At 35.8% G+C, this 144,179-nt stretch overlaps 1 protein-coding gene, 1 long non-coding RNA gene and 1 other non-coding gene across 8 annotated transcripts; 1 reads left to right on the top strand and 2 right to left on the bottom strand.

Annotated features, from left to right (window-relative positions):
• The first annotated feature begins 25,039 nt into the window (after positions 1 to 25,039).
• PCDH17 (protocadherin 17) lies at positions 25,040 to 121,814 on the top strand. Of its 6 annotated transcripts, none has more exons than XM_051850016.2 (5): positions 25,040 to 27,495; positions 60,039 to 60,097; positions 60,234 to 60,403; positions 101,542 to 101,625; positions 117,088 to 121,814. In XM_051850016.2, the coding sequence occupies exons 1-5, from the start codon at positions 25,120 to 25,122 to the stop codon at positions 117,768 to 117,770; spliced, it is 3,372 nt and encodes a 1,123-aa protein (XP_051705976.1). In that variant the 5' UTR covers positions 25,040 to 25,119; the 3' UTR covers positions 117,771 to 121,814. The 6 variants fall into 6 exon arrangements, with proteins under 6 accessions (XP_051705976.1, XP_051705975.1, XP_051705974.1 ...); XM_051850015.2 differs by having other exon boundaries at positions 60,231 to 60,403; XM_051850014.2 differs by having other exon boundaries at positions 25,040 to 27,705.
• Positions 40,431 to 40,495, bottom strand: LOC127492206 (small nucleolar RNA SNORD29). The gene has a single exon (XR_007921366.1). It is a non-coding gene; the product is annotated as a small nucleolar RNA SNORD29 (small nucleolar RNA).
• LOC138843693 (uncharacterized) lies at positions 56,330 to 59,133 on the bottom strand. The gene is made up of 2 exons (XR_011378649.1): positions 59,036 to 59,133; positions 56,330 to 56,681 (listed from the first exon to the last, which is right to left on the bottom strand). It is a non-coding gene; the product is annotated as an uncharacterized lncRNA (long non-coding RNA).
• Positions 121,815 to 144,179: the final 22,365 nt, after the last annotated feature.

Raw genomic sequence — 144,179 nt, 5'->3', positions numbered from 1 at the left:
AATTATTTTTTAATTTACTGTTACTTGTGTTAAGTCATCACTTTTTGTCTCAGATTCTTTCAAAACAGATTAGTTCATTGATACTCAAGTTATTTTAATCAGAATATTCAATATTTTTAATTTGAAAACTCATACATATATACAATAGCACATCAAACAGTTCATGGAAAATGGAATTAAAAGTTTATCTTGGTGCAACACATTTTGAAATTCATTCTCAGGAAGGGTTTTCTAAAAGGTCATAGAAAACACCTATCATTAAAAAAATACATGAATTTCAAACAATTTTTGCACCAAAATAAAACACCTTTTAATTCCATTTTTTCCATGAAGTTTTTGAAGTACCCTCATACTTCAAGTCACAGGGATGATGGTGGTTCTTACTGTGGGTACTCTGTGGAGACAGAGAACTCTTAGAGTTTCAACTTTCATTTCATTCCCCACAAGTCCACAAATGAAAATATTATTTGAACTCATAGGTCAGTTTTTCTTTAGCATTAAACTTGATTGATGATCTCTGTTCATAGCAGTGGTGTGAGTTAGGTTTATGATTCCCACAGGGGTGTTGAGCCTTTAGAATCGCACATACACCTTTTACCATCAGTTAGCCACTTGAAGTATGACTGAACATTCCAAAACAGCTTATAAATCATGACAATTAACAACTTTCAAACTGCCCATCCAAAGCAACTGGTTTGACATGCCATCTGTTATTTTCCCTTTAAAACCCTCTAGTCTGTTTAATCTAAGGCAGCATTTAACATTTAGAATGATGTTCCTTTTTTTAAGGTGTGTGATGGCTACTGATGATAAGCTTTTGTTTTAATTATCAACAATTTCTGTGATGCAATATAATTTTTGCAGTGCTAAGGGCCCTTTCTAAATCAAAAGGAATCCAACTAAAATAGTAATTAATGTCAAATGACTAGTCAAAAAGGCTCTATTTAATTAAAAACTTCTAATCTTTGATTAAACCTCATCACATATTCTCTTGATAGCAAACTGTTTGCTGAGAAAAGGAATGTAATTGGGTACATAGTCTATTGTCTATATAAAATGACACCTAAAAATTATATAAAATGACTATGGTCTGCTTAGAAGTTGAAAATCATTCTTACGTTACATTTTTATATTAGCTTTTTTCTCTAACAGAATAATTGGATTTTTCACCAGACAATATTACAAGCTAAAACATAGAAAGATAGAAAAGAAATCACTTATGATTTCAAAATCTAAGGATGTAAGAATATTTTAGACCTACTATGTTTCTTGTTTGAATTTAAATTATATCCTTTAAAACCCAAACAAAATTTGTAAGAGAAATGAAATATTGGGTCAACTCATTATTGTTCTTATCATTAGAAATATTTCAGAATCTAAGTACTTTTCATTCCACATCTTGCTTTCAAAACTTCATGTTCTAAAACATATTGCAATATGAAATCACTATGCAATATGAAATTAATATGCAATGATGGAAAATTGTTTTCCTCTATATATTGCCTTATACTTACTAATTTTGTGATCACAGGGTATGGTTTTATTATAGGACTCCTAAATTTCAGCATATGTAATGTTCTTATTTGATTTAGAATATTAAAAAGCAAGCATATCCATAAACAGCCAAAAAACCAAAACAGCCAAAAAATGTGTTAGCATGTGACTAGATATTTAGTCTCATGTGTTTTCTCCATTCTGATGGCTGAGATCTAAACCATATGTAGTACAGCAATATGACACTCATTCAAATTAAATATTGGTTGGTGAATTGATATTTTATACAGTAAGTGATTTATTGCTCTATTTTAATCTGTGTTGGCACTTATTCTTATCCATAGCCAACCAAATGCCAATCTTTTTTTTTAAGATTTATTTATTTATTCGAAAGGCAGAGTTGCAGAAAGGCAGAGGCAGAGAGAGAGAGAAAGAGACATCTTCCATCCACTGTTCACTCCCTAAATGGCAGCAAGGGTCAGAGCTGTGCCGATCCAAAGCCAGGAGCTAGGAGCTTTTTCTGGGTCCCGCACGTGGATTCAGGGACCATGCCTTGGGTCATCTTCCACTGTTTTCCCAGGCACATTAGCTGGGAGCTGGATCAGAAGTGGAGCAGCTGGGACCTGAACCAGCACCCATATGGGATGCTGGCACTGCAGACACCAGCTTTACCTGCTACGCCACAGTGCCAGCCCCACCAATCTTTTGTATAGCTAGCCTAATCTTTGTTGTTCTAACCATTTCTGTTGCATCCAAAGAATAAAAGAATAATTTAAGAAAATGTATAGACAATAAGATTATTCAAACCCTACTATTGCCCTACATATATTTAATGTATATTAGTTTATTTAACCTATCAATCATTTAAAGCACATATGCTTTAAATACAAAACATATTTACTATATTTATTATATAGAATGTTTATAGCAATAGAATATGAAATACTTCTTTATTATGTTGATTAAACCCAGATAAAACATAACTAAAACATTTTAACAGTATATGTTCTTAATTCTATTATCAAGCTAATGATCAAGGAAACAAAAATACTTTCTTAAGTCTGCCTTTTAAAATAGAATTAAGTGCTTGATTAATTAAAATAATTCATCTTAAACTGTGGTATCAAGCCATTTCTATTTATGACTGACATGAGTAAAATAGTTTGCTAAAATTTGTGGAACTGACATTGGTGAAAAATGGAATTAACTTCATAGGGATTACTGAAGCAATAAAGTAAGTTTAAAAACATATCATAAAATGATCCCAAAATTAATCCTGTCAAGTGTTTAACATATGATGTCAAAATTGATAACCATTGACCTAAAATGAAAATACAAATATAAATGCTTATTGAATTTTGATGACTCTTCCTTGAAAGAAAAGATTACTATCTTTTTACATGCAGTAATATAGTAAATTTTTTAACTCTAAAGACAATTTCTATCATAAGATGTTTAAAAGAAAAATTCCACCAGACCAGATTAGTAGGCAATAAAGATTTTATTCAACACTATGATATTTGAAAAGAAAATCTAAACTCTACTGACACAAAAGAGAGAATTTAAACACAGGGGTGAGCAAGTGCAAAAGTGTATATTATATACACATACACACACTCACATACACACCTATTTATTTATGTCTCTGTAGATATCTATTCATTGATATCTGTATGTTGATAGTCACAAACACATACCAGTACTGTTAATTCCACTACAAAATTTATTTTTAGATTTTATTTATTTATTTGACAGAGTTACAGACAGTGAGAGAGAGAGAGAGAGAGAAAGGTCTCCTTCTGTTGGTTCACTCCCCAAATGGCCGCAACAGCCGGAACTGTGCCGATCCAAAACCAGGAGCCAGGTGCTTCTTCTCAGTCTCCCATGCGGGTACAGGGGCCCAAGCACTTGGGCCATCCTCCACTGCTTTCCCGGGGCCACAGCAGAGAGCTGGAGTGGAAGAGGAGCACCGGGACTACAACCGGCGCCCATATGTGATGCCAGCACCGCAGGCGGAGGATTAACCTAGTGCGCCACGGTGCCAGCCCCTCCACCACAAAATTTTAGAATTCATATTACCTCCACCTACTTCCATATTTATGCCTCCCTTCATGAGTGTGAAATATGACTCCCCTCAGTCTAACTTCCATGCATGTAGCCAGTCTCCCAACACAATCAGGAAGCTGCTCTCTTTGCCTGCCTAGCAAAGAGCTGCTTCCTTCCTTTGGGTTTTCCTAACGAATTTTTGAAAATGGAAGGATATAAGGAAGAAGGTTGGAAAAGTATGGATGGAAAGCAGTAAATTCTGTTCAAATAAAAGATGAATGAAGAAGTTGCAGGCATGTTGTGTAACACTCAGGATTGTTTGCAACACCCATATTGGAGTGCCTGTGTTTGAGTCCTGGCTCCACTTTCCCATTTCAGCTTCCTGCTAACGCACATCCCGGGAGCCAGTAAATGATGACTCAATTAGTTGGCCTCATGATATGCACATGGGAGACCCGGACTGGGTTCTGGATGCCTGCTTTTTGCCTGCCTTTGCCCATACTATACTATTCGTTGGGAGTCAACGAATACATGCAAGATCTTTTCTCTTTGTCCTGATGCCTTTCAAATAAATAAGCATTTAAAAATATTTTAAAGGAAAAGGAAGAACAAAATGAATAGGAGAGTTAGTTCTCCTTTTCCTTAGAACAATTTGGAAAGAGTTGATAGATAAGAACTAACATCTGTCATTTTGTTAATCGGTCACTGATTTTAAATACCCTGTTAGTGAATTTGGAAGTGTCATGTGTTTTCATGTTTACTTCTTTAAAAAAATAAAGATTTATTTATTTATTTGAAAGGTAGTTGTAGAGAGACAGGAAGGGACAGCTGTCTTCCATCTGCTGGTTCACTCCCCAAATGGCTGCATGGCCAGGGTCTGGCAAGGCTGAAGTCAGGAGCCTGGAATTCCATCCAGGCCTCCCACATGAGCAGCAGGGGCCTAGCACTTAGGCCATCCTCCAGTGTTTTCCCAGGCACATTAATAGAGAGCTGGATCAGAAGTCGTGTAGCCAGGACTCAACTGTCGCTCATTTGGGATGCCAGCATCACAGGTGGCAGCTTAACCCAGTATGCCAAAATGCTGGCCCCTCATGTTCACTTCTTTTTTTTTTTTAAAGATTTATTTTATTTATTTGAAAGACAGAGTTACAGAATGAGAGAGAGAGAGAGAGAGAGAGAGAGAGAGGTCTTCCATCTGCTGGTTCACTCCCCAGATGGCTGCAACAGCCGGAGCTGCACGGATCCGAAGCCAGGTACCAGGAGCTTCTTCCGGGTCTCCCATGTGGGTGCAGGGGCCCAAAGACTTGGGCCATCTTCCACTGCTCTCCCAGGCCATAGCAGAGAGCTGGATCAGAAGAGGAGCTGCAGGGACAAAACTGGCACCCATATGGAATGCTGGCACCTCAGGCCAGGGCTTTAACCCACTGTGCCACAATGCCAGCCCCAGCCTCATGTTTACTTCTAATGCAGGACACCCTTTGTTATCCCTGAGCAAGTGCAAACAGAGGAGCACCACACATTGGTAAAAATTTGATGATTCTTTTTTGCCAGTGGTGGAGAGTGGGTTCATGCCCTAAAAAACTCTACCCTGAAAGATCAAAGCAACAGGGTTTGTAAAGGTAAAATCCACAAGGAGAGGAGGGATAATACATGGATACTAGGGTCAAGATGACCTGAGGCCTATTCGAAACTAATATCAATTACAATCTTGGCAATAGACAAATCACAATCTCAACATTAATCCAGGTGTAGTTTATCCGTTTTAAGTTTGAGTGATCCTGCTAGAGAGTTTCTGTGCTCTGCCAAGTGGGGTGTAGTGTACTGTTATTTTATGAGTACTGCTATTGTTTGAGTTTTAGATTATAGTTTCAGACCAGAATGTCACGGTGCAGGGTGCTTTCTCAGGATGGAGTCTTGGGTGCTCTAAAATGGAATCCCTACTGTCAAGGTGTTACTTCACCTTCCTAATTTTCAGGAAGGCTGTTCTAGTGGTACAGAATATTCTCTGCTTTTGCATATCTGAGAAATACCTTATTCTGCTTCACTTCTAAAGCATAGTTTTGCTGCATATAGTGTTCTTGGTTGGAAGTTTCTTTTAAGACCTTGAGTATATTATCCTACTCTCTTTTGACCTGCAGAGTCTATGCTGAAAATTCTGCTGTTAGTCTAATTGGTTTTCCTTTATATGTTACTTGATGTTTTTCTCGGTCTTCCTGTGTCCTTAGCTTTGGACAATTTGACTACAAAATTTCTTGGAGATCTTTTTTGGTTGAGTCGGCTTGGGGTCCTTTGAGCTTCCTATATCTGAATGTCCATATCTCTCTCAAAACATCGGAAATATTTGCATATTATTTCATGTAGCAAATTCTCAATGTCCTTTTCTTTCTCTTTCTCTTCAGGAATCCCTATCATCATATCACTTACATAATGGTACCATATATTTCACATGGACTTCTGTTAATTTTTTAAAATTCTTATCTATTTATTTCTGTCTGATTAGCTTATTGCAAAAGTCTTGGGCGAGAGATGAGAAATTCTTTATTCCATTTGCTCTACTCTGCTGTTAAAGTTCTCAATCATATTCTTTTATTTCACTGATTGAAAATTTTCACCTCCAAATTTTCTATTTGCATCTTTTTAATGATTTATGTCTTCTTAGTGAATTTTCCATTCATGTTACTCATTGATTTCCTTATTTTTTAATTTATTTTAATAACCTTTTACTTAGAAACAATTTTAAACCTACAAAAAAGTTACAAAAATGAGAAATATTAGTTTTAACTTTTTTAAAAAAGATTTATTTATTTAAAAGGCAGAGTTACAAAGAAAGAGAGGGAGGGACAGAAAGCGAGAAAGAGGTCTTCCATCTGCTGGTTCATTCCCCTAATAGCTGCAATGGTTAGAGACGGTTTGATCCAAAGCCAGAAGCTAGGAGCTTCTTCTGAGTCTCCCACATGGGTAGCAGGGGCCCAAGCACTTGAGTCATCCTCTGCTGCTTTCCCAGGCACATTAGCAGGGAGCTGGATAGGAAGTGGAGCAGCTGGAATTCAAACCAGCGCCATATGGGATGCCAGCACTTTAGGCAGTGGCTTAACAGACTATACCGCAATGCTGGCCCCAGATTTAACTTTTATAAATATTTTAATATTTTCTTATTTTGTTCTATTCCTCCTAGATAGTGTGCATGTGTAAACATGTGCATCCCTATATGCATATGTGCATATACATGTGCACCTATGTATAAACACATGCATTTTATTTCCTGAATAAATTTCCTGTGTATATCATGACCATTTATTCCCACATATTTTAACATATATCTCTGCGAAAGAAGGATATTGTCTTAAATAATCCAATATAATTACTGACATTAAATGTTGTGACATAGATACTGAATTAGTCCATTTTTCATCAGTACTACACAGTGATTGGATAGGATAACATATTAAGAAGTTTATTTAGTTCACAGCATTGGAGTAAGGATATCACAGATCCCACAATTCCATTGGTTCAGTCTTTTGTGAGAGATTCACAAAAGACTGGGGGATAGCATTATAATGACGGGAACCTGAGTGGGAATAAGAGGTCACATTTTGAAAAAGGAAGCAGAGAACAAACCGGGGATTGAGCTCATTCTCCTGCAACTAGATCTTTCCAGAACTACCTTAATCCCTTCAAAGCATCACTTCCTGACAGCACCACATCAAGGAGTATGACACAAAAACCCTTGGAAGATACTTTTAAATCACATCCAAATCACAGTAGATGTTCTTTCTTTAATTAGCCCTGTGCGTTCCAGTGCTGTTGCTTTATCAAACAGTGGTCTTTACTGTACTTTTAAAATTTTGTTTAGAACTAGACATTATAGTTAACTGTCATATATCTTTAATCTCTTCTAATATGAAATATTTCTTTATCTTTTATTTGTCTTTTATGAATTTTTTTGAAGAATACAATCCTTAAACTTTGTGCACTCTGTTTGTTATTAAATACATTTTTTTGATATAGCTAGCTGATTTATTACAAATTAATTTCATTCAAACAGAACTTGTATAAACATACAAAATATGTTAACAATTAAATCAATTTTGACACTTAAAAATATAACATTAGCACCAATCCATATTCCTATTAGGGAGGAATTAATTATGATAATAAATCAACATAATGAAATCCCACATACCCATTCAAAAATACAATGTTGTGGTAAGTATATATGTGCTTGATTTATCATTACTTGAATAAAAATAATTTCTGTAAAAAACATGATTAGTATGATCTATTTTATCCATTTAGTAGAGTACTGCAGCTTTTATGAAACTATGACTGAAACATATTTTTAAAAGCTTATATAATATTATTTTGTATCAAAGACAAATTTAAAATAATTTTAAGTTTTTAAGACAAATCTAAATTACTAAAACACTCCTAAATTATTTTAAAAACTTAGAAATGTTATTATTTGATAATTTTCTGATATTAGATACATCAATTTGTGATGTTAAAATATGGCATCAAGCATTTTATTCAATATAGGACTTTTAATGGCAAGTTCTCACTACAAATTCAGAAAACAGGTGTCTATTACTGCTTTGGAATACGTGGGGTTATTGTTAATTGATTTAGCTGATAATTTTTGGTAATAGAATATAGAATATAGAATGCTTTCCATGTTGAAGCTTATTGTGTCTGTATAAAACAACTATCAAAATAATTTATAGAAGTTGTCTTTTGAATCAACTTGTAAATAAAGTCACATGTACACATGTCCTCTACATAATGAACAAGCATGTCAATTTCCCCACACCAAAGTCATACAATAGGCAGCAGAATATTGCTGCTAATTGGTGTGTTTTTCCTTGGAGAAGTGAAAATTCTAACCTTTTACTTGACAGATGTTTGAGTAAAATGCCACATAACATTTTGAAAGCTTATCTGTGCTCTTTACAGTTATGTTTATGCTGCCTCACATTCAGAGGCAAACAAATGAAAAAGTAAACAAAAGTAGAAATATGACCTCATGAGTCATTTATAATAAACATATACATTAAAAGCAAGTTAATTTCAGAAATGTAATATATTTGATGAACTAGTCAAATAACACATCAGTCCAGAAAAGCATATTTCTAAACATTTGGAACATTTAAGAACAAATGGCATTCAGGGTGGTCAAGAGATTAGCAATTATGAACAAATGTAATAACTCTTTTATGAAAACAAATTCACAATCCTTAAATGTTCGCTACATTCATTTTCATCATAATTTAGCTACAAATGACTAATACTCTAATAATGGTGACAACTGTTTTTTAGAGTTAACAAAGTTTTCTCCAAATATCATCTGGTATGCACAAATGTGGGAGGGAGGAACATCAGATATTTTTTCATACATTTGGGATAAGAAAATCCAGTCTCTAAAAAGTTAACTGAATTTCATTTGAAAACTAAGGTTTGCTTATAATATTTTCCACATCATTAATGGCACATATGATCTTGAAGAGCCCACCACCACTTGCCCAGGATCACTGTAGAAATGTATGCCAATGATACTGAAGGGTTATCTAGATATTTTCTTTAACATGAATCAATATGTGTTCACAATACAAAATTCGTTAAATAGAACATATTAAGAAAGCATATACTAGGGCTGGCGCTGTGGCGCAGTGGGTTAAAGCCGTGGCCTGCAACACCAGCATCCCAATATGGGCACTGGTTCGAGTCACGGCAGCTCCACTTCCAATCCAGCTCTCTGCTATGGCCTGGGAAGGCAGTAGAAGATGGCCCAAGTGCTTGGCCCCTACACCTACATGGGAGACCTGAAGGAAACTCCTAGCTCCTGGCTTTGGATCTGCACAGCTCTGGCTGTTGCGGTCATTTGGGGAGTGAACCAGCAAAGAGAAGACCTTTCTCTCTCTCTCTCTCTCTCTCTCTCTCTCTCTCTCTCTCTCTCTCTTTCTCTCTCTGGCTCTACCTCACTCTGTAACTGTCTTTCAAATAAATAAAATAAATCTTAAAAAAAAAAAGAAAGCATATACCACACTTCTACCCAGACACAAATAGTAATAGTATATCCACATAAATGCTTGATGTTTATCTCAATTCTTATTTTCCTACATACAACTATCTACACAAGTTCAAGAAAGTTCTAGTGATATATACTTAGCTTTTATTATGCTTTAATGTAACTTTAACATTTTTATTCTTAGAGATTTATTTATTAATTTATTTGAAAGACAAAATTACAGAGAGAGATCTTCTACCAGCTGGTTCACTCCCCCAAAGATTTTAACAGCTGCAGCTAGACCAAGAAAAGACCAGGAGCCAGGAACTCCATCCAAAATGCCCTGTTGATGCCAGAGAATCAAGTACTTGAGCCATCAGCTGCTACTTCTCAGACACATTAGCAAGGACCTGGATCAGGGGAAATAGAGTATCAGGATTAAAACCAGCACTCTGATATGTGGTGTGATCATCCCGAATGGCAGCTTAATCCACTGTATACCCACCCTTCATTTTATATTTTATATTAACACTTCAGTACTATGCTATCATACAGTTGTCCTATTATTTACTTACCTAAATCTTTGTGATTAGGCAGATGCTTCCTTCAAAAATGCTCAAATCTAATCCCTGGAATCACTCGTTTGTTACATTCTATGGAAAGGGGCTTTTCAGAAGTAACTAAAGCTACAGACTTTCATTTAAAGAGGAGATTGTTCTGAATTATCTGAGTGGACCCAAATGAACAACTTGAGCCTTTAAGAGCACAGAAATGTCTCTCACTAGAGGCAAAAGAGATTCAACAGAAGAGAAAATCGGATGGATTTAAAGCTTGAGAGGGAACACGTTTTGTTGGTGTGAAGATAGAGGGGCAACATGACAAGAAATACAGGTAACTAAGCAAATCTAATGGCAAAAAACTAGGAAGGAAATAAGGACCTCATTCCTACAATCTCACAGAACTGAATTTTGGAAACAACCTTGGGTCTTAGATGAAGGACTTCCCTTGTCTGTCTTGTTCCCTGTTATAATTCCAGGTCCTAAAATTTACATCTCATTTGCTAAACCAATGAGTTGTATTTCTATTTTTGTGGATTGTTCTTTAATATCACTTACCAACATTTTCTTTTGCCCTCAGAGATAATTATAATGTTTGTGTGGCTTTATAGGAACCAAAAGTTCTGTATTAAATACGTAGTTTTAGTTAGGATCAGAAATTTAAAAGATGAATCTATTTTTGTAAGATGTACTTAAGTCAGAGTTAGAGAGAGAGAAGGAGAGACACACAGAGAGAGACATCTTTCACTTACTGGTTCACTCCCCCAGATGGCCACCACAGCCAGAGCTAGGCCAGGCCTAAACCAGGAGCCACACCCTTCATCTGGGTCTCCCATGTGGGTGGGTGGGGCTCAAACACTGGGGCCATCTTCTGCTGCTTTATCCAGGCCATTAGAGGAAGCTGGATCAGGGGTGGAGCAGCCAGGACTGGAACAGGCGTCCATATGGATGCAGGCATTCCAGACAGTACCTTTACTCACAGTACCAGCCCCAGATGAATCTATTTTTTAATTAGATTTGTGAGACCATTGTTCGGTGCCGCACTTAAGATGCCACTAGGGATTTCCACATCCTATAAGGGAGTGACTGGGTTCAAGTCTCAGCTCCATTTCCAATTCCAGTATCTTCCTAATCTGCACTGAGGAAGGCAGAAGATGATGGCTCCAGTACTTACATATCTGCCACCAATCTGGAAAATTTACCAAGACCTGGCCTCCTGGATTCAGTCTGGCATATGCCTGGATGTTGTGGGCACTTGGGCAGTGAACCACAGGGAACAGGAGTGCCCATTCTTTCTCTTTTTCTCTCTACCTATCTCTCTCTTTCTCTCTCTCTCACACAATCTCACATGCACACACACACATACATATATATAAGAAAATCTTATTTGAGAGGTAGAATTACAGACAGAGAGAAGGAGATACAGAGAGAAAGGTCTTCCATTGGCTGGTTCACTCCCCAAAGCCGCACTCCAGCATATCTAAAGCCAGGAACCAGGAGCTTCTTCTGGGTTTCCCACATGGGTGCAGGGATCCAAGGACTTTCCCAGGCCAAAGCAGAGAGTGTATCAGAAGAACAGCTGATACATGAACCAGTACCCATACAAGATGCCGGTGCCACAGGCGGAGGCTTAGCCTACTACTCCACAGTTGCTGGCCCCTTTTATCTACCTTTTATGCATTTGAAAGGAAGAGAGGATGAAATCAATTAATTTCATAATTAATTATGAAATGTTTTTCAAGTTTAAATCGAGTCCAGGTATTAAAGAGCTTGAGGGGGTACTGCAGAATTTTTGTTCTTCCATGGGTTAACCACAAATGGTTTGCCTACATGTCAGATTACTGAGTTTCCATGCTATCCTGCTCTTCTCCTTATCAGCATTGTTACCTAAACACTTCTCTTGTCCTGGAAACAGTAAAACTCCTCTTGCATTGATTGGTGTATTCAAAAGCTTCTTATAACTAGAACAAATAGCTGAGGGAACCTACTTGTGAAATGAAAGGTTTTATTTTGGCTCATGGTCCTGGAGGTTCATAGTCCAAGATTGGTAGCCCCATTGGCATGGTTCCAATGAGGGCAGTGGTTGACAGAACAGGTAGACAAGAAGGATTATATGGCAAGGTGGGAAGTAGAGAGAGAGAGAGCAACTGGGCCCAATTCAGCCTTATGTAACCACCCTCTTCTGAGAAACTACCTTGCAAGAACACACTTACAGAGCCCTACAGGGAGCACAACCCTGGGGCCAAGCCTTTAACATACAGGCCTTTGAGGAACAGGGAGAGTAATATCCAAACCACAGCAATCAGTGAGTTGGGACTTGAGCAAATATAGTAGATCCCTATGCATCTGGCATCCCTGCCCAAAGTGGAGCCCATCCAAAGCAACCTTGGGAAGCATAACTTGGAGTTGAATTTTTTTTAAGATTTATTTATTTATTTGAAAGTCAGAGTTACACACAGAGAGGAGAGGCAGAGAGAGAAAGAAGGAGAGAGAGAGAGAGGTCTTCCATCTGCTTCTTCACTCCCCAATTGGTCGAATTGGCCAGAGCTGTGCCTATCTGAAACCAGGAGCCAGGAGCTTCTTCCAGGCCTTCCATGCAGTTGCAGGAGCCCAAGGACTTGGGCCATCTTCTACTGCTTTCTCATACCACAGCAGGAAGTTGGATCAGAAATGGAGCAGCCAGGACTCAAACCAGCACCCATATGGGATGCCGGCACTGCAGGCAATGGCTTTACCCACTCTGCTGCAGCGCCAGCCCCAGGGTTGAAATTTAATATTTTTTTCATCATTGTTGAAATTCAAGGAAAGATGCCCAGTACAGAGGGAGTTGGTTTAATTTACAAACCTGGGACCGTTTCTTACCTCCTAAAAAACTTTACTCAGATTTTTATGGCTAAAGTTGTCTTCATTTTCTCCATTCTAATTGTTTTCTTCTTTTATAAGTTCTTCCATTTATTGTTATGTACTGGTAATGGGTAGCCTGCACCTGTCATCGTATTTATTTTCCTCTGCTTTCCTTATCTCTTTATTCAACTAATTTATCTGAGTAGTAGGAAAATAGCTGACTTCTTCATGTATTTCTGTTTTCTGCACTATTATCTCTATTATTGAGTGCACTGTTATGCATTTCACAGCATTTTCATTCATGACCACCTATTCAAGTTTAATGGAGTCACTCTCACCAAGAATCATTATAAGAATGTGAACTAGAATTTTTTAAAGATTTTTTTGTTTATGCATTAATTCTACTTCATAGGAGAACATATGCAAGATTCCTCAATGTGGCCCTGAAACTCTAACCTGTAGTACCTGTTTTACAGTTTGATACACTCACCCTGTTCATCCTTACAATGACAGAGATCATTCAGGATGAAGACAGACTCCTTGAGAGACTGCAGAGTTTCAACAAACTCAGACTGAAGGAGATGCTTAGTACTCTGATACACTTCCCAAAACTACTATTAAAATAAAATATCTTATCATCTCTCTCCATAGACTGTTCTGTTTGTTCATTCTCTCTATGAACGTGACATTTACAGTGTCCAGAATCTTATATATATTTTTTAAATAAGTAATTTACATGAAGGGCAGAAAGACAGATAAACACAAAGAGAGAGAGAGCTCTGTCTAATTGATTGAAAAGAAGATATGAAAATTTTGAATCCAAATAAAACCTCAACCTAATTTGAAGTCAGTCTGAAATACAAAGCAGACTGTGTATATATTAAGTTCCACAGTTTGGCTAATTGCCATGAAATAGTCTAGTGCTACCCTAATGCAATTGGCATGATCTTATTTTTAAATAAGCCTAGGTCTGGGCAGGGGTTCACATGAAGGAAATATCAATATGTCTCCCAGGGTCTAAATTGGCAGCAAGCTGGAGTCAGGAGCCAGAGACAGGAATTGAACCCACAGACTCTGAAGTGGGATTTAGGTGTCTTAACCTGTAGACTAAATGCTCATGTCTGTGGAGCTCTTCTTATTCTCAAGGACATGACTCGGGAATTAAGACAAGGTTTCTTCAGTCTTGTCCCTTCTTACCTGCATCTATAAACCATCTTTAGTTACTCAAGTGTATCATCTGCTCCACAATAATGTCTCTTCATTTTCCTGTTTTTCTAATGATAATTCCAGTAACAATCTAACAAAATTTGAGGCAAGGGAAGAATAAATTACAACTACACTTGTCACTGGTTATTTCTGGAATTAGGACAGGTTTTCAGGCTTTGCTTAATAATGGTTTTTCCTCTTCATGTATGTATGCATTCATAACCAACTATTTTGGTTTTATTTTCCTAAGTGATTTCATTGGTTACCTTAACTCACATGTTGACTGATATCCTAGGCTACCCAAAGCATTTATAATTCTTCTAATATGGAATTCATGGATCATAAAGAATCTCATTGGTTGCTTTTTCATGAATGGCTCTTTAACAAGTATCTCATATTTTAAATGTATATTTTTATATGTAAGTATACTGGAAATGTATTTGGAATTTAAATCCATGCAATAGATTCTTGGAAGAGTTCACGATTCAACAATCTAGTTATTACTTTTATTAATTTATATTTGTTGAAATGGCTGAATCATAAAATAAACTTTCAGATCCTCATATTTTTATGCCTTTCTCTGACTGCTCTTTCCTGTTCACATCAGCAGTGCCCTTTACCTGAAACTAGACAGAATTATATGTCCATCTTTCACCAGTCACAGAAAGATCTTTATATCTTAGTAGACATGTTGCTGCTAAGCCTGAATAGTAAAGCAAAAAAAATTGCACATGGTATATCTTATACTTCTCTGCTGACTGTGAGATTCACTTGCCTCCAAACTATTATAATCTAGTAAGCTTCTCATTTCAAATGAAATTTCTAGTCATACGCATAGGAACCTTGTTTGCTTTTAAAAATAGACTTTTCAAGAAATTTAGGAATAATTTTTTTAGGAATAATTTTTAACTGTAGTTCTTTACACAACTCCCTCTCAGCTCTTAAAATTTAATTATTTTATTTTAAATTTTAATTAGTTTTTAACATATTCAATGTAATTTGTAGATATAATTCTAAGAACATATTGATATTCCCTTCTTTCCTCTCACCCTCCTTCCTTCTACCTTTCTTTCTGTTTTTTAGTTTTTGAGATATTTTAAATTTACATTACAGTAAAATGAATTATTACTTCACCAAATAAGAATTTTAACAAGTAGAAAGCAAAGAGACTCTAGTTTAGTGGGAATTTATATAATGGCTATAAACAATAATTGAACAGAAAAATTACCATTTCCCCCATATATCATAAAATTTAAAGCAATCAAAGAGCGTTTTAACCACTGTTTTGACAAAGGCATAAAAAAAAACAATGTTCCGCAAAATTATATTTGCAGCAATATTGATTATGTATTTATTATTTGAAAGGTAGGTTAGCACAGAGATAAAGAGACAGAGATCTTCCATCTGCTGATTTACTCCCCAGATGGCATTAACAGATAGAGCCAGGTCAGGCTAAAGCCAGGAGCTACCAGTTTTACGTGGGTCATCCTTTAGGGTTGCAAGGACCCAATTAACTAGAGCTATTATTTGCTGCTTCCCATGGGGTACATCTGCAGGAGGCTGGATCACAAGCATTAAGAAGCCAAGATTCATGCCAGGCACGCCAATATGGGATACAGCTGTCTCAAACAGCAGCTTAATCCACAGTGCCACAATATTCCTTTAAAATTTGAATAATAGAAGAGCAAAGCTACTTTTTTTTTAACCATTTTTCTAAATAGAAGTCCCTTTATGTTTTTAGAGAATGAATACACCAGCCAAGTACATAAGATTTCAATAAATGGGCTGGCGCTGTGGCGCAGTGGGCTAAGCCTCCACCTGCAGTGCCAGAATCCCATATAGGTGCTGGTTCAAGTCCCGGCTGTTCCACTTCTGGCCCAGCTCTGCTATGGCCTGCGGAAAGCAGTAGAAGATGGCCCAAATGCTCCACATGGGAGACCCTGAAGAAGCTGCTGTTTCCTGGCTTCAGATCAGCTCAACTGCAGCTGATGGAAAACCTTTCTCTCTGTCTCTCCCTCTCTCTCTGTCTGTACCTCTACCTCTGCTGTGGCCTGGGAGGGCAGTGGAGGATGGCCCAAGTGCTTGGGTCCCTGCACCCGCATGGGAGACCAGGAAGAAACACCTGGCTCCTGGCTTCTGATCAGCGCAGCACTGGCCATAGCAGCCATTTGGGGAGCGAACCAACAGAAGGAAGACCTTTCTCTCTGTCTTTCTCTTTCACTGTCTATAACTCTACCTGTCAAATAAAAAAAAAATTGCGACAAGTATTCATGAAATTATTTGAATAAATTGAAATTATAGATCAACAGCAAATTTATGGGAAATGGTTCTGTAGCATTCAGCAGATTTTGTCACAGAAGAGTTTAATTAGCACTGTTCCTTACTGATATATTTTCAGAATATTGTTAACATATTTACATAAATCTCTGAACAATGCAATAAATTTTAAATCTTTCCTTTTTTATGCCTTTCTCTGATTCCTATGCTGATCACATCATTGGGAAAAGGAAAATCAATCACCCCAACTTACCTATATTTCACAGTCAATATGTTTCCAAATTTAATCTGTGTTGTTGTGAGAAGAGTTAGCCAATATTTAAATAAGTACTCATCCATCTAAATTATTTTTAATACTACCTTTATAGTTATCACATGTCAGACTTTTACTAAAGTAACCACTGATGAGAAATAAAAATGTATTACTCATTTTCTACCAAAGTTGAACTTAATCCCTTCAACGTTTAAGTAAAATACTATACATCCTTCTATTTCTATTTTAGTATTGCAATTTATAAATGAGCACGTCCTTTTTTCTGCATATTTTTCTCACCTTCTTTAGAAACAAGTATCAGAATATAATGGATATTGAGGTTAGAAATCAGGTTTTAGAAGCTTCACAAATCAATCAAACCAAGTAATATTAAAGAAACTGCATTTCAGTGATTTCTTTTGTTTAACGTTTAACATGATCTCAGAAACATCATTCAAGTTAGAACAGAAATTATTTTGATAGATGTATATTTGTTTATGAATGTTTGTTGGGGAAAAACCTAAACAAAGTGCTTTACCTGAAACAAACATGTGCTATTTCCAGGGCAACAGACAATAGCTATTTAACAGGGCTTGGTTTTTCAATTGTACTGTTCTGTGAATTTTTGAAGGTAAAGGGAAATAATATGCCCAGCTCATTGAAAAGAGGAATTTCCATCAAGGGAACATAATTATCCAGGTAAGACCTTGTCTCTGAACCTTGAGAGGGTTAATGATTATGATGATAAATAAAATGTGGAGGATCTGTAGAGCATTTATTTGTTTTCTGAAGAACCCAGGGTTCTTCCTGCATATTCTTCTCGTATCTCTGTATGATAGCTATATAACAGGCTGTGTGAATACCTCAGAACAATGGAAAGAAATGTGTGACCTCTTATAACCAGAAGTGATTATAAACTTTGGTTTTTTGCCTCACCTGAAAGGCAAGACCTCCTGTGACACAGCTTTTGAAACATCTTTTCAGGCCATCCTTGTAAAACTGACTCTGAGGAAAGAGTGCCACCTACTGAATCAAATTTCCTGGGTTCTATCCAAGGGCTGGTCTCCCAGCTATACAACTGTCCTAACATGCTTATGTATAAGAAGTCATGGATTACTGCACCATGCATGAAATAACTATATTACCTTTATTTCCAGTTTCAGCACTTTATGCTAATGATTCAGAAGCAGCATATATAAATTATTTCATTTATCAGTTTTTCATTTATTTTAAAAGTAATGCATGATGATTAAACAAACCTAATTTTCATATGAATTTCCCAAATGCTGGAATGCCTCACTTTATTGTCAAAGTGACCACAAGGGGGAGCTAGCGTGTAACTTCTGATGGGGGCAGGAGTGTTGAAGTTCTATAATTAATTGAACTCTTATTTCTGAGTAAGTTAGGAAAAGATATAAATATAGCACTTGGAATTTATTAAACTCAAGATAACATTTCTCAGAATTACATTTTTCAAAGTGCAATTTAACTCCCTTTTTAATATATATTTGAAATTTAATAATATTTGAAATATTGTAACATTTTGGGGACTGTACTTTCTTTTCCTTCCATGGTCTACCAATACACACAAATACAACTCATTTTAACCACACTAAATAACTTTCAATTATAAAATATAAGTATAAAAATACTGTTATGTTTTAAATTTCTCTCAATACTTCAGGATATTTATCTTTAAATACATGTCACTGTTCAGGAATTGATCATCAACTACTAACTTATAAATATTTCCTTCTGATTTACAGATTAAAAATGTATGCAAAATCCATAAATAGCACTTACAAACTTAGCTCATTTATTGTTTAAAATTAAAGTTAATCCCTTAAAATTATAACCTGCATGTCTTTGTTAAATTCATCCTATAATTCATTCTAGGTGTACACTGGGTACACATTTCATGTGATAGGAAAGATGGCAAGTGTATATCTCTATTAATATAATATTTATACAGTACAAAAGATAATTAAAACCTAACATTTCCCGGCTTTATTGTTTTTCTAATAGCAACATTTTATAATTTTAGTAAAATCTAGAAAAATTTTAAATACTGTTTATATAACTATTTTATAATTATATATTATTGTTACGAGGATATTGAATTCTAAAAATATATTTAAATTCTAAAACAATTATCTTGAAGTTTAAAAAAGCATACGTAATTTGCACTATTTATTAAGCTCATTTATATTAAAAAGAAAAATACATTACAGCAATTCTTAGTTGTGTGGATTTCTCAGTTGTATAAAGGTTAAGCTTTGATAAGTAAATCTTGCATGGTTATGAATAAGAGGTGACCACAAATATATTTTAAAAATATGGCCAACTATGGGAACAAGTTCTGAATGAAATACTATCATTCACTTGAATATTTAAATGTGATATGGAAAACCAAAACTTCTAACATCAATAATTCAGGTACTGAATTTAGTTTTTGGAAGTGCCTTGTTGACAAATAAAAATATATAAAACCAGGTAGTAGAATGATGGTAAAATGATAGAGAAAGGGATAGTAAAAAGAGCATTTTTTCCATTCATATAAACAATCACTGTGTTGAAAACATCAATATCAGAAGTGTCTCCTAAGAACCATATTTTACTGAACTAAAATGTATAGCAAGTTGCTGAAGAATGTTATAACTGATACCATCATGACTGCATACATAAACTCTCAGAACACCCAACTACAGTTAGTAAACAGAAAAATTTTAAAGAGTGTCTCTAAGGTAAAATTGTTAAATTACATAAAATTCCATTAAATTACATGTTTAAGATTATTCCTTAATAAAAATGCTATTAATTCAATTATTGGAGTAATGTAGCAGTATTAATCATACTTTATGAGTCTATAGACTTTAATGCTTCTCTGTATGAAGCCATTCCAATATAACAATTATTTTACCTTTGAAATTCACATAGACTAGCATAATATTTTCTTAATTAGGTAAATATTATATTTATACATCTTTCCAAATACTTGATTCAGATTATTGTGCATGCATATATTTCAAGCAATCACATAAGTTCTTTAGATTGTCAGCATATATGTATTTTTAGGGGAGTGATACAATTTTGGTTTAAGGTAGTGACTAATATTTTTAATTTTAAATAATAATTACCAATCAACTTCTTTCTGAAAAATGTGACTGTAAATATCTTTTTGTAGAACACCACCTTCTTCTAGATTGTTCAATGTAATGTCATCTGTCCATAGCTTTCTATGCTATGAAAATCAATACAATTCTTGAGCTGTTTAACAATACTGGTATCATCTCTCTCTTAAACTAAGATCAATATTTTAAGCATAGTTAAAAAGACATTCCTTAATAACTGAATTATAAATAGAAAAAAATGTGGGAAAAGATAGGACTTATGACATGCTTACAAATTAAGAGTGATCCTCAGGTCTGATTAAAGGGAAGGCCAACAATTCAAACTGAGGTATCCATTGATTCCATTTCCTTTAAAAAATAAAAGTTATAAGATATTAGAATGAAAATTAATTATTTGAGTAGATGTCATTCTCCAACAACAACATTCAGTACCACAGGTTAAATAAAGTATATGAAAATTATCTGATAAGTATTTCTCTTTTCTCAACACCATGTGGTATTCACCATCAGCTTGGTAGTTCTTTTTCCATACACTAGGGGGAGGTGTGACATAATTACTCTGGAGGGGTGATGGGCAAATGCATTTTCATACCACTGAGTGTCTTATTAGACGCTGTTCTAATCTCTCTTCAATTGCAAAATACTATATCTAATTAAAGCCAATAAATTAAACCATGATATCCTTTCCTAGGAAATTTCTAATCCAATTGTTCTTTTTTCTTATGCTAAGTTTCTCAAAAGAGTGTTTTATAATTCCCTTTAATTAGTATGTAATTCAAAAAACCAAAGATTTGTGGGTTTTGTGATTAATAAGTGAGTGTATATAACTACTCTTAAATTAACTGTTGCCTTTAAGGCCTCAAAGCTTCAGTTTCCAAGGTACCTTGTGTTGGGACAGATACTAATCCCAAAGAGACATAAAGCTGTAGTTAAGCACCCAAGCAAGCAAAGCAACCCAGACTTCTACAACAAAGCTCCAGCTTCATTGTTTAGCACAGTATATGCATGATAGACTACCTATTTACAGAATACAAAGACATTTTAGGATTTTAAGATCTGGCTGTAAGAGTTTCTCTTTGGATTTTTAAAGTGTAGAGTCTCTTAAGGGAGTGATAAATTTTGGATACAGATCAGACTGCAAATTCAGACTATAGGTTATCTTATTGAAACCTCCGGGAAATAAATAGCTCCTTTACCTGAATCTTTAAGCAATTATCCCAACAACAATCTTCAGAACTTTCTTGTAATTGGTCTGGATTTGATTTTCTTTGAATCCTGAATGATTCATGGTACAGACTTGTATGCTAGTCATTCACAATTTATAAATGGCAACTTAACTTCAGTATTTATGAATTGCAATCAATACTCTAGCAATCAAAACACTCACCCTTTCAATTTTTTTTGTTGTTGTTCTTAACTCTCTTCCAGAACCACTGGATCACTAGCAAATCAGTCTTCAATTGTGAGAATAGTGTGAGAAAATGAATCTTTACAATTACAAACTGAAGTTGGAGAAGAACGTGAACCTGGAGTCGGGATGGATGTGTGTGTGTGTATGTGTGTGTGCGGTTACCTATGAAACAGCAATCTTAACAGAGCTGTTGATCTACCTTCCTGACCTACAGTCTGCCTCTATGTGTAGGAGCTGTAGCAAACGTGATTTTTTTCAATGGCTATTTTGTCTTCAGGACATCAAATGCAAACCGCCCTGTGGAACTTTAAGACCCAGACTGGAAGTGCACAGAACACCACGGCTATTGTGCGTGCATGTGTGTCTGCCTTACCTTGGGCCTGGGCTGGGATGGAAAGGGGCGATGGACTGGAAAGGGTAGACCCCGGAGTGCCGCGTAGGCAGCTGTGCGTTTCAACAAGCTAACACGCTGGGATCGACAGCGAACCCTTTTCCTCAGAGGACGGGCGGCCTCCCTGGCCACGGGCGCCTGCGTTTCTTCTGAAATACTTTCGTAATCAAGTGAGTTTCCTTGCATGGGTGCCTGGGGACACCCGGTTTTTCTCTCAGGGTGAAGAAAGTTCCGTCGGGAGCCTCGTTGCTCGCGGTGTTTTCTCACCAGCGGCGTTGGCGGAAGGCGGGCCTGCGAACACCCTGGGATTCACACACCCCGAAAAGCACCGAAACACACACGGCACCGGGAAGAGGCGCGCGGGCACTCACCACACCACAGCACACACTCACCACATCACGCACCACTCACCACACGGCACACTCACCACACGGCACACTCACCACACGGCACACTCACCACACCTCACACGCACCACACCACACCACACCGCACACTCACCACACCACACCACAAGCAGCACCACACGCACCATGCACACAACACACCACACACAGCACCACGCACCACACCCCCCGCACCTCGCTCGCAAAGCCGCGCGCTCTCAGGGGTTCTGCGCCCTCCCTGGCATGGGTGAGTGCGTGTGCGTGCGTGCGTGCGATCGAGTGTCTCTGTATGTGCGGGAAAGACCGCAGCTCCCTTATTCTGCAAGCACGCTGCTGCTCCTATTTCTGTGTATATCGGACAAAAAAAAATAATAAATCACTGTCAAACATTTTTTTTATTCTCTTTCCCAGAGCAAGGGAAGCGCTTTTCCCGGTCGTTAGAGACCCAAGCGAGCCGGCGGCGGGGTTGTGAGCGAACACCGCCTCCGCCGCGCCCAGGACCCCGGCCGGCGGGCTGGGCTCGCAGCTCACCGATCTAATCAATGGCTCCGGAGCGCTGCGGACTCTGGCTCCGCCCCCACCAGTCTCCTCGCCGCCTCCTATTGGGCGCGGGCCGAGGAGGCGGGGCCTTTCTCCTCGGGCGGATTGGCTGGCAGGGAATCGGTATCAATGTTTAAGCGGCGGCGTGAGGTGAATAGTCAGTCGGCGAGAGACGCTGGGGAGAGCGCCCGGCGGCTGCGGCAGCGGCCCAGGGCGGCTGAGGAGACGTTCCTCCAACTGTTGAATTGAATTTCCGCCTTTCACCCCTCCGCCGCTTCGCTTGCGGAGATGGATTTATTCGCTTTGCAATCCGCACGTTTTCCTCAGGCGTTGGGGTGATCCTGACAGGCACCAGACTGAAAGAGACCACCCGTGACAGAAAAGGAGGAATTAAAAAAAAAAAATCCTCCACAGCAGACTGCACAATTAACTATGCCCACCGATGCCGGACTTTGTGACTAGACAACACTGAGAGAGAAATCTCGAACTGTGGTGCGGGGCTAAGCTGTGAGCAATTTCTGGAAGCCTGATTTTTTTTTTCTTTTTCTGGCACTCTGAGGTGTCTCACGCCTAACCAAGAGGAAAGATTTTTTTTTTTTCAAAAACAAATAAATAAATAAGTACCTCTAGCAAAGCAGACGCCTTGTTTTCCAGCACCTCGGACTCCGGCAGAAAGAGGTAGAGTAAAAGTGCTGCTGGATTCAGCTCCGCCTTCCTCCCTCCCGCCTCTTCTCTCGCTGCCGCCGCCGCCGCCGCCGCTGCTGCTGCTTTTTTAATCCCCCAAACACGAATCTGGTTTTTTTTCTTTCTATAGAGTGAGTCAGAGAAAGCGTTAGGAAGAAGCCGCCACTGAGGTCTGTGAGGCGAGGACTGAGCCGCCGCTTCTGACTCAGCCGGCGGATCCGAACACCTGCATTTCTGGATGTGTCATTCCCCTAGGTCAAGGCGCCTCGAACACCAGAAATAACCCGCAGAGCTGGGTCCCGCGTCCCCGCCGCGGTCGCTGCCCGGGGCCGGCGCCCCCCGCGCCCCCTGCCCGCCCGAGTCGCCCAGGGCGCCTGTGTGAAAGCGAGACTGCAGGACGCACCACGCCGAACCCCGATGGGCTCCTTGCCTCCAGCCCACTCCTCCTACGATTAAAGAAAAAAAAAAAATAGAAGAAAAAAAAAAGAAAACCTGCACGCTATTCGTTTCAAATAGTCACCCCTTTTATTCGTCGCCAAGGTTTTCCTTTCTAGATGAAGAGGACGGGGAGGCTGGGCCCCTGGAAGGAGGTGCTGAATTGCAAGGAGAGAGAGGCACTTGACAGCCCAGCCCTGTGAATGCGGAGCCTGTTTCCCTTCTAGCGGAGACAGGGAGGGTGTGTGTGCGCGAGGGCTGGGAGGGGGCTCCCCCTTCCCTTCATTCGGCCGCCCCTCCCCCTGCAGATCTGCACGTCCAGCCATGAGTTGCCTGTTGATTTCCTTTCGCCTGGGAAGAACGGCAAACTGGAATTAAACTGCTTGCGGAGAAGTCCTGGCTCGCGGGGGAGAGGATGGGATGGTAGCGGCGGCGGCTGGCTCGGCGTGGAGAAATCGCAGTGTGTTCTACGAACAGAGGCGGAGAGACATCTATATATCCCCCCCCCCCCCCGCCGCCCCATATAGACGCACACAGCAAATGCTGATGAGGCTGTGGCTTTCTGGATTTTAGGGGAGAGCCTTTCCCGAGGAAGAGAGGGCGGAGCCTGGTAGGGGGAGGAAACTACACATCGGGACACTAGTTCTTTGCGCTGCATTGAGAGAGAGAGAGAGAGCGAGAAGCGAGCGAGAGGGAGAGAGAGAGAGAGATCCGCTCGGCTGGGAGATGCAGTCCGCCGCCGCCGTGGCTTCAGCCAGCAATGCAAGATTAGATCTCTAAATGCAGCAAAACACTGCCTGAACACAGACCAGCCTGCGCGGCGAGCAGACATCTCACGGCGCTCCGAGGAAGATTCAAACATACATCAGCGACTGCCGCTTCGGCGCGGCTCATTCCCATCCATTTCCATCGCGGGAGGCGAGTAACGAGCAAGGATTTCACTTTCCGATCTGCCCGCAGACACACCTCCCCGCGCCCGCCCCCACCCGATGGGAAGACTCCTCCGCAGGCTGTCGGCGGGAGAGGGTCGGCGGCGCCCCAGCGGGAGCGAGCAAAGCCCACCGCGCCTTCCGCTCCTTCTCAGCCCTCCCAGCCTCGATTCCCTTCTGATCGCCGTCCTCATCGCGCAAGTTTGAGCCTCCCGAAGTCCGAGCGGCAGAGACAAAGCCCCGGGCTCGCCCCCCAAGCCGCAGGGAGCCGCCGCCGCCTCGCTCCAAGCCCCCTGCAGCTTCATTGCACCGCCGCTCTCGGCCAGTGCGGATGCTGTAGATCAACAGGTTCGGGGAACTTGAGCGGAATAAGGAGAGACTCTGCCTGGTGCCGCAGCCCGGGGTGCGGAAGGAAGAAGGAAGGACCCACAGACTCCGGGCTCGCCTCGCCCGGGGCCCCCGAGGCTGGCGCGCACCCCCACAGGCTCGCCCCTCCAAGTCCGGCTGCTCCTGCCCGCACCCCACCGATCTGGGATGTACCTTTCCATCTGTTGCTGCTTCTTGCTATGGGCCCCTGCCCTGACGCTCAAAAACCTCAACTACTCCGTGCCCGAGGAGCAAGGGGCCGGCACAGTGATCGGCAACATCGGCAAGGATGCCCGACTGCAGCCCGGGCTAACGCCGGCTGACCGCGGCGGCGGCGGCGGCGGCAGCGGCGGGCGCAGCAAGTCGGGCAGCTACCGGGTGCTGGAGAACTCGGCGCCGCACCTGCTGGACGTGGACGCAGATAGCGGGCTCCTGTACACCAAGCAGCGCATCGACCGCGAGTCCCTGTGCCGCCACAACGCCAGGTGCCAGCTGTCTCTCGAGGTGTTCGCCAACGACAAGGAGATCTGCATGATCAAGGTGGAGATCCAGGACATCAACGACAATGCTCCGTCCTTCCCGTCGGACCAGATCGAGATGGACATCTCGGAGAACGCGGCCCCCGGCACCCGCTTCCCGCTCACCAGCGCCCACGACCCGGACGCGGGCGAAAACGGGCTCCGCACCTACCTGCTCACGCGCGACGACCACGGCCTCTTCGCCCTGGACGTCAAGGCCCGCGGCGACGGCACCAAGTTCCCGGAGCTGGTCATTCAGAAGGCCCTGGACCGCGAGCAGCAGAGCCACCACACGCTGGTGCTGACCGCCCTGGACGGCGGCGAGCCGCCGCGCTCCGCCACCATGCAGATCAACGTGAAGGTGATAGACTCCAACGACAACAGCCCGGTCTTCGAAGCGCCCTCCTACCTGGTGGAACTGCCTGAGAACGCTCCGCTGGGCACCGTGGTCATCGATCTGAACGCCACGGACGCCGACGAGGGCCCCAACGGCGAAGTGCTCTACTCTTTCAGCAGCTACGTCCCCGACCGCGTGCGGGAGCTCTTCTCCATCGACCCCAAGACCGGCCTCATCCGCGTGAAGGGCAACCTGGACTACGAGGAGAACGGGATGCTGGAGATCGACGTGCAGGCCAGAGACCTGGGGCCGAACCCCATCCCAGCCCACTGCAAAGTCACGGTCAAGCTCCTCGACCGCAACGACAACGCGCCGTCCATCGGTTTCGTCTCCGTCCGCCAGGGGGCGCTCAGCGAGGCAGCCCCGCCCGGCACGGTCATCGCCCTGGTGCGGGTCACCGACCGGGACTCGGGCAAGAACGGGCAGCTGCAGTGTCGGGTGCTGGGCGGCGGAGGGACCGGCGGCGGCGGCGGCGGCGGCCTGGGCGGGCCCGGGGGTCCCGTCCCCTTCAAGCTGGAGGAGAACTATGACAACTTCTACACAGTGGTGACTGACCGCCCGCTGGACCGGGAGACCCAGGACGAGTACAACGTGACCATCGTGGCTCGGGACGGGGGCTCGCCTCCGCTCAACTCCACCAAGTCGTTCTCGGTCAAGATCCTGGACGAGAACGACAACCCGCCTCGGTTCACCAAGGGGCTCTACGTGCTGCAGGTGCACGAGAACAACATTCCCGGGGAATACCTAGGCTCCGTGCTCGCCCAGGATCCCGACCTGGGCCAGAACGGTACGGTGTCCTATTCCATCCTGCCCTCGCACATCGGCGACGTGTCCATCTACACCTACGTGTCCGTCAACCCCACCAACGGGGCCATCTACGCCCTGCGCTCCTTCAACTACGAGCAGACCAAGGCCTTTGAGTTCAAGGTGCTCGCCAAGGACTCGGGGGCGCCCGCGCACCTGGAAAGCAACGCCACGGTGAGGGTGACCGTGCTGGACGTGAATGACAACGCGCCCGTGATCGTGTTGCCCACGCTGCAGAACGACACGGCCGAACTGCAGGTGCCGCGCAACGCCGGCCTGGGCTACCTGGTGAGCACCGTGCGCGCGCTGGACAGCGATTTTGGCGAGAGCGGGCGCCTCACCTACGAGATCGTGGACGGCAACGACGACCACCTGTTCGAGATCGACCCGTCCAGCGGCGAGATCCGCACGCTGCACCCCTTCTGGGAAGATGTGACGCCGGTGGTGGAGCTGGTGGTGAAAGTGACGGACCACGGCAAGCCCACCCTGTCCGCAGTGGCCAAGCTCATCATCCGCTCGGTGAGCGGCTCCCTGCCCGAGGGGGTGCCCCGGGTGAACGGCGAGCAGCACCACTGGGACATGTCGCTGCCGCTCATCGTGACTCTGAGCACCATCTCCATCATCCTCCTAGCGGCCATGATCACCATCGCCGTCAAGTGCAAGCGCGAGAACAAGGAGATCCGCACTTACAACTGCCGCATCGCCGAGTACAGCCACCCGCAGCTGGGCGGGGGCAAGGGCAAGAAGAAGAAGATCAACAAGAACGATATCATGCTGGTGCAGAGCGAGGTGGAGGAGAGGAACGCCATGAACGTCATGAACGTGGTGAGCAGCCCCTCCCTGGCCACCTCCCCCATGTACTTCGACTACCAGACCCGCCTGCCCCTGAGCTCGCCCCGGTCGGAGGTGATGTACCTCAAACCGGCCTCCAACAACCTGACTGTCCCCCAGGGGCACGCAGGCTGCCACACCAGCTTCACCGGACAAGGGACTAATGCGAGCGAGACCCCTGCCACTCGGATGTCCATAATTCAGGTAGGACACTTTTAGCGTAGCTGGGACTTCATTTCTATTTCTGGGTTTGGAGCTGTCCTGAAAGCTTTACAACAGGACGAGCCACACTGCCAGAAGCAGTGAGAGGGTTTTTTTTTTTTTTTTAACTGAAATGGTTTACACTTTTGACACTGTGTGGGTGTGTACAATATTTTCTGCAAATAATCCTTCCCCGTGTAGTCTAAGATCTAGTCCAAAGATGTAAATCTCTTACTTCGGTTGAATTTTTAAAGTTTATTTTTATAGGAGTATGAGTATTAGCAGTGTTTAGTATTCATATTTATTTTATTTGCTGGTCCACATTGCTTTTCACACCAAAGGATTCCCAGAGTTAAAAAGTTTTATTTAACCCTTTTAAGATTTTAATTCCATTTAAAAATGATATCAAAATGAAAGAAATTTATATCCAAATACCAAGAAGTTAACTTCTAGAAGTGCAAAATAGCAACTAGTCAGAATTCTAGAGCTGCAGTCAGTTTCAACTAAGTTTTTACCCCCTCAAAAAGTTAGTTGAATGTTTCAAAAGTGTTTTAAAGGACATGAATCCCATCTATTCTTCAACTGAAACTACAGAATAATGCATTAGTTTAGCTTAGGTTTTTGAAATGTGAGTTATAGCCTGAAGCACCTTCAGGAATGTGAGTAAATTCAGTTTGGGGGTAATGACCAACATTATACATGAAAAGTTGCTGTGGTTTTCTTGATCTATTCCTTGGAATCACTGGGAAATGAACATAATATACCTCTGGGTGACAGGCTCATTTTGTGAAATTGAAAATAGAAAGTGTTCTGAATTCCAGGATGCATTTAGTTTGCATACTGTGCACTGTCAGCATTTCTAAGTGATATTTAATATGTATTAGATTATATGATTCAAAATTATTGACATATGGCAAAAACTAAAGACAAAGCATGGGCATCAATTATAGCAACAGTGAGTAACTATACTGTCTTTAGTCAGAGTCTAGTTTATCCACTATTGAGTTGTGACAGAGAAAAACTTAATTCTTGCTTATTATGAATGTGTGTTGCTACAAATTACTCTGGATGAGCAGTACTTGAAATGTAAAATTGAGCTTAACTAAAAGTGACACTTCAGGAGCAAAATTAGTTTGGGGCAAATGAAAATAATTTGTTCATAATTTTGTGCTTTGAAAGGCAAATAACTTAATGACACTTGACTATGTAATGTTTTCATTGTTAAACGGAGTAGTGAAACTTTAAAAACTTACTTTTGTGACATAACAAGCATATCATACACTAATTTCTAGCAAAATCTATTTCCTATGATAGTATAATGTCCTTATAGAAGGTTTGATACTACTAAATACTTGATACTACTAAATGCTAAGGTATCAAATATTAAATCCCAATTTTTAGTGCTTACTACATATCGTTATTCATGATTTTTTGAGGTGTACATGAGATTGAAAAAGAAATAACTCAGTTTTTTTTTAATGTAGCTTCCATGAAAGTTTTTCTTTGACTACGTAAAACTTGGATTTATGGTAGCATCTCTGTAGAAAGAGATATGCCAAAATATAAATTCATAGACCTGCTGTAGTCATTTTATGAATACACAAGTGTTATCTGCATTTTTTGTTTTCTACCATTGAAAATAAAAAGATGTCACAAAGGATTGGCACTTAATCTTCCACTTCAATTGCTGTGAATTGATTTCTTACTTAGTTTCTAGTAAAAATGAAGCTGCTACAGTAGAGCTTCCAGAAAGCGTATTTCTTGGTCCGAGTAGTAAGGAACAACCTTGGATTTAAGTATCCAGAAGGTATTGAGGAATAATGATGCTTATATGCTATAATTATGGATATATTTATTTACACCATGATGTTCTTGAAGCTGGACATTGCTTGAGGTTGATAATGATTATTCCTCTCATTAGCAGTGAAACTTACACCAAAGCAAGTCACACATATATATACAAACACACAGGTTAAAAACACACACACACACACACACACACACACACACACAGGACAAACTGTCTTAACATTCTCCTTCTTCTAGAATTCTAATCCATCCATAAAGACACAAAGTGAGTTTTACTTCTAAATCCTTGAAAATTTTTTTTCAAAGCAGATCAATTTTCCATATTGCTTTTCTTCCATAAATAGCCTCAACATAGACTGTTGGAATAGTTATTTTTTCCTGTTGATTTTTTCGTATTCCTCTAAGGAATACTTTATAAATTGCTAGTATGTTAATTTCCTTTTAATTTATCAGGCTTATTCGAATAGATATCCTGGAAAAGAGCATAAATTAAGTACTGTAACTTTATGTTTTAGCTAGTGTGCTTCAAATACATTGTTCTGAAGTGATGCGCTTAAATCAAAGCGTTCAGGTATCCCACAATCTTGTTTCAAGTGCATTTATTAGTGTGTGTATGTCATACAGCCTATTAAGAAAACACACTAGTAATCTCACATGTATTTCCAAAGGTAGACTTTCATTCCAGAATGTGCAGTTATACTAAGAAAAATTAGCTCTAGTTCATCTGTATTTCCAGAATCTTTTCTGTTGTTTAGAAGCTTCACAGTGTGTTTTTATTAATGGAGTGCAAAGAATTCAACAATTGTGATATAATACCCTGGTACAGTATGGAGATAAGAAATTTTTGAGTTTTATGATCTATGAAGCTCATACTACAGTTAAAGTTGAGATTTGTTTATATTTCAGAGTGATTTGTGCTTCACAGTGTCTAAAATGTTAAAGTTGATGTCTGTTGGTTCTTAGAGACAAGAATATTTTTACTGAATACGAATGCAGAACAATCATGCAAGCTGGTATAGAAACAGTGATTTGTGAGGAGAGATTTTGTTTTAGATAATTTTCAAGTTCCTCAGACAAGTTAAATGTTTAAATAATACATAAGTGACTAAGATATTCACAGTGGTGTGAGCTATAATACAAGTTATAATGAAATGGTTTATTCATATAAAGTGATAAAACTGGTTTTGAAAATAGCTAACAAAGTTTGTGATACATAAGCAAATAGATTGTCATGCAAATATATAATATACTTTTCTAGGACTAATTTTTGTGTGAATTATCTCAAGTATTAATATGAAATCTAAAGTCTATTAATTCCCAAGAATAACTGCTAATCACAGTTTATAAGAATAAGTTGTTAAGTCTCAGGGTGACTTTTCAACAGGTGTTTGCAAGGAAGGCCTCCTAGAGAAAAAGTGAAGAGGTTGGGGACTACTCAGTGACAGGGGAATTTCCAGTTTATTTAAACATCCTTGATTTTCTTATTTTGTAGTGCTACAAAAACATATACTATCAAAGAAAAAAATGTATTGAGCCACCAGGAAAAGATCTAAAATAAATTTTGTAAGGAATAAATTCTTGCTCACTGTTTTACAGATCAATTTCTAAAGATTCACATTAGGCATAGCCTTACAGCCTTTATATTAGAGAGAGAAAATTATTTTGATTTATTTGCATGACTTTTTCAATAAAGGTAGATTAACCTTATGGCAAATTCCTAGAACCAACAAAAATATATAAAATGAGATTGAAGTGTGGAGGATTGAGTATCATAAACAACCTAAACAACAAACTACATATTCAGAATGAAGAGATGTGAGAAAATGTTGTCTTTAATAGCAACATTATCCACTGTCTGCCTTTATCCCCATTTCTCTAATAAAAGAGGCACAAGAGATACTCAGGTTATTCTCAAAATTATGATCTTCAGTATTCTAGTATTCCAATAAATTCAGTAACAAACACAATGTATGAGAAAAATTTCTTTCTTCATTTATAATTTTGAACATATTTGCTGTGATTTTTTTGTTTGATTAGTTCCATCCTTTAGTTTCCATAAACTTCATATACATCTCTATTTACAGAGATTATGATGGGCTGAATGAAGAGAATGTCTTTCTTACTGCATTCCTTCAAGAAATATTGGCCATTTTTTTCCTTAAAAATTTTGAAAAAGTAGAAGTGACAGTTCCTACTATATTAACATGAGTACATAATCATTAAATATTTTCCACTTTGTTGTGCATTAAAAGTATTACAAAGAAAGTAAATAAACCTAATTAAAATACAGTTGACCATTAGTGTTTGGGATATCTTTGAAGAAGAATTTAAAATACAAAAATATCCAAAATGCTATTATTTTTATTTTTTTTACTTTTTTCTAAGTTTATATACATCCATGAGAATTTTACTTCCATTGCAAATATTTGAATTTCTCTATTTTAATAAATGAAAATACAGAAAGTATAATTTTCAACTAAATGAACTAGAAATCACAGAATCTCATTTTTAATATTAGTTGATATGATAATTTCACAAGGTAATAACTTCTTTATTCATTAGTTTTTGGTTTTCAATAAAATAAATGGCAGCTAGGTAACACTTAATCATCCTTACACTGAGATGATAATTCATCAAGTTTTGAAAAATGTCAGAATAAGGTAATTCTTCATTTTATTCGGGTTGCACAAGGGAGTTTTATAATTTTAATAAGTATTATAATATGTAAATCTACACTAGCAATTTTCAAATTTTAATCTTGGCATTTTATTTAAATCTGTGTTATCATTAAAAATATAACAAAAATATTCTTTAAAATTCTTACTCAACAACTTGAATATAGCTCAAGTAAATATATAGTCAATAAAAATTTACATTTTCTAAAACAGGTGGCAACCTTTGACTGTATTGTTCAAGCCACATACATACTCACAGACACACACACACACACACACACAGATAAACATATTTTACAGAAAATTTTCTCCATAAGGTTGATGGTATAATGTTTATTATTTAGTTTTTTACAATGCATAGGTACAGCTTTTAAATGACATTAAAGATTAATTATTAAAAAATAATCCCAGCTTTCATCTCTATTAGTAACTATATATATTTTAAGAGGAAAAACCTTCAAGATCTTCAGATAAATATTTAGTAATGTTTAAAAACATAACATTTCATTTTATCATGTTTCATACTCTTGTCAGGTTTTAGGTTTCAAATTTTCCATTGTTGGTGCTGCTTATGTAATATAGTGCACTAGAATTTTATCTTTAAACATAGAAGGTCTAAATTAAAAATATTTTTAAAATTTATAAGGTTTCCACGCAGTTATTGCAGTGAAAGTCAGCTTTGCTTATGTTTATGTTAATACAACAATAAAACTTTTTGGAGGACTTACTATGTGTGTAAATGTATATATGTCTTTATATGTTCAGTGTAATGTATATGAGTACTCACTCAAGCACAAATATTAGCAGAATTTATAATTTTTAATTGAAAATAGCTCTTTTAAAAAAGGAACTCAACTTTCTTCTTTGAAAATATGTTAAAATTTAAGAATTTTACTGGTTTACAGTTTAAAACAATTTGAAGTACATTAAAATAAACACAATCATCCCAGAGAAAAGAATGCATTAAAATCAAGTGTCCTTCAGTGGGCTTTGGATTGGAATTTAAGTATGTTAATGAGAGAAAAAAGGAAAAAGAACCTTTTATCCAAGTCTCTGGTTTGGGAGGATGGCTGTATGGCTGGAAGTTTTATGAGAATATATCCTGTGAGCCTGATGATGAAACAATAAGAGAAGAAAAAGCAGCCACTATTAACTGGGCTCATGCCAGTTAGGAAGTTAAACTTAACTCCCTTATGCTGAAAAGTCTTGCAATACACTCAATAGTGGGTAAATTCTTGCAAATGCACCAGCTAATTATGATATTAGTCATTGCTCTAGAATGTATTCCCCTTGGTGATACTTCTGTTTAATAAATCCCATAGGGCATTATCTTATAGTCATATTTTAGTAAAGTCATTAGGGAAACAATATTTTTTGTATTAAATTCCTTCAACCAGTGACGGTATATTCGTTAGAAAATGGCAGAAAGTTCATTTTGCCTATCATTTTGAAGAGAGTATGACTTCTGCCACCCACCTATCCAACACTTACAAAGTTCATCAGACCTACACTAATCTATTGTCAACCTACTTTAGTAAAGGAGATTTTGACAAGAAGTTTCTTCAGTGGCATACAGTGTTTTACAGTTAGTCACAGCTTTCACCACTAGCTTTGACAGTGATGTATTGCTATCCTTTGGTCTACTGAAATAAATCATTGATAATAAAGAAGTCCTTAATGACAACATCCCTGCTGTGACTAAGCAAAAGTGTCCCAGGTTTCCTGCTACTGAAGAAATAAAAGTTCAGTATTTTTAAAGCTATATATATATATATATATATCATATATATAAAATAAAAAAACAGATGCAAAATTGTAGCTATGTGGCTGACATCTTTCACCTACTCATGTACAATAAACTATTCCAGGAAAATTTGTTTCAGACAATATTTAAGTGAATTTATCAAGACACATGTGACACACTTCTGTTTGTTCTGGTTCTAGTGACATTCTGATTACTGGTACTTGTAGGACTTGTCTTGAATCTATCCCAGGCAATTTTATTGTAGTGAAATTGTTGTTACCATTCATTGAGCATCTAGCATAACTGTTCTGAGTATGATTGGCACGTTTGCATATATTTATTCAAAAAATAAGATGGTTAAACAGCATAATTATGGGAAAATGAATCATAACAATAAAAGACCATTTAAGTTAATGAGCTTTGTGATCAAAGGATAAATACAGGTTGGATAAATGAGACTTTAGATGTAACTAATCTACATAAATAGACTTGGGTCTGATTAGAGGAATGGAATATATTAAAATAATTTAATGATATTAGAAATGCATTTTATTTCCATCATTTTGAAATATTTAAAGACATTTTCTTTATATTTCTAATGATGAAATAGTATCGTGAATCCTTTGTGTTATATGAAAAATAAGCAAGGTAAATATAAGTATAATCTTATGTCTAATTTGAAATATATGCTTTCTGTACAGTATTTAATAGTTTTTGACTTGTAATATATTTGATTGAGTTTAATTAGTGGAACACATTAAGGGGACCATTTAAAATACAATTTATTGTTTACTCTCATTATCAACTAAAAGCAGCCCTTGTAGAGTTTTAAAACTAAAGCAGTACAGAGCAATTTCAAGTTTCAAAGCTTTATACTTACAGCTGTAAATATTTACTGTTTTTAAGAAACCTTGGCTATATGTTTGTAAATTATATTAATACTTCATGTAGATAATGACTTCATGTTCTGAAGGGCTCTAATTCTATTTCATTAGCATACATGTTTTAAAATAAAGATTTAACTTACAACATGACTAAAGAATTTTCACATGACTGTGGTGCTTTAGATATATTTTCTTCATTTTTTTTTCTTGGTGGTAATTTTTTAAAATGAAATTTAGGCATTAAGTCATGTGCTGGTATATTTTTTCATATTATTTCTACTTAAATCCTTAGTAATTATTTTGCTAGTCAATGATCTGATTATTTGTATGCATACAAGTACATGTTTTTCAATTCAATAAAACTCAAATTTAAATATTTACATATGAAGGGTTATGTCCTAAATGCCAATAGTTTACTTTTATAAAATGGAAATGCAACAGGTATTTTATTGTAGGCAGAAATGGTTGCAGGGACCAAAATATCTTTATTGTTATAATCTAATTTTATATTATAAATTCTTAAATCCATGTTCACAGTGTATTTAAATCAGTTTTAAAAATCTAGAACCATAGTTTCCATCCTTATGAAATGTTTTGTTTCCATTCATAATCTCCAATATAAATACCTTTGCTAAAAGGCATTCATTTTATTTTCCACACAGTGTATTTTATAAGAGTACACTGAGATTATTTTATGACTTAATATTTGATATATTGTTACTATTCTTTCAACACAGCAGACTGATTAAATATGCAGAACTGAATTTCTAAAAGCAATTCTCCATTCATTATCATGAGACTCACCTAAATGTGGCCGTATATGATTTTTACTGATGTCCTCATTTCAGTAGATGAAAGGAGAAATTAAAATGTTTGAGAAATAGTATGCTTAAAATCTTAGCAAAATTTAATAGAAAAAAGTTACCTTTTCAGTATTTTGAGAAAGAAGAAGAAACAGCTTCAAACAGAGGTATTTTCCAGTTCAAACCTGATAATTGCTTAATGATACGATTTTATGTAAATACTAGGCATCTAAACTTTCTGCATAATCTTAAAAACAACTTCCTTTGATTTTCATAGTTCTGTCTTGAAAAAAGAATATCATCCAAATTTTAGTGAATTTTTTCACTGTAGTTTTTTGGGACACACATTATTTTTATTTTGCTTTTGCAATTTTGCATCTATTTTAAAATAATATATCCCAAATCAACTTATTTTCAAATGTTAGTAAAAGGAGTTTTAAGTCATGCAAAAAATTAAAAGGTAAATCAACTGTCATTTTTATTAAGGTAGAAATAAGGATTACATACAAACTTTTCATAGTTTCAAGGCAACACACTTGACTACTTTATATTTTTACTATTATTTGAAGTTTTGAATGATCCACGTTATATTAATGAATATTTTCTCTTACTTTTAAGCTAATGACTTATCTTGTTATATAATCTTGGTGAATTAAGTAAGAAATTTCTGATTTTTTTTAGTTAAGAGATATGGATTGACCCTTACTTGGCATATTATGCATGAAACACATTTATAATTTTGTAAAACAGTGAAATATTTGGTGTTACTGAATGAACCCAAGTACAGAATAAATACAAGTTATTTAGAGCAGATATACATATATAAAATTGCAAACATTTTTAAATCAATACAAAAACTGAAAAATAAATGTCTATAACCTTGTAGTTTCCGTGCTGTCAGATGCAATTATTTGCAAAATTTTCAGGTCTTGACCTTCTTAGGAAAGCTAGTATTTGCCATGTATGAAAATAAATGTGGAAATCTGAGAACTATGCTATTTAAATCCAACTCAGAAATTTTTAAGTTTATGCCTGACTCTACGGCGTGGCCCTGATATTAGATGTGCCAATACCTAAGTGGAGAAAAACTAAAAAAAGACAGGGAATACTGTTAAGGAGACTTTTTTCTTCTGATTTTGAGCAATAGACTTTCCATGATATTTTATAATCAAGACAATTACATAGTAATTTGGGTTAGAATGCATGCCCAGTTCCCCCATCTCAAAACCCAATTTGTTACCACCTGTGGCTATTTCTATTAAAAAAAGAAAGAAACATAATTACTATGAGTCTCAGCAGTCTTAGAGTAAATTTTTGCAATTACAATACCTCCCTTGGGCAGATGTGTGAAAATGGCAGATTAATTCCTGCCAGGATCTTTTTGTTTCTCATGCTTTTTAGGTTTGGTGTCGGCTGCTTATTACAGTGGCTCTGTTTGCTCTGGCTAAAGGTTATGTCAGTGTTTCTATAGTAAGTCTCTAGAAAGAAAGATCCACAAATCAACCATTAAATTTTGCACTAGGCAGAAAGCTGACATGTAATGTCTCAGCAAAGAAGTAGATAATATTTTCCATCATGTTACTCTTACCTGGTTAAGTTTGAAGTAAACAGTACTAAGACCATTTGGCAATGTTCATAAGGCAGAACCTAGACTAGCAAGTAAAGTGAAAAAAAAGTGGTAACGTAAGAATATTATCTTATGCAGTGGAAGCTATGGAAATATTTTCTATTCTGTGCTTGATCTCAAAACTACTCAATGCCTAAGGATTTCAAAAAGCAATGATAGGGGTAGGTATTGTGGTGCAACAGATTAAGTCACTGCTTAGAATGCCCTCATCCCATATTGTAGTGCTTTGAGTTCAAGTCCTGGCTCTGTTTCTGACCCAACTTCCTGCTAGTATGCACACTGAAATGCATCTGATGTCAGAAATGCTTGGGTCCTTATCACCCACATGGGAGGCCTGGATGGAATTCCTGCTCCCTGGCTTTGATCTGGTCCAGCCTTGGATGTTTTGAGTATTTCTTTCACTCTGCCTGTCAAAATAAATAAAAATAAATACATACAGTTTTGAAAAGAAAATAAAAAACAATAATGAAGATTTTAACATTAGATGGCTACAGGCAACTTAACACTCTACCAATTTCCTTTCATTTCATATATATTCTAAACATGTGGAAATTAGTATATGTGTGTGAGGGTTTATAAACTTTGTTTTTAATAAATATATATGCTATTATTAGTATATATATATAGGTGTAGTTTATAAACTTTGTTTTAAATATAAATCTAATTAATTTTCAGACCAAATAATAAAAGATATTAAGTCTAAACAACGTCAATCTTCTGAATCAGTGTTTTAAGTATTTAAACTATTTTATATGAAGGAAGTACAGACAGCAGAACACCTTGGTTGAGAGAACCAAGCACAATTTCTTCTACATAGTAGGCACTTTTATAAATACGTTATTTATGAAGAAACTGAGACTTCTAAGGTTAGTCGTTCCCAAGATCACTAATCAGATGTATGTTGGAATTGAAATCAAACACAGATATGACTTAGACCAAGGTTTAAAACATACATATATGGGTAATATAAGTGAATAGCCTTGTAATAATATCTTAGTGGTAAATAATTCATTTGAGTGTGGTTATTTTTTTTATCTGTAGTTGCCACCTTTTAAGTAACTGAAATGAAATTTTCTATATAGTTATGTTGATAACATTATGATGGAGAAAACCAGGTGATCAAGGTTCACAGTTATGAGTATCACAAGACATACACACATACTCACATACACAGAGTATGTCCAGAAAAAATATGTGTTGATTGTAGCTAATTTTTATCATTTGTCCCATTCTTTGGTATGGCTTATACAGCATTCTTTTTACATGTTATATCTATTTGCCAAGTCTTTAAGGGTCACCTAGCTCTATCCAATTAAGAAATTAATGTATATAACTTAATTAACTTGTAAAGTGCTTATATTTGTGGAAATGCTTCATAAAGTGCAAATACTTTCTTTTCACATGACTTTCTTAGTGAAATGAGTTGCTATCTAAGAGAGAAACAGTTATTTTGGAATTACATCTTTCTACTTTTTGATGCATAATTTTATATATACTTCCTTTGATATTTGCCAATGACCATGTGACAATACAAAAATAAAATCCTATTTGGCAATTATTAAACTCATATAATAATAATAAGAGAAGTTACAATTTTTTCCTCAAAACTTCTGAATATGCTTTGTGTTGTTGTTAATGAAATTTTCAAGCACATATTTAGGAAATATGTTATATAAATAGCATTAATTAAAGAGTTCTCAGTGCAGACTTTTATATCCACATTTGCCTAAACATTTTAGTTCTAATCAATCTGTAAATTCACCCTAAAGTATATGACATTTTTGGAAAAAAAAGCACATCAGCAAACAGTGCTACTCAATTCAGATGGAAGGAAAACTAGCATATGTCTTGGCTTCATGTTACTACAGGAGGCCTCTGTGCCAGGAGCAGATATTTTCTCAGATACCATGGGCCACTGGGCCTGTGTTAATCTGCATTTTCCTCATTTCTCTAAATGTGTGACTTTTTCTGAAAGTTTTTCCTATGCGTGTTTTCTTTTAAAGAATATGGCTTAGAATCTAGAGGAAACGTAACTTCTAAGTAACGTTTGCAGACGTCTGAATGTTCAGTAAACGCATAAATTTTCAGTTGTTTGTTAGTCCTCACATCAAAACATGCAATTAAAAACCACTGGGTGAATATTTGGCATAACTTGCACCCCATATAAGAGTGCCCCATGATTTGAGTTATGGTTCTGTGTCCTATTCCTACTTCCTGCTATGAACACCCAAGAAGGCAGCAGACAATGATTAAAGTACTTCAATTCTTGCCACTCATGGGGGACACCCATGTTGGAATTCTTGGCTTTAGATTTTAGCCTGGCATCTTTCTCTGTATCTACCTTTCAAATAAAGTGAAAAATGAATTATAAATTAATTTCAAAAAAATAAAAACTTGTATTGGAGTTCTTCAAAAAGGAGTTGGAAATGGAATTAAAAGACAAATTCATTTTGGTGAAAAAAATTTCTGAAATCCATGCATATGAGGAGTCTTCAAAAAGTTCATGGTAAATGTGTATCTTGAAAAAAAACTATTAGTGTGTTTCAGAAGCAGTTTGCACCAAAATAAACTTATTTTTAATATTTTTTAAAGATTTATTTATGTATTTGAAAGGTAGAGTTATATATAGACAGAGAGGGAGAGAGACAGAGAGATCTTTCATCCACTGGTTCACTCCCCAAATGGTCACAGTGGCCTGGGCTGGGCCAGACTGAAGCCGGGAGTCCAGAACTATTTCTAGTCCTCCCACATGGGTGCAGAGGCCCAAGCACTTGGGCCATCCTTCAATGCTTTCCCAGGCACATTAGCAGGGAGCTGGATCAGAAGTGAAGCAGCTGAGATTTTCACACTGCCATCCTTATAGGATGCCTGTGTCGGAGGCAACTTTACCTGCTACGCCACAACAGTTGCCGTGCTCCTCTTTTAATTTTTTAGTCCTTGTTTCCACAAACATTTTGTATCATTGTTTAAAGACTTTGAAAGGTTCTTCAAACATTTGAAAAGTATCACACAAAACACAAAATTCTAAGTGAAACAAAAGGAAGGAATTGTTATTTACGTCTTATATTGACCTTCTGATCCTTGCTATTTTATCTTCAATCTGTGACATCTCAGCAGAAAATTTGCTTTTCACAAGGATATTTATGACATTTTATATTTACATAATGCAAAGATAAATGTACTTTTTTCCCTTAGGTGTTCAACTGTTTTCATAATCAGTCATAGTGAGCTAGTTTGATTCATCCCAGAAAGCAAAGATACATTTTTTAAAATCCATGTGTATGTTGCTGAGGAATAGTGGTTTTTATCACCAGATTAATGCTTAGCTATACATTCATTTCTGCATTGAATTCATATCGTTGATTTTACATGGTAAAGATATATAGAAATCTGTTAGCTTAAGTAGTAGTGTACTTGAAATTTTGAGAATATATTTGAAGGACCAGAAACTTTTGATTATTAGTTAAAATGAAAACCTTCTTCAATTTCCTTTACCCTAAGCTTGATTATGTATTTGAAGAGGTAAAATGTTTCTTTTTTATGTGAAAGCATGATTCTTTCTCTTTGCTCTTCAGCCAAGAGTATGCTGTAATAAGATATAGTAGAAGTACAATTCTCCAACTGCCACTGATGAAAAATAGATTTTTTAAAGCTCAGTAAACATTTTTTCTGTGTTAATGACTTTGCAGGTCAGAATAAGTTTGTGTGTCAATTCATCATTTTATAGGAAAAGGAACTTTGTAGTTAAACTGGTTGACAGATTCCTTCAGATTATTTTACTCTGAAATTTCACATTGAGTGCATGAGCTTGAACTTAATATTTGCATTAACTACTGATTATTTAACTTGAAAAATCCTATTATCTATAAGTATTTGTTATTTAATGATATTGTGGCTTGTGTTTTATTGGATATGAGTATGGATTAATGATGGAGAGGCCCAGGGGGTAAGAGAAGAAAGGAACCCTGGTCAATATCCCCAGGTAATATGATATAAGTAATTGTAAAGTGGAGATATTTCACTTGGTTAATCATAATAAACCTATTATCTTGTTAGAGCATTAAGATAGAGTCAACATGTGGGGAAACAGATAAAAGGTGCATGAAAGTATTTAAAATTCAATCATCAGATTTTATTGCACCCGTCTGCTCCTGGGAAATATTAGAAATTTGATCCATTGACCTTTAGCTGCTATTTTGAACCACAGTTTCAAAATTTGTGTTTTCAAGCTGGACATTGAAGTTAATTTGATAAGAGCCATCTCAGTGAATGTTTTAACCTAATTCTTTTTTTAACAAAATTTGAAAAAATGAGGCTTAGTGGGATGATGTGTATTTGATAAAGAGTCAACCTAGTTTTTTAATCCTGAATCTGGTTAAAAGCAACTAATGTTCACCTTATTAAGGTTTTTATTAACTTGGAGAACAGCTCACGTTTTTATTGTTACTTTATGCATGGGCTCCTACTTCTTACTATTCTCTGGATCTACAATGCACTAAAATCATACTTCACAGCATCCAATTATGCTAATTACATATCATACCACAAGAAAAAAATCATCGTAGCTTTTTAGTATTTCAGGTAGTTGTTGAGTTTTGAAATCTCGGACACCTGTAGCACCTTTCATCAACATAAATACAGTGCCACAGAACCTTTCTGGAATATTTTTTATGCCTTCACTTAGAGGGATGATGTATGATAAAATTATGTGCCCAGTATAAGAAGTACATTATGTAAATTGGTCAAGATTTCTTGTCAGCATTTGTGTGCTGCTTTGCTCGCTGCAATTCATGTAACTTGAAAAAGAGTCATGATTAGACAGGTGTTTCTTTAGCCTATGAGATCAAATTCCCGAAATATTTATATAATAGTGAGCCAGATGTACATAGCTTAACCTTATAATCCCATTTCACAGCTTTTCTAAATATTTAGAAACTTTTTACGGGTGAAGCTGATTGCTTTGGCAGCATATCTCCATTAATAGGATTTAGATATTTCTTATTTACAAGCCAGTGCTGTTAATATAATCTAGCATATTAAATAAACAGGGGTGTTGAAAAAGGAGAATCCATCCAAAGTCTAATTGACAGGGATGCTTTCTTTAAGACCTTTAAATTTTGTTTTTATTGACTTCATATATCAGAATATTCCAGTACAAGTGAATGATGTATACTTTTTGGATACAATGCTTATTACCATTTTGATGTGAAGTAGTTACTGCTTAGATCCCTTGTACTTCCATCATAATCTTGATATAAGCCACATAAAATCATGCATCTCTTCTTTACTAATATTTCTTTCAGCACTATCTTAAATGCAAAGCTATCATTTGACAGGTAAAATTATTTTAAATGCACTTATTTTTTAATGAATAGAAGCAATACAAAGTAATGTAATACTGTGCCATGATTTTCATTATGCTTATTTATTGGTTCTGCAATAATAGTAGAAGAGCTTATTGCTATGCTTTCAGCTTGAGCTTTGTATATACTATCGTACTGGGTGGACCATTTTATATTGGTGATATTCTGTCCTCCCAAGAAACAGTACAAGGATCCATAAATCAGACTGGGAAAAAAGAGTGTTTTAATATTAAGTATACTTAGTTTTATAAACTACCTAAGTCTATTTGAAAAACTTCAACTACCTCCAGAAAGGGGGGAAGCCCATTTTTTTCAAGGTATATATGACAAGGTGAAATCCTTGTTTTGGAAAGAAGGAAAGAGTAGGGAAACACACTATTACAGAAGAGAACAACTATTTTGCCTTTTCAATTCTTAGGACAATTATGTACTTTGTCATTTACACTCATGTTTATACAAAAATATGTGTGATGCATGAATGAGAAATTTATATAAATAAAAAGCAAAACAAATAATAGAATTAAGAAACCTATAAAGAAGAATTCTTTAATCAATGTTGAAGTATAAGTATTAGAGATTTTGGACCATAGGTGTTTTGCAGAATAACAGATTACTTCAGATATGAAGCTGTTCCACTGAGACTTTGTGCCTTTAAATCTGTGTAGCTGAGATTCAGGCACTGCTAGTCTGGTGTGTTTTGGATCTCAACTACTCTATCGTTGAACTAGCAATTTGTAGTCAGCCTCCAGGGGTGGATCACCGACATTTGACTTCGGGGCCAGTCACTCCTGACTTGTTTGACTTTTAGCAATTCAGTAGTTACTCTATTAAAAAAAAAAAGAAAGAGACTTTTAGAAAAATTAGCAAAAAATGTCACAAAACCCTGACATTCAGAAATCCATGTTTTTGTAGCAAAATATTTTCAGCTTATTTCCCAATATGTTACAAGTTTTAGAGTTTCATTTTCATATTTTCTTTCAAAATTTTGATTATATTTCTGCCTTCTTTTTAACAGGAATTCTCACAGCAAAAAGTCTACTAGAAAACTCATATCTACAACAGTGTCTGGTCTATAATAAGAAATCATTACATAATTCCAGACTGAAAACAGAGAAACTTGATTTATATATTTTAATAGCCTATGGCTTACTACTCTGAGGTAGTTACTGCTAGCTTTTGTTGTGTAAATCTACAACTTATTATCTCCAATTAAAACATCCAAATGACTCAGGCCAGAACTCAGATAAAACTATTTATAAACTTTAGGTATTCTATTTAGTGTATTAATATTTTTCACTTAAGATGGATAATAGATAACATATGTCTCAAATTTTCATTACAATTATGAAAGAAGCCTTACAAAATATGTCTGAAGGCAAGGATTTTGAATAATGGCTTGTGACTCTGTATATATTTCTATTTCTTTCATGTACAAAAGCACATGTGTATAAACATCCACACAACTAGACTTTTTACAAAAAAATTTTATATTAAATATGATGTTAAGCTGGATTTTACCTAAAATTCTGTAAATATAATATGGACATCTTTCCATGTCAATAATGTACTTCTTATTATCTGACAATGGTAGAATTTTGGACCCTTTAATGGGATATTATAATTTGGTTATAATCGGTCACTCTCTGATAGAAATGGTTAGATTGTACACTAAGATTCTCATCACAACATTCCTGGTAAAATAAAATAAAAATTGCCTCTTCAGTCAATGCAAGCTTCTTAAACTTCTTAGATATTTTCTGTTTAAAGATATAATAATCCTTGTTATTCATAGTTCTTTTGTAAGAACTGAAAAAGAATTGTGATTATTATATGAAGATTATGTTCTATATTAGGTGTTGAATAAATATGAACACAAAAATATTGTTGTTGTTTAGAGCAGATTACATGAAATATTCTGGAGCAGTTAAAGTTCAGAATAGTGATAGGCAAACATAGTCTTCTGTAAAAACAAAATTTCCATCGGTCTAAATTTTAGCAGTTGTATAAGAATACAATTTTCTCCCAGATTACTTAGAATTATAAAAAAGTAACTTTTCTCATGAGTATAAATTCCTAAATTATTTAATTATAAATATATTTTTCTTTTTTTTTAAAGATGTATTTATTTATTTATCTTGTAATAAGTCAGAGTTACAGAGAGAAGGAGAGGCAGAGAAAGAGGTGTCTTCCATCCACTGGTTCACTCCCCAATTGGCCGCAACAGCCAGAGCTGAGCTGATCTGAGGCCAGGAGCCAGGAACAACTTCTGAGTCTCCCACGTGGGCACAGGGGCGCAAGAAATTGGGCCATCTTATATTGCTTTCCCAGGCCATAGCATAGAGCTGGATGGGAAGTAGAGCAGCCAGGATACGAACTTGCACCCACAAGGGATGCCGGCACTGCAGGTGGAGGCTTTACCCTCTATGCCATAGCGCTGGCCGCTTAAATATTAATTTCTATTTTCTACTCTCTAAATCAGGCTTGTTTATTTTTGTCTTAATTCTAAACAAGCAATTTTGGTAAACTATCTTGCACAAATTGGTTTTCAGGAATCAAACTTCTTAAACTAACAAAGTTATTTCTGAAGTGGCAAGATGTTACTAAGTCTTTTTTGTGAACCATGATTTTCATGTAGGGAGACTTTGTGGCAAGAAAAGCTTACACCAGGCAGAAACAGAGAGTAATTTTTATGAAAGAACTGTTTTAATAATAATAAATATTTAAAAATTTGATGCTAAATTGCATCTGATTTCATTTTACACTTATTTTCTTATAAGGAAATTAAAGTACAGTGGCCTTTTCTATGTATACACACAGTGAAGAATAGAGAACTACGATTATCTTATTCAAAGGTTAGGATTCTTGCTCATATATCACTTGAAATGTCTTGATTGACATGCGTTTGTCATACTGAGGCATCTATAGAGCATGAAAACATCATTCATCAGGAATAAGCATTGCTATGAAGTACTGCAGCTTAGTTCAAAGAGTACAGATCAATTTGTAGAAGAATTCTTTTTGTCTTCCACATAACAGACACAAAGTACTCTGCTGGGACCTAAATACAATACAGTGACATAGAGTCTTTCAAATAAAAGTCCAGTAATAATTTCAAGAGTCTGCAGGTAGTTCCTGTATCACAGAAACATATCTGAAATTTTGGAAATCCCCAAAGCAGCCCAGATTCTCAGAATTAATCAAATAATTGACTTTGAGTCTTTTATTCCGATCAAAATTATCTAGAGGACCTCCTTACTTTTTAGTGTTAATCTAATTCAGAGTTGACCAGTTATAGGGCCAAGAAACCATCCCACAAGGTGTGACCTGATACTAGAAATTGTGTGGGGAGTGTAGATTAACAAGCATTATTAGAATGAGAATAATAAATCTGTAAAATTTGTGACAATGATAAATAGAAAAAAAGGAAAAGAAAGAATGATACACACAAAAGCCAGAAGAGTCATATGTTACTTGAAAGAAAGCAAAATGTGAAACTTGTTCGTATTACTAACCCATTTTGGAGGCTCTAAATATCCTTTCATGAACTCCACAGTCTTCAGTTTCCCATCCATAAAAAAGAAATAATTATAATGGCTCTACAGGTGAAGTTAAAAATTAATAGATAACCTTGTAAAATAAATAAGAAATCTTAAAAGAGCATGATCTGAGTTTAAGAGTGAATTCTCTCAAGGAACCAAGAACTGAAGAGCAATGTTGCTGGGAAAGAAGGGGTATTTACTCTCACCCTAAGTCTACTCCTGTGGAATTTGTAATTTACTCTAGGAAACTCCATATGTCTAAGATCAATTTGTTTTCAGGTATTCCTGTGATGGTACTGTTTCTGCAGTTTTAAGTAGTTTGGAATTCAATATAAACATACTACAGATCATCTAACCCTGAAATCCCCTTAAAAAGGTGAACAAGTTTCAAATTAAGTGCTTTCTATATGTACATCCCTTGAGAGAAGTTCATGTACCAAGAAAGAAAATAACGTGTGTTTTTTTTTAAACTATGACCTAATTAAGCATAGTGCATGTGTAAAAATCCCTCATTAATATTTTATCTGCATGCATGACTAGAGTAACATTTTTAATTATATAATTAAAAACTGAGACTTGGGCTTTTTAAGCCAGGCATCAACAACTTTTTCTGTTAAGAGCCAGATAGTAAATATTTTAGGATTTTTAGGCTATACAGTCTCTGAAGCATAAAGGCAGCCATTAGACAACAGGTAAATGACTCGACATGGCTAAATACCAAGAGAACTTTACTTTCAAAACCAGTAGGCCACAGGCCAGACACTGTTGTGAGACATTACTATTAAGAATATTTCTTAGCATTTTTAAAAATTTATATGTTTATAAAACTGCATCATGTAGATTTTAAAGAATTTATAATGAAACCAAAAGGATTTTATTTGTATTTTTAAATGATCCCTATTTTAAACTTGGGTAAGAAGGAAGGGAGGCCTATTGTTTTAAGTAAGAGTGTTTCTTTAATTGGAAGAGAAAAATTCTTAGAATTAAAGTCTTCAAGCTAAGAAAGAACTGGAGATGCTTAAATTAGTCATTATGTAATACTCTGATAAAGAGGAGAGAGATTTCATTTTATCTTGTGCTAATGTTTAATTAAAAATATGTTAGCATTAGTAAAGACACATTGCTTTATTTTAATTTCAGGTATGAATATCTACCTAAAATAGACTATTTCCACAAAATCATACATTTAAATATGATTCTTATTCTCATATTTCAGAGAAAAATGATAAATATTCTAGTAATCTAATACTCATAAATTTGTTTAATAATTAACTTTTCTCTTATATTGAAGAGTATCTTTTCTTTTGTAATAGTCATTTCTAAGGAAAAGCCTACCATTATTTGTATATTATGTCCTGAACTTCCATACTTGTTGCCTCAAGTTACTATTTGGTTTTAAAATCAGAAATTCAAATCTAATGAGTCAGTTTTGGTGAGCCTTATAATTTTATTTCAGTTTCTCTTTGTGGATGAGGACTTAAAAATTACCTTTGAAGCCTATGGAAAGCTTGGGGACATCAAAATCCTCCCAAAGTATTCATTAATAACTGATTTATTGTTTATAATTACAAAAAATAAACATTATCTATGCCAATAAAGAGAGAAAGGAAAAATTAGAAATGTGTTTTATCAGTCCATTTCACTTTGAACCTCCTTTTTTTTTCCTGTTAGGAATTAGAATGCACTTATAAAGGTAGTGGCTTGCAAGACTGATGTAGAAACAAGACAAAAAACTGAAGCTATGTATTCTATTTTCTCTCATTTGTTAAAGGTAGCCTCTTACTAAGTAATAATTGACTTTATTTCTGAGTGGTAACTCAACATTTTGAGCTGCAAGACCGGTGAGCTGTGTTTGCCAAAATCATTGCATTCAAAAAGTATTAATTTTAGTATATTGTAAAAACATAAAGTGATGAAATATATGACACCTATTGTATGCATTTGGTTCACCTTTAAACCTTTTAAGGGATATTGGGAAGTTCACAAAATCACTGGCTGAATTTAGTATCTTAATTTCTTTTGTTCTTATAAGGTAAGTATTAAGATACTTATATAATACTTATAAGTAAGTATTTTTGACAATTTTTATGAGTATAATGATGGTAAGTAATCATATGGTTAAGCCTAGTGCTTGCATTAGAATATTTGATAATAAATGGATACTATTATCTTTTTGTGCTATTAGTCAAAGAAAAAAATCTAGTTATTACACTAATATATAATGTTCAGCATATTAAAAGAATTTAACATTAAAGTGCAGAAAAGGTAAAAGTGCAGACTCCCAAAGAATCATCTGTTATTAGCCTTGATTTAAGTACCATTTTTGCTTAGCTAGTAATAATTTTTATAAGTATTTTCAAGAGAAGTAGCGTTCTTTTTTTGGGGGGGAGTGTCACTTAAAAATTACCTTTGAAGCCCATGTGAAAGCTTGGGGACTTCAAAATGCACCCAAGGTATTCCTTACATTCATTTCTCATCAACTTATTTCCAGAGATGTTAGGGTGGCTCATTATCATCTTCCTCCTCTGTCTCATAGCAGCATCACAGAAAGTGACTAGTGCTAGCAGTCTCTGGTAAGACTCATTGTTTTACAATGAATTGAGAATATGATAGGCAACTCTATGAAAGTCACTTAGCTGTAGTTTCTCTGTTTAAAAATGTGGACAATAACTCCACTGTGTCTCCTTGTTCATTTGAGAAGAATGAATAATAAAGACCAATAATGTTTTGTACATTCTCATATAAGACAGCATACACCAAATCTCCCAGTGCAGAATGTACAAAATAACATTCTAACCTACATTCAGATTTAGTGCAGCTTGGTTTGAATGAATTAGACTAAAAACTAATTTGCATATAAATATTTCACTTTGTAAATTTTTTGCTTATTATAAAGTTCCTTAAAAGTGATCAAATCTGATTTAAAGTAATGACTCAGTAGTCATAGGGGTAGTTGGTAAAATGACATCATCAATTTATCTCTTCCTTCTTTCTCCTCATATATTGGGAATACTAGAAAAGCTATTTCAGAATTATAATGAATTTTCATTGGCCACATTAAAGCCTTGAGTTCTTATTCCTGAGGGCCCAATTGCAGAGAATCCAGTTTTAGAAATTCTTTCCAGTGGGAAAATCCTTCAGTATTCTTAATAGAGATGGAAAGAGAACATGGGAGGGGTGAAAAGCAGAGGCGTCGTCAGAGATGAAAAGTCTAACTGAGAAACAGCACAAAGCAGTAAAGAAAAGAACTTTGAATTTTTCCTGCCACCACCTCTAGAATAAAAGGGGAAGACTGGGTATTGGATAGAGCTGGGATGGAGAGCTGACCACACTGAAGGGAATCGGAGAATTGAGAATGTTGGAGTTAGCAATCCTTAAGTAGATTCTGATTTCTTTCTTAAGACATCAACTCATGGCATAACATCATTACCATTATTAAGGAGAAAGCATGTCTAGCATTCAGCAGCACCTCAGTGGCCCTTGGGATTCAAGATTCAGAAAATACGTAAAGGGAGTGTGTAGCATTCACTATCTATTACACTTTTATAGTTAATAAATAGCATGCGTTTTACCTTTTGATTATCTCAATTTTCTTTGTTCTTGTCAAGGATGACTGTGTTCAAGAATCATAAATTACATAATTAAATTCTGAAACATAAGTTATTGAAGTTATCACTCATTTATAAACTGAACATTTGCAAGAGATTTTAATATATACCCAGATCATTTTAAAAACTAATCCTACTCATTCTCACTGAGCAAGAGACTCAAAATTCTTACAGGAAACAGCTCTTCCTATCTTCCCATTTTAATTTAAAGGAAGACTGTTTTTTGCTCAATTTGGTAAGAATATCCTGTGCTTTTATTATGCCTTTAGTAACAAAACACAAATGTCAACCACACTATAGTTGTATAAAACGGATTATTTTGAAAACCACTGATAAATACAGTTATTGTCATACTTCATGCACTTTAAAAATTTGAAAGCCATAGGTGCTGTCAGATAACTTTATAAGTGGTGGCTTAAAATGCTGTTGCTACTTCAGCAATGTAGAAAGTACCACACCATATATTCTGTTGAAGGCAAAGCTATCAGAAGCAGTGCCGGTATGAAAAGGCTTAAAGTGAATTATTCTACTCTTAACACTGCCTTGTGTTTAGTCTGCTGCAAAGAGAATGCTTGTTATCAATGCAAAGGCAATGCCTTTGAATGAATGGAAAAGCTCAAACTTGTTTTGTTTTGTTTTCAATTCAATTAGATCAATATATGAAATCAACCTTACGTCCCTAATTCAAACGGATTTTTCAAAATTCCACTCCTCTTTTCCTGAACACTGAACATACACATTTAATTGAACTTAGAAGTATTATTTAACACCTTATCTAGAATCATTTACTTTTTGACAAAACACTGTGTTTTTCCTCAACACCTCCAAACCCAGATTAGTTTGTGAAAGGTAAATTGATCTGTTAAGGGACTTCAAAGAGTCAAAGATTTACTTTCATTTTCCCTCAGGAATTCTTCTTCTAGACAAATACATCTAAAATTAAAAATCCTCTTCATCTTTTTATTGTTACTGCTTTTTTTTTTGTATTTGTTATACTTGCATTCACTATCTAGTACATTACAAAATATTAGGACAATGTTGACACAAACATGTAAAGTCTGTAGAGATGTACTTAAAACTAAATTTGGGATTTTAAACAATTATTGAGGCAAATTCTTGTAGAACCTGGAGTGAAATGCTGCATGTATTCTGACTCAAGCGTCTAACCTGCTGCCAGGACTATCGTATGTTAAATTCAAAATAAAGCCATTTTCATTTCTAGAAGTTCCATTTGGATCTCCTTTAATATCTTCCATTTATCTCCTTCAGGGCCAAGATTAAGGTGAGGCAAGGGAAATAATGAAGGTATAAATTCTAAGGAGGCACTTCTCTGTATTCTGCATTTACATTCCTGAGCAAATGAGGGGATCCTTTAAAGGCTCATGGAAAACGAGTATTATGAAGGAACTTTTCAACAAAATCCATGTTTTTATTTCAAGCTTTCCATGAATTTTTGAACTACCTTTGTAATATTTCTAATAGATTTTCAGGCTATTATTAGTTGATTCCATCATCTCTATCATCCTTGACTCTGTTTTTATTCATTGATTTTTCTCCCAGATATGAGTTATATTTTCCTGATTTATTGCATACCTTGGAGTTCCTGATTGGATCTCAGATACTTTGAATTTTACATTGTCAAATGTTGGATTTTTTTTGTATTCCTTTATTCCGTCTTAAATGTATGTGTGAAGAATGAATTTAGTTACTGGACTGAAAGTAGACTCTGTCCCACAGGTCTCCTCTTTGGTAAAGAAACAGAGAAAGGCAAGAAGACATCAAGAATGCTGGGAGTTTATAATCTAGTGCATCCTGTGTTCCTACACCAATCACTCTGGATATGCCAGATCTGTTTTGGTGTGTCAAACTTGTGCCCTCCATAGGAAGTTTCCTGTCATATGGCTCTATAGCTGGTCATATAATACCAGTTAATTAATATTAAGGTTATTGTTTACATATTTACTTACTAGAGTTTGGTCTCACTAATCACAGATTGAATTCTAGCAACATTTACTTAATAGTATATATGATGACCATAGAATCCAGCTTCCTAATTCTCATCTATTTCTTTCTTCCTTTTGCAGAGATACATTTGAAGACTAGTATTCTGATACTTTTTCTTAGATATAAGATTAAAATAATGAGGTCTTTGTTTTTCTCATCCCACAGGTACCCCATTGTATAGACATCCACGTATCATTTTGAAGTTTACCATACTTTTATCTAGTTACATTATTTCATGATCATTGTAGTGTTGGGCATAGGATTTTAAAATAAAAATTAGAGTGGAATTGTATTATTAGTTCATGATCATTACAGTGTTGGACAAAGATTTTAAAAATTAGAGTGGAATTGTATTATGTAACTAAGAAGTTTTCATATGTTATCTTATTTATGCACACAACCATATATTTTAGCTACTATTGTCTCAATTTTACCCCTAATATTGTAAAATATCTTTGCAATATCTTGCATACACTTTGGTACATCTCAGATGCTAATTAGTTTACATTACATGTTTTCCGAGTCTTTATAAAAGTATGCTACAGATTACTTCCAAATGAAGAGTCATTCTTTTTTCTTCAAAAATCAATCTTAGAAAGTATTTTCTAAATTTAAAAACTCTCTCTTTTTGAAGATGGATCCTAGTTCTTTATGATTGAGTTATGTTTGTTTCCTGTGTTAAGAAGAGAAGCTACTCTCTTGCAGTGAATTCAGTCTGAAATCTTTAAAGTATCTGTTTAATGACTGAGCAAACAGCTGCATACAAGAAAATATAATCTTTAAAAGAAATGAAATTTGAGCTAAATAATTCACATTTAAAGTGATTGTCTTATAGAGCTATTGCTTGAGTTTGCTGGTATGGCTATATCTCCATATCCCAAACCCATCTGTATTCTGTCCAAATGAAAATGAGCTTGTTACATAGGTTTTGGAAGTTGGCTCATATTATTTTAAAAGACAAGTTCAGAAACACTCTTTGCTATGAATATTTAATAAAGTAATTTGTAGTTTTAGACTTTTTCCTTTCCTTTCCTTTTTTTTTTTTTTTTTAAGTATTCATTGATTTGAAAGAGCTACAGAGAGAGAGAGACAGAAAGAGATCTTCCATCAGCTGGTTCAATCACTAGATGGCCACAATGGCCGAAGCCAGGAGCCAAGGGCTTCATCTGGGTCTCCCACATGGGTGCAGGGCCTCAAGTTCTTGGACCATCTTCCACTGCTTTTCCAAAGCTATTAGCAGGGAACTGGACCTGAAATGGTGTGGCTGAGACTCAAACCAGTGCCCATATGAGATGCCTGCATCACAGGAGGTGGCTTTACCTGCTACACCACAATGCTGGCCCCTTAAAATTACTTTCTATGAGGCAAAATAATTCTCAGCATGCATGAAAGGCAGATGATAAAGTTAGATATGTTTTGGTATAATGTTTAAATTGGCATACAGTGTGATGAATCTTTTTTTGGAATATATAGGTTTCTATACATGTGTAGATTCATGAATTAACCAAGATACTCAACAGTGCCATCATCCTAAAAAAGTTTCCTTATATTCTTTTTAGTAACACATTGCTCCAGCTTTAAGTTCTAGAAGCTGCTGATCTCTTTTTCTGTCATGTTTTTGAGATTCATCAGTAGTTGCATTAGTACTTCATTTTTTCATTGTTCAATAGTATTTCATTGTACATGGTTATAACAGTCTATGTATTTACCTGTTGAAAGACATATAGGCCGATACAGTTTTTAGCAAGGAAAACTTCTCTAAATATTCAAGTACACATTTTTATGTGACTAGTGTAATATCCATTTTTTAAGGTAAATGCCTAGAAATAGGATTTTGGGTCATATGGTTTATGGTTGACTTTATAGGTAACCATTAAATTGTTTTCCAGAGTACTTGTTCCAGCTTGCCTTCTCACCTGGATGTGTGGAAATTCTAATTGTTCTTCATCCTTGTCAGCAATTACTATCATTAATTTTAAAAATTCTATCTAATCTAATGGGTATATAGTAACATTTTACTGATTCTAACTTGTGTTTCCCAGACTGCTAATTTCAGAAAGTACTTCCTCATGTTGTATGTACCTTCAATATATTTTAGATGATGAAATGTCTATTCTTATCTTTTTTCCTTACTGTTTGGTTTTTATTCATTTTTAATTATTTAAAATGCATGTACTTATTTATTTGATTATTTGAAAGGCAGAGAGACATAGAGAGAAAGAGATACACAGACAGAGAGATCTTCCATCCACTGACTTACTCTCCAGATACCCACAGCAGTCAGGGTTGGGCCATGCCAAAGCCAAAATGAAGATCCCAGAGCTCAGTCTGGGTCTTCTCCATGGGTGCCAAGGACACAGTATTTAAGCCATCACCTGCTTCCTGGAGTGCACATTAGCAGGAAACTGGAATCAGAAGCAGAACCAGGGGTCTAGTACTGTGGCATTGAAGGTAAAGCCAATACCTCTGACACCTGCATCCCATATGAGCAGTTCATGTCCCAGCTATTCCACTTCCTTTTTTAAAAAAATTTATTTATTTATTTATTTATTTGAAAGAATTACAGAGAGGCAGAGGTAGAGAGAGAGAAAAATCTTCCACCTGCTAGTCCACTACCCACATGGCTGTGCCTATCAGGAGCCAGGAGCTTCTTCCGGGTCTCCCACATGGGTGCAGGGGCCCAGGGACTTGAATCATCTTACACTGCTTTCCTAGGCCATAGCAGAGAGCTGGATCAGAAGTAGAGCAGCAGGGACTCAAACCGGCATCCACATGGGATGTTGGCAGTGCAGACGGCGACTTTATCCACTACGTCACAGCACCGGTCTCTATTCAATATTTCAATCCAGCTCCCCACTAATGCAACTGGGAAAAACAGTGGAAGATGGCCCAAGTGTTTAGGTCCCTGCCACCCACATGAGATACCTGGAAGAAACTCATGACTCCTGGCCCAGGCCCAGCCACTGTGGCAATTTGAAGACTGAACCAGCAGATGAAATATTTCTTTCTCTCTGTAACTCTGATTTTCAAAATAAATGAATAAATAAATAAATTAATCTAAAAAAAAAAAAAAAGCAGAGCCAGGACTTGAATCCAGGCACTCCAATATGTGATGCTGATGTTCAAAGCGGCATCTTAACCACTCAGCCAAAGACCCACCAATTTCCTACTATTTAGAGAGTTTTTTCCATATTCTGCACACTATATTACAGGTGTTTTCTCCAAAGCTTCAGCTTGTTTTTAAATTCTCTTGACTATGTCATTTTCAAAACCAATATTCATAACTTAATAAGGTCCAAGTTTTTACTCTGTGGATCATGCTTTGGTATCTTATCTAAGGAGCTTACAAACATTTTATTTTAGCTTTTCTTTAAAAAGTTTTATAATTTTATGCTTTGTATTTAGATCCAAAATCCGTATTTAGATGTAGGTGAAGGTTCATTTCTATTTAATTCTCTGTTAAATAGGTATTTGTGTAGGTCCGCTTCCTCTATATTTTGTTTTGTTCCATTTTCAGGTCCGTTCATTTGGCACTACTGCCTTAATTTACAAAACCTCAATATTAAGTCTTTATTTAAATAGAGTTTTTGTAGCTTCTTTCAACTTAATTCTATTTCCCAAAATTGCTTTGCTTATTATAGTTCATTTACTTTTCTATATAAATCAAATAATCCTCTTATTTTTATCTAAAGAATATCGTGCTTGGAATTTAAACATATAACATGCATAGATTATTTGGGAACATTGACATCTTTATGATTTTGAATCTTCCAATCTGTAAATACTCTCTGTTTATTTAGAATTTTAAAAATTTATTTCACCATTTTTGTAACATTCAGCATATCTTTCTGCAAACTTTTTGCATTTATATACTAAGAATTTGATTTGAGGGGAAGTTATTATAAATTCATCACTTTTGAAATTTTTATTTCCAAATTGTTCATTTTAGAATACAGAGACGTGATTGACTTTTGCGTGATGACCTTGAATCTAGCAACCTTGCTTAATTCATTTATTAATTAGTTCTCAGTGTTTTTTTTTATTGCTTGCTGTTTTCTGCCTGAACAATATTATCTGTGAATACAATGATATTGTCATTTTTTTCTTCCAATTTACATACTTTTATTTATTTTTCCTGCATTATTAAACTTGATAGGGCTTTCAGCACAATGATAAATAGGCATGGTAAGAGTGAACCTCCTTGCCTGGGGGAAGGCTTTTCATCTTTCACCATTAAGTATGATGGTAGCTACACTTTTTGGGTGTTTTTGGGGGGCAGCTGCCTTTTACAAAGTTGATGAAGTTTCCTTCCATTCCTAGTTTATTGAACATTGTTATCATTAATAGATTTTGAATTTTTTTCAATGCTTAATTTTTTAAAAAATTCTATTTTAATTCTTTAATTGTAAAAAAACCTGTTTTTCTCCTTTTACTCAATACACTTTCAGATAAAGGCACATTCAAAGAGCAATATCAGATTAATCTACTTTCACAAATAAAGAGCTTTCCTAATTTCAACCAACATGGTTCACTTTCACTAGCTACTATTTTTGGATCTTTCTCATAGCTACTTTTTTTTAAAAAAGATTTATTTATTTTATTTGAAAGGCAGAGTTACAAAGAGGCAGGGGTGGGGGAGAGAGGTCCTCCATCTGCTGGTTCACTCCTCAGATGGCTGCAACAGCCAGAGCTGGGCCGATCCAAAGCCAAGAGCCAGAAGTTTCTTCCGGGTCTCCCACGTGGGGTGCAGGGGCCCAAGGACTAGGGCCATCTCCTTGGGCCATCTTCTACTACCTTCTCAGGCCATAGCAGAGAGCTGGATGTGAAATGGAGCAGCTGGGTCTCGAATCAGTGTCCATATGGGATGCTGACACTGCAGGCAGTGGCTTTACCCACTACACCACAGTGCTGGCCCCATAAGAGCTACTTAAAAAAAAAAATCATATTCTGAGTTTCTGAGTTCTAGTAGAATGTCCAAGTTGTACAAAGTATCACAGCTTAGGGTTAGTTTTCTATTGAATAATGCTGATAAATTTTGAATGTCATTTGTAAATACATTGTAATTTGTTGAGTACTAGTAGAAAAATGAGTGAAGGCAAATAATCAAGGAAATCATTCATATCCTAAAGATTTTATTCATATAAAGTGTTAGTTTACTTGCCTATTACCTTATTTCTTTGTTCCCTGAACAAAAATTAGGCAAATTTTATTGCTTTTAACAAATAATTTTTTTAAAAAAACAAAAATAGAAATACACATTGTTTTATGTCTATTCCGATATATTTTGTCATGAGCAAATAGTACTTTAAAATGAAAATTTTTGTCTAAATTGTTCTTGATTATTGAAAGATTGAATAAATCAACATACCTTACATTTTTCAAAATGTCTACTTGAGAACATTACTTTAACTACCCTCTAATTGAAATCACAGTAGTTTTTGTGAAAAAAGTTACATATTCTTGAAATAATAGTTAAAAGTCACTAGGTTTAAGTTGGGCTTGAAGACAAATCATTGTAGTAATTTGTAAGAAAGAGGCTAACATTTTCAAGACCTGTAAATATTTATTATAAATTATTTTACTGAGACCTAAAGAGTTAAACAAATATGACTTCATACCTATTTTCTTTTGAGACTTAAAATTTAAGAATTATAAATGTAGAAGCTAGAATTCAATTATTGGAATACAATGTTGTAAAGTACCTGAAAGTTCCCCTACCTCTAAATTAATTGATGCTGCTTTGTGTTTTTTCTCTATTTTCACTTTTTCTATGCAGTTACCACTATTTGGTATTCATGTTTTTAAAATGAGTTTTGAGATAACCATGGAACCTCAATAATGAAAATATTACCTTATATATTAAACTGTGTGGTTTTCATAGTGAATTAGTTATATTTTTGTTAAGAAACAAATGGCTATTTCATTATGGTAATTATACACACACAGAATCTCACATTCCTATCTACTTAATGGATAAGTTCAGACATAATTAGTAAACTGTTGATACTCTAGTATTTATTGTTACAAATTTTTGATCTGCATTTTGTGAAATTCTATGATTATAAGCAACTTTTTTTCTTTTTCCCATGTTTTGTTTTACCAGCTTCTCTTGGCTTCTCACCTGCCTCCCTCCCTTTCAAATAGATTTTTGTTTCTCTCACCCTCCTTTTCTTTTATCTTGCATTTTTACTTGCTTTTCTCTCTGCTTCTATTTTCCTTCTCTTTTTCCTTCTTTCCCAATCCCTGATTTTCTCCTTTCCTCTTATTTTTCTTTCTTCATCAAAACAAGGTTTGGTAACAGTAGCACTGTGCGGTGTTCTTCAGACATTCTGATGCATTCTAGATTTATGCACACACAGAAACAAATGCACATGCAATGTTTAAGAGTTCTTCATTCAGTGAGAAAATATGTCTTGTTTCTTTATTTGTTTCTCATTTATTATAATAGTTTATATCTTTAATAATATGCCAACATGTTTTAAAACTAATCCTATTAGGACAGAAGAAACACTTCTCCACTGTCCCAAATAGGGACACATCCTACTTAATTGAAATCACAGATCTACTTATAATAACATTTTTTCTAACCAGAATTTCCAATTTCACATTACGTTTTACTTTCTCCTTATTTCTCACAATTCTGTTTTCCCAAAATGTTCTAAGACACTTATCCTAAACTTTTAACTAATAGCAGTAATGTATTAGATACATACTTTTAATCAGTTTAAAGAGCAAACTAGATTTCGCAAAATTTGTAAAATTCCTAAGTAATTATGTTCTTAAAAGTTGGCAACATTTTTTGGCACAGATTTTTACCATGGATGTTAGTCATCACTATTAATTATACTAGAAAATCAAAGTTATTATTAAAAGAATACTTTTTCATTAATGAAACAAAAAAGATGATGCTTCACTGAATCTGGAAACTAATACATTTTAATGAAAGTACCTTTTGCTAACTAATAGTTAAAAGACAGGAATGAGAAGTTAATCTGATATATTCACCTTTATATTTGCATGTAATTTGATAAAAATCCTTTGGACAAGGATTGCATATAAAAAGATTATAGATTAAGAAATTTGTGAAGGGTTTCCCTGCCCCTAAACGTGTAGCAGACTTTATATGATACTTAAAACTATTTTTTAACATATTTCTTTTTTTTTCAATAATAGTTCATAAAGCCAAATAAATCATCATATGGGAAGAAAACAATACTCTTACTTTAAATTAGCCTTGTTTATAAAGAAAGCACATATTGAACTACATTAAGCCTTACCTTGGGCCCTCTGCTTCATGAATTGCATGCTTCCTGTGTTACTGATACTTGTGTGCTGGATGGTCTTGTACGGACCCATAGCTGCTTCAGAGAATAATGGCGTGATATGAAGTGATGAGAAAACAGGAGAAGCTTTGTCACTGAGTCAGCTGCAAGAAAAAGGAATGTGTATGAATGTACAGTATAGGCAGATCTATGAAAGATCTAGTCTCTTTCTCCCAAAAGACTCTGTTCCATGATACAAGGAGAATTCAGTTCTTTTTGGCAGACCTCCATGTCAGTTTGGAAGCAGTATAAACAACCACAAAAACAAGCCTAGCTCCTCAACATCTTTACTCTCAATGCTTTAAGTAACTTCTTTTCCCCTAATTTTTATTTTACTTTGTTTTTAATAGCCAGGAAGTATCACATTTTTTCCCATTGGATTGTTTGGATTTAATTTCAATAATTGGGATACAGCTAGCAATGAATCATAGAGATGAGTTCAACCATATGTGGCATCCTTGTGTCTGTTACTGGCAAAATTTGAAGGAAAGGCCCTGTATCTGTTAATTGAGGAATGGATGCCTTTAAATGATATTGCATCAAGAAGGGCACAGAATCCCAGCAGATGATGTAATTATGCTTAAAAATGAGTATTATTAAATAATTCACACTTTTAATATGGAGAAATTAGGTCATTTTCCCACTCCTCCTACAAATATTCAATCTTAATATCTAAGTAATGAAACAACACAGTGCTATCCATTCTGGTGCTAACAGAGAATGCCAGTTATGACAGGCTCATTGTTTACTTTAACAGGTAATTTGTGGACCGGAATCATTTAATTGTTCTGAGTACATAATTACATGTCAGCAATTTCCAATTTAATTAAAATGTACAAATCTGAAGATTAAGGGAAATTTTGAATTATTAATCATTTTTCCACTAGGAAATCTTGTTGCTCTGCAGGAGATTTGTCCAGTGTACAACTATACGTATTTTTTTCCTTCTCTTTCACAGACAGACAATTTTCCCGCAGAGCCCAATTACATGGGCAGCAGGCAGCAGTTTGTTCAAAGGTAAGGCCTATTAAATAACTTTCTCAGCTTCCCCATTTGCATTCCTGTCAAAATTGCTTTGCAAGAGACTACACTTCAGATTCAAACTAGTAGAGACAACACTTTCTCTTCTTTTTCTTTATATGTATTTCAGTAGCTCCACGTTTAAGGACCCAGAAAGAGCCAGCCTGAGAGACAGTGGGCACGGGGACAGTGATCAGGCTGACAGTGACCAAGACACTAACAAAGGCTCCTGCTGTGACATGTCTGTTAGGGAGGCACTCAAGATGAAAACCACTTCAACTAAAAGCCAGCCACTTGAACAAGGTGAGTGAAGTCTTCCAATGCTTACAAAATGTAAAGCTTAAGCAATTATAAAACTATTAGTACCAGCACTGCACTTTATCACCATGGAATGCACTATTGATAATAAGAGAAACAGAAAATCCTGATTGTCCTCAGACAGAAAGCACTTATTCACTATCATAGTTACAACAGAGTTACAATGAAGAACATGGATATCAGCCTTTAATATTCTTAAAATGAGAACTTGACCAACAATTACTGAATTGTTCATGTTTTGTTGACATCTCCTGACCCTTCCTATGTTGAGTTTAACCAGTGACAAAAATATGATATGCATTAGCTGGATATACACATTGTAATCTACTAATTTAGAATATTTAAAATTAAGAAATTCATTACCTTTTAGGTGAAATAAGTTCTTGGAAATTTATAGCTCTTACCAGGGCTTGTTTATTTTTAGTTTCAAAATAGTCTCTCTTTTTTTTTTTTTTCAAGATTTATTTATTTGAAAAGCAGGGTTGCAGAGAGAGAGGGAGACAGAGAGAAAGAGGAATCTTCCATCCATTAGTGTACTACCCAAATGTCTGCAACAACCAGGACTGGGTCAGACCAAAACCAGGAACAGGAGCTTCTTCTGGGTCTCCCTTGTGGGTAAAGGTGCTCAAGGACTTGGACCAACTTATGCTGCTTTCCCAGACACATTAGCAGAGAGCTGGGTTGGAAGTGGAGATAACATGCTCTCGAGCTCTCATGTAGGGTGAAGATGTCACAATCAAAGAGGCTTAATCCAGCTCCAAGGCCGGCCCCAAAATAGTCTTTCAAGAGAGTCAAGTAATATCTAAGCCAAAATTTTAGTTCTTTCTTTTGGTTTACATCTAACTGCTCATGAAAACCAAACAAATACAAAATTGTTTACACTGAAAAAGCTTATTCAGAAGCATTTTAATACAGATTTCTTAAAAAGTCTATCTCCAATTTATTTAATGTGGCTTTTTATTAATTATGGTATTTTAGCATTTCAAACACAATGAAATATTTGGCAATGAGTCATTCATTGATAATTTTCACCCAAAGATAAATAAGCTACTTTTACATGTAAGATTGGAGATCATAAATAGAGGGTTTATTTTGAAAGATTTAATTTAATTGGGAGGCAGAATGCCAGTGAGAGGGAGAGGAGAAAGAGAGAGAGAGTCATGGAGAGAAGGGAAGAAAAGAGAGGGAGAGAGAGAGAATGAGCGGCAGAGAGACTGAGATCTTCCATCTGCTAGTTCACTCCCTAAATGCCTGCAACAACCAAAAGCAGGAACTAGGCATCAGGGACTCAAGTACTTGAGCCCTCATCTGCTGCCTGCTGAAGAGCATCAGGAGAAAGCTGGATTGGAAGTGCAAACTAGTGGGACTCATCCCAGGCCCTTGGATATTAGATGCTGATGTTACAAGCAGTAGCTCAACCACTTTCACTACAGCACTTGCCTTAGTGAATAGATTTTTTATGTTCTATTGTGAAAAATGAAAAGAAGTGTTATATAAATTAGACTTTAGAATGACAAATGCATTAGTTAGATTAATATTGATATAAAATTAGTTGGCATATTAATCTTTAAAATATTCAGTTTTAAAATGTAGTTAGTATTTATCATTTCAGATTTTTTGAGAAACTACATTTAAACTATACACACATAGCTTCTAAGTTATTTATTCATTGTTGATTCTTAGAAAATAAAATTTTATCTATAGTGCAGTCTGTACTAGCATATATACATCAGCAGATACAGTGTTATTAACATTTAAAATCATGTTGAAATTTTAATATAAACATACAAGTACTCATATCAATATATAAGTATTAACATATACTTATTTATATGTTGAAAATAAATCAATACATACTCAGTATAGAAATATAGATGTTAATATTTCTACTTGAATATAATTATACCAGATTTATTTTAAAATTGACTTCATCAAAACTTTGTCTTTTAAGTATTAATTGTAAACCAATGACTTTTTTCTTATATTTTACCATAGCAACTTTCTTTGTAACAGTGCATTACTGTCTTTAAATTACTTGTAACAGAGCAATTTGAAAATTTATCTTATAGCTATACTTCCTACAAACATATATATTTACTTGAAGTGACTTAAATGGACATGTTGAGATGTGACTCTGTGATTCTATGATATATGTGAATCTTTTAGACACATCTTAGGCAGTATTTTGCTGGATCATAATATGTGAACACACAGCATTAGATAGACCCATCTATGTATATGAAACATCTGGTGATTGGTAGATCATTCTCTGGATACTATTTGTAAAGCAGGATAAAATAAGAGTTTGTACTTATTATAATCTATCTGAAGAAAATTCTTAATAAAAAAAACAAAAGAACTGTTGATATTTAACTCTTTGAGTTCCCTCCACTAACTAAGCAATGTTTTTTATGTGAATGTATTACTTTTACCTACAGAAAAATAAGATTGTCCCATTTATTATGGCTGAAAATGCAATTTATATTGAAAAGCTATTTTTTTAATTTTGATATAAAACAATAATATCTTAAGAAGGTGGTTATCATCTTTAAGAGAAGGCAAAAGTGGCATTATGTTTTAGTTAATATTACACATGATCTACTGCTAGTTTAAGGATAAGAATATCAATAGAAATGTCTCTGCAAGCAAATAGTTTTCATACATCTCTATTGATAAATAAAGAGAAATTATTATGAATCCAAAAATTACACTTAGGTAATCTGTGAATTACATATGAGAACAAGATTGACTTCCCCTTATTTAAAACATGAATTTTAAGGTTAGCTAAAATAACATTTCATTGACTAATTGACCCACTGATTTTGTTTATGCATTTATTTAATATCTGTCAAATGCTTTGAAGCTGTAAAGAAAAGTTAAATGCTTCAAGAATATCTAAAATAAATTTAAACTGAAGCCTGCCTTCAAATAACTATATGGAACTAGTGGAGAGGAAAGTTGTCTTTGTCTCTGTGTCTCTGTTAATCTGTTTTCTCCCTCTCTCATTTATGTCTGTCATCTGTTTACCTATTTATCTTTCTATTTGCATCTCATCTATCTTTGTATCTCTCTTCATCATTTATGTGATTTATCTATTTATCTTTCATCTATGTATCTGTCTATATCCATCTGACTATCCATATAGAATCAGAAGGTAGAACTTGAATTTATTAAATTCTTGCCACTTACTATATACAGTGCAAACTTAATTCCAATGTTTCCTTATATAACCTGCAAAATCTAAAAAAATTTTCATCTTTACATATAATAAAATTTATCCTGATGGAAATGTATTAATCCACACATTTGGAATTTAATCCTAAATCTAAATACAAGCAAAACTTGTGTCTTTTCTATACAAATTTGTTTCCAAATGGAAGAATTTACACAAATAATCATCTTTATACATTGAGATAACATTATAGCAAATCCATATGGAAGTGTAAGTTAAAACTTCTTTTAATATTTGCAAACCAAAGGAAAGAAGATGAAAACAGTTCATGTACATGACTGAAAAGCTATTGATAGTTTGCTTGGTATTTAATACATATCATCCTACTTTGGTTTTATAGCATTTACATACAGGTAAGAACTGTTATAGTCAATAAATACTAAGTAATTTTTCAATGTTCCACAGTTATAAATAGTGAAGTTTTACAAATGTTTTTAAAAATACCTTTGGAGCCTGCCCTCTCATCCAATGCCTTGTACTATGCACATAGTGCATGTTTAATCAGAAATACCTCTAAAATGTTAAAGAAGCAAGCAGCTATTTTCTTGGTCAATAAATTCTGTGAATTCTTTGGAAAACATTGTGAGAAGCAATGTGCATACATATAAGGAAGAACTTTCTTTCCAAATGACAAATAATGACAGCTGTGTCCAACAAATATATCACATAGACATCAAATATTAAACCCAAATTTTAATATCTTCTAAAATATTCTAATAAACAAATGTAAAGATACTTTTAGGAGACAGAAAATGAAGCCTATATTTTAAAAAAACTATTTGTCATCTTCTTTTACTAAAAATTTGTACTGGTTGCACAGATTTCAATTAAAAATCAGCAGCATATAATATTTCATATTCATGTTTAGTTGGACTTTTTCCATTTAAATGATTTCATTTTAGAATTATAATGTTTTATTTTTAAATTGAAATATTTCTTTAATTTAGAAATGGAAATTCCAAAACTAATCTTCATACTTTCAATGATAGTCTCTTTGTTAATAATTATTTTCCTCTGGAAGTGACATGGGCCTTTGGAAATTTTATTTTATCTGCTCAAATGTTACTTTGTTTCTCTTTTGTACAGTTAATTTTTTCCATTTGTTCTGTTCCTGACATTTGTGTATTTTTTCTGCCATCAGTTTAATCATTCCAAATACATAGTGGTAGTATCTAATGGCCATTTTTTTAGCAAAAAAATTCACCAGTTAATGGAGGTTTGATGTATGGTAATATAGCTGAACAAAACTTTAAAGATTTGATTCTAATAAACTTTCTGCTTGAAAAAAGTTATTTTAGTGCAATGAGAAAATTTCATTTGATTATATTTTTGTGTTCTGCTTCCCTATTAGCTAACTAGATATTCCTTATTTATACTCTTATTTCATATTATAACTTGGTATGTAGGAAGGTAGATAAATAAAGTCATCCAAATGCTTTGAAAGTTTTGTGGTACCATAATAGTGAAATACAAGAAAGGTAAATTTATATTTCTATACAGTGTGCATTTTTTATTTTAAAAAGATGCAGAAAATTGACTGATTTTATACTTTAGAATAAGAAGATGTAATTAATAGCAACAGCTAGTAAAATATATTTGTTATTTCTTCTTTAAAGAGCCACATACAGTTTAAAAATAATAAAACTGTTCTAAGTGTTTTAGAAGTTATCTTAGTTCTTATGCCTCAGAATATGATTCACTCAGTGACTTTTATAAGGAAGTACTTTAACTTTTCATTTATCTCTACTAGAATTTCTGTAAATTATTTTGATTGTTAGCAGTAACCTTTCTTTTACAAAGATTTGATAAGTATTCCTTAAAATTCAGTAGTTTCAATTGCTACCTAAATAATAAATGTGTAGTACTCATAAATGTTTGCCAAAATTTACCTGAACTCTTTATTGATGCTAAGTTGTAGTTCTCAGTTTTCCGGGATAATCAATCTGATATCTTTATAATTAAGTGAAAGCAAGTCCTTGAAGTCTGACACTAGTGAAACAGAATTGTATATTGTAATTCTGTTGACGGCCTGTGCCTAAGGTAGCAGGAGGAACGTAACAGAATCTAACACCAGTTCTGGGTAGCCAGCTGTCAGTCCCTTCCGATGACTACATCCAGGATTTTTTTCTGCTTCCTAGGAGTTCCTCTTTTCAAATTTCTTTGAATTTCCCATTTTATTTAATGGTCTTGTAATTCTGTTTTTCTATTCAATTCTGTGGCTCCTCTGTCCTATTTCTATTGTTAGAAAATCTGACTTATAAATTGCATTCAGAATTGAAAACATTTAACAATGGAATCTCTGATTAAAATATAATAGAGAAAAAATGAGAAAAATAGAAATGCCAAATAACCTTGGTTTGCCATGGCTGATTCTAGTTTTAAAACTAAATGACATTCTTAAGGATCACCTTCCCTCTTCCTAAAGGACATTGTAGAAATTGATGGAACAAATGCTAATGGATTTTTTTTTGTTTTCTTCAAGTTATATTTGAATTTTGTTTATGGACCCCATAATCAAAATAAATTTAGGCTAGTTTAAAATAACTGCAGTATTTGTTATGTGGTTTCACAGTTTGGGGGAGCCTCTGAGCCTCACTCATTTAAATCCTCCTCCCTAATTCAATATATAATGACTGCAGTTCACTGTATTTCTATTTGTGTCTGGAAACACTTTAAGAAGCTTTCAGCAACCTATAATTTCCTCTGGAAAAAAATACAAGGAAAACTGTAGTAGGGAAATGGCAGAATAGAAGTTAGAGCTTCACCTACCCCATTGAGTAGAGAGCCACACATTCAGATACGGGGAGGAGTTTAAGGAAACAGAGTTAAGGCACTGAACACAAACTTGGCCTGCTTTCAATTTTGCCTAAAATTGACATTAACCAGGAAAGCAGTAGGATTGTACTTTTATATCCTGAAACCTCTATTCTGTGCCCTACTACGCATTATGGTTACTGCAGTTTTGATTCTTCCAACCAAGCTATTTTTCCCAGACCTTTTCGATAGCCAACAGCAAAACCCAGTATCACACAAACAAAACAAGGAGATGACCCACATTTGCCAATCTCTGAAAAAATTTCAAAGGAAATACTTCTATGAATTTATCAATAATAACTTTACCTTAGGAAGAAAATGGAAAATCACTGTCATATTCAGGAGACAAGAAGGAACTATTGAATACTCAATTCCAGAAAAAATCATTTGCAAATTTTTGAAGGCACTGCTAAGTTATAATTCACCTAGGTGGCATTTAAGACTTTGTATTATTTGCCAGGACTTACTATTATTTTCAAACCCTGTGAGTTTCAATTTAACTGAATTTAGCCTGTAGCATCTCAACCATAATAGTCTATTCTCCTGTGCTTTTAGGACTTTGAAAATTCCTCTGGTTTTTATTCTGATAGATAAAGTATTCCCCAAATTTTGAGCAGTTTCAGTTTATTTTTTGATACCAAACTTTGAAACTGTCCCATAGTTCACCTAACTTTAAAGGTTTCATTGACATCTCTTTTTCTCATGCATAAACATCTGTTTCTAGGATCCAGCAGCTGGTATCATGAAAATAGAGAAAGATTTTATCACCCTAACATGTGTTGCTCATTGTAAAGCCTCCTAACAAGTGTTGCATGATTTACTGCAGACTCAATGTGATTTTGAGATTGTTATCTTGCATTAACAAGCTCAGCAATGACTTTGGCTAAAACATTCCAATTAGGAATGTCTGGGCAGTATTTTCCAAAATCTCAAATGGGCACTCTCCTAAGCCTTATAATTAATGTATCTTTTAAGTATCCCAACAAAACCAAAGACTTTTACATTTATAGTTTTGTATAATTTTTTTTATTTTTATAAGTAAAATTCTATGCTATTATTAAGTATTCTTTTACAAAACTGGCTGTGTGCCCCACACTATGAAAATTTAAAATTGCTGTCAGTCCATTTGTTAAGGACTATAAAATAATTTTAATTTAATAAGTCTAAAACTTCCTCCAGAAAAGTTGGTAATATTTCATTTGATAGGCTATTCTAGCATCGGAGGGTCTATGTTCTTTTGAAAGCCACATTACAGAACATTAAAGTAAGAAGATTCTTTAGCGTACAACGCTTCCTTTATATGTAATAAAAACAAATAGATTGTGTCATCTTCCAGTTAGTGGCAGAAGTAATACTAATTCCAGGTTATAATTTTCCAATCTAAAATTCTTTATGGCCTTTCATGCCTTTCTTATAACACACAATAGAGACCTCCAAGTCTCCAAACAAAGCATGCTTGTGATAGCACCATTTATTTCCTTATGAATTTGTAGATTGAAGAAGTCATATTTGAGTACTTGATTGTTAATTCATTAATATGTACAAGTATTGAATAAAAGCTCCAAAAGGTTAATAAAATATATTACTCCAGATGGAGTCGTTGACACTATTGAGTCGTTTATCACCAAGCACAAAGATGTATGTATTTCTTCAGTCTGTGCACAATGTCTTAAGTTCTCCTAATCATTGGTGCTTGCTATTTTCACTCATGAGCTAAAGAATGCTGCTTTCAGGAGAGATTTTTGTTCATTCATTTGTTCTCTCACTTATTCTTTTTTTAATAAAATGATTGTACCAATGGACACAAAGATGAATCTAAATGGGTCTGCAGGAAACTCACAGATTAGTAAATGAATTTGGCATATAAACTATGGAGTTATTGTAGTGAGACATATGTCCACAGCATTATTGGAGTCAGGAGAATGAAAATCCACCCAGATATAGGGGATCAAGTAAGATTCTTGGAGTAGGAGACATCTGAGTGGGTCCTTCTGCACACTTGGCAGAGGAAAGCTGGAAAAGAGAGGATCACAAAGCATTCTCAGAAGTACAGACAAAATGAAGAAATGTGTGACAAGTTGGGGTAGATGCAAAGAAAAGCAATGTGTGAGACTACAAATGGTAGATGTCTAACTGAAGGGTTGCTAGAAACCTACTGATATGAAGCCAGATAAAGAATCACTGGGGGTGTTCAGGAGGTAACAATTGAGACATAATTTTCTCAAAATGCTTAGAGAGACATGGATACATTTAGAAAGCTGAAGAAGTAGTGCAGGCAGGGAAAAAAGATGCCCAGAGTAGTGAAGGAGTAGCAAGAATGTATAAAGTAAAAAGTTCAAAACTTGTTTTGGTGTATGCCATTACTTTTATAATTTTAATGACTTGCTTAGTATTTTATTTGAAGTTGATTTTAGGGTAAGGAGTTCTAAAGGAAAGAAAAATGATTTGATGTACAAATAAATGGAATATCACCTGAATTATTTAACATGTTAATTAAATTTTTGAAAATTTAAGAAAAATTTTCAAACACTATGTGTTAATTTTCTATAAATAACCAGTGCTTATTTGTGTATTGTAGTAGACTTAATTTTTGGATCCTGTGAAACTTTACCATTCAGAGATACTAGGGTAAAAAAAATCAATAAAATAAACATTTCCTTGATGAGATCTTCAGAAAATAGTGAGGTGTCATAAAACTTGGCATGTACTGAATCTTAGGATTTTGACTCAATGGTTCAATGAAGACAGGGTGAAGTCACTGCAAGGAAAACATTCGGAAAGTAAGAAAACAGTTAAGGTTTAGACACCCACATTAGAAAAGTCTGAGCCATCTATATGGAATTATCAGAAAAGGCAGCTGGCAATTACCATTTTGCAATCAGAGAGGGAATGGTGTATAAATTTGGAAGCCATAGAATCATACTTAAATCCAAGTAAATTGATGAGGATGAATTTCGGGAGCAAAAAGAAGAGGCTAGAGAGGAATCTTACAGAAGATGACATTTAGAAGTTCGGAGGAGGAGAGCTCAATAATAATCCAACCTGCCAAGAGAAGTACTGTGTGCAGATCTGCAGAACTCTGGATGACTTATTTGACTAAAACTTAGAGATTTTTCGATTTCATTTGTAACCAAATGTAATGGTAGCCAAATTAAACCAGTCTATTAATTGGATATAGCTCTTTTTGCTTAAAACAAAATGATACTAAGTTTGCTCTGTGACTCACAAGCTAGTTCTCAGGACAGTCCCAAATATGTGATCTGGCTTCACTGGCATAAGTGTATAATTACTCAAGCTTGCTATTTTTAAGGAAGAAGCAAATGTACTTTTTGATTTTAATTCTTTGTATAGTGTCTGTTATGCATATAAGGTTATCTTGACCTCTATGTTGAATATTTATTAAAAATATTTATTTGGTGTCTGGTATGCGCCAGGCACTGTTTCAGAGTTAAGGATTAAATAATGAGTGAAACAATATTGCTACTCAGATGGAGCCCACATTCTCATGAGGATCCAATTCTGTAGCACAACTGGAGGGACGTTATGGGGGGAAGCCATTGTAATCCATAAGCTGTACTTTGGAAATTTATATTCATTAAATAAAAGTTAAAAAAAAACCACAGTATAATAGATATATAAAAAAAGAACTTTTCGTCCAGTAATGGAAATAAAACATAAAAAATTAGAAATAATGTATTTTTGTTTTAGTATGAATAGAAGAGTCTGAGCTGATTTTCAAAGAGGAGATTTAAAATACTACTAATTGCTCGATGAAGATTTCATATGAGATGAAATTTGAGCTTGGCTTAGTGGATGAACAGGGTTTTCACTCTGAGAGATAAAAAAAGTTCAATAGAAAGCATAAGTACAATGATGGAAAATGGAAAGTACACACATGTTTAGGGGATAACTAGTAGTTTGGTAGGATCCGTGTCACAATGGCCAAATATGGATAAGAAGAAAACTTACTGATTCTTAAAGAACTCCAAGAAAATGAGACTCAAGGACTATGCGTGTGATGTGACCAATAGCAAGTCACTTTTGATTTCCCTGACAGATGTGATGATGGAGTAATGAAAAAAAGAAAAGAGATTTTAAAAGGCTATAACATGAACCTGTGGTCAAGAATTACAGGCAGAGCATTCCTTATAATTTCAAGAAGACTGCAAATGGAGATGAGTAGTAGGGGCGGGGAGCGGGGGTGGTTTTGCCAGAGCAGAGTGCTATCAAAGGAAAATGCTTTGCTCTTCCATGGCAACTGAGTATCAATGTAATGAGGCAGATCTGATTAGAACGCAATATTTAAGGATTGGACTAGAGGAAAGATACTCCTTGGAGCACAATAGGGATGCAAGATTTCAAGTAAAAATAAACTGAAAACAAAAGAAAGGAAAAATATTTGAAGAGATAAAGAGCGAAAATTATCAGGTAAAGGAAATATAATTATCTGAAAAATGATAGGTAGCTCCAGCCTTCTGTATAAAGTATAAGGCAAAGTTCATCAATCTCCTATTTCACATAAACACTTAAATTACATAAATGACACTGAAATGTGTGGAAAGCCAGAGGTACTCTGGAAATTATCAGGATATTCTACTATAAGGTACATATCTTTCAAAACCAGATAAAACCAGATGTGGCCATAACTTCATATTTCTTTCTTTTTCTTTTTCTTTTTTTTTTTTTTTTTTTTTTTTGGACAGGCAGAGTTAGACAGTGAGAGAGAGAGAGACAGAGAGAAAGATCTTCTTTCCGTTGGTTCACCCCCCAGATGGCTGCTACGGCCGGCGCACTGAGCCAATCTGAAGCCAGGAGCCAAGTGCTTCCTCCTGGTCTCCCATGCAGGTGCAGGGCCCAAGGACCTGGGCCATCCTCCACTGCCTTCCTGGGCCACAGCAGAGAGCTGGACGGGAAGAGCAGCAACCGGGACAGAATCTGGTGCCCCAACTGGAACTAGAACCCCGGGGTGCCTGCACCGCAGGCAGAGAATTAGCCAAGTGAGCCGTGGCGCCGGCCAATAATTTCATATCTCTAATTGGTAAAAAACAAGAAATAGAGGCCGGCATTGTTTGGAGCAGCAGGTTGAAATGATGCTGCTTGTGGTGCTGCTGGCATATAATACTGAAGTGCCAGTTCAAAGCCCCGGCCATTGTGTTCACAATCCAGCTTGCTGCTAATGCACCTGGGAAGACAATGGATGATGGCTCTAGTACTTGGGACTCTGCTAGCTCTCGGGAGGTTAGCATGAAGCTGTTGGCACCTGGCTTCAGCCTAGACCAGACTTGGCTGTTATGTCCATTTAGGGAGCGAACAAGCAGAGGAAAGATTCTTTCTCTCCCTCACACACACACACACTCACTCTCTGTTGCTCTGTCTTTCAAATCAACAAATAAAGTAATAATTTTTTTTAAAAAAAGCAAGAAATAGTAACCTGCAATATTTCAAACCAAATATATTAACATAAAAATTAATTCCTCCTTTATTTTTCAATATAATAATTCTCTCTCATGAATTTTTTTAAAGATTAATTTATTTGAGAAACAAAGTAACATTGAGATAGGGAGCGACATCAAGAGAGAGACAGATCTTCCATCTACTGGCTGACACCTCAAATGTCCACAACAGCCAGGGCTGGGCAAAGCAGAAACCAGGAACCATAAATCCATCTGGTTCTTCCATGTGGGTGACAGGATCCCAAATACTTGGACCACCATCCACTACCTCCCAGGTGCATTAAGAGGAAACTGAATTGAAAGTGTGGAGTAGGCAGGACTAACAGGTATTTCAATATGTGATGCAAGTATCCTAAGTGGCAGCTTAACCTGTTATGCCACAATTTCTACTCAAGTTTCATGAAGTTTTAAAAGCTGATGTTATGATATATAGATCTTCAATTCTTAAAATCTGGTATTTTCCAGAATTAACATTTTCCTGATCTTCAAAGTATGATATATTCGGTAATATCACAATTGGATTCTATGGTAGTACCTATAATCAAACATTAATATTTTTGATGTAAAAATGTTAAGATTAAAAGCTTTAATATTAAAATTAATTAAAAAACTGAAATGGGGCCGGCGCTGCGGCTCACTAGGCTAATCCTTCGCCTAGCGGCGCCGGCACACCGGGTTCTAGTCCCGGTCAGGGCGCCGGATTCTGTCCCGGTTGCCCCTCTTCCAGGCCAGCTCTCTGCTGTGGCTAGGGAGTGCAGTGGAGGATGGCCCAGGTGCTTGGGCCCTTCACCCTATGGGAGACCAGGAAAAGCACCTGGCTCCTGCCATCGGATCAGCGTGGTGTGCCAGCCGCAGCGCGCCGGCCGCGGCGGCCATTGGAGGGTGAACCAACGGCAAAGGAAGACCTTTCTCTCTGTCTCTCTCTCTCACTGTCCACTCTGCCTGTCAAAAAAAAAAAAAAAAAAAAAACAAAAACTGAAATGGGATAAAAGAATGGTAATAAATAGCCTGTGTCAGTTCAAGTCAACTTTTACCACTGAGTGGTTTTTACATTTCAAAATCACTGTTGGACTTGTACTTCAGTTACATGTTAGGACCTTTTTTCCTTAAATTATTGACAATAAGTTGCCCTGGTGATGATTCATACGATAAAATAATGATTTTTTTTTACCTCCAGGAGAAATTATTTAGCCTAGTATTCTTTGAAATATTAACAAAATTGTGCAGTTGGGATCTTGTTTCAGATTGAAACAAGAGAAAAGAGTTTATCAACATTATAATAGTTTTAAAATTATAAATGTCTACTTTTAAGTTAAAAAATAATCTGGGACATTTAAATACTTAACCATAATATAAGATCATTTTAGATCATTTTGAGTAGCACTTTTAGGGTTTCCAGGCCAATAACAAATGCACCCTTATCTGTTACACTGGGTTTATTTTTGAAACAAATATATATTTTATGGTAATTGATTTGTCTGGCCTGTATTTTATCTTCTTTGAGCTTTGAAAATATATGTTGGAGGATGAAATTGTTTTTTGTTTTTTGTCCTAAGTCATTTCTTTCATAGTTTTAATTATTGACTTTATTATATAATATTCTTTATATAAAATCTTTTTGCCCCTAAAATCTAAAAATATCTAAAGTATTTAAGGAGGCATAGTAAGAAAATCTTAGAAAATGTTAATGCATATAGAATAACTTTTATGTATACAAGTATTACTCATCAGTGTTACAACACAATAAATAATAGATTGAATCTTAAGTAAACACAAATCTAAGGAAAGGAAAATAAAGAAAAAAGAAATAATATGCCAGCAAAGAGCAATATGAACTATTTAAAGCAATTGTATTTCAAAATGTCAATTTCACTTCTATAGATTACCTTTTAGGTACTCTATTAGTTACCAGAGATCAGGGAGAACATATAGTAATTATCTTTTTGGGACTCACTTCTTTCACTAAGTATAATGATTTCCAGTTGCATCCATTTTGTTGTAAATGACAGAATTTCAATTTTTTTTTTACTGTTGTGTAGTATTCCCTAGTGTACATATACCATAACTTCTTTATCCAGTTTTCAGTTTATAAACGTCTAGGATGATTACATATACATTAAATTTTTTAATTCTGTTTTTACATGAATATTTTGATAAACATTGGTTTATGATACCATTTATCTTTAAGATATTTAGTCTTTGATGATGAGAATCCTCCATCCATCTAGCCTTAATTTCATTAGGTAAATGCTATAATATATGTAAAAATAAAATTACTTCTGTTATAGAAATGAATAGAGAATAGGATTACCAGACAAAAGGTGAACTTAGTATTTGAAGATGGGATAACAACATAATTGGAGACATGATAAGTCATGGCATAATTCAGGAATGGCAAGTAGTAGAAATATTTTCATTGGAAGATGTAGAATAATGTTTAAATGGTTTTCTTGGAACCCAGAAATTGCTTAGGGCCAGATTATGAAGGACATTGAATATCATATTAAGGAATTTAAATTTGATTCTATAGATAGTTAATAACTTTATTTTGAGTAAGGCTATCTGAACAGATTTTTAGTTTATAATGATCAAAAGGGATCAGAAGGGATGGAGAATTCAACAGCAAAACTGATCATTCATCAAGTTTCAAAAGGACAGCGGTGTGATTAATACTTTCTAATTTTCTGTATATCATAATGTCACATAATTTAATTGCTGTGACTGACATTTTTATTGAAATTATTCTGAACAGTAAACATAACTCAGAAGAAAGATTGTCTAATTCAAAATTCACCTATTTTTATTTATTGACAATAATCAAAGTTGTTTTTTGTCTTTTTCCTTTTTACTTTACAACACAGCTGAAACCCCTACCTTAAAATAGTTTTTAATGAAATCCTTAAAAGACTATAAGTGCATGAGAAACTGTGTGGGATTATTCAATCATATAACAAAAGATCAGCTAGCAAGAATTGAACTTATACTAAGTACTTGGTACTACTAAGGACATGTACCAATTACTTTTCAATAGATTTATCCTCAAACTGAAGACATGGGAGGATGCTGAATTGGAGAGTAGGGAAGACTTTATCCCAGACACTTGAATATGGGACACAGAGGACCAAGTGGTGGCACAGCGGGCTGCAGCCCTAAGCTCACCCCTGAAGATAGAATCTTGTAATCCTATCTTTTATCCAGTCATTCAAGTCAGGAACAAAGGAACTCCTGTTTTATCTCTCTCTCTTCCTCATTACTCATTCTGCCCCCACCTAAATCCTACTATTAATAGCAATAAGTTTTACAGATGATGGCTTAGGTATTTGAATCCCTGCTACCTGGTAGCTTTGGGATCCGCATGGAAGGAAGGCCTATACTTCTGGGAATGGAGAAGTCCCTACCTGTGATTTCAGGGAAGAAAATTCCTTGTCAAGGTCCCCGTGGGTGCCTAAAGGTCAACCAGTGAGGATCAGACCCACCTCAACCTTTAACCCCCATGCCCTGAATCTATAAAAGGAGCTCTCCCAATCTCTGACGCGCGACTTCCCCGGCCCCCCCGCTCTGTTGCTCTGTTGGGACTGGGGAACCTCGCCCGGGAGCGGAACCCCAATAAAAGCCTGTGAATTAATTGATTTGTCTTCCTGGGAAGATTTGTTACGCACCGGACACCTTGCACTACCCATTGAGAAGACCTGGCTAGAGTTCATGACTCCTGGTTTTGACTTTGCCCATCCTCAGCTGCTGTGGTCATTTGGGCAGTAAACCAGTTTAGGATTATTCATTCTCTCCCTCTCTCTCTCTGTCTCTCACCTCCCTCCCTCCTGCCTCCCTCTCTGTCACTCTGGCTTTTAAATAAATACATGAATCTTAAAAATTTTAATAAAATTATTTTTTCCTAAAAATGGAGATACACTGTTGTGTATATATAAAAGGGATAAAAATATCAATGTGATATGTAGCTTTCTGTTCATTCTGTACATTTTCAGTAAGACTGATCAGAGTTAAATGAAAAATCTGTAACAATAAAGTGTTGGCTATTTTAGGTAAAAGTAAATTCATACAAGCACTAAGGAAACAAAAATCCCCTCAAAACAAAAAAATTAAACACATTATTTGAGAAATAAGACAATACAAAAAAGTGAACACAATCCATTTTGAAACATGTGGCTTCAGATCCTCAGAATAAATATGCTATCCAGGGAAAGATAGATAAACTTGGACTAGCCTTTTAGTGTTTATAACTCAAATTACACTGTAAACATATGCAAAAATTAGAGCAAGTGGTAAAAATGACACATTCAAGAAAATAGTAAATCAAGTCTATACTATGGAGAAAAGAAATCAACAAAATAAAAGTTTATCCAGTGAGAAAATACAATATAGAACCTTATGCTTGTAAAAATTCCACAGGATTTAGCAGTAACACTTAATGTTACTGGACCCAGAAACCATATTTGAAATAAAATCATGAGGTTGGAATGCTCAACTAAGAATGTTTATTGATTTGTGAAATACTGATACAGCTAACCATATTTGTATACTGATGTACTGATTTTAAAAACCATCTGTTTTGGTGAGTCCATTTGAATCTATAAGCAATAGAAATGTGGCAAAAATAATGGCAGATGAATGATTTGTCAAAAGGAATAATAAGACATCACTAAGAAAAAAAAGAACAGGAAAGTACACATTTACTGAATAATTTCTAAAAAGATAGGTAAGTTTTCTTTTCAGAGGGTGGTGTGAGATCTCCCTGGAGTTTAAGCTTTAGGTAGAACATATATTTAAAATGATAAAGGTTAAAGAAATAACTCTACAGAGGTTAGAATTTTCCTAGGTTTCTTTACTGCATTTCACTGAGGACACTAGGATAAATTTTTTGTACATTTTCCTTCTGTAACATATTGGAACTTGAAAAAACTAGGCTACATGAAACCCAAGAGATTAAGAAATAAACTCTTAGATTTGTTCTGATGAGATGTACATTTTTGTGTTTGATTACTAAACATTTTCTGCTTTATAGTCACATGCATATATATATATATGAAAATATATATGATTTTGTGATTGCATATAGTTATCTCCAAAGTTTGAATGGCAAAGCTTTTTACTTTTTAATTACACTTAACCTATATCTACCAGAATATCATTAATTTCTCAAATGCATTGTAATTGTGCTGGGAAACTGTACTAGGTTGCTAGGGACTTGTCCTTGAAATCACAAAATGTATAAACAAAATGTAATGTGTTTTCACAGGACTTATGGGCACAAGAGTATGCAAAACCCATTATTTTTCAGCCTAGCTATTTCTGTGTTCACATAACAATATTTTGTTAACAACTATTTTTAAAATGTTGACTGTTATAAAAAGCGTGACAGTTTTTTGAAGCCAATTGCAAGCTGTTTTACATTATAAGTACACATTATACTTTTATGAATAGAAATTAAGTATTTTGCTTAATTAGTTTTAGACCTCTGCATCTGTGAATGTAAACATGTACATTCATTTTGGTATTTTTTTACTTACATATCACCAGTACACTTGAAAACCCTTGATATATTTGTTAGTATCATCAGTGAATTACTTTTCTTCAGATGTAACCAGTTTTTCTCTGATATCAGTTCAATAATGATAAACTACTCAAATTCACTTTAATAATACAGTGTAGTGATTAATTCTACCTTGGAGTGATCTGTCTGCATCATGAATGGCTTTAAAAAGAAGTCACATTTTTATTTGCTTTGATTCAACCTCACACTGAAATTCAAATTGAGTCAATAGTGTGTTGCCAATAAATCTTATTAAAATCTTCAAAGATGAATAGCTATGATAGTAATTAGTATTTTACCTATAATTTGCTTCTAAATTATTTGTGGGAGACTAAAGTAATTTTTCATTTTTGTACACTAAGTATCCCCTTTTATATTTATACAGTTAGTATGCGATATCAACTCAAAATAATGGACAAGGTAAAAACTATGTAGTAGCAGCTATACTGATGTATGTAGCATTTCAGATTATTCAAAGTGATATTCATTCTTTCTTATCTCCTCAAATAGAGTTTACACCAACAATAAGGCACAAAGAGATGAAACATTACAAAACAAACCTAAATCTTCAACTCTTATAGCCTATTTTATCTCAGTGAATGTTTGTGTTATTCAATGCTTTTTTGGAACCATGTCTAATTTGATGTTGTTCTTTGACAGACCAAAAAATGTTTTCCATCTAACCATATGAATATCAATGAATGTGTCACAGTTGATTATAAAAATTGGATGTAGTAAAAATCTATCTTAGATTAGGTGTGGAGAGTTATGGGATGGAATTTTTATTCCTCTCACGTGAATGAAAAGAATTGAGCAGTGAGATACTGCTGGGATCCTCAAACAGATAGAGGACATGAGGTAATAATTAAGGACAGCTCAATAAACTATGGAGTTTAGTCAGTAATAAGGAATCAATATTAATTTGTTCATTAATAGAGAAAAAATGTACCATACCAATGTAAGAAGTTTAGTTCCAGCCTAATGTGAGATACTTCGAACTTTGTATAATGTCTTCTCAATTTTCCATGAATCTAAAGCTATAAAGTTTATTTTTTAAAATTAAAAATGGAGGGTCAATGTGGTACACTGGGTTAAGCCAATGCCTGGGCACCAGCATTTCATATCAGAGTGTTGGCGTAAGTCCATGTTGCTGTGCTTCCTGTCTAGCTCCCTGTTAATGTCCCTGGGAGTTCCTGCCACTCCATGATTGATCCTGATGGAATTTCTGGCTCCTGGCTTTGGCCTGGCCCAGTTCTGGCTATTGCGACCAATTAGGGAGTGAGGCAGTAGATGGAAGATCTCTTTCTCTGCTCTCCCTTTCTCTCTCTTGTCTCACTCTGTTTCAAATAAATAAAATAAATATTTTTTTAAAAAACATAAAATTTAGCAGAAAAAACATTTAGACTAGTTTTGATGAATTTTGATATTAACCTGAGAATGTGAGCATTTGTGGTGATCAGAAGCAAAGGTGTACGGAGGAGCACAGCATAATAGTGTCATTTAGAAAGTTTTTCTATGACTGAACAATTTGTAAGAGGAAAAAGAATGATATCAAGGAAGGCAATCTGCATCAATAATCCCCATGTAAAAAGATAAACACCATATTCATGTGATTGTTGTGAATTAAAAGAAAAAATTTGGAAACAAATGGCTGCCAGTAGTTGGTCATGCATTCTGTATAAAATCTGTAAGAGAAAAGAAGTCTGGATGTTTTAGAGAAGAGATTTATGACATAAAAAGCTGGATTTGCAGTAGGAAAATAATCTGTGATTTCAAACTTTAGAAGTACAGTCACTGTAGCTAGGGTAAAGGAGGATACATTTGAGTTTCGAAAGCTAATTTAATTGTAAAGTGCAACTACTTCCTCTAGGAGTATTCTGTAAGTAGTTTGAAAGTTCTGGGGCAGTGAATAAGGAATTCTTAGAATTTTTGAGCCTAAAATATTTCTGTAGTATGCTTCACAAATCTTATTGTCACAATGATTTTGCTTTTTTTTTTTGGCATTTTCTCATAGGCACAGGGTGAGCCAGATGCCTCTTACTGTATAAACTAGCTATGAAGAATAAAATTGAAAATTTTCTAGCTGTCAGACTATGACTTAATCACTAATTTTTAATGTGTATGCAGAATATCAATTGTTATATTAGAAATCTAAAAGACCACATTGTTGCAATTTCAAATTCATCTGCTAATAAAATTTTAGGTACTTAACTTTTATTTTCATATTACATTTCTACATTTCATCACTAAAAACACTAGCGTTATGTTCTCTATTTCACAAGTGGAAAATAGTATTACATAGGAAACTTTAAGAGAAGGATAAATTGTTGAAATTAACTAATTTGAAAGTGACCCACAAAACACCAGTAATAACTTGAAAGAGTGCAAGAGCTAAAACTTATTCCCAGGTGTGTGGAGCAAACCCCTTGATGTCAATGGAGTTTCCTAGAATGTTTTTGAAGGCAGTTTGACTTGTTCAAATCAGAAGTAACTATTAGATTAAACACAATCTCAATTAGATTTAAATTTGCATTTTATAGACTTGATTGGCTCCTTAGGGTCATTCTTATTAAAGAAGCCAACTCTTCATTAAAACAAAAAACCTAAAATTGCATTATCAAAAGGGTAGCTATTAAGTAGTTCTCTGAGGAGAAAAAAGAAGTGAAAAGCCTTTCATTATTGATTTGTATAGTGCCTTTCAATTGGATTCAGTAAAGTATAATTTATAATATTACAACTGAAATGGATGAAAAAGACCACCAATTTAACCATGAATACCAGAAAAGAATAATGGAATTTTTGTTCATACATACTGACCATGATGAAATGACCTCAGATAATTTTTTGTGGAATGAGGTACAAATATCTTTGAAAAGAAAGTATAATCCAATCATTCTTCCATGTCTCCTTCATTTTCTCTGGAACTAGAGGTTGTTGGCTGTCTTGGATAACTCTTTGGATAGTTAGATATTGAGGACATTTAATTTGTGTATGTGGGAGAGTTATTTTTATATACATTTAGTACCATAGCTTCCCTTTGGTATCTCTTTCCAAGCAGTGTGAATGACAAGTACATTTCCATTTGTCTGGTGTGTGAAATAAAAAAGCAGAAATTCTAATAACTCTGGGGTACAGTGGTAAGTGAGTTTGAGATAGGATGAGGTGTCAGATAGGTGAGGGAGAAGGTGGAAAGTGGATCTGAGTTAGGAGGAGATATCAGATAAACAAGAGAAATGGTGGAAAATGTATTATTCACCATCTTATAGAAAATAGAAAGGGAGGGATTACTGCTTAATTATCTTACTGAAGTTGCTTGTAGATGTTTTTTGAAAGAATCATCCAGATGAAGTTATGGTGTGGTGAAATACCAAAATGTCATGGAAGTTTTTGATTACAATCAAATTGACCTGGATATTCTCAATATACTTTCATGGCCGGCGCCGTAGCTCACTAGGCTAATCCTCAGCCTTGCAGCGCCAGCACACCGGGTTCTAGTCCCGGTCGGGGCGCTGGATTCTGTCCTGGTTGCCCCTCTTCCAGGCCAGCTCTCTGCTGTGGCCAGGGAGTGCAGTGGAGGATGGCCCAGGTGCTTGGGCCCTGTACCCCATGGGAGACCAGGATAAGTACCTGGCTCCTGCCATCGGATCAGCGTGGTGCGCCGGCCGCAGCGCGCTGGCCCCGGTGGCCATTGGAGGGTGAACCAACGGCAAAGGAAGACCTTTCTCTCTGTCTCTCTCACTGTCCACTCTGCCTGTCAAAAAAAAAAATATATATATATATATATACTTTCAGATTCCCTTAATAGATATCTTGGAATGTGTGTGTGTGTGTGTGTGTGTATGCATAACACAATTGCATACAACTGTTTTAAAAAAATCATTATTCATTTGAAAGTCAGAATTGCAGAGTAGGAGGGAGAGAGAGAAATCTTCCATAGGCTGATTCACTCCCCAAATGCCCACAATGTCAGAGGTTGGCCCAGACTGATATCAGGCTCCTGGAACTCCATCCAGGTGTCCAAAGTGGGTGGCTGGGGCCCAAGTACTTGGCCATCTTCTATTATTTTCCCAGAGTATTAGCAGGGAGCTGGAGCAGAAGTGGATCAACCAGGACTGATATGGGATGCGAGTGTCCTAGGTGGTGGCTTAATCCTTTGTGCCAAAATGCCAGTCCTGCATCCAAACATCTTGATCAATTCCTTGACCCTAAATTTATTCAGAATTATTAGTCTTATTCAACTTATAAAAATGGCAATTGAACAATTCCTATTGATGCATGCCTCTTTTATGGGAAAAATACATTATATTTGTGCTTTACAATTATTTTTGTAAATAATAGTATTACTCTAATCATGCTTGCAGATAATATTCTGGTAAGGATATCTCATGATAATATCTATAATGATTTTGTTAAGTTGTGATACAAGGAACAAGAAACTGTTTCAAAGAACATGAATATTTTTAAAGGTTCTTTATAAAAACAAACTCCATGAGAAATTAAAATAAAATTAACAAGGTATGGATTTCTCAAAATGTTGTCATGCAATGTCAGTCCAGTATCCAAAAGGAAATATTCTTAGGAAGGAAAGATAATTATATTTTCATATTTTATATTTAATCAGATTTATGAAATCATTTACAAAAATAATTATTTTAGTCTTGATATGCATCCTAAGGACATTCATGTTAGGTTATTGCTATTCTATTGGCATTACATGAGCAACAGCATGTTTTCAAAAATCAGTTTTAAGAATTATTATATTTTAATGTAATAACAATTTAGTTTATTATATTCAAAGTTTCTTTCGCTAATTAAAATGTAAACAGATCATTTAATGATGTGTACAGGAGTTCATATTTTAGGCATGGCAATTTAGAAAACTTAAAATTACTAACATAATATTTATAAGGGAATATACCTTGTTTCTTCAAATTATGCCTCTGAAACTAATTGTGATAAATGGACATGACATAATCATAAATTTTTAGTTCATGGGATAATATATTCAAAACATGGCTGTGATAAAAGAATATGACTTCCAAATAAAACTAAAAATTTTCACGGATAGGAAAATATGATGCAATGCATCTTCCATAAATAAAATCTTTGATGGTATCATTTATATGTGTGATGTAAATCATGTGATCTTTGCCTTGTGCAGTTATAATTTTCCCAGTAATCTAACCACAGCATGTTCACTAATTGCATTACTTTAACTAGCTATGCTGTATGCCCTTCACTTGACAGTATAGCTGTATAACCTTTGAAAATGGTGTCCCTTGTGGTTTTTAAATGCAGTATCAACGTTTTGGCAGAATCGTTTTGCAGACATTTAAGTTACATGCCTTTGAGTTAAAAATTACATCCTCAGAAAAATGTCAGCAGTATACTTTTTTATTCACCTACTCCAGCTCATTGAAACTATAAAAGAGTATTAATGTTTGGTGACTATTTAATAATTCATTACTGAAAAGTCTTAACATTAAATATGGAGGAATAATGGCCAAATATTTAATTATTTCAAACAAAATTCTATTAGTATGTGAAAAATAAAGAAGATAAAATATGTTCATTTGAAGTGAATTTCATTCACATATTAGTTCAAAACCATTTTTACAGAACTTAGTGGATTTAGTAGTATGGTCATATAATTTATTATACAAGATGACTAATTTGTGAAGGGGAAAGAAATATTTTTAATAAATTCGCTGGACAAACTTTTCAGGGAAAATAGGAATTTATTGTAATCTTCATGTGGGGAGATTTTTAAAATAATTACAGAATTAACATAGGCAAATCAAAATATAAGTAAATGGAGGTATTAAAAATGAAAAGTTAAACCAAGTATCATTTTGCTTGATTCTCTCATGATTATTTTTTAATGTCAAAGCTTTTAAGATTTGCATTTTAATTTTTCAAAAAATTTCAAGCTATTTTTGTTGCTGATAGATGTACTATGTGCACATATCAATTAAAAGTTTAATAGTTTTAGAAATAGCTTTACACATTTCCCTTGTGTATTTAGAAGTAGAAATTGGTAAAAGTGAATCCATATGAAAGAAAATTATTTATATTTTAATTCACAGATAAACTGGCATGTCCACAATAATTTTAGTTTTTACCAATGTAAAAGCACATTACCCTTTCATGTTTTGTCTTTGTCTAATTAATAAAAAAATTATGCCAGCTGATAAAGTTACTTTAATTTGGAATTAAGGGAAAATCTGTATTTGAATGCATATCAGACTGTCTTTCTATTTTGAAATAATACGAGAGCTTATTAAATTTTAATATAAGTAAACCAATTTAAGGTGACTTATGGTTTAATAAATGCCAGTGAGAACAGGAAGTCAAAAGACATAAAATTCAGGAAGATAATTTCAACTTGATAATGTTTCATGGTTCAAGCTGATAACATTTTCTCTTAGTATTTCTTTTCATCTTCTATTTTCTGGTAGCCAGACATTGATATTTATCATTTTCATGCTTTGAGTAACAGTTCTATGCTTATTACCGAATTGTCTGCAATTTTATATAGAAATGAATGAGAGATTCTAGATTTCCTAGTCATACCCAGGAAACATATTGGCTATTTTAATTTCCATATATCAATTGAATGTTACTTTAAATAGCTAATCTCATGGTTTATCAATAGTTAATTATATCTGTACTCATTTATTATAAATTTTTTACTTTTCTTGTAGTATGTTTTGAGGTTACCCTCTGAGGTTGACATATAGTAATTTTGTTCATTTGAAAGTAAGATATTATGCTTTTGTATTAAAATGAGTTAATATAAACTGTAAATTAGTTTGGTTACTTTATAATAATTTATACATTTTAATATGCAAGAACTATACCTGGAAATTTAAAAATTCTTTATATATTTCATATCCTTTAATTGTAACATATCTCTAAAAATGGCAATTTGAAAAGAAACTGTAAACTAACAGAATCCAGAAAAGAAGGAAAAAGCACAAATTAACTTGTATCATAATATGAATTATTTTAAAAATTATTGTTCTTTCCTTCTTGCTCCTTTCCTTTTTATTATTATTTTAAGCCTTCCCTTTAAAGGAGAAGAAACAATTGCTGATTTATTTTTTCCAGGTCAATTTGTAAAAGTGAATGTCATTTTCAAGCTTACCATTTCAATCAAGACAAATCATAAATTACATACAGTGTATATTATGTGATCTACATGTTAAAATTTTTCAATTTATGTTTATTTGAACTCATAATCAAGTATTTAATGTCCATTTATACCATAATATAATTGCTATATTGTAATAGCTACTTTCTTACCTGTAAAAATATGTTAGCAATAGTTGCATACCTAACATAGAAATCAATTGTTACAATTCAGTAAGTAATAAATGTGAAAAGGTTTTGAGAATTAAGAACTATTTTTTTTTGCATTCCCATATACAAAGTCTCTCCTGTGAAAAGTGCATGTCCAGAAACTATTTGAAATGCTAGTTAATTCAAAAGTTAATAGGAAAATTTAACCTTCAAAACATAGTCCGCATGAATTCATTTTTGAATAAACACACTCAATACCAGTCTCATTCTTTAAAAGAAACTGTATAATGATAAATCTTATCTTCTGTTTTTACACTCTGTTGAATGAAGCCTCTTCTTTTGAAGTTAACATTTGATTATTTTAAAAGTTTTAACCTTTTAAACATTTTTGTTGCAAGCTGAAAATCAGTTGCAGTATATGGTGGTATAATTGTTCTATTTTAATAGTCTAGTTTGCTGAGTCTTCAGAGAGAGCCTATGTAGGCCATTGCCAGTTGTATCATTCTAAAGTATATTAATCAAGGATCTGAATAGGGAGGGCAACTCCTGTGTGTCCAAAGAGTTAGGTCAGGATGTTTCTATAATTCTCAGATGAGGCGTAGAAAGATATTGGCCTTTTATGCTCTATAGATCTAGTGTTTTGTATTTTATTAACCACTTGATTGCTAGTTATTATACCTATTAAGTAGGACACATGTTTATTCCAGTATATAAAAGTGTCATTCATCCAATTGAAAACAGTTTTTTGAAACTACCCTGTCCAAAATAAATGAATAAATTTGTTTTCTTCTTTTAAAATAAATTAAAATTAATCATATAAAGAAGGCATACTGTATTCTAGAGTATATATAGAGAAAGAGCTCCTATCTGCTGGTTCACTCCCCAGATACCAGGCTGAAGCCTGGAGCCTGGAATCAAAACTGCTTCAGATTTCCCACTTGGTGGCAGGAATCCAACTATGTAAACTGTGGCCTCTGATGGTTCCCCAAAACAGGAAGTTGGAGCCAGGAACTGCAGCCAAGAATTGAACTTTATAGTGACACTGGTATAATACAATGGTTTCAAGTATGTTGATCATTTACATTTTTAAAAAATTAAGTAAATGTCCAAAACAGATGGGAAACCATAAAGTTTAGTTTATTTGTAAATCACTGGCATCCATTTAGTGATTTTAGCTTAACTCCTTCATTTTGAGATGCTGCCGAAGTTGGAGTTCTCATAGGAAGACAAAGCTAAGTTGAGGTTATAGATAAAATGAAAGATAGAAAAAAAAAAAAAGGAAGGGAGGAAAGGAAAGGAGGAGAGAGTAAGTAAGGAATGGTTTCTAAAGGTAAATTAGGTCTTCAGTGGAAGTAAATTATTTACTCCACCTGAATCACCAATTTTTAACTTATAGTCTGGCAATTAGTTTTCCTCAAAAAAACAAGTTTTCTGAGTAATCATGAACTCTAGAATGAAAAATTTGGGCAGGTTTAAGCATTATGGGTCAGTGCAATGGAATATTTATCTGTCATTTGCCATATCACATCTTTATACCCAGCCATTTTATATATGTAGCATTTCTGTCCCACAAACAGTTCTGTAATTTAGATGTTATTCCCATGCTGTTAAAAGAGAGATTATTGCTTAATGAGCATGCTTGTAATTTTAAGTCTACTCTGCCCAGTGTATATTGTTGTTTCACAGGGAAGTAGGTAAAGAAGCAGAAAACCTGAGTTCTGGTTTAGTTTGCCATTGCGACACAGCACAAGTTCCTTTAACTCCTTGAATTCAGGATCTTCTTTTAAAATAAGAATTAAAAACATCTTACTCCTCTTTAGTGATGAAGTTCAAGTATATTGTATATGTAAATACAATGTGTGAACTCTATAATTTTGCATATATGATATTATTGTACCAATTGTTCCTGTGAGAAATAGGAATAAATCATCGATCTTTATATATTATCTGTAACTGTATTTTATCAGTTACTTTTATTAGCATGCAGTAATTAATAAAATTACTGGCTATCCAACTTGACTCTCACTGGGATTAAACATGACAATAGGTCTGATCTGATTTCATCATCATTTAAAAAAATCATCTATTATTTTTCACTTTATGTTTCTGTGTGGGAGCAAACTGTTGAAATCCTTACTTAATGTATACTAAGCTGATCTTCTGTATATTAAGATAATCGAAAATGAATCTTGATGTGAATGGAAGGGGAGAGGGAGTGGGAAAGGGGAGGGTTGTGGGTGGGAGGGACGGTATAGGGGGGAAGCCATTGTAATCCATAAATCGTACTTTGGAAATCTATATTCATTAAATAAAAGTTAAAAAAAATTACTGGCTATCTTGATTTTAGAAGATAAAGCAAAAATTGCAGATGGTATAATTTGAGTCTTTAGTTTTTGATAGCTAATTTCTATTTTATAGATATATAGAATGGGTATTTAGCCTACCAGTTAAGCACTTTTTTAGATGCCCGTGTCACTATAAAGTTCAATTCTTGGCTGCAGTTCCTGGTTCCAACTTCCTGTTTTGGGGAACCTTCAGAGGCCACAGTTCACATAGTTGGATTCCTGCCACCAAGTGGGAAATCTGAAACAGTTTTGATTCCAGGCTCCAGGCTTCAGCCTGGTATCTGGGGAGTGAACCAGCAGATAGGAGCTCTTTCTCTATATATCATTTTTTCAATCTCTTTGCCTCTCAAATAATAAAAGAAGTTTAAAAATATAAAGATTTAAAAGTGGATTTACACTCTCATTCAAGTTAATTTTATTTTGAACCTTGCATTTTAAAGAAAATGATATTAGATGGTGAGAGAAATATGGTAAATAGAATTGACAGAAAATATCAGTGTTACTTCAGATAGATTAGTCTCACAAAGTAAAATGCAGATGGGTATTTTTTCGCAAACCAAAAGCAAAGAAGAAAAATAACTGGATTTTTAAAAATGTTTTAGAATGAATTTCTTACTGCTTATCTTAAATTGTATTCAATAAAATATATTACATATTTCAAAGCATTGAGATCAAAATTTATTTTAATCATTTACACTGAACAGAAGAAGTAATTCTCTTTCACAAACAAGATGTAAGATTTTACATATTTTGAGTGTTAACAATAGAAATTAAAAATTATAAATTGAAATTCACAATGAGGACAAACCTTGTCTCTGTACAAATGGCAGTGATATTGCTAAAATTTTCATCAGTGTTATTAGAAAAAAGGAGTTAAATGTGAAGGTTCGCAGTACTTTCATCTACTGAAATTCCTTCTACATTCACAGTTGATTGACACTCTCAACAAACTGATAATTGCCCACTTGGTTTGTTTTAAATAATTCTTACAATTTTTAGATTTTTAAGTAGACTTGAAGAAATCATTAGGAAATGCTTGCGTCAAGTGGGATCATTACTTGTATTAAGGTAAGGAAGCCGTCTTTTCTGGAGGCACTCTTCTAGCCACGGGGGCGCCCACTTAAGTTCTCAGACACTTCGCTTTGGTTCATCACTTGGAAACTCCATAAATGCTGGCTGGTTTCCAACTTTTTACGGTCCTTCATGAATATACTGAGAAGCTTTATTCATTCATAAATACATGGTTTTTATGTGGATTAGTCATATTGCCAAACAGTGATTTTTGCAGATTTTGAGTGGTCCTTGCTAAAAATCTCAGATGATTTTTCTTGATATTAGGACTTTTGAAAAGTTATCCTTTTCCATTTAGGTTAATATATTTAACATTTAATGTATGCAACTCACACAAATAAAAAAAAATTCCATGATCTTGCCAAATAGGCAATATAGATTAAATGATCTTAGGAAGTCAATTAGTTCTTTCGTTGACCGTGAATATCAATTATTACATTATTTGCTACTTGGGCTTGTATTAACATGTTGCTACCGAAAATTAACTACAGGCTACCTGTTACCAAATCATACTACTTGCATGAGAATTATTGTCTTCATATACTTCATACATATATAAATATATATATTTGGTTATGAAATATTCTAGAATGAATATTTTCAATAAAAAATAGTGAGGTAGTCTTTTGGGGTGATGTTAAGATGCTTTTTGGAACATCCACATATCACACTGGAGAATCAGATTTTCAGTGCTGGGCTCTGCTTCTGATCCAGCTTCCTGCTAACACAGACCCTGGGAGACAGCAGGTGGTAACGCTCATTTTTACATTCCTGCCACCCATGTATGAGACCCTGATTGGATCCCAGGATCCTGGCCTCAGACTGCTTCATTTTTGGCTTTTTGCGGGATTTAGGGGGCAAACCAGGAGATGAGAGATCTTACTCCCTCCCTTTTAAAACTTTTAAAAACAAGTAAATAAAAAGATAATGAAATAAATCGAAGTATATGGATTTAATACCTGCATCTTACAACTTCAAACGAAAGTGATTTTTAACGCAAGAAAGAATGTGGGAAAAGGAGTCGGAGCAATGTCTCTCAGCAGTCAAGCATCTGAATTCAATGACAGTGAACATACATAGCTTTGATAAACAGTGGAATGTACATTTTCGTGTAATATTGTACACAGATATTTCATCACATAAGATTTTTACCTTGACTAGATGTATTTTTGGTGTCATACATCTATAAAATGTTCTGAATTGAGTGACTTGACTGCATTTATATACACATACAGATACACACACACACACACACACACACAGTTTTTGATTGCTTTCTGTTAGTTTCTCTTTTTAAAACACAAGATCCTTCATTCATATGTGCTTACTGTAAGTACCATTACTGGAAAATATTTGCAGGGAACAAACTTTGGTTGTTGACCTGATAGAGAAATTGAGTCTAGAGAACATGTCATGTACAAATTCACAGCTTGAAGTAAAATCAGATTTCATATATTCGTCTTCAGAGCTTCGTAAAATCATGACATTTTTTCTTGATCTACCTGAGAGATGGAAATTGATTATAAATTTTGGCAAATATTCCCACTTATGTTATTGAAAAGCACCAAATGCCATTTTGTTTTCACAATTTCAGTAATTTTGAGCACAGTATAAAAAAAAGAACTTACAAATTACACAGAAGTCATCGAATGCTATGACCCACTCAAAAAATATTCAACACGTTCTCTCTCACTCTGAAGCTGATTCATTTAGATTGCACAGATACTATAATCAAGATGATGCCTAATAGAATGGCTTTGAAGTCTGCCTAAACTGCTTTCAGAACTAAAGAACTTAAGTGAGCAGTCACCTTTGTGCTGTGTAGCATATCTTTTTGTGGAAAAAATAAACTGATCTTTGACACCATGTAGAATATCAGAATAAAATGCCAGCTAACTCATGTCAAAAATTAAAAGGAAAAAATGTAATTAGAACAGTCTTGACATCTTTCCCCCTACTCTGATTCAGTTCTATGTAAACAGAGCTCCGTTTTGACAACTGTTTAGCTAAAGGCACAGATCTGAAGTATTAGAGATAATGGTAGATTTATTAGATTAACTTTTTGCCAGGATCTTTCAGTGTCCCAGATAATTACTAGATGTGGTACAGCTGAGTGGCTTTGGCTTGTGTTATTGTAAGGTTGAGTATTCCTTGTATGAATTCATGTTGTGTTAAAAGAGATATTAGTAAGTTCATACCAGTGATTAGTTATGTTTCACTGATTTGTGTTTTTAAAGTTTGTGTGTGTGAAATAATTTATACATGTTTTTCTTCCCCAACTTAAAAAAATGGACATTTATATTAATTTCTTGAATGTTAAAGAACTATTCTCTAATCCATCTTTTTAACTTTAATTATTGATCTGTCATCCTTTGATTCTTCAAGTGATTCTTGCAAGTATCTCTTTATCAAATTTGCACACTATATTTCTCCCTTCTGTTTTGTAGGATTAATTTGCACTGTCTACTTGAGTTTTCATTCTGCATCGAATGCCTTTTTATCTTTCTTGTATTTTTGTATGTTGCTTACTAGCTACTTTATCCATTAGATTTTTCACAAGCAGGTTTTCATTGTTGCATTTATAGTGCCTTAATTTGGATTAATTTTTTGATTTGCATATTTTTATACAGACTCCTTTAACATGCCTTATTTTTGTTCACAATAGTACAGATTGTTTCTCACAAAAATAATAAAGATTTTCTACCACATTTTTCTTTGTAAATGGATGGAGCTTTTGTAGTCAGTGTAGTATCATGTCTCAATTTCATCTTACATAAGCATTTTGAAGTACCCTTGAATAATTTCGTCTCAAATTTAAAAGTTTACCATTTATATTTTATTATTATTTTTATTTGAAAGGCAGAGTAACAGAGAAGGGGAGAACAAAAGAGAGAGAGGCTGAGATCTTCCATCTACTGGTTCACTCCCAGGAGTGAAGCCAGGAGCCAGGAACTCCATCCAGGTATCTTACATAGGTGGCAGTGGCATAGCCAATCTGCCGGGTCTCAAATTAGCACAGTGATACAGCATGTCAGGTATGGCTTTACCTGCTGAACTACCATGCCAGCTCACAAAAATCTATTAATGTTATTAATGTTAATATTAAAGTGTACCTTGTTACTTTCAAAATTGCTTTGGTTTGTTCAGTGTGTTATGTGGTTAACACATTATGGGTATCTGGATGTTAGCAACACACCTTTATAGAGTACTTTAATAGACACATGTAGTGTGAGAAAAGTTTAAACTTGGTATCATCAGAATAATTTTTGTTTTCTCACTAACTGTTCTGCATTTCAACTTAAACAAAAAGTTATTTACTTATTCGAAAGGCAGAGTTACACCGAGAGAAGGAAAGATACAGTAAGTAAGAATGATTTTTGAGACTAGAACTCCATTCGGGGCTCACATAAGGTGTCAGGGACCCAAGCACTTGAGCATCTTCTATGACTTTTCCAGGCACATTAGCAGGGAGCTGGATGGGAAGTGCAGCAGCTGGAACTAGAACAAGTATGGGATGCTGGCATTGCAGGTGGCAGCTTAACCCTCTCTGCCACAATGCCAGCCCCTGGATTTCAGCTTGTTATCTGAAATAGAGATTATTTATTGGATTACATCTAAAATTTCTCTCATCCTTAAAATATAAACTCGTTTGAGATTCAAACGAAATTGTGTATTCATATAAACTATAGCTTCAAGGGAAGAAGCTTGGATGGATGTATCTGTTTTAAGAGATTAAAGAATTTGAATTTTCTTTCTTTGGTTTGCAGTTATGTCGATATTATACAAGGACCTTTGGAAAACATAAAATAAATCTATTAACATAATTGCCATTCTGTTTGTGAGCAGTTAGTCATGCCCATGAAAAGCCTGAACTAGATTAGACTGGAAAAATTTAGAACAAGCAGTTTTGAAGAGTTCTTTCTACAATGTTCACTTAAGAGATAAATAATCTATTTTGTGTCACCATTTCTGAGAGTGTCAATAAACAATATGCAAATAATGAATAGAAGGTCAAGCTAAAAATAGGCCTTCCTCTTTATACTCTTCCACTATTAAGTTCTGATAGAAAAGAATGTTTTAACATAAATTTGGTTTACTGGGAAAAATCAAAGGAACACAAAAGCTAGCATCAGCTTTTAAAATTTATCAAATTACCTTGTAACTGTGTTACTTTACATCTCCCTTGCACCTGACTTTAGGTTCCCAAATTGTAGAAGAGGAGATAAGGAATAGAATTTGTATGGTATGCATCGGACATGCATTCTAAACTCCAATCTGCTTCTAATTCCTGTTGTTTGACCCTGACCAAATCCCTTTACCCTTTGGGTTTTTCCAATTTTTTCCACAAAATGTCACTAAAATCAGCTAATAATGAATACATAGTTGTGGGCCATACTACCACTGCTAAAATATATGGGTCCATTTTGTAAATTTAAAATACCCATAATTTTTCTTTCTGATCTGTAGTTTGATTTTTAATAGAAAAATAATGTTTAAAATTATTTTCCATTTCAATTATATTCAGGAAAATGTGCCATGTCTATTTTTGGTTTTAGGTATTCTGAATACATTCCCCATTTAGAGAATCATACTGTTAGATGACAAATGATTCTTAAATTCTGAGTTCATTCATTATAAAAATGACCTATAAAAACAAATAGTATATTAGTGAGCTTTCCACTCAAGCTGTAAATTGATACTGCTACCAAAAGATAATATATACTGTTTATTTTGTACTTAAAATGAGTGAGAAATATTATACTAAATGCACTAAAAATAACAATAATAATATATTTATGTTTTGCTTTGTGATACTGAAACATATGAGAGGTCTTCAAAAGTTCATGGATGCATATGCTAAAATATTGCATTGTGTACATAAAGTGTACAAATATAATGTGTTAATCAAAAATTTAGAAAAAGAAAGGAAAAACATTAATAGAAAATGCGTATTATGAGAATCTATGTCTGGATCTCAGTTATTTTTATCAAAATAAACACCCTTTTCATTTTTTAAGAGTAAATATCTATCTATCCACCTAAGAGACAGAGAGAGAACATAAGATCATCTGCTGGCTCACTCCTCAAATGCTTACAATGGCTCCCTAGGGTAGGGAAAAGGTATGATGGAGGAACCCAATCTAGGTCTTCCATTTGGTGTGAGTAACCATCACCGATGCCTCCCAGGTTCTTCATTAGCAGGAAGCTGCAATCAGGAACCAAACCCAGACTTTCTGATTTGGAGTGAGAGTGACCCAACTGATCTCTTAACTAGGCTGAACTTGGGCCACATGATGTTTTAATTCCATTTTTCTGTGAACTTTTTGAAGTGACTTTGTTGGGTCCCACAATAAATGACTTCGACTTGCAAAAGGTTATATAGTTAAATGGCATCCGTACCACATTTCTTTAAAACTTACCTTGACTTCCTAATCCTGCCCTAGCATTATAATATACGAGTAGAATTCAGAGTGCTTCTCATGAACTGTTGAGTACTCTGCAAGCATGTATTTATGTAGACCTCACATGAACCCTGCAAGGCTATCATCATTTTATAGATGAGAAAGTGAACGAACGCAGAACTTCAGAGATCTGGCTTACAGCACATGTAGTGGATGAAACTTTTATTTTTATTTTTATTTTTTATAAAGAGTTACAGAGAGGTAGAGACAGAGAGAGGACTTCTACCTGCTGGTTCACTCCCCAGATGGCTGCAATGGCCAGAGCTGTGCCGATCCGAAGCCAGGAGACAGGAGCTTCTTCCCACGTGGGTGTAGGGGCCCAAGGACTTGGGTCATATTCTAGTGCTTTCCCAGGCCATAGCAGAGAACTGGATCAGAAAAGGAGCAGCTGGGACTAGAATCAGTGCCCATATGGGATGCTGGTGCTTCAGGCCAGGGCTTTAACCCGCTGTGCCGCAGCGCTGGCCCCAGTGGATGAAACTTTAGATGCAGCTATGGTGGGTTGCCAAATTTAAACTCTTTATAATGTGCATGTCACAAGCCTCACAGTCTCTGACTTATAAATGACTTACATGGATCCATAGGAGAAGATCACATTCTGGCTCTTGTTGTTTTTACCACATTCTAACCCTCTGCTACTGACAATGAACTCAAAAACTAGGAAGTAGGAAATAGCTACTAGTAGTGGCATAGTCAGATTTGCTGGCAGGCTCCCAGGTGACACTGGCCTCTTCTCTTCTTTCTCCATAAAAGCATGTGTAGTGCGTGTATATGCACATGGGGATGTGTGATCTGCCTTATCTGTACGTATGTAAGCATGTGAAAGAGAGACAGGGACAGAGAGAAAGGGTTGCCATCTTTTGCTGGGGCTGTAGCTAGCAGCTAGGAACTCAACACAGGTCTCCCACATGGGTGGCAAGAACCCAGTCACTGGAACCATCCCAGAGTCCTCCAATGATCTGCATTAACAAGAAGTTGCTGTCAGGAGCCAGAGCTGAGTATCTAACCCTGGCACATGCAGGCATTTTAATCAGACTACTCACCATGAAGCTAATCTCTCACACCCTTGTTTTCATTTTGTATCACCTTAACTTTTATTAAAATTTCACAAATGAGAAAATTAACTGTTTTTTTTTTTTTGTAATCCCATGTTCCCTTTATAAGTTCCCTTTGCCCAAAACAAATTTTAAAACTCACAGAAGATATCTTCTTTTCTTTCAGATCTGAAAAGGTGAAGGTCTTTTTTAAGTTACGTGACTCTGAGTATAATTCAATCAGCTTGCTTTTAGGTCCAACATTTTCAGGTCTGAACTTGTTGGCATTTCTTGAGGAAATCAAAGGCTGGCAATTTGAGGGTCATCAAGAACTTCTAGGACTAGTTAATAAGCCAAGGTGTTATTTCTCAATTGAGATAATAGAGAAGGACCAATAAATTTGGGCATGTGGGAAAGAGTGCTAAGTAGAGGAAGAGAAAGGAGGGGAGAGTAAAGAAAAGCAGGATGAAACAAACTGCATTTCATACTTTATAGACCCCTGTCTTTGGCAAGGAGGGAACCAGTTCTTTTCTTCCTGTCCTTCCTATTAAATGTTTTATTGTTCTCTGTTGCTAGGATTTTTAATGAATTAACTGGAGCTAGTATTGGTACTGCATTTAGGACCACACTTCAGCCACCTTTTGAATTTTGCCTATTTTTTTAACTAAAAATCTATTTTACTATGACCTTTCCATGTAGAAAAATATATTTGTAATTGCAGAAGTCAAGATAAGGTAAACTTTAAGAAAACAATCACAAATAATTTATTTGTATTTGGGAAATACATATAAACTCAATATATAATTTTTGCTGCATAGTCCTCCAGCTATGTTTATTTATCTTCATAATAAGACTTCTGACTTGTCTTTATTTTATTGTCATTGTATGGTTGTTAAGAGTCATTCACAGAGAAATTTTCAGATAAGATTTATTTCTGATTTGATTAGATATTTTTATATTCTTAGATGCCTTTCCTCCGGTTGCAAGACTAAAATGAATGAGAATTTAACTGCATAGGTTTGTAGTCTCTGGAATTTAATCACAACTCAGTCTGTACCTGTCACTGTGCCATTTTGTTTTGACATCAAAGTGAAATGGCTTAAATGATTTCTCTCTTCTTTATAGCCATTGTCAAGGATAATGATGATTTCATGGCTTATTATGTCTTCATGACTCTTTGGTAGGAATTACCGATAACAAAATCTGCTCACTGAAGCAGTTTAGTAGACATTTTGTAGAAAACCAAAAATTTCTTGAGCATTTGACCCATTGATTATAGTTCTGATAATATTTTAAACTGATTTTTAAATCTAATTTTCTATGATATTTTTGAGTCATCACAATTACTGATAGACAAATATTAGGATTATTTTTAATTTAATAGCCCTTCCTTACTGTAAAATATGGCTTAGTGACTCAAATCTCTATCCAAAAAACTACCAAAACCTAAGATGTGGGCACAGCACTTGGAAAACAGTATTTGAAACAAAGTGACAGGGAGTAATTTGCTATGCTACAATAAAACATGGATTAATTTTTCATCTAAAGTAACTGAAATACCACGGCAGATATATACTGTGAACAATATCCCAAAACAAGGGGAAACATTATCTTGCATTTGTGTGTAGGGCACTGTTGTTAGTTTTTAAACATTTTTTGGTTCAATCACTTTGAAGTATATTATAACTTAATGGATGGATTCTTAGGCTCTGCATTTGCTAAGCTTACATGAATACTACACATACAAACATACACAAATGAGGTGTGAGGTGCGTCAAATTGTTTTTGGAAAACAGAATTACAACATAAGTTTATTTTGCTGAAAAAGTTTATTAATACATAGTTATTTTAATTATTTATTTGAAAGGCAGAGTGACAGAGGGGGGGAATGACAGAGAGAAAGAGACCTTCCAACTACTGGCTCACTCTCCAAATGGCCATAACAGCTGATGCTAGGCTAGGTTGAAGACAGGAACCAGTAGCTATATCCAAGTCTCCTACATGGATGGCAGGGGCAAAGGTGCTTGAACCATCTTCTGCTGCCTTCCTAGGCACATTACAGGGAACTGAATCAGAAACTCCAATATTGGAGCTTATGTTGCAGATAGTGGCTGAACCTGCTGTACCACAACACTGGCCTCATAGTTTATCTTTTCTTTCTTTTTTTTTTTTTTTATTTTGCCAGGCAGGGTTAGGCAGTGAGAGAGAGAGACAGAGAGAGAGTTATAAACAGTGAGAGAGACAAAGAGGAAGGTCTTCCTTCCATTGGTTCACTCCCCTAATGGCCACTACTGCTGGCACTGTGCTGATCCAAAGCCAGGAGCCAGGTGCTTCCTCCTGGTCTCCCATGCGGGTGCAGGGACCCAAGCACTTGGGCCATCCTCCACTGCCTTCCTGGGCCACAGCAGAGAGCTGGACTGGAAGAGGAGCAACTGGACTAGTACCCAGCACATCAACTGGGACTAGAACCCGGGGTGCCAGCGCCGCAGGCGGAGGATTAGCCAAGTGAGCCATGGCGCTGGCCAAGTTTTTCTTAATATACATTTACCATGAACATTTGAAGGCTACTTGTGTGTATATATATGTGTGTGTGTTCATGTATAGTACTATATATATATATATACACTATAGTAAAATAATACATATAATAGTAATCATATATATATAATAAAATAATAAAGTTTTTAAGTTGCCAAAGATCCATTGTGAGAGTGACTCAGTTTTTTGTAAAGCTATTCAATATTGTCTTTGTTCCTACAGTATTTATTTTTTTTCATAAACTATAGGGTCTTAGAGAAAAAATAGATCTTAATATGAATATATAGCTGTACAAACCCCAAAAGAAACATTTGTGTGTGCTAAATTAGCTTAAAAAGAAATTCCTTTGCTAATAATGCTTACAATTATTGCTAATATAGAGTATGTTCTACTGGAATTTAGCATCATATTTCTTAATGGAAATTCATATATATCTACCTTATTTTTACTATGTAATTAAATGACCTCCAGTACTTGTTTAAACATTGACAATTTCTAATATGTAAGTTCTCATCTCCCAAAATAATGAGAACAGTTTTTTAAAGATTTATTTATTTACAGAGAGGCAGGGGGAGAGAGAAAGATAGGTCTTCCATTTGCTGGTTCCCTCCCCGGATGGCTGAATGGCCAGAGTTGAAATGATTTGAAGCCAGGAGACAGAAGCTTCTTCCTGGTCTCCCATGAGGGTGAAGGGGCCCAGGAACCTGGGCCATCTTCCTCTGCTTTTTCAGGCCACAGCAGAGAGCTGGATTGGAAGTGGAGAAGCAGGAACTTGAACAGGTGCCCATATGGGATGCCGGCACTGCAGGTGGCAGCTTTACCAGCTATGCCACAGTGCCGGCCCCGAGAACAGTTCTTATATGCTTTGAGACAGTCCCGAGGTGCACTTATTTGACTCATCTGTTTATCATCTATATTATTTCTGATTAAGAACATGCATGTGTGTGATGTTTTATAGAGAAAGATTCTCTATTATTAATCCAAATACTGATACACATATGTGTACATATCCACAGTCATAAATTTTGTTTTTAATCTACTAGTTTATATGAAAAACTTAAGGAAAGTTGCCCTTGTGGATGATACTAAAAATGTGATGTACTGTACATAAAGATCAAACATAATGCCAACTAAAATGAGAGGCCTCCATAGACTTAGAAGGTAAGGCAAATGAGCTATTAAGTTGCAGTTGTCTTCTAAAGAAATATTCTGCTGACGTGCCTCAATTTATAATGGTGCTGGGTCCTGATAAACTCATTGTAAGTTGAAAATATTGGCAGTTGAAAGTGTATTTAATCCTTTTTTTTTTTTTTTGAGAGACAGATTGAGAGGGAGAGAGTAAAGAATCTATACTCTACAATGCATCATGTTACGACGTGATGGTGTTCTGCAGTTGGGTGTTTTAACTGATGGGCAGGCTTTTGCTTAGCTTCTGGGAGGCAGTAGTGATTGCTTAAGAAGTTGGATTTCCTGCCGCCCATCTGTGCGTCCTGGTTGGTTTTCTGCCTCCTGGCTCCAGCTCCACCACCCAACTAGGGATGTTTACTCCCATTGGTGAGACTGGGAGCTGTAGCTGTCTCTGCATAGCATTGTGAGAGTATTATGCTACATATAACTATCATGGAAAAAGGTCAAAATTTATAATTTGAAGTATGGTTTCCACTGAATACTTGCTTTTGCACTATCATAAAGTAAAAACAAAAAAAAAAAAAGGAAGAAGTTGTTAAACCATTTTAAGTCAGAGCCTATCTGTCTTCAAAGTATTTGATATGATTTGGAACACTTACATATAGGCAAATCTTACAGGCAGAGGACAGAGACATCAATTTTACTGGCATATGAACTTATCTATTTTGCCAAATTGTTTTTTTGCACGTTTGCAGAATCTACTTCCTAGTTTATTGCCATTCTCAAGAGCATTTTTCCCCTGCTATCTGGATATTATATATTTGGAAGTTTATTTTTTTACAGCTTGTGTTAGTTTTCAAGGATTGTTGAAACAAAGTAGTGCTAACTGGGTGGTTTAAAACAACAGACTTTATTTTCTCACAGTCCTGGAGACTCGGAGGTCCCTGGAGGATGATGCTTTCTTACCTTTTCTTAGTTTCTGGTGGTTACCAGCAAACCTAGACACATACTCTAATCTCTGTCCCCATGTCTCCATGGTGTTCTCCATGCATGATTGTCTCTGTGTGTCTGTTTTCTTTTCTTACAAGGACACAGTCTTTGGACTATGGCCAGAGCTAATCCAATATGACCTCATTTTAAGTAATCACATCTGCAAATACCCTATTTCCACATTAAGGTCATATTCTGAAGTTCTGAGTGAACATGAATTTGAACAAGAGATGGCTGTTTTTTCTCCAAATTAGATGAGGAATATTTTTTTTAAAGATTTATTTACTTGAAAGTCAGAGTTACACAGAGAAAGAAGGAGAGGCAGAGAGAGAGAGGTTTTCCATCCACTGGTTCACCTCCTAAATGGCTGCAATGGCCAGAGTTGAGCTGATCTGAAGCCAGGAGCCTGGAGGCTCTTCCGGGTCTCCCACACAGGTGCAGGAGCCCAAGAACCTGGGCCATCTTCCACGGCTTTTTCAGGCCACAGCAGAGAGCTGGATTGCAAGTGGAACAGCCGGGACTCGAACCGGCGCACATATGGGATGCCAGCACTGCAGGTGGTGGCTTTACCTGCTATGCCACAACACTAGCCCTGAGAAATATTTTTCTGATAAAACTATTTATTACTTTAGGTGACTAATTATATTATTTAAGTAATATTACATTTTGAATATATTTAAAATATATTAGATATTGACTACCAAGCTTGGATTATTATACAATGAATATAATCAGCTTTTTATATAGTAAAAAAAAAAAAAAAAAAAAAAAAAAAAAAAAAAAAACAGAAAAATTCACTTGATGGATTGAAAATTCAAGAGAATTATGTCATATGTAGAAAAGACAAATGAATCTGATAACAAATTAAGGATAAATGAAGGCCTTAGATGATAGACTTTTCTTTATGTGTACTTGGCAAGAACAATTGTCCTTACAGAATTTTAAGATGAGCATGTTAACAAGGTGATTTAGAGATTATGTTCCCTTTCCCTAAGCAAATATTCTATATAACCTGTGTTTTCTTTACTGTGTTAAATATCATAATAGGCATAATTTAAACATGTGCATGAAGCAGACTTATTATCAGGTTTTTCCACCTGTTATGGGAGTATACTTTAAGAATCTTAAAGAAATATACACAAATTAAACTCAACGCCAGGGAGATAGTAAAGAAAATCAAAGAAACATCTGCAAGGTAACAGTGAAAAAAAACAACAACAAAAAAAAAAAACAAACATTTGAGCCGCCAGTTACTAACTGTTGAACCTGTTTTACACCAAAACTTGCAAAGTTACATTCCAGGGAGGGGCAAACAACAGATGTTAAATAAAGGTTGAAACTAAGAAAATGAGACTATTTTCAAAACACAGTTACTCTTGCTCACCAACAGGCATTTTTTTTTTTTGGCAGGATTTTTAAGCAGCAATTGATTTCTCATATTCATTTCACATTTCAATAACATTAATGCAAAACAAAATGTTCTTCTTTTCCCTAGTATAAGAAGTGTATCAATTATACATGCCCATAATACACCTAAGTTGGAGGTTCCCAAAAATGAAAATGAATACATTTCCTTAGTTTTTTATTATATCAATATTTAATTTCAACTAAAAAATATAGAAGCTGATACAGAAATTATGTGTGGAGAGAGAGATAATGAGAGAGAGATAGAGAGAGAGAGTTATTACTGAAGTCAGATTACTGAGAGAAAGCCAAATTGCAAATAGTTTATTGTTTTCAGTTCTAGACAACATACATTGTGCAACTAACATTACAATGCAATAAACATTTTTATTAACGTGTTGGTCTCCAGGGGTGTTATAGAATAGATATTTGGTGATTTTAATTTTGATGGCTTGCTTGTTTACATCTTTTATCTACTAGCACAGAAAAGTATTTGTTTTAATTAAGAAGGAATACATTGTCTTCATGAGAGTATTCTTCCCATTGACCTTGGGGTTCCTATATAGTTACTTTGCATTGGTTTCATCTCACCTAAGTTGAAATACTCCTCAAGAGTAATTTTCTCCCTAAAAGGCTGTCTTACGTAGCTTGAGAAATATCAACAGCCATATTTTCAGAGTTTGATAAATCTAATTTTTAGTATAAAAATTAAAATTAATACAGAAGGATTCATTATTCAATTGGCCCCTTTTTCCCCACTTGGTTTTTCTATTTGTTAACTAAAAATATTTTATTTTTCAAGCATTCCCGACTTTGCTTTCCTTTGCTATCCTCACCCTACACACCATCACAAGTAGACTTCAGTCTGTTGATCTGCTTCCTCCAGGTGAGCAATTTCTCATGTGCTAGCTTTCTTCTCTGTGATCCAAATTTTACTTGTGAGACAATGGCGCTCTTGACTATACCTTTGCCAGGAAGAACTTGTAGATTTTATTTCTTTAAAGGAGAACAGTGTAGTAAATAAGTAATTTTACTCTATTATTTCTGTATTGGTACTTTTAGTATTTCAGGAAGGGCTGTGTAGTACTATGGGTTAAAACAAAATTCTAAATATTCATTTAAATTGGGATTTTTCATATTATTCTTAAGTGAGCTTAAGTGGTAGAATTCTTAATTAGTTCATGTAAAAAACCCTAGCACTTATACTAATTTCACATTGGAGATAGTGTAGGAAATGCTAAGAAGAAATTGATGGAATGGAACGTGGACTGGTGCAGAAAAGAAGCACTTGGTTATTTTCCTCTGGCGTAAGTTGTGGGTGGAGAGAAAGCTGCTTTGCTGTTCCAGCCTGAAGAATTGTCTCAGCTGAGAAACTGGATCCTCAAATTCTCCTTTCCTCTTGGACAGCCAACTACACATTATATTAGGTACGTGTTACTTTGTAGAAAGGCTGCTTTGCACATTACATTTAAAATTCTTTACATACCACTCTAATAAGGATTTCTAGAGGGAGGGCAAGACCAACTTCATATAAATTTCAATAGCCACTGAAGCTCAATATTAAAGTACATTTGCCAATATACTCTAATCTCTAAGAACGCTCTGGACATGATTTAGATAATCTGGGAAGGCACATTAACATTTAAAATAGACGAATAAAGCAAAAAGCAGGAAGTAGTGTCTCTATCTCAGCTGAAATTTTAGCTCACTGTATCCTATTTTGCTATGTCTATTTTCATATAGTCCATGTCTGTGGATCATTTGGATGCTTTTGAGAGATTTGATTGATTTCTGACTGGTTTAATCTTTACATAAAGGAACTTAAAGACTTCTCTATTTTGGCACATATATAATCATTATAATAATTTTTTGCAGATTTTGGAATATAACCTGAATGACTATCTTTCAATATTTGTTTAAATCACTATTTCCCAAATTGATGATTTTTATAAATGCAACCCATGTGTTCTGTAACTAACAAGCAGATCAATGCATTGTATATGTTAGAATGTTGGCATTTTTGTAAATGTGTTCTATACTCAGTGTGATTTGGATTTTAGTGCTGGATAATTTTACGTCAAAGAACAAACTCATATGAATCTGATAAATTGTCTTCTAGAGTTCCAGGTCAGCTTGATATACAAATTCAAGTTGTTGGCTCCTCTGAGCAGATTTTGTGATGTCAACTATGTGTAAAGCGAAAGCTTCTACTTCTCTGATTGACAGTATTTCAAAAGGAATTTTGGGATTGAGTTAGAAGATTGTTGCCATTTTCCAAAATATTATATAAACAAATTTGTTGTGAAAGCACATATACAAATTTGACCTGTTAGAATTCATTTTCTTCTTAAATAAAAAACTGCCTACAGAATTTATTTGGGACAGATTATAGAGGGCTTTGAACATCAAACTGAGTAGCTCATATTACATCCTTTTTCAATTATGACCATAGAAATTGTTAAGCAGCTTCTCGAAAATAGCTTTGGCAGCAACAAAATTCTGAATTCCAACATACATAATTTTAAAGGAAAAAGCTCAAATGTGTCCTGCTTGAAGCAAGAAAGATTGTCTTAATGGATTCTCCTTGTGATATCAGTATGAGATTTGAGAATTTTTACATTAGAACTAGAAGTTTGAAATGCTTATGTATTTGTGTTCCTCTCTCTGTTACATTTACTCATGGGGAATGCACTTCACTCTTATGTTCTTTGTTCTGAGTGTGACTGATTATCAATTAAACCACAGAAAACACTCTCCACAATAAAAAAATATTTTAAACATCACTGTAGACACCTGTTTCGTGTATACTGCAAAGTGTATGTAAGGAACAGTTTTCAATCCTTTAAAAACTTGCTTTGTAATCTTTTCTGTGATTCAGAGCTTTTCTGTGATTCTGGTAGCTGTTTTGAACCTTAGTTTGATCCATAGCACAGTAATTTAGAATGCACATATTCTGTCTTTCCATATCTGAGTTTCCTGACTTCTTTTTCCCAATTTCTTCATTGCATCAGTGTTTTAATTATGAAATATTAAAACTGTTACTTGAAAAATGACTTGTCACTACCAGTAAAAACTGTTACAAAACCTGTCCCCGCATATTTACTCTGGAACATGGATATTGAATGTATTGATTTTGCTTAAATTTTCATAGTTGGGATGACCCAATCATACAGGACAAAAAGGATAAAAAATTATGGTCTTCCAATAAATATACAACATGTTTACAGGTCATTTGAACAAAATAGCTTTAGAGAAGTAATTCTAAGAACGGCTTTTACTTAAAGTGCCAATTATTTTCCCTTTGATTCTTTCTTTCTCCCTTTCTCAAGATAGTTATATACTATCTAGAATAATAATAGCATTAATAGTATTGATATCAGCAGGTTGGTGGTAGGGTGGTGGTTGTTTGAGTAAGATCAAGGCCAAATTTATTTTATTTTGTGTACTTGTATTTTATTCTAAGATTACCTTTCAACTTTAATAGCTCTCTCAAAAATATTATATTTCACAGGAAGTATTTTTGCCAAAAAATATATTCTTAATTATAACTTGTGTATTTTTGTGTGCATGTTCACACTAAGGACATTAAAATTATTTTTAAATTTTGTTTTTAATTTTTTGTCATGTAAGTGATTTTTTTAGGAATAATTTATGGAGAGGTACAGTTTCATATATATCTCTTTTTTTTTTTTATTTTTTGACAGGCAGAGTGGACAGTGAGAGAGAGAGACAGAGAGAAAGGTCTTCCTTTGCCGTTGGTTCACCCTCCAATGGCCGCCGCGGCCGGCGCGCTGCGGCCGGCGCACCGCGCTGATCCGATGGCAGGAGCCAGGAGCCAGGTACTTTTCCTGGTCTCCCATGGGGTGCAGGGCCCAAGCACCTGGGCCATCCTCCACTGCACTCCCTGGCCACAGCAGAGGGCTGGCCTGGAAGAGGGGCAACCGGGACAGAATCCGGCGCCCCGACCGGGACTAGAACCCGGTGTGCCGGCGCCGCTAGGCGGAGGATTAGCCTAGTGAGCCGCGGCGCCGGCCCTCATATATATCTCTTATTCTTTTAAATCTTAAAGTATATTTTTATCCATTCTTCAACAATATTTTATTTTTGAAAATTCTGATTTGGGCAAGGTATTCATCTATTCACGTAGAACCATGTCCACCCAACTTAAGATAAAAATAGAAACTTTAGCTCTACCTCTGAGTAGAATTCTGGGGGGTTAATAAATAGCGTTTGGCTTTTGGAGCCTAGAATGTCATTAAAATGCTAATATATTAATTGGGGAAGGCGCTGTGGTTCACTTGGTTGATCCTCCGCCTGTGGCACCGGCATCCCATGTGGGCGCCGGGTTCTGGTACCGGTTGCTCCTCTTCCAGTTCAGCTCTCTGCTGTGGCCCAAGAGGGCGGTGGAGGATGGCCTGGGTGCTTGGGCCCCGGTACCCCTATGGGAGACCAGGAGGAGGTGCCTGGCTCCTAGCTTCGGATCAGCATAGCTCCTGCCGTGGCGGCCATTTAAGGGGTGAACCAGTGGAGGGAGGCCCTTTCTCTCTGTCTCTCTCACTGTCTGTAATTCTGTCAAATAAATAAATTAAAAAAAAAAAAAGATTTAAAATGCTAATATATTAAAATATTCATTTAAAAAAATCCTTCTTCCGGGACTCCTATATCCTATTGGCAGCAATTAATTACTAAATAATAAGCAGGAGAGGATTAGCTGCTCTGAATTAACTCTGGTCTGTTTTTTGAGAATGCTGAAAAATGACACCTCATTCTGTTTACTTGTTTCTAGCAATCGAAAACAATAAAGTGCTAGAGATAAGATGAACCATGGGATTTAAACTGGTAAATAGATATATATCCCAATAGAAATCAAATAGCAGGCATGAGAGAAAAGCACTAATAAGACTATCTTGTTTGCTTCTTCCAAAGAGTTTGGCTTAATAGGCATGTTTTTTATTGACCTCCCTTACTGGATTACCACTTTACTAGGAAGATGACTTGAATCTTAGATGTATTCATCCATGTCATCAAAAATAGTGTCATTATCAGAGATGGGGTAAGCTTACAGAGGCAATAAAAGCACAAGGAAAACAAACATCCTCTCTAAAGATGACAGATAGTAGCATATTTAAATAGTCTTGGATCTGAAATTCACAGTATTATTTAAGTTGCTAGAATTTTAAATTTGTCCTTGTAAAAACCAAACAGCTTTTACTAACTATTGCATGCCAGAGCATAGGTTTCTCACTGCATATAAATCAGGTTCTCCTGGAAGCTGTATTAACCCTTTCAAGATCAAACATTACAATGATTTTTAAATTATTTCATATATTAATGATAGATGTCAGATTAGGTGTAATATAAAGACATAGTTAACTTAAAACAAAAAGGGGAAACTGGCTCATTTGATGCAATGATGCAGTAGAAGAAAAAGAAAAAAAAAAAAAGCCTAGGAGGGAAAAAAGAAACCTACAGATGCCAAGGTATATTCAGGATATTCACAGTTTTCTATAATTTAAAATTATAAAGAGGTGATTGTAAAAATATAGGCTTTGATTTCAGTAACAGTGTCACTGGTTTAAAAATTGTCTAAGGGGAGGATGTTCTGACCTCCATGTTTGAATGGAATATGCTCATATACCAAACAGGATTTCTTTGTCTTCTAATTTAAAGTGGTAATCTAAATAATAAGAAGTTTGGATTTTTATTTACACATGGTATTTAACAGACAAATATAGTGTTACTTTAAAGAAAGTATATCTCATAGCAGAAGAGAGCCATTTTACACAAACTTGTTTATGCCCTGGGATCACACTGGAAAACAACATTACAGGCTCACAAATGAATGACTCTGAATTGAGAATTTGTAAGGAGTGATTGGCCCTCTTTTGGGTTACCAATAGTATTTAACACCTTTTAAATTACCCTTCTTTTACATCAATCACAGCCTTGTGTCCAATCTGAGAATTCTAGGTAGAGTATGTTCTGTGTATACAAGGAATGGACACCAAAGAGTACAATTTGACCTCTACAGACATCAAGGTCTCAATGAAACAAACAGATTAAAAAGGAACAAGGGTTATGCAGTTGTCCTAGAAATACAATTCAGTGCCGAAATCAGAACATTATCTTTAGCTAAAATAGAAATGCTTATTTGAGAGAAAAATTTCAGGAATTCCCTTTAATAACTTCTTTTCTTGATAAGAAGTATCAACTTTGAAATATCACTGAGATTTAACTTTTACTTTATTTGTTGTCATTCTCTTTGCTTTGTGGGCGTATTTATCATTTCTCTCCTAAACACATAAAAAAGTCCCTGTGATTCTCAGCCTTTCCTCTTGTGGTCTTCTCAAGACCCTTTAATCTTCCAGACATGTCATCATATGCAATATCATGGTTGGTTAATAAGACCAGGAAATCAGAGAAAGAGGAACAAAAGGATAAAAGTAGGTATAGAAAGAAAAAAATATTTTTTCTTTTTTTTGCCTGTCATTTTTTCAACTTTTATTTAATAAATATAAATTTTCAAAGTACAACTTTTGAATTTTTCTAATGCAGCAGAAAAAAAAGCAGGATTATAAAAAGCAATGATATAAAATACCAGTTGAAAACTTTGTTTAGTTTAGGAGAAATAGGATGCGATTCAAGCTGAAAGATATGTTTGGGGCCTATAATGGCCGCATCAATGAATCATGTCAAGTCTTATTGTACCTGTTAGAGATACGCTGATTGGGTCCCAAACTCTAGATATTGTTCTCAGGAATAATAGTCATTTGAATATTCCTTACTCTATGTCTTATCCCAGTTTTTATTTTATGTTTTTTTTTAAGAATTTTATTTATTTATTTGAGAGGTAGAGTTACAGTGAGAGGAAGAGACAGAGAGAAAGGTCTTCCTTCTGTTAGTTCATTCCCCAAATGGCTGCAATGGCCAGAGCCGCACCAATCCAAAGCCAGGAGCTAGGAGCTTCCTCCCTGTCCCCCACGCGGGTGCAGGAGCCCAAGCACCTTGGCCATTTTCTACTGCTTTCTCAGGCCATAGAAGAGAGCTGGGTTGGAAGAGGAGCAGCCAGGTCTCCAACCGACACTCACATGAGATTGCCGGCACTGCAGGCGGAGGATTAACCTACTGTGCCACAGCGCCAGCCCCTATTTTTAATTTGTAAGTGTTGTCCAATACCTTTCTAATCAAACACCCAAATAATCTTCTAAGACATATAAGTTAGTATATTAGAGTCCCATTCCCTGATGTTGTTTATTTACTCAGAAATGTTCCATTCTTCCGGATACTACTAATTTCTCCTATGTTGTTATTTCATTTTTGGAGTCACAGCATCAAGTCTTTGACATCCAGAGCTGTTCTCTGATTCTAATGTGAAATGCACTTCCCTATGTGATGCCTGTTTGTCTTTCTAACCCCTTTACCTGAGTGCCCTCTCCCTACTCTCCATTCTCTTTTGAAATCCTGATAATTTTTTGAATAACCCATCAAGCACTTACCTGTTGCACACTTTCATTACACTATAACCTGCACTTTTCCATGTATTTTTGTTGCTTGACATTCTTGTGACATGGTTCAAAGAGTAATTGCTTATGAATTACTTCTGCAAGGCCCTCAAAACTAGTTTCTTGTTTCCACTCAGAGTTTTAATAAACTCCTTGGTTAACAACTATAAGTTTAAAAACTGGAAAATTCTAAAGGTGGGTAGAGCTAGGTCTATTTACCACTGTCCTCTGACTGATGGAGTGTCTGTCCTACAGCATTCTATTAAAGATGTTTCTTTTTTGTAAATTCCAATGCCTAGGCATAAAGCAGGTAGATATTATGATTTTCTTTTTAGTCATGTGAGTTACTGTGTACAACCTATAAAGTAACTGCTGAATTACACACATGTAATTATCTCATAGAATTAAAGCTGTCTTTACTCTGGTGATATGTTGATTTGTATTGCTTTTCCTTGAGAGGTTCTGTCAGAGTCTTTTTCTCAAAGAAAACACAAACCTTGTTCCGTTGGTATCGTATTGAGCTTTACAGCCAGTTCTCTTCAGGGTACAGGAACGAGACGGCCCCATTTAGCTGTACTTTCACTTCCAAGCATCTGTTGCTGCCCCCAGGTGATGGTTGTGCCTACAGAAAAGGGTTGGGGGACAACTAAATTTTAAATGTTAATCTCAGAGCAATGTGCCATGAGACACAATTATATTTGTGCCATAAATTTCCCATGCATGCTTTAGATTCTTATTGTTTTATATTCCTAGTACTTCCATGTCAAATTTCCTCATACTGTTTTGCATTTTTTCCTTAACATAAATACAATTTCAGTGTGTCTTAAATTTTCTTCAACTCATAGCACTATCTATGTGTTATCAATATAAACGCCAGAAAATTCCATTCTGGTATGTTTTATTCTGTCCAAAGGGTTGCACTTAAAACCATCCCTGAAGGTGTGCAGGTGCATTGAGTAGTAAGTGAGAATGCTCCAAGCAGTTCCAAATACCCAGCTGCGGTTGGATTCACAGGAACATGATATAGGCCAGTGGTTTCTGCTGTCTGAATGCAGCCATGGCAGTATGTTCAGAAGCATTGTGTAATGCAGGTGCACGCTAGAGTATTGGTGCTTCAGAGCTGCCGCGGTTTGATTATTTGATGGTGTTATAATAACTTCCCCTTCAAAAATGTACTGTCTGCCTATCAGAAACAGATAGAAATGCGTTTCACAACCTAAGTAAAAATCTGGAGCCAGATTGGCAGTGCATCTACCCATATATATACACATGTGTTTCATATTATTTTTATTATGTGATCTATGTTTCCAAATTATGATTCTTTACTATATCATTAGGAAATAATTTAAGATTTTGGAGTCCTGTATTAGTTTTTTTTTCCTCACTGTATCATTACCAACATTTGAAACAGCATTCTCATGAAATGACCATATTACAGCAAAATACATACCTTCTCTTACATTAACAAATAAAAAAAAGCAAAAGTATATCTCACATCCACTTATCTGCGTATCAGTTGTGGTACTTGATTAGTAAAACAACATAAATACTTGTGTACCTATAAGTTACATGGGCAGTCCACTGCAGTTGAAGAATGATGTTTTAATTAAATAAAGCTATTGATTCTCTCATGTCATATTTTTCCTTTCCTATGCCTAGTTTTGCTTGCATAAGAAATACAAAGCTTGTTAAGAAAAATAGTGTGAAATAAAACCTGGTCATTATTGTGAACAATTGTGGGAAAAGTCTGAATACAATAAAATTATAATATTAGAATATCTCTTTATTTTAATTCTGATACAGGAAAAAAGAGATTTTGAGACAACTTATCTTTCAAGCAGTATCACTAGAAATAATACTGAAAGTGAAATTTTAACTCCTCTCCTGAGCAGATAGAGTGAACTCGGAAGGTTTATTTTTAACTTATGTACTAGTAAATGGGACATAGACATCATCAGTGGAAATAATGAACACAGATTGTTCAGATGCCGTTTATATGGAATAACTCACCCCATCATCATAGCTAGTGTAATGCTTTCTAGGATGGTAAACAAAAGTAAATAAGTAGTCATCATCATAGCCTCAAAAAGAAAGAACTGCTTATGTCAGAGACATGTCACGTCACAAGATGTCATTGTAAATTATGCCAACCTACTAAGAGAAAAATCCATGTTATTAGAGCTTGGTTGCCCTGTATTCTGACAGGATTTCTATTTCAGTGTTGATATTCTTGATAATATTAGAGTGTATCTGGATAAACTGTAATTTGTGTTCATAGAGATGTATGTGCATGTGCATGTGTTTAATTATGTGTGTGCTGATGAAACAAAAGACAGTAATTGTAAACTGTTGTTACGCCACTAAAACCTCTCAGTAGAAAACCATTGCACATGAACTGACACTCAAAGGTCTTGGCTTGCATGGCATGCAGGTAAATAGAGACTCTATGAGGGGCACTTGGTTTAAATCCTGTAGAATTAATCTACAGAGCACTAGTTCCACCCATAAACAGAAATGGGTGCCTGCTCTCTACATTTTTAGATAGCTAATTAAGTGTTATGAATGCTTATGGTGGTGAAAGAAGGTAAATTAGAAATTTAAAAAATGGAAACAAATTAAAAAATAGGCCTCCTTCTACAGAGTTGTCTGCTTGGAAACAACAGTAATTTTAAGATGCTCTTGAAATAGTATCAAGCGCCACAGTAACAGAAGAGCACTATTCCTGCTTAAAGCTGTTTACAAAAGAGAAATAAAAAACATTTTGTTGACAGTCACAAAGCATAGAAAACTCTTCTATCCTTCTTTTGTTGCCACAGAACTTTAGAACTTCTTCACTGATGCCATAGGTTTTGGAACTTTCATGATAAAGACATGTGCTTCAGCCAGCGCCGAGGCTCACTAGGCTAATCCTCTGCTTTGCGGCGCCGGTACACCGGGTTCTAGTCCCGGTCGGGGCGCCGGATTCTGTCCCGGTTGCCCCTCTTCCAGGCCAGCTCTCTGCTATGGCCCAGGAGTGCAGTGGAGGATGGCCCAAGTGCTTGGGCCCTACACCCCACGGGAGACCAGGAGAAGCACCTGGCTCCTGCCTTCGGATAGGCGCGGTGCATCGGCGGCAGCGCGCCGGCCGCTGTGGCCATTGGGGGGTGAACCAACGGCAAAGGAAGACCTTTCTCTCTGTCTCTCTCTCTCACTGTCCACTCTGCCTGTCAAGAAAAAAAAAAAAAAAAAAAGACATGTGCTTATTCACTGTTAAAAAGTAAGCCAGAAACTATATGCATGTTTTCAGGTGTACAAATGTGTGAGCCCTGAAGGAACAGGTTTAGTTTGAAACTACAGGAAGGAAATCTTTTTGTGCTCTCAAACATTTGCCTAAGTGGTTACAAATTAGTTGCCATAAATTTCTCTTTGGGTGGTGTTTATAATGTTTGGAAGCCAGAGAAAGTAAGTTTAAACCTCTCATTTGTGATAAATTCCTGCCCGGGAGCAAGATAAAATAGAATAAAGAGGTAGATGCTATAAAAATTGTTTGGCTGGCTCTTTAAAGTATGCCCTTTTCCATTGACACCACAGAATCAAAACACACAAGGGGTTTCCCTGTAATTTTCCAAGATACATATACTCAATAGAAGTCTAATTTTTGTTAATTCTTGCTGATTTAAGTAGTGTTTTGGCTTTGAGTTTTAATCTTTCACATGGTATTTTTTTAACACCTCTCACTGATCATTGAGATACCTGTGTACACTTAATTTTTCAGGGAAATTATTAAATTAAAATCATATTGTACAAATTTAATTATGGTCAACTTTGTTAAAATCCAATAATTTAAGTGTAGATAATTTTGTGTTTTATCTAAGGACATTTTTAGTTACCTAGATATAACTTTAGAATAGTTCCATGGTGATATAATTCTTTTGACAGTATATTTTGGCACAAATGATATGTTTTCTGATATCAAAAAGGTTGTTGTTAAATTTCTTATTCTAAGTTAAACAGGGAGAGGAGATAGAAATTTCAGATACATCAGCAATTGTGGATTTGCATATTACAAGTGTCTTTATGTCCAAATCAATTTTAATTACATAAAATTCTAAAATCAGATGTAAAGTTGTTGATCTAATCACAGATTTCACATCCATAATTGTAGGAAAAGATTAAAATGTTATCTATTGATACTTTTAGGTGTAAAATTGTACAATATATTTGCACATATATGTATATGTGTTTTTTTATTTACTTATTTTTCATCTTATTTGAAAGGCAGAGTGAGAGACAGAGATCTTCCTTTTTTTTTTATTTTATTTTTTTGACAGGCAGAGTGGACAGTGAGAGAGAGAGAAAAGTCTTCCTTTTTTCCATTGGTTCAACCTCCAATGGCTGCTGTGGCCAGCGTACAGCACTGATCCGAAGCCAGGAGCCAGGTGCTTCTCCTGGTCTCCCATGTGGGTGCAGGGCCCAAGCACTTGGGCCATCCTCCACTGCACTCCCAGGCCATAGCAGAGAGCTGGCCTGGAAGAGGAGCAACCGGGACAGAATCCGGAGCCCCGACTGGAACTAGAACCCGGAGTGCCAGCGCCGCAGGTGGAGGATTAGCCTATTGAGCCTCAGCACTGGCCCAGAGATCTTGCATTTGCTAGTTGCCTCCCTACATGCCCACAGCAACCAAGATTGTTGAAGCCAGGAATCCAGAACTCAATCTGTATATTCAATGTAGAGAGCATAAAAATACAATTTTTTTGAATTAATAAAATATTGTCTTTTACTATATGGAATTCCTTATATTGCATATAGCATTTTCCCTTTAATTCACCTGTATTTCTCTTATGGCAAGCACTAACAGTCAATGTTATGGAATTCATAGACTGTGAATTTAAGATTTTGGAGAGGCAATATCTTGGGAAAAGCTTAATTTTATGTCACACATACAAAAAACCCTGTACGTGTATGTGTCTGTGTGTGTGTATGTGTGTGTGTGGGTGTATGACTTATGTTGCTGCTGATCTGCAAGTACGATAGTCATTTGAATTACCTTATACCTTTAGTAAAAATATTGTATATATTAAGATGCAAAATTAAACTAACTATGGTTACTGAATTTAAATATTTCCCTTTGGGAGCATTTATAATAATCAATGTAGCTATAGGAGCGAGGAAAATGATCATTAATACTAAACAAGTGTTTAAAGTTACTTGATTGCCACATGATACTTCAGGTAATTATACATTTAAAAGATTAGACACTCTAAATCTTTCCCCATAGGCAGAACTGCCCAGAGTTACATCTATGGGGCTTCAGATTGTTTTTTGTTTGCAATATAAACATATGTGTTTCTCAGTTTCTCTCACTTGCATACCATTTGAATTGTGCCTTCTTTCTTGGTAAGGAGTGAATTTTGTGAAAGGATGATATTGTTCTATTGAGGAAAGGATGAAAATAAAACCATAAAGGAAAAAAAATAGTGAATACTGAATCAATTATTTTGTTTTAATTTCTTTTATCCAGGTTCTCTGAACTTGTTTTATGACACAATTATCTAATGTATGCAAATAGTCACTATCAAGACCATTTGTTTCTTTTTTCATTTTTCTTAAAGATTTATTTACTTATTTGGAAGGCAGAGTAAAGGGTAGGGGGAGGGACAGAGCGAGAGGGAGAGGGAGAGACAGAGGGAGAGGGAGGGGGAAAGAAGGAGAGGGAGGGAGGGAAAAGATCTTCCATCTACTAGTTCACTTCTCAAATGCCCTCGATGGCTGGAGCTGGTCCAGTCCAAAACCAGAAGCCAGGAGCTTCTTCTGGGTCTCCCACATGGGTGCAAGGGCCCAAACATTTGGGCCATCTTCTGCTGCTTTCCCAGGCGATTTAGTAGGGAGCTGGATCAGAAGTAGAGCAGCTGGGGCTCCAACCGGTGCCCATATGGGGGGGTCGCAGGCACCATAGGCAGCGGCTTTACCTGCTATGCCACAGTGCTGGCCCCACTTTTTTCATGTCTATAGGTTACAATCAAATATCCATTCTTGGATTCATTCTCCCTGAACACTGATTATCTACTTTAAAAACTGTGGGTGTTTGAGAAAATACTTTACACTATTATTTATTATGCTCAATTACCTTATTAAAAGGATTCTAAAAACTATAATAGAAGGTATGGGTAGCAGAGATACTCCCAGGGCAACTCATCTAGTCTTAAATTCTAGCTTCTGTGGCAGCCTGCTTGCCCCATTCCCTTTTCCGCTTACTTCATCTCCCATAAACTCTTCCTGTTCTCTATCCCTTCCACTTCCCTCCCTTCTTCCTTCTCTCCCTTGTCCCCCTCAATCCCTCAGTGTCTTTCTCCCTCTATCCTCTTCTCCCTCTTCACTGCTCTTGTCTTCTTTCTACCATATTCATTTTGTCTGACTTTTTCTGTTTGCCTAGTCACTCATTACATTACCTGCACCTACCTATGCATCTATTTATGTTTCTTTACAAATGATTCTACTCTCCATAAATTCTCACTTGACCCTTCGCAGTTCCAGTTCACTTTGTGCTCATAGTTTCTGCTGTTTGTACAAAAGGGTCCATTCGATTTTCTTCACTGTCTGTGAACTGCTGCTGTCAAAATTACAGTCTAATCACAAGGTGAACAGCTTATAATGTATCATAATCAATACTCAAAATTTGCTTCCTGGGATGTGACATAAAGGAGTCAAGTAAAAAGCTGCAGATTTTCAGCAATGAAGTGCAAACAATCATTTTATGTTGGTGGTTTCAAATTCAAGGTCGATTCTTACTTTCATACATCTGCATTATTCTGTCTCTCTTGCTTCTTAAATTCATATTGAATTCATTCACCACTGGCTATCCAAGTAACTGAAATGGAAGGCCAGTCAATATTAGAATATAAAAGGGTGTTAGCATATTTCAAAGACAGCATATTGGTTGTAAATGAATTTAAGAAAAAAATCATGGCTGTAAAAGATATTAAATTTATTATCCAGTGAAACGGATTTTAAAGTTTTCTACTGTCTTTTTGAATGATTAAATTGGTCGGATGAAATGATATCATTGCTTCCAGTGCTTACTGACAAATATAGATCGAGGTGATATTTATAATTCCCATGGAATGTAGATTAAAAAAAACAGGTATCTGATATTGAAGTTTTCTGACATCTTTTTGCTTCTTTGATCTCAGCTGTAATATGAATATATTTAAAAGACTTCTTAGAAAATGTTATATGCCTCTCCACTTCTGCTGCTGTTGGTGTCATATAATAATGTTTCAAATCATATATATATTATTTGTGTCTGTTCAGATTCAGACTGTTTTTCAACATTCACGCCAGTATTGTATAACACACTCAATAATGATTTTTATTTACTCATAGGAATATATTTCTTTTAAAAGTGACAAAATTAATGTAGAGATAAGTTATCATTTAAACTAAATATATTTTTAACACTTTACAAGTGTGAATGACACATAGTGTGAAACACTATAGCATTTTTTGATGTTAAGACACTGCTTTGATTCCTTCCCAAAAAAATTCCTAAGAAAATATTCAATTCTAAAACCTTTTGAGATAAAACAGTTGTGAGTTTTTTGATAAGGAATTATATTTATGTGTTTTAAATTAACATTTCATTTGTGACTGAGAAGTAATTGCGTAAAGTTATCCGTGCTCCTAAATTCGCTACCTTCTGCTGTAAGTAAATTTTATGTGGACTTTTTTTTCCTTGCACAGGATACTATGAAGTTGTAAGGATCATCTAGTATCAACTAAAGGCAATCCCAAGGGATCCTAAATAGATAGGGAATTCTATTCCTATCAGACAGTGGTAATTTGTAAATATCCTCTCCTGAAAGAGAAAGTCCCAGATTTTAAAGTGATCACTAAATGTAACGGAACAGCCACGCAGAGGAAAGAGGCAACTGGGAAGATTTCATCTGAAGTCATGTTTTAAAATGTTGGGGTCAATGAAATATGAAGCTGTTGTTGGGATGAAGGCATTTTTTTTTTTTTTTTTGCATTTCCTTGTAAGCATCTTTGCGATAAGGACCACTGAAGAAGTCTTTACCTAGATTCTCTAAATGTCTGTTGGTAAAGGAGAAAAGTAAAAGTTGATACTGAAAGCATTATTATTTAAAACAGGAAATTGTGATTTGTCTTTAATTCTCAACTATACCATTTGAGTAAGTCCATTTTCACCTGCTCACACCAAAAACAAAAGCTAAAGTGAAGAAAACTGATTACATGACCCATATGCACAGCTAATAAAATCATAGTGTGCACTTTTTGACAAGCTTATTCATAATATATTTTGATGAAAAATTCCATTTGCCATTCTCAGTAGGAAAACCTGGCTTTTAAAGGAAACCCTTTATTTCATGATTGTCTCCAAAATAACAATTAGAAACAAAATAGCAATAGAACAGTTTAGGGCTTGTTATGGAAGTTTGCATTCCAGTTTTTGCCTTGTTATTTGATCTGGAAAAAATAATCCTGATAATCCTTTTGAAGTGCCCTGTTTCTAGGATGAGTTATAGAGAACAAAGACTGACTGATATCCCCAGGAGCGCAGACTACAGTGATGCTCTATTCTACTGAGAATGATTCTCCAGTGGCCGCTTTTTGCTTCTTCCCAGGCTATGGGAATTCGTTAATATCTAGAGAATAGACTTAAATAAAACTATTGTCTCAACCAGCAGGTTTATGCAACCATCCTGAAATGTTTTAATTATTGTTTTCTTTTCCTTTTTAATTAAGAGAGCAGAGGTCAAACAAGCCCACTGAGAGCTGATCACAGCCTCTGTAGAAATTTAAAGGAAACTCTAATGATTGGATTTGCTCTTTTCTCTTTTGTTTTGCAGAACCGGAAGAGTGTGTTAATTGCACAGACGAATGCCGAGTGCTTGGTCATTCTGACAGGTGTTGGATGCCACAGTTCCCTGCGGCCAACCAGGCTGAAAATGCAGATTACCGCACAAATCTCTTTGTACCCACAGTTGAAGCTAATGTTGAGACTGAGACTTACGAAACTGTGAATCCCACTGGGAAAAAGACTTTTTGTACATTTGGAAAAGACAAGCGAGAGCACACTATTCTCATTGCCAATGTTAAACCTTATTTAAAAGCCAAACGTGCCCTGAGCCCTCTCCTCCAAGAGGTCCCCTCAGCATCAAGCAGCCCCACCAAGGCATGCATTGAGCCTTGCACCTCAACGAAAGGCTCCCTGGATGGCTGCGAAGCAAAACCAGGAGCCCTGGCCGAAGCAAGCAGCCAGTACTTGCCCACTGACAGTCAGTATCTGTCTCCCAGTAAGCAACCAAGAGACCCTCCCTTCATGGCTTCTGATCAGATGGCAAGGGTCTTCGCGGATGTGCATTCCCGAGCCAGCCGGGATTCCAGCGAGATGGGCGCTGTTCTCGAGCAGTTGGACCATCCCAACAGGGATCTGGGCAGAGAGTCGGTGGATGCAGAGGAAGTTGTGAGAGAAATTGATAAGCTTTTGCAAGACTGCCGGGGAAATGACCCTGTGGCTGTGAGAAAGTGAAAAAAAAAAAAAAAAAAAAAAAGGCATTGGCATTTTCTTGTCTCTTCTGTTTAAAAATGATCCCTCCTGGTGACAGCCCATTTTACAGGGATTGAAGAAAGACCAATGCTGCTCTAAGGCTTTTAGTGAACATCTGAAGTGCCCACAAGTATGTTCTTTTCACTGCTGTTTCTTTTTCAGAGATAACAATGGTTTTGTTTTGACCAAACTTATAATAGGACAGAATTAATGATGCTTAAAGAGAGAAGAGGAAAAAAAAAAGAGAGAGAAAGAACAAGGAGAGAACAAGAAGAATGAGGAGGCGAGTCACCTTTTGACAATCTGTTAGGAAGGTATGCAGTGTGAGAATCGAAGTATTTCTGATCACTCTTAAGACTGTCCTCCGTGATTTATGCTGACTTAACTGTTTACCTATAAACCCCATACAAAGCAGGGTCCGAATTTGTGATCTGTGGTGGTGGATTTCTAGTAGTCATCACAGGCTTCTACTGAAAGTCCTGAAAAGACCTTGCCGTAGTCCAAGCTACACCAAACATTAACACATATTTGTGGTAAACATTTCTGTATAAAGTTACCTGCCACACATATAAACACAAAGAACATTCCATATCATTAGTCAAAAACAAAAACGAACAAAAAAATTGGTCATTTGTAAGACGCCTCATGCCGTATAAAAGTTAAATGTAAAAAGATATAGTCCATTTTGTCCTGCACACATGTAGACTAATTCACTTCATTGAAAGAGAAGACAATTTAAAGATTTAAGATGCCTATATAGCATTTTAGTGTCCAACAAAGGTATAAATAATGATGAGATGTCTTAAATTTGACACAGAAAATTCTGAAAAATAGTTACCATTGAGTGGTTTAATATGATTAATGCATTTTATTCATTTGTGGACACTAAAATAGCTCAGGAAAGTAAAAATGTCTTAGACATACACAAATCACATAACCATTTAAATGTGCAAATGTAAGAAGATTCAATGTGTTTACATCAAATGACATATTTTTATTGATTTATTGCAGATTCCGTGCATATGAGCCAAATTGTTGAGTGTATAAGAGCTATATTGTGTATTTTATTAAATTAATATATAGTTGTGTTGCAAAAATATTTGGGCTTATATTGTAAATGGCAAGTGTTGCCTCGGTAGCTGTCGAACTCTATGAGTTTTGTTTTTTCCTGCTTCCTTTTCCCCATGGAGTGTGGGAAGCAGTGCCTCAGAGCAAAGTCTCTTGTTTAATGTATAGTCTACCAAGTACTACAGTACATAATCTGTTCAAAATGTGTTTGAGTGAGCTGATGGAGCTAACTGAAAGGTTAAAAAAAAAATACATCCATCAGTCATGGTTATGTGCAAGTCCTTGTAGAAGCTTTTATTAAAGTCATGCTAAATCACATGAATTACATTTGTACCAATACCTGAAACTTCTTCATGCTTCTTGTTTTTTTCAATAACATACAGTTTCTGCCTATGTAGATATCATACCATTGCTTGGTTCTCAAAAGTATCTTAAGTGGTTCAAATGTGTGCTCTCATTCTTTCAAAAACATGAAAATGCTTTAATGCATGTATGGTACCAGCACTAGTTATTTGCATTGTGTGGTGTTTTTCAAGAGGTCTGGGTCTTAACAAAATGTTTTTTCCTTTATCACAGCGCTCCTCTGGCTCTTTTTATTGGTGTCCTTTGAGAACAATACACCTTCTATTTCCTTCATTTGCTTACACCTTGTCTTGTGACATTTAGCACATTTCAAACCTACTTCCATATGAGGCTAAGAAACCTCAAATTTCAGGAATTGGGAAAAATAAAATTAGCACTTGCAGAAGTAGTAGCAGATGGGAAAATGCCTTGATTGACATTTTCCTTCAGCATTTAAAAGTTTTGGCATTTTACAGCTTCATGGCAAACAGTTTCGAGCCCATACCTTAGAAAATGTGGTGCTGAGTTAAATAAAGGCTGTTTGTGCACTGGAGCAGGAAAATGCATTATTTGCAAACTGGTGGAGAATTCTGTGCCTTCTTTTCTGGCCACCAAGCCAGTGTAGAAACAGCATAAATGTCATAAAAACCTTATATTAAAAACAAAAACAAAAGCAAAAACAAACACTGAATCAAATTAAGTTTTGTAATTTTAAACCTCAAAAAATTCTACTGAAAATATTTCCGTCAAATGCTGTCAAGATTTTAGACTGTACCTCGTTTGCAAAATTGCTTTGAGAGGGAAGAGTGGACAACTCCCATCAGCCTTATTCTCTTGAGAACTGTATTTGGTTCCTAGTTACAGCCTTTCCAAAGCTCTACTCTTGGTTTTTACTATTCGTAAATGTTTAAATTAGAAAAGAAGGGATCTTGTACATGTGAAACCTAATTGACTCTCTATATTTTGGACAATTTATGTATCTGAAATGTGTTGTCTCTGTTACATGATGTTATTTTTGCCAGGAGACTACAGGTTGATTTAGCTTGATAGCTGAAATCTGATGGAAAACTGATTTCCATTTAGTTGTACCAAGTGTTGCCTCTCTCTTACTAGACAGATAACCACTCAGTAAAATCTAAAGAGGTATGTACACGAAATCAAGAAAGAGAGTAGAGTTTATTGTTAAAGCATTCTTAACTCCGAGTGACTAGTTGTTCAATCTACTGTATGTGTCTGAAGACATTGAAACAACCTAAGAGTTCAAGAATTGGTTGTGCCAAGGTGTGAGGGATTTATCTTTAGGCTCTCTGTCACCAGTGATTTACTAGTGTTAGCTGTTTAACACATTATCTGTATTTAGTAGTGATTATTTATTTACAAGTTGGTGATAATTCAGCAGTCAGGACTCTAAGCCTTTATAGTTGAGTTGGAATCTCGCTTTTTATTCATTTGGCTGGCAACTGCCTTTATCACAGACCTCTGGTGCTTGGCTTCCAAGGAAGCCTATGAGATGCCAAAATCACACCTTTAGGGAGCACCTTCCTCTAATGGGTGACTCATGATCAAATGGTGAGATTTGAAGGGGTTTCAGCATAATTTAGAATGTGAAAAAAACTCAATTCACATCTTCTAAAAAATACTAACCCCTCTGGGAAAAAAAATCCCAATACATTCAAAGGGAATAATTTGATACTACTTTGTCTTTTAGGTCCTTATATAACTGAAGACAAGCACAGAAAATAATCAGTTTCTGGTAATTTTAGTAAGAAATCTGAAGTTCTAAGAATTGCTTGCTGATGAACTAAAAATGAAAAAAGAATCATTAACAAAATCTTTTCATTAAACATTGGTGATGAAAAAGCTTTTTAATCAAAGTTAAAAGTAGTGAGAATCAGTGTTAGTTATATCTATACCAAAGTAAACATTAAAGAGACATATCATGCGATTTCAATTAATGCTTTCATGTTGTTACTTAACCTGACATCCTTATCCTTATTGCAGGCAATGTACAAAAATTGGCCCACTTCTCCATAAATTAAACGAATTTCTAGTTGGAAAATTGACTTGTTTTCTTTTCCAAAATTAGCTGAGATCTTGTAAAACATAATTTCCCTCTAAAGGATCTAGACATAACTCAATTTAAAAATGGCATCCTAAAAGCAAGTCAAGTAGTAATAGAGCAGTATGCTTTATTAGAACCAGGTTAAAAGCTGTATGCTGTCTAACGGAGAAGTTGTTGAAGTCAATAAATAGACTGAGGTCTGGCATAGGATATGCCCACTCGTTATTGGCTAATTATATTCTTTTGACAACAGACAGCATTGATTCGAATGGGAGTTTTGGCTATCAAGATGTGTTGATTGGAAATATAACTGAATGAAACCTGCTTATAGTCTGACATTCCTGGCCCCAGTGTTTTGCAGGTTAGCTATTCCCATGTACCAGCCCCATCGCTCCATAATGTTCCTAGCTGCACCAAGTGATTGGTGAACAAGGACAACAACAACAAAAGCAGCATACATTGTATGGATTTATCTCAACGCTATTGTTTAATGGCTGTGTTTAATGTGACCTATCTGGAAAATGAGGACTCCGAATAAAAAGCTATTACTAATAGTGGCGTTGCCTTCCCTTGAATTCATTAATATGAAAGTGATGTGTTACACACTACATACCACAGGGACACCGGTCATGATTATTTTGGAAAAGCAAATGTGGCATCATAACCATTTTTGCTAATTATCTGTTTTCTAGTAAAGTAAGATTTTAAAAAATTGCTTAACAAAGATGCCACTAGTTTCTCAATACAAGTAGATTAGCAGTCTTTCTGATGGCTTAGATACGTTGGCCAGTCAGATAACTGCCAGGCATTATAGCCTAATGATATTTGTGCCTTTTAATATTCACAACTGGTGGAAAGATAATTTGATATAAGATGCCAAAAAATTTCAAAAATATTCAATTTTTAATCCCTTTCATAATTTTACATATGAGATGGAAGCACATATTTGTAAGTGATATTTTAAAGTAAACACATGTTTACCAGGGCAATTTAAAATACTGACTCTTTCTATACATTTGTCAAGAATCTATTGAATTTTTAAAGTATTTACCAAATTTTAAAATGTGCTTACCAAAACAAAGCCTGGTCTTTAAGTTATGATGTGGTGGGAGAAATGACTAGGTAAGTTCTAACACTTGTACACATTTCTTTTTATAAATTGGATTTGGCTGTTTGTATGTTTCCTCATTTAATCCACTCATTTCATATTTCTGTTATCTCACTTGCCATGGTCGCATCTTCTAAATTGCAAACCAACACAGTATCCTGTCTGTTTGAACTGTTTTTAATTTAAGTTTCTTCTGACAGCATAACATATATCAAAAATAGTGCATTGCTTTTCCAAATTGAGAAGACCTTTGTGGGTTCAACTTATCAGTATAGACTAAAAACACTATTCATGTGTTCATTTATTGTTGCCTTTTTTTTTCATTCAGCAATATTGAGGTGGCAGGTGCTATATTGAGATCCTGAGATACAAAGAAAACTAAGATTTACATGTTGCCCTCAAAAAAACTTATAACTTATGCTTTGGTGATATATAATAACAAAGGATTGATCTTGTTTTATCTTGACATCACTATCTTTTCATAATGAGATAATTTCACTTTGAAGGATAACAAAAAACATATGCCTACCATACCATTTGATGCTTCAGGTGTGAGTGTAGACTAAGCTGTGAAGTGAATCATCTGAAACATCTAACCAGGATTAAAGGAGCATTGAGAAATTCAGATGAACAACTCTATCTGGCCATGCTACAATTAGAAGGAAATTATAAATGGAACATATATCACAGGCAAAATAGGTCAACCAATTAATGGATCATTTTCAAACTGTTATCTGCATTTGTAGATCGCTACACACGTTTCACCAAGGTAACACAACATTTAATACTCATTTTAGACACTAATCATGGTAAACAATCTGTTCTATATTAGCAATTAATTTCTCAGTATTCTTAAAAGCAGGTAAAGCTTAATTTCATGTTTCTTTTTAAAATATCAGAAGGAGATACCAACAGATGACATTTTTATCAGACTATTTTAAATAGCAATAACTATCTTATATGCAAGGATTAATTAAGGGAGGGAAGATACTAGTGAGCTTTTACGAATTATATATCACAAAATTTGACTTATAGCTATTCCTTCAGAATAAGATGTTCTATTTTATGACTTAAAAATGAAACATTCACTTTGAGATAAATGATTTGTTATTTAGTCTACTCCTCTTTTCTTAAACCCATCAAATTATTTATAACATTCTAGTAAATTCAATTCTGTTAATAATATATTTAAAAATCTAGTTCTATGAAGTTGCATAACTCAGCCAAATCATTTCACAATTTTTTTAAATATTGCAAGAGAAAGAATCAAATTTTATAACTTTTATATAGATTATTATTATTTTTGTTTTAAAAAAAATGGTATTGCACACATATGATATTAAGGCTTGCTTTCCTAAGGATTTATAGAGTCATTCTAGCCAACTAGCAGAATAATTTCATATACCTACATTTTTAAAAAGATTTATTTATTTATGTGACAGGCAGAATGACAAAGAGAGACAGAGGGACACATACACACACCCACAGAGAGAGAAAGAGAGGGAAACAGAGATATTTTCTACCCACTGGTTCACTTCCCAAATGGCCGCAAAGACCAAAACTGGGTCAGGCCGAAGCCGAGAGCTGGAGTCCCACGGGAGTGGCAGGGAGCCATCACCGGCTGCCTTCTCAGGAACACTGGCAGGAAACTGGATTGGAAACAGGGCAGCGGGAACTCAAACCAGCACTGTGATACAGGAGGCCTGCTCACAAGTGGTGGTTTAATCTGCAGCACAACAGTGGCAGCTCCTCACAGACCTAATCAGCACTGATAAATGCTGGCTGTAGCAGCTGTTCCACTGACAGGGAACTTTCACAGATTTGCAAGGAATTACAGAATTAAGGATTAAGTTCAAGAAGGTAGTTAGACTTTGTGAAGGACAAGTAGGTAAGAAGCCTGGCACACAGACTGAAAACTAAAAACTGCTTGTTCTAGATTTTGTGAATTCTGCGATCATGCCATTTGACATTTATCTCTCTAGTATTTGTAACTTATTACATGAAGGCATTTTAAAGAGTTGATTTTATAACTTCCCTATTAAATTTGTAGTCACATATTGCACTTTTGATGATCTCCATATTAATGCTTCATAATTTAGTGTAAAATCATTTGACAAACAGAAGAGGGATTGTAATCCACAAGAAAGTGAAAAGGCATCATATCTCTTAAAATTTATCTCTTAAAATTGCCCAATTGCCCTTAATTCATCCTTGTAATTTGTAAAATGTTTCACAATGTTGGTGATATGATCTCAAAAAAAATATCCTCAGAGTTTTCCACATAAACTTGATCTATTCTCAACTGGAAACAATCATGTTGACTGGATTTATATCATGGAGTTTTGCATATGCTAAGATAATAGAAGCACTGGCTTCTTGGAAGTGATTATGTAAATTCTATATTAGGAGGATAGTTAAATATTTAATACATATATATGGATCAATATACACATATAAATATATGAAAGTCTATTAATTTCTTTTTTTAAGATTTATTTATTTATTTGAAAGGCAGAGTTACAGAGAGGCAGAGAGAGAGAATTCTTCCATCCGCCGGTTCACTCCTCAAATGGCAGAAAGGGCCGGAGTTGCGCTGATCTGAAGCCAGGAGCCAGGAGCTTTTCCGGGTCTCCCAGGCACTTGCAGGGGCCCAAGCACTTGGGCCATCTTCTACTGCTTTCCCAGGCCATAGCAGAGAGCTGGATTGGAAGTAAGAATAGGCGCCCATATGGGATGTCAGCACTGCAGGCGGCAGCTTTGCCCACTATGTCAAGGCCTTGAAAGTCAATGAATTTCAAAACCCTGTATCACAAAAGAAAGAGGACAGGGATTTAAAGGAACATTATTATGTGTGTAGGATAACTAACACATATTAAAACTTTGACTTGCTTAATCCACATTGGATAAATATTGTATTATTGATGTCTTCAATGATCAGATAAAAAGAGGAGGTTGCAATTGCCATAAAATTAATTTTCAGGGGGTTTATCAAAAGTGAAATGAGTCTGACTCTGCTTGAATTTAACGTTGCTAAATAACTGTCCAATATCCTTCCCTACAACTTATAAAAAACTTTCTTCTCAAGAGGCTGAGTAATAAATTTTTGTGTCCCTTTAACATCAATTAATTGTTTTATATTTTGGAAATCTAAGTTAAAATAGAATGAATGTGATATACAATTACTTTATCAATCTGCTAAATATCTCAGCTTTATATCTTTAACATTATTAAATCATATTTTGATATTATTCTCTCTTATGAATGCAGTTCAAAGACTACATTAAATGTAATCTGACTTTGAGATAAAACTTTTGGACTTTTATTTTATCCTTTCCCTTTAAAAATCGGAGTTTAGTCTGCATTTCTTTGTTCATAGTATTATCTAAACATTCTACAGTGTTAGCTACTATCTCCCATTTGATTTTTCTCTTATTTTCATTTTTGTTTTATAAATTATCTCAATATTAAATATAATATAGTATTTCTTATCCATATATCCTCCATTAAAATAACCACCTTTTGCATATGCTATAATTTAGTTAAAGTGGTGGTGATGACTTACCTAATAATGTCCCAACTACTTTCATAATCTTCTAGAAAAACTAACAATAACTCTTAGATGCAACCTATCTGGTATGTAAAATTGACAACTTAAAAAGTTAATTGTAATAGGAGGTACACAATGTAATAAGTAGGTTGAGATGAGGAATCTTAAATAAGATCTTCATGGGTGCTTAGCTACTTCATGGAAACACTGGTGTTAGAAAGTCAATGTTAGTCTACTGTAGCAACTCCTGTTAAGAAATCTTCATGTTAAGAGCTCATCATGTGAAACATTTGATTTTGAAGACCTTTCATCTGAGATGATGTGCTTATGATTTCACAACCTACATTTTTCTTCAAAACATCTCTTAAATTCAAATGTTAAAGGTTCTGCATCCTTTCTTTCATTTTGCACAACTACAAAAATTTATTTTCTTTTCATAATACAGAGGAGGACAGGAAATAAATGAATGGGTCAACTGTGATGTCTATGGAGCGCTTCCTTCCTGAGATCATGGCAAACCAATTCAATTCTGAATTGAATTCAATCTGATTTGTGGAACATCCACTGTATGTTTTGATACAGTAAGGTATACAGATATTATCAAAATGGCACTGCTGCCTCTATAGAATTTAGACAATCTTTTGAAATGAAGATATTTAAATAGTCTATGGTGGATGTTTATTAGAGAAGTATGGGGGTAATTCTAAATGTCCCTGGAAAATGTATTAAAAGATAAATTTTAGGGGAACTGTCTGATACAGTGCTTAAAATGCCACTTGGGGTGGAGCTGGCACCGTGGCTCACTTGGTTAATCCTCCGCCTGCGGTGCCGGCATCCCTCATGGGTGCCGGTTCTGGTTCCGGCTGCTCCTCTTCCAATCCAGCTCTCTGCTATGGCCTGGGAAAGCAGCGGAAGATGGCCCAAACCCTTGGGCCTCTGCTCCCGAGTGGGAGACTTGGAATAAGCACCTGGCTCCTGGCTTCGGATCAGTGCAGCTCCGACCGTTGCGACCATCTGGGGAGTGAACCAACAGAAGGAAAACCTCTCTCTCTTATCTATCCCTCTCACTGTCTATAACTCTACCTCTCAAGTAAATACATACAATTTTTTTTTAAAAAATGCCACTTGGGAAATATACATCCCATATCAGAGTGCCTGGGTCATGAACCAGCTCTGTTCCCAGTTCAGCTGGGTGGCAGCAGGTAATGAACTGAATAGTTTGGTTATTGCCACCCACATGAGGGACCTGGATTGAGGTCCTGGCTCCTGGCCCGGTCTGAGCAAATCCCAGGTATTGTGGAGATTTAGGGAGTGAACCAGCAGGTGAAAATCTGTGTATGACCTTCTCTCTCCCTGCTTCCCTCTTCCTCTTTCAAATGAAATGATAATAATAATAATAATAAGGTACATATAGAAAATTTTGAAATCCATGGATAGGAGAAACTTCAAAAAGTTCATAATAAGCATATTATGGAAAATATGCACAGTGGTGGGCATTTGGTATTGCAATTAAGGTACCCATATACTGCATCAGAATGCCTAGGCTTTGAATTCTGGCCCTCTTCCTGATTCTAGCTTCCTGCTCATCTGTGTCCTGGAAGAGAGCAGATGATGGTTCAAGTAGTTGTGTCCCTGCCACCTAAGTAGAAGACCTGGCTCCTGCCTTTAGCCTGGTCAGCCCAGCTATTGCAGCATTTGGGAGTGAATTGGTAGATGAAAGATTCTCTCTTTCTCTCTCTCTCTCACTCTCTCTCTCTCTTTCTCTCTCTCTCTCTCTGTGTGTGTATGTGTGTGTGTCTTTTTGTCTTTGAAATAAAGTGAAAATAAATAAAACCCTTTTAAAATTAATGAATTTCAAGATTTTTATATTGAAATAAACCTCTTTTAATTCTATTTTCCACAAACTTGTTGAAGTACCCTCGCACAAGATGCAGTGAGAAGAAAGAAAAAAAATCAGAGAAAGAGAATAGAGAGTAAAAGACAAAGCTGAAGAAATCTGAGATGAGAGGAGGGAACCAATAAGTTTCCTAGAGAGAGCAGTATTTGAATTGAGCATTTCAGGTGAGACAGGATTTTGGCAGCAGAGATGTACAGGAAATACGTTCTGGAAGAGGAGAGAGGAAGCATGTACAAAAATTTTTAAACTCAGGACATTTTATAATTAGAAAGATGGGGTTGGGGTTGGGAGTATACTGAATCCAAAGATCAGGAGATGTCATGTGCATGTCTATCCTAAGGAAGAAGTAACTTGGAACACTTGAATTCGCCTCACTAGCTTGGAAAGCTCTGTGGAAGGCGTGCCAAGCTGAATGTGATTCAGGAAAATAACACCAGGACAGCTTGCTGCTGCCTGGTGATCCATTCTTTGTAAGTTGCTGCCTAATAGTACCTTGTTCTTGGGTCAGGTCCAACCATCTAGAGGCAATGCCAATGTTGCTGAATCTTGCGATTCTCAGCTTTAAGCCATCAGTAGAGTATTTATGTGTATGTTTCTAACTTCCCAGAAATAATTCTTCCTTTGAAATCTGTAATCGTGCTTGAAGACTTGGGAAGCAAAGAGAACAGAAAGATAAAAATCAAAGGTTTGGCTGATTTTCCTTCTTGGAAATACAGCTTTTTATTATTCCTAGATTTTCCAAGCATCTCTTGGAATCTGCTGCTTCAATTCTGTTAGGAAGCATAATTCCAGTCCTAAGAATTCTGTGTGGCCACTATCCTAGGCTACAGAAACTGATAGAGGTGTCCTGTTTTAGTGCTTCCATGATAATCTCTACATAGAGCTTATAAGTATTTAGCTCCTAAAATTGGGGAAAGTGACCTTAGAGCAATGGTTCCCAACTAGGGCAGTTTTTCCCTCAGGGGTATCTGCCAGTGTCTGCAGACCATTTTCACTGTTAAGACTGGGCAGTGAGGAGGTCTCCTCTACTGGCTTCTAGTGGGGAGAGGCTAAGGTTGCTGCTGAACATCCCACAAAGCACGGGATAACCACCCAAGAAAAGATGTATCCTGTCAAAAACACCAAGGATGTCACATGGAAAAGCACTGCCCTGGGCGGGAGAAGAGTGAATAGCACTGGGATTTGGATATCTTGTACTGAACGTTAGGTGGATTGATGTGACTTCTTCCAGAGTTCAGAGATGAGTGCTGGAATTTATTCTAAATTCTTCAGCAGCAAGGACTTGTCGCGACCTTGTTATTGAGGTTTTCTTCCCTAGATATTGGCAGGGCCAATGTCTTGCTGCAGCTGACAGTACAATTTCTGGCTCTAGTCAGTGCCAAGAACCCTCGTATTGGAAGAATCTCCATAGAATGAGAGGGGAGGGTATTTGGGATGGCAGTTTATTCCTCTTGAAGGAGACTAAAGCCAGTTCCCTAAAGAAGGGCAGATGAAACAGAATTCACCATCTGTAAAGGAAAGGCAAAGAGCCAGCCGCTGGGACTTCTGCTGCCTTATGGTCAATTGGCATGACCAATTTATTCCCCAGCCTGAGGACATCTGTTCTTGGTGTGTAGTGGGATCTGTCCTATCATGACACTGTGAGTTTGTGTAGACCAGGTTGAAGAAAGATGATGTGGGTAGGTAGGTGGCAGATCAAGAAATGACAATGCACACACAGAGGTGAGATGACTATATATGAGCCCGGATGTTGTAAAATGAATGTTTCCAGTGATCTCTTAGGCATCTTCCAACCATAAATACTGGTTTTAATTCTTTCAAAGTAATACATGGATTGCCAAAAAGCGTCAGGTTGATTTTCTAAATGAGGTGAGGAGAAGGTGAGTGCAAATGCTTTCTTAAAAGTTTTATTTCTCTTGACACCTATTCTGTTTTACCCATCTGTAATGCAGAGTAGGCGGTTCCAATGCACATTTTATGAATTTGAACTTGAAGTGACTCTAGTTTTAAAATAATAATGGTAATGTGTTAAAAGGGTGACAAGAACTCCAGGGGCGAAGTTGAAAGTCTGTGCATTGACAGGCCAATTAATATAAATAGCAATTACCATAGCCAATCCACACGAGAGGTAGAGATTGGATTTTATTTGGCTAAATATGTGCTAAGTGTGTTAAAGTTAAAGATATCAGACACTATAGTGAATGGCAACGTTACCAGAATAACAGGAAATGCAGGTTTTCACAAAAAGCCCCAAAAAGAAGGAGGAGAAGAAGGAGGAAGAGAAGAACAGAGACTCAGCAGCCTGGAGAGGATCTTTCAGGGAGACTCAGTGGCTTCCAGAAGACACAGCAGACTTTCATATAAGAGGATACTCGAGCAGGTTTGGCTCAGTGGTTCCGATACCGTCTGGGACTCCCACATTCCATATCAAAGCGCCTGGATTCGAGGACCAGCTTCACTGGATTCCAGCTCCCTGTAGTACAAGCCCTGGGAAGCAGCAGGTGATGGCTCAAGTAGCTGACATCCATGCGGGAGGCTAGATTAAGTGCCTGGCTTCTGGTTTTGGCCTGGCACTGATGTAGGCAGGCAAACAGGATAAAGCTGATCAGGTTTGGGAGCTGGAAGACCACGCCTTCACCATGCCCATGTGTGACCTCTTGCCCCTACCTGACCACACCTGTGTGCCCACCGGCCAATCAGGTTAATTAACCACTCCCCTTTAGAAGTGGGTTAAAAATCTGGGACACGGTGTGGGTATGCCCGGCCCTGTTTTCCTTTTCTTTGGCCTTTCGCCATTGCGGGTGCTTGATGCCCCTGCGCATGTCCAGGGTGCATGGCCTTTGGGCCACCCGCCTCATGCTTCCTGGCCTAGGTGCCCCTCATGTGGCTGGCTCCTGGTACTCGGTATGAATCTAGATTTCCCTCTCTCCTTTTGACAGGGTCCTCACTCTCCTATGCATTTCTCCCACTGAATAAAAGCTTAAAAGTATTAAGTTACATGAAAACCTAGAATGACTTAACAACCAGTAGTATTGCTCCTGTTTACCTTTTACTACCTTCAAACAGACAGAGGTCCAAGCAATAGATCAGGGCCTAATGTAACAAAATACTGCTTTCTGACTTCTGCTCTCAAGAGCCTGGAGTTTGGGGATGCACATTCCTTTTTTGTTGAAGCACAGACACACACACACACACACACACAAATATATATATATACCCACTCTTTGTATTCCTATTTCAAGACTCAGTTCCTAAAGTGACAGCAGCCACTTTAAAGGTGACTCACTACAGTCATTTACAGAGTCCCTAAACAGATAGATAAGACTTTGTTTCCCAGGGAACATTGACAGGTTACAATTCTCAACAGCTTTTAACCGTTTCATCAAACTTACACACACCTGTCAATTACTTTATTCAGTAAAGTTAATAATATAGCAATATGAGAGTTCCAAAATGTTAGATTTAAAAAGATATTATTCTGGCCGGCGCCGCGGCTCACTAGGCTAATTCTCTGCCTGTGGTGGCGGCACACCGGGTTCTAGTCCCGGTCGGGGTGCCGGATTCTGTCCCGGTTGCCCCTCTTCCAGGCCAGCTCTCTGCTGTGGCCCCGGAAGACAGTGGAGGATGGCCCAAGTCTTTGGGCCTGCACCCTATGGGAGACCAGGAGAAGCATCTGGCTCCTGGCTTTGGATCAGCGCGGTTCACCGGCCGCGGCGGCCATTGGAGGGTGAACCAATGGCAAAGGAAGACCTTTTTCTCTGTCTCTCTCTCTCACTGTCCACTCTGTCAAAAAAAAAAAAAAAAGATATTATTCCATAAGACATATTTTAACTTTTTTTCTTAATCTATAAGCAAAAACTCTTTGAATTTTCAAAAGCAAATTTCATATTTATGTTATTATTGAAGAGAATTTGTATTTGTTTCATAAAAGTATTAGGATGAAAAGCATGAAAATATAAATAATCGAACACAAATTGAAAGCTCCTAATTAAAGCAAAGTTATTTTTGTTTTTGAAAAGTATTATCGCACAATGAAAATTCTCAAATGAATGGAATTAGAAATTATTTCAAAGAGGAAGTAGAGGATGGTTGTTAAAATCATGGGCTCTGCAGGTGAACTATATCAGTTAAAATCATAGCACTCACCTAACACTCCAGTTATATGACCTTACATCAGGAGTGGGCAAAATGTAGCCGTTGAGCCAAATTCAACCCCCAGCTTGTTTTTGTAAATGAAGATTATTGGACGTCAGCCAGGCCTCTTTGTTTACCCATTGTTTCCAGCTAAAGGGTTGAGTTGTTAGGATAAAATTGTGTGTTCCACAAAGCCAAAAAGTACCATCTGGCCCTGTACAGAGGAAATTTTCTGGCCCCTATATTACGTAACTACTTTGTGCTTACCTCTGTAAAATGTGAGTGAGAAGAGCTCCTGAGATAACTGTAAGGAATAAATGAGGTGATACACAGACATGAAAACCTTTGGGCCTATTGGACACATTGTAAGCTCTTAATGTTATCCGTTATTGTAGAAAGACTTCTTAATGCAAACCTATACACACAAAACTGCAGCACACAAGTTTGAAATCTTGTTGAAGGTCTTTCTCAGACAGATTATTCTAAAACAAAGCACAATCAGACAACAATAACAAAACAATTCAAGGAGTTACCCAGTTAATTGTAGTTTCCCTCTCATTATTAGCACATTAATAGCCAGTAAGTCGTTTAAGCATCACCACTATTTCACCAGACCCCTGAAGCCCTTTACCTCATTTGCCATGAGTTTGTGGAAGTCTGTAGTCCATGGTCAAATGCTTCTCAGTAAAGTTAAACAAGTGGCAGCTGGCACCATACAGCTCTGTTATAATGAAAACATGAGGTGGCTGCCATTACACAGTCCTGCACTAATGAGAACAGTAGGAGGGGAGCATTACAATGGTCTAATGAAAACAGGAAATGGCTGGCATTAAACTGGTATAATAAAAACAGGAGGTGGCTAGCATTACACTGGTAGAATAAATAAATTAAGAGATGTCAGGCCTCCCCAATCTCATCTCCATTATATATGACCACACTACCCACAATTTAGACCAGAGCCACTCAAAGTCAAACCAGTGTTGGATGAAAACATGATTTTTCATACTCTGCTTCTAAGTGTCCTCTGTTTCCATTTGTTTCCCTTAGGCCAAGGCAAGCATGTTATAGAAAAAAAAAAAACAATGTAATTTACACTGAATTCTTTTTTTGTCCTTAATTCCATAAAAAGCAACATTATTCTCAATTCAAAGGAAGATGGGCTGGAATAAAAGCAACAATTCAAAGAGGTTCTAATTTTGTCCTTGCCTTTTCCTCTCCTTTCTCTTTCAAGTATCCAATTGTGACTACTCAGAATTGCATAAAACACACTAAAAATGAACATAGGACAAAAATGCTGAAAAAAATTGAAGTCAATCATTTAACTAATGAATTGTTTTCTGTAAAAAAAAGTCAAGGTTTCTCATATATTGGCTGACCCTTTTTTTAAAAAAATATTATTGTAGATAGAAAGTTCATGTGTTTAGCACTGAGACAATAGATTTACAAGAACTCTATGCTGTACTGTAACTCACTGACCTGGTGGTTCTCTTCCCTTCCCCCTTCCTCCCTTTAATTTGGGCAGAAAATTGAGCACATTAGCACAGTTCAAGGTCAGTATATTAAGACAACACACCAATTCATTAAATATTACTCAGTGGCTCCAATTCCCATTTTAAAAACTCTTTATTAGTTACTTCATTAAAAACGTTAAAAATACATACATACACAATTACAAGTGACTTCCCATCAGGAATAATTCAATACTTCTATGAGAAGAGTCTTGTTTCTACAGGCGCAGACACTGCTGGAGATTTTAGCTTCCCATTTCTCAAAAAAAGAGGAAGCTTTCTAGTAAGGTGCCCAGGGGAGAAAACAAGAGCACGATAGAAATAAGTCTGCAATATTGATGATAAGGTAAAATACTTTTTTTTGAACATTCATTCATTTATTTGAAAGGCAGAGCGATGGAAAGAAAGGGAGAGAGGAAAAGAGAGATCTCTTCTATTGACTGATTCACTCCCCAGATTTCTGCCACAGCAAGGACTAGCCAGGGTGGAAGCCAGAAGCTAGAAACTCCAACTGGCTTTCCCAAGTGGGTGGCAGGGGAGCAAGTACTCAAGCCGTTATCTGGTTGTCCACGTGCCTTACCAGGACACTAGATCAGAAGTGGAGCAGCCTGGACTTAAAGTGCACTGAAATACAACATGTGGATGTCCCAATCCTGTGGCTTAACCCACTGCACCACAATGTGAGCCCAGTGAAAACTTTTTAATACACTTTTATCCACTGACATTTATTTTTCTTTGCTCCATAATGGTAGTGTTCTTTAAGACTTCTAAATTAGCATAATAAGCAAATCAATTTCATTACTATCTAGAATATACTAGAGAAGCAAGAAATTGGAGGAAAAAACAATTTTATACTACTCCTATCTTATTTCTCTACTTAGGCTCCATTAATTCTTTTCTTCTTGAATATGCCTTTATGACAAATCATCAAAACTGATATGAAAAATTGAAAAATTATGGACAACATAAAGTCAAATAAATTAGAAATAATCATGGACAACAAAAGTTGGTTAACATTCCTCTCCATTTTTTTCAGAATCGGAAACTATAATGAAAAAAAAGCAAAAATGTAGTTTTTGTCACAATTTTAAAGCCAGAATTGAATCAATAAAGCCCTGAATGCTCAATACATGTGTTGCATGAAATCTGGTGCTGGGCTTGCAAGAGACTCGCAGACATGGCTTAATCGAGACACAAAGTGATGTGTGCCATGCATTCAAAATTAGCATCTGGCCCAGGGCCACTAAATTTGGCATCCCAAGAACTGACTCTATCCTGTGCCAACTTCTGCCCCTGCAGAAACTAGACTCACAGAATTCTGAATCACAGTCTCTCATTTCCCCTTCAACAGAATCTCTTCGAATTGTGGAAACAGGGAACTTGGAAGTAAACATAAAAACGGAATGTGAAATACAGAACTCTCCAAAGAAGAACAATCTAGATAAAAGATGGATACAGAATGTGAAATATTTTCAATTAATCAGTTGCAGCAGGGGACTGCTGCTAGCCAGCTCAACGGATTCAATTTTGTTTATTTCTCACACAAAACAAAAGTAACTTATAATCTGCCCGTGCTATCAAACTCAAAAAAAGAAAAAATGGGAGCTCATGAATTCTGCGTGCCAGAAATTTACTTCACAGGCCTCACAGCATTGCAAGGGATATTTTTATTAGCTAACTTTGTGGAAGAAATGGCATTTTGCCCTGTTTTCAAACTAACCAATCCTGTCAGTGGTTGGCATCTTAATTATATTGTTAAATACCTCAGTCGACACCACCTGGTGTAACTGAGTCTTGTTAAACCTGTGGATTTTTGTTTTCAGAGTCAAATCAACAAGCAGATAAAAATAGCAGTTTAGTGAACTTTTAGGGAATATAAATCACCATTGCAGCTATTTCTGATGTAAGGTCATGACTTGACCTTTCCCAGGTTGTGCTCAGGTCATTTAGGACCGTGTTCTGCTGGATCACTGCAGTAAGCACCTGATACATGACGCCAGCTTTGTGCAGCATCTGCAGCCCAGGAAACCAGCACCTGGAAATGACAAAGGAGCAGGAGGTGGCGAACGCCAGCAGAACTTGAAAAGCCTTGCTTGGAATTGGAAAGGAAGGGAAGAAGGAAAAGACCATATAACAGAAGCAAAAAACACCTTAATTTTGAATTCTTTAAAAAAATCTCTAAAGAAAATCTTAGTAAGCTTTTCTGGAGGTCAATAAATCTTTTCAAAAAGTAGAAAAGATGCTAACAGGATACATTTCAAGAAAATAATCACAAGTGTTTAGTTTCTTTTTCTTCTAAAGCTCATTAGAATAGTTTCAAGGGCCTGTATAAAACAATGCCTCAGGATTAAATTTCCATAGGTAAAATCAGAATTATTTAAAAATAAATAATTGTATAATCTGAAGAAATCAACTTAATTTCTGCTGCCTCAAATCCTAAAACTTAACAATAATTTAATTGTGATTTTCAAACAGAATTAAATAATTTTAATCTGTATCATGAAAGATCAAAATTCCCATGATAAATCAGTTCTACTTTCAGAATTTCTCAAGAAGAAATCTTAGTAACAGTTCACACTGGAATAATTTATATATTATTTAGTTTAAACAAAAATGAAAAGTGAAGTGAAAATTAGTTGATTTAAATATAAAATATAATAAAATGATGTACTTACTATTAACTATTTTTCAAGTGAAAACTGTCTTTAATGTCATTAAATCACAACAATTGATTATCATTGCTACATTAATCCCATGGTGGTCATATGTAATAACAGTGAATGCATAATCAGAGTAACAATGGTTTGGCTTATACAGTGCTGTTATAGAAACCATTTTTACTGTATAAATGTGTTCCCAGAACATTCTTGTAAATAAGTAAGTTAAAGTACGTATCACAGATGAATTACACAAACACATTCATGCCCCTGAACAACTTAGTGTCTCTCAGAATGGGCTAAAGTGCATACCGTATTTACCAGAAGGTTCCAGAGAAACAGAAAGGTATCCAGCTAGAGCATAATGTTGTTTAGTCAACAGTGTATCCAGCTAGAGCATAATGTTGTTTAGTCAACAGTGGACTGTGTAGAACAGTGCTCTGGATTATATCTTCTAATGACATCAGAGCAGTCTGGGTACATGTACGTATATCTCATGATGCTCACACAGCATGATCAGCAGCACATTTCTGAGAACGAATCTCCATCGTTAAGTGACTCATGACTGTATATAATCATATGTACACAAATAGATGAAATTCACTTTAAAATTGTTATTAATATTAAGAGAACAGATTTCATGTATTTCATAGGTACAATTCTGTTTTATTTTTTATTTTTTTATTATTTTGAGTTCTGATTAGAGCTAGTATATATAGATACAACTGATTTACTTTTTTATTTAAATTTTTTTTTATTTGACAGAGTTAGACAGTGAGAGAGACAGAGGGAAAGGTCTTCCTTCCGTTGGTTCACTCCCCAAATAGCCACTATGGCCAGTGCTGCACCGATCCGAAGCCAGTAGCCAGGTACTTCCTCCTGGTCTCCCATGCGGGTGCAGGGGCCCAAGCACTTGGGCCATCCTCCACTGCCCTCCTGGGTCACAGCAGAGAGCTGGACTGGAAGAGGAGCAACCGGACAGGAACCCAGCGCCCATATGGGATGCTGGCGCTGCAGGCGGAGGATTAACCAAGTGAGCCATGGCGCCGGCCCATCATAGGCACAATTCTAAGAAGATAACCATATTTCCCTCTCTCCTTCCCCTCCAACCTCCCTCCTTCCTTTCTTTTTTCTTTTTACTTCAATTTTTACAACATATGATTTCAATCCATTCCATAATCATAGGCTTAATGCACTACTAACCGTAAGAGTCAACAAGTAAAATGTAGAAAGACCACAGTTCCACAGGAATATAAACAAGGGCTGAAAACAACAATTGAATTACATTATCTTAATTAGCAAAGTTGTATATTAACATTATATAACATGATGTTTTGAAACATATACATTGTGGAATGGCTAAATTGAGCTAGCTAATATACACATTGTCTCATTAACTATATACTACAGAAAGTATTTTACAAAGTAATTCAGCATGAGAAGTAGCCTTCATGAAATATTGAATGTAATTTACATTTAAGATATGTGTACATTTTCAGGAATACATTTGATCAATAAAAGTAATGCTTTTGGGGCTAGTGTTGTGGCCTCACAGGTTAAGCCACTGCCTGTGATGCCAATATCCCATATGATTGTCGGTTCAAGTCCTGGCTGCTCCTGTTCCGAACCAGCTCCCTGGTAATTCTCCTGGGAAAGCAGCAGCAGGTGACCCGAGTGGAGTTCCTGGTTCCTGGCTTTGGTGTATTCCAGCCCAGCTGCTGTGGCCATTCTGGGAGTGGACCCATGGATGGAAGATCTCTCCCTTTTTCTCTAGGGAGTCTCTCCTTCTCTCTCTCTGTAACTCTGACTTTCAAATAAAATAAATAAATCTTTAAAAAGTACTTTAAATTTATGTTAAGACTAACCTGTGTTTTTCAAAATAAATGTCACTATGTATATGTTTCTGCTAAACAATGACCAAAGGGAAGAAATAAACACTCACCCAAATAGTCTCCATTAAGTCTTTCCTGTTCTCATTCGGACATAACTGATCATTAGGGAAAGAAGAGCGAAGACTTAAGTTACCAAGAAAAACCAGAGCCCCACACTGTATTTGTCAAAATAAAGCCTCATGTAATTACTCATTTAAATACACACCAATAGATGTTACGGAATAATTTGACAATGTAAACATAAATAAATAGAAAGCCACTATGCTGTCTTTTATAAAATGTTAGATTCTTGGGGCCAGCACTGTGGTGTAACGGGTTAAGCCACCCTCTGCAGCACCAGCATCCCATATGGACCCCATTTCAATTCCTGGCTGCTCCTCTCCATCAGTTCCCTGCTGATGGCTTAGGAAAGCAACAGCAGATGGCCCAAATGGAGACCTGGGTGAAGCTCCTGGAGCCGGGCTTTGGGCTAGCCCAGCCCTGACCATTGAGCCATTTGGAGAGTGAACCAGCTGATCAAAGATCTCTCTCTCTCTCTCTTTCTCTGTAATTTTTTTTTTGTAATTCTGATTTTCAAATAAAACTTACTTTATTTTATTTTATTTTATTTTTTGACACGCAGAGTTAGATAGTATAAGAGAGAGAGAGAGAGACAGACAGAAAGGTCTTCCTTTTTCTGTTGGTTCACCTCCCAAGTGGCGGCTACGGCCGGCGCGTTGCTGCCGGTGTGCTGTGCATATCCGAAGCCAGGAGCCAGGTACTTCTCTTGGTCTCCCATGCGGGTGCAGGGGCCCAAGCACTTGGGCCATCCTCCACTGATCTTCCTGGGCCACAGCAGAGAGCTGGACCGGAAGAGGAGCAACCGGGACAGAATCTGGCACCCCGTTTGGGACTAGAACCTGGGGTGCCAGCGCTGCAGGCGGAGGATTAGCTTAGTGAGCTGCGGCGCCGGCCACATAAATATTTTAAAAAAATAAAGGTTAGATTCTGGCTTTTTTTCTTTACCCCATGTTAGTTTATTGATTTAAACTTTTCTATAGGAAACTATGCCTACTCAATTCTCATTACTATTTCTTTTCAGGATAAGACACAACGGCTATATTTGAAACACGGTGTTCAACTTGCTATTAAGTACTTGAGACTTAAAGAATCCATCACTGGGAAGTCAGTTGGGGATGCAGATTGTCCATATACTGGTGCATCTCCCAGTGAATTAAGTGGATCCACAGTAAGGGTGCAACAGCATATTCCTATGGAAATGAAGAAAATGCTTTAAAATCATGTTTCACATTTGATACTTTTAAAGATTCAAATCAAGTATTGGAAGAATAAAAAACGACTCTCTCCGGGCCTGCGTTGTGGCGTAGTGGGTACAGCCACCACTTGTGATGCCAGCATCCCATATGGGCGCCGGTTCGAGACCCGGCTGCTTCACTTCCGATCCAGCTCTCTGATATGGCCTGGGAAAGCAGTAGAAGATGGCCCAAGTCCTTGCACCCCTGCTCCCATGTGGGAGACCTGGAAGAAGCTCCTCACTCCTGGCTTCAGATCAGCACATTTCCGGCTGTTGTAGCCATCCAGGGAGTGAACCAGTGGATGGAAGACCTCTCTCTCTCTGCCTCTCCTCCTCTCTCTGTGTAACTCTGACTTTCGAGTAAAATAAATAAATCTTTAAAAAAATGATTATCTCCTCAAAAAACATTCTTTTTTACTGTGTTTTAAATTACACATGAAAGGAAATGATATTTATCTTTATGTGTCAATTTCTTATCATAATCAATCAATGACTATCTATGTATCTGTTTATATATTATCTATCTCCTCTTGATTCTGGTTCTCTGGATAACCCCAACTAATCCACTCTTGCAAAGGGGTTACATAATGTGTAATCATAGCATTGTACCATCACATTGTCAGTGCTTAGGCCTAATTTGTTTAAAAGTGGTTTTGATTTTAGGACAGTAGAGACCATGCTGGGACATGTAACTTGGATGCATTTTTGTGCCCAAGGCACATAGAAGTTGATTCTCCCAAATATCTTCTCCAAAATAATTGACACAGCATGTAACGACCTACCTGCTTTAACAGAGAAGTAGAAGTTTCTGTAATGAAAGGGGGGAAGGAGAAATTGGTGAAAATAATGAAATTCTAGAAAATAGAAGCATTGCGTACTAAACCTGGATGCCTGAAAGGCGGTGACTTGTTTAGAACATTTTATTAATAGGAAACTTTGTACTAGAATGATCAATTGCTGTCAAAAATTGTCATCCCATTGAGTGATTTCTTGGCAAGTATGTTATAGAGGATAATTTATCAGCATCACTTTAGAGTACTCTAACTTCCTTAAAAGAAAATGTGTCTAATAGTGCAGTTATTATAAGAAATCTCTTGTATTATTATCTTAGTTAATTTTTTAAATGAATAAATGCAATTGTAAATATTGAATTCAATGCATTGATAATTTTTAACTAAAAAATTTACAAGAGATATACAAACAGAATTAAAATTCAGTAAGACTCAAATTAATTACAATGAATTTAAAATGATGAATAGCTATGTTTCACTGAAACCAAATTGCCCCTTGAAAAGTGAACACAAATATGGCAAAATGCTTTCTTTAAGGGACTGATAGCAGGTGGTTTCACGTTTTCATGTTTGGTGTATCTTTTTTTTTAACGTTTATTTATTTATTTGAAAGAGTTACAGACAGAAAGAGGGAGAAACCAAGAGAAAGATCTTCCATCCACTATTTTACTCCCCAGATGGCAGTAGCAGCCAGGGCTGGGTCAGGCCAAAAAGCCAGGAGCCAGGAGCTTCTTCCATGTCTCTTAGGAAGGTAGCAGTGGCCTAAGCACTTGGGCTATCTTCTGCTGCTTTTCCCAGACCAGTAGCAGGGAGCTGGATCAGAGCAGGGCAGCTGGGACATGAACTGGAGCCATTATGGGATGCTGGCATTGCAGGTGGTGGCTTCACCAGTACACCACAATGTTGGCCCTAAGTTTCATGCATCTCACAATGATGTGAATTTCCTAACACTCATCGTTTTTTACACAATGTCAAATATTCTTTAGTACACATACCTTGGAGTTTTTGGAGTGAACATAGTATTTGCATGTTAATTCTATCTATCCTTTCTTCTTTAGTGCGCTGCAATAAATATGTTATTTATGCTCAAACTTACAAACCAAGATTTCCCACTATTTTAAAAATTAAAAACCTACACTTTAAATGTTGTGGTAAAAATTTCCTGATACTCAAGGATATATTTGCATTTCCCAGGGAATGTATAAGACTCAGTTGAGAGAAACTATAGTAGATTTTTATTATGGTCATTTTTTTTACTATAAAATTTCTGAATCCAAATTCTTTCTGTTCTACTTATTGTTTTCCACATAAATTTTTCTATAAAATAGAAGAACAAAATTTAAAGATGAGAGGTGATAGAGTGTTCTATCGAAACATAAGAATTATTCAATTCAGCTTTAGCAATTCTGTTTCATTGTAGGAATATAACTGGAATTTATGCTTTTATTCCTAAGTCAGCTGGAATAACCAAATCAGCGTCATCCATGACGCAACATGAGAATCAGTTTAGGAGAACGATCATCCTCCAAAGACAGACCGATGAGATAAGATCTTTAACAAACTGTCAAAGTGCCCTAGCTTGGCAAAGTTCCTAACAAGGAAGCAAGAAGTGGCATTGAAATGTCTCATTCTCACCTTGATGAGCCCTTAAAATGTAATTTACTGTTGCTCTCAATTACTATATATTGTACAAGTGTTGACTAATTTTGGCTTACAGCAACCTCATAGTCAAATGATGATGAACGAATTTAATGATCTGTTCTGTTTTAACAGAAATCTAGTGTTAAGGCAAAATAAGATATTTAGACTAATCTGTATGACTCCCACTTGAGGTTTTAATAAACTGCCAAGATGACGTGCTAAAATATAGTGAAAGAGTTATTCCAAGAAGACAGATTTTTTTCCCAAGGAAATAAGTGATTTCCTTCAAAAGGAAGTGATAATTTGGCGTGTTTTCTAAATGTGTTATTTGTATTAATTATCTAGTTTCTAAAAGGTTCTACTTTGTATTACTAAGAAACTTAGCAACTATCACTTCGAACGTTCTGACGGGTGGCAAGTATTCCACAATTATACTATAGTTGATGGTACGTTTTCTGAAGTTATGTCATTTGTGCTATATATATGTCACAATATATGTGTATGTGTGTTTATTGGCTGTTTAAGGTTGACATGATGGCCAAAATTAAAACAACAAAACAAAGCAAGAAACTAACTAAAAAACGTTGGCAGGGAAGATGATACATATGGATGTGGGTGGTTGTGTTTGAACAACAGATCTGGTCGTCCCTAAGGGAACATTTCAGGAGGAAAAAATATTTATAACAAACTAGTGCATTGTGTTACAGTGAGAGAGAGTTTCAACCACGTATTTGTATGCTATTGAAAGTATAACCTTTGGCTTTGTTGGCATAGTGCCCTTAGATCTTATTCATGAGACAGAATTTTAGAACACCACCTTACTTTCCTTTTGCCCTACACATGTCAAATTTTGTTCTTTCTGTGTAGAATTAGTATGAAAATATTGAGTTAGCATTATTTATGCACATGGACCAACATGGGCACCTATATCCATTTATTTCACCAGGTGTATCACATGGGCTGGAAACAAACAAGCAGGAAGAATATGTAAATACTCATTATGTAACAAGTCCTGACACGGTCAAGTCTTTTTATTTACTCTCATTTAAAGCTCTTTGCACATAAAACTTCAGAGCTATAATTAAATAAATTTTTTAGGAACACATGCTTCAAAACAGAGAGAAATGCATGCAAATCTACCTCAAATTCTTATAACCTGAATGAACTTGGAAAATTCATTTGAAATTTATTTGAATCTTATGTATGATTACATTTGCTTCATTGAGTTATTGTGAAGGTAAAAATGATAATGCTGGGCCTGTGCTGTGGTACAGCGAGTCAAGCCACTGCCTGGCCTCTGTCTGGCCCAGCTCTGGCTGTTGTGGCCATTTGGGGGCTGAATCAGCAGATGGAAGATTTCTCTTGCTCTCTGTCTTTCCTCTCTCTGTAACTCTGCATTTTGAATAAATAAATAAATCTTTGAAAAAATCATGTTTATGTATAATATAAAAATAACACAGTATCTGGTTCCCATATATATATATATAATGTGTGTATATATATATATTTAAAAGATTTGTTGATTTATTTTGAAAGAGTTACAGAGAGAGAGAGGGAGAGAAATCTTCCATTCTCTGCTTCACTCCCCAGATATACCATGATGGGTATATCTGGGCCAGGCTAAAGCAAGGAGCCAAGAGTTTCATCTGAGTCACCCATATGGCTTACAGGGGCTCAAATACTTGGGCCATCTTCCACTGCTTTTCCCAGGCCATTAGCAGGGGGCTGGATCAGAAGTGGAGCAGCCGAGACAGGAACCAGAGCTCACATGGGACGCCCACATTGCAGTCGGCAGCTTAATCCATTCATTTCTTTTTAAATGGTAGTGCTGATTACCAAGAAATCCCTTTATTATTCAATTACTTGAAAACATAAAATGTTTATTAAACTTTAAGGAAATAAGCTAGATCTTGTTTAAAATAAAAGATTAATCTTAGAATTAAAGTAACTGTACAAAAGTATAGAAATATTAAGGGGGTTGAGAAGATATGCATATTTTGCCCCAGTTATATTAATGTATTTCTAAAAATTATTTATTTATTTTCCAATTATTTGAAAGGCAGAGAAATAGAGAGACATTTTTCATCCCTTGATTCACTCCCCTGGATGTCCACAGAAGCCAGAGATGGGCCAGTTTGAAGTCAGGATCCTGGAACTCAGTCCAGGTCTCCTGAGTGTCAGGGAATCAATTTCCTGAGTTATCATCTGCTGCCTTCCGGGGCTCAAATTAGCGAGAAGATGTATCAAAGCAGAGAAGTCGGAACTCACACTAGGCATTCCAGCAAGATACCTGGGCATCCCGGGCAATAACTTGACCGATGTGCCAAATGTCCAGCCCTAATATATTTAACATTTTATCTTATAAATTATCTTAAAATCAATACTTTAAACTTTATATGTCATCACTATCTCTTTGTTTAATGGATGGGAAAAATGAAAAACATATTAAG

Source organism: Oryctolagus cuniculus, chromosome 9 (assembly GCF_964237555.1).
Source record: "Oryctolagus cuniculus chromosome 9, mOryCun1.1, whole genome shotgun sequence".
NCBI classification, from domain to species: domain Eukaryota; kingdom Metazoa; phylum Chordata; class Mammalia; order Lagomorpha; family Leporidae; genus Oryctolagus; species Oryctolagus cuniculus.
Note: the sequence above shows the minus strand (reverse complement) of the source record. Positions and strands in the feature narration are given on the sequence as shown.

Bases quoted from the DNA above. Each gene is read 5' to 3' on its own strand.
- PCDH17 (XM_051850013.2), top strand. From the start codon at position 25,120: ATGTACCTTTCCATCTGTTGCTGCTTCTTGCTATGGGCCCCTGCCCTG. The intron at 27,706-60,038 runs GTAGGACACTTT...TCTCTTTCACAG, and splicing joins CTCGGATGTCCATAATTCAG to ACAGACAATTTTCCCGCAGA. The intron at 101,626-117,087 runs GTGAGCAATTTC...TTTGTTTTGCAG, and splicing joins TGTTGATCTGCTTCCTCCAG to AACCGGAAGAGTGTGTTAAT.